The 144,179-nt window shown below is 44.7% G+C and overlaps 2 protein-coding genes across 4 annotated transcripts; both read left to right on the top strand.

Annotated features, from left to right (window-relative positions):
- The first annotated feature begins 31,964 nt into the window (after positions 1 to 31,964).
- TIE1 (tyrosine kinase with immunoglobulin like and EGF like domains 1) lies at positions 31,965 to 95,980 on the top strand. Of its 3 annotated transcripts, none has more exons than XM_073593908.1 (23): positions 31,965 to 32,648; positions 35,883 to 36,167; positions 49,741 to 49,851; positions 54,024 to 54,179; positions 54,273 to 54,404; positions 55,660 to 55,800; positions 56,509 to 56,637; positions 62,520 to 62,665; positions 62,757 to 62,901; positions 64,566 to 64,724; positions 65,576 to 65,713; positions 68,013 to 68,303; positions 70,953 to 71,237; positions 72,878 to 73,071; positions 75,264 to 75,474; positions 77,390 to 77,500; positions 80,639 to 80,829; positions 82,387 to 82,500; positions 83,359 to 83,429; positions 84,931 to 84,971; positions 85,057 to 85,153; positions 94,557 to 94,656; positions 95,533 to 95,980. In XM_073593908.1, the coding sequence occupies exons 1-23, from the start codon at positions 32,588 to 32,590 to the stop codon at positions 95,602 to 95,604; spliced, it is 3,381 nt and encodes a 1,126-aa protein (XP_073450009.1). In that variant the 5' UTR covers positions 31,965 to 32,587; the 3' UTR covers positions 95,605 to 95,980. The 3 variants fall into 3 exon arrangements, with proteins under 3 accessions (XP_073450009.1, XP_073450008.1, XP_073450011.1); XM_073593907.1 differs by having other exon boundaries at positions 31,967 to 32,648; positions 70,953 to 71,243; XM_073593910.1 differs by lacking the exon at positions 70,953 to 71,237 and having other exon boundaries at positions 31,969 to 32,648.
- Positions 95,981 to 101,533: 5,553 nt separating this feature from the next.
- MPL (MPL proto-oncogene, thrombopoietin receptor) lies at positions 101,534 to 132,819 on the top strand. Its single transcript, XM_073593911.1, has 12 exons — positions 101,534 to 101,697; positions 102,849 to 102,987; positions 106,717 to 106,880; positions 107,971 to 108,125; positions 108,207 to 108,351; positions 109,976 to 110,087; positions 112,245 to 112,411; positions 113,900 to 114,042; positions 117,740 to 117,899; positions 120,238 to 120,325; positions 126,201 to 126,288; positions 128,363 to 132,819. Exons 1-12 carry the CDS (start codon positions 101,607 to 101,609, stop codon positions 128,621 to 128,623), a joined length of 1,713 nt encoding a protein of 570 aa, XP_073450012.1. The 5' UTR covers positions 101,534 to 101,606; the 3' UTR covers positions 128,624 to 132,819.
- The last annotated feature ends 11,360 nt before the right edge of the window (positions 132,820 to 144,179 follow it).

Below are 144,179 nucleotides of genomic sequence, written 5' to 3' on the forward strand. Positions count from 1 at the left end.
TTATCCTACCAGCTCAAAATCTTTTTTTTTTTTCTATCTCTCTCTCACTTTTTACCCCTTCTTTCTTTCTTCTTCCCCTTCTTTCTTCCTTTCTTTCTTTTTCCCTTCTTTCTTCCTTTCTTTCCTTTTCCCTTCTTTCTTCCTTTCTTTCTTTTTCCCTTTCTTCCTTTCTTTCTTTCTTCTTCCCCTTCTTTCTTCCTTTCTTTCTTCTTCCCCTTCTTTCTTCCTTTCTTTCTTTTTCCCTTTCTTTCTTCCCCTTTCCCCTTGTTTCTTTCTTCCTTTCTTCCTTTCTTTCTTCCTTTCTTCCTTCCTTTTTCTCCTTGTTTCTTTCTTCCTTTCTTTCTCTTTCTTTCCTTCTTTCTTTCTTCCTTTCTTTCCTTTTCCATTTCTTTTTTTCCTTTTACCTTTCTTTTTCTTTCTTTCGTTCTTTCTTTCTTTCTTTCTTCCTTTCTCTCTCTCTTTCTTTCTTTTTCTTTCAATGGTTTTTATTGAAGTTTTTAGAAAAGAATATGTTTTACAACATAAAAGGAAGGGAGAAAAGTGATATACACATTCAGGTTGTATACAATCCGGTGATATACATTCTCAGAAATTTTCATTTAGTTAATTAGTTGTTCAGGAGGCATGTAAACATTTAACATAAGCAGAGTATGTTCACTGTGCGTTGTGTTTTTCTTGTTTTCATTAGTCAAACGTTAATAGAAACAGAACCATCAATAAAAACATTAACTTTTGGACCATATTGACCATTGTTTATCAAATTTTTTGCATTGTAAAGAGTTTATTGCTAAGAGGCGCTCGAAAGTGTAATTTCTATGAACTGCTTTGGTTATGTCTGATAGGTTAATGGCATTTGTGGATTTCCAATTTCGTAATATCGTTAAGCGTGTTTCAAGCAAAATATGAGTTACGACTGGTCTAAAGTCTATATGATATTTTTCTATGTTCAGGTGCAATATTGCCAGCGCTGGGTCTGGATGAGATATTACTCCCGTTAACGTGGAAATCAATTTAAACACTTGGTTCCAAATGCATTTAACAGCAGGACAACACCAAAGCATATGCAGTAAATTGCTTATTTGCCCACAGGCTCTCCAGCAATTTGGGGATGTTCCCAGGAAGAATTTCGCTATTCTATATGGGGTGTAGTGCCATCTATTGGCCATTTTAATAGTTAATTCCCAATGCTTAATGCAGTGGGAAGCCTTGTGTATTGCTCTAAAGGCTTGTTGCCACTGTTCATCTGAGGCTGATATACCTAGTTCTTCTTCCCATTTCTTCATTGCAGTAGTTTTGGTAAATGTGAGTTTATCTTTGGTGATATTATAGAAGAAAGATATTCCTTTTGTATGTTGTTTGGTTGTGGTGTAAAATTTCCAAATATTGCTCGGAAGGTGTATGGTAGGTGTAGGCTTAGATTTAAGGAAGTTTACAATTCTTACGCACGTAAACTGTGAATTCTTTGGAAGATGGTATTGTGTCATGACTCTCTCTTTCTTTCTCTCTATCTCCAGTTATCTTTCTTTCCAATCTGCCCCTTCTTTCTTTCTTCCTTTCTTTCTTTTTCCATTTCTTCTCTTTCTTTCTTTCTTTCTTTCTTTCTTTCTTTCTTTCTTTCTTTCTTTCTTTCTTTCTTTCTTTCTTTCTTTCTTTCTTTCTTTCTCTTTCTCTTTCTTTCCCTTTCTTTCCCTTTCTTTCTCTCTCTCTCTCTCTTTCTTTCTTTTTCCCTTTCTTTCTATCTCCTGTTTTCTTTCTTTCCAATTTGCCCCTTCTTTCTTTTTTTTCCCCTCTCTCTCTCTCTCTCTCTCTCTCTCTCTCTCTCTCTCTCTCTCTCTCTCTAGTTTTCTTTCTTTCCAATCTGCCCCTTCTTTCTTCCTTTCTTTTTTTTCTCATTTCTTTCTTTTTTCCTTTTACCTTTCTTTCTTTCTTTCTTTCTTTCTTTCTTTCTTTCTTTCTTTCTTTCTTTCTTTCTTTCTTTCTTTCTTTCTTTCTTTCTTTCTTTCTTTCTTTCTTTTCCCCTCTCTTTCTATCTCCCGTCTTCTTTCTTTCCAATCTGCCCTCTTTTTTTTTTTTTAGTTTTGGACGGAGCAGGGAGAAACTAAAACCTCTGTTGCATACTTTCATCAGACAGGAAGTGAGGAAAAATCTGCGGCAAGGACGCAGACAGCAACAAAAATTTGCTGGGGGGTTCTACCCTTCTCTCACTCTTTTTCATGAATTTTTGAACATTTTTCCCTCTGGGTGAGGCCGTTGTCTGTGACATGTTTCCCGACTTTTGGCTGAAGTTACATTTTAAATAACTCATATGCTGATAAATTCTGTTTATAGCTTTCTTGTTGTTTGTCGAATATTCTATTTTAAGCGGAGCGCCCGATAGGTGGAACGCAGTTATCAATCTCCAGAATAATGTGCACATCCTCCTATTTCCTTTGTCTCGTTATCTACATTCTGCTGTGCGGAGACCTCTCCAACGTCCTGACCCCGGCATTCCAGCGCCAAGTATTCCCGCTGTATGGACTGCAGGACTGGGCTGTACAGAAGAAGTGTTTATGAGAGCGAAAGTAGGCATAGAGAACGCCTGTCATCAAGACACCCGCCTGTTATGAAGACACCCGCCTGTCATCAAGACCCCCGCCTGTCATCAAGACCCCTCGCCTGTCATCAAGACCCCCGCCTGTCATCTAGACCCCCGCCTGTCATCTAGACCCCCGCCTGTCATCTAGACCCCACCTGTCATCAAGACCCCCTCCTGTCATCTAGACCCCACCTGTCATCTAGACCCCCGCCTGTCATCTAGACCCCACCTGTCATCTAGACCCCCGCCTGTCATCTAGACCCCACCTGTCATCAAGACCCCCTCCTGTCATCTAGACCCCACCTGTCATCTAGACCCCCGCCTGTCATCTAGACCCCACCTGTCATCAAGACCCCTGTTTGACATCTAGACCCCCACCTGTCATCAAGACCCCCGCCTGTCATCAAGACAACTGCCTGTCATCAAGACCCAGGGGCGGACTGACCATTGAGCCACTCGGGCACTGCCCGAGGGCCCTGGGCCACTAGGGGGCCCCATCAGGGTTGCCAGCCTCAGTAAAACCAGGGACAGTATGTATAAATATGTGTTTTTTTTACATCTGTCTCTGAAATGTCCCTTACCGACATCCTTTCGGTCTAAAAATCCAGAGATTATAGCTGCCCCACCTCTCCAGTACCTTCTCAGCCAATAGAAACATGTCTGTGTATACTGTGTGTACATGTATGTATATACTGTGTGATTGTATACTGTGTGTGTGTGTATACTGTGTGATTGTATACTGTGTGGCCCCATAATCTCTGATTGCCTGGGGGCCCCATAATCTCCTATTGCCCGGGAGCCCCATGAGTTGTCAGTCCGCCCCTGTCAAGACCCCACCCTGTCATCAAGACCCCCGCCTATAATCTAGACCCCTGCTTGTCATCAAGACACCTGCCTGTCATCAAGACACCCGCCTGTCATCTAGACCCCCGCTTATAATCTAGACCCCTGCCTATCATCAAGACCCCATCTGTCATCAAGACTCCCCAGCCTGTCATCAAGACCCCCGCCTGTCATCAAGACATCCACCTGTCATCAAGACACCCGCCTGTCATCAAGACCCCACCCTGTCATCAAGACCCCCGCCTGTAATCTAGACCCCCGCTTGTATTCAAGACACCTGCCTGTCATCAAGACCCCCACCATGTCATCAAGCCACCCACCTGTCACTAAGATACCCACCTGTCACTAAGACCCCCGCCTGTCATCAAGACCCCCACCATGTCATCAAGCCACCCACCTGTCACTAAGATACCCACCTGTCACTAAGACCCCCACCTGTCATCAAGACACCCGCCTGTCATCAAGACCCCACCCTGTCATGAAGACCCCCGCCTGTCATCAAGACCCCACCCTGTTATCAAGACCCCCGCCTGTAATCTAGACCCCCGCTTGTCATCAAGACACCTGCTTGTCATCAAGACACCCGCCTGTCATCTAGTCCCCCGCAGCCGCTTATCATCTAGACCCCGCCTATCATCAAGACCCCCGCCTGTCATCAAGACCCCCGCCTGTCATCAAGACACCCGTCTGCCATCAAGACCCCACCCTGTCATCAAGACCCCACCCTGTAATCTAGACCCCTGCCTGTCATCAAGATACCCGCCTGTCATCTAGACCCCCGCTTATCATCTAGACCCCCGCCTGTCATCAAGACCTCCGCCTGTCATCAAGACTCCCCCGCCTGTCATCAAGACCTCCGCCTGTCATCAAGACTCCCCCGCCTGTCATCAAGAGCTCCGCCTGTTATCAGGACACCCTCCTGTCACTAAAGCTGGCTGTACACTAGTAGAATTCATTAAAAATCTTGCATTGTGGGAACATTCAATCACTTTTCTAATCATTAGTTGGTCCAAATCCGTGCTCGTTTTTAGCAGCAGTGACGGGAAAATTCAAAAGAGCAGGATGAAAAATTATTCTTGTATGTATGAATTTCTATAACTGGCCATAGATGGATCAAAATTCCCTGCTGTACTGGCCGAATTTCGATCCATGTGTGGCCACTGCAGTTGAACAGAAGTCAATCTACCAATTGACTTCTGTCCCACCGCCCTGTTGGATAAATGACACTCGATCAACTGCTGCAGTGATCTGTGGATGCTGATGGTGGGGGAGTCCCCCTTCTTTCAGAATACAATAGTGCAGTGGGGAGGATTTCTCCATCCACTTCGAATGTGTGGCTGAGGGAATCTGTTCAGTTTTTTTTTTCATTCAGCCAAAAAACTGAATTATATATGGCCAGCTTAACAGTGAACAGTTCAGTAAATCCATTTATTAGAAGATCGAATGTTAAAGCAGACAAAATCTTGAACTACTTTTGAACAATATTCAAATGTTCTCAGAATTTTCATACAAATTATCTTTCAAAATTATATTAGTGTGTACCCAACTGAGGGCACCCACCTGTCACTAAGACCCCGCCTGTCACTAAGAACCCGCCTGTCACTAAGACCCCTGCCTGTCACTAAGACCCCCGCCTGTCACAAAGGCACTCACCTGTCACTAAGACCCCCGCCTGTCACAAAGGCACTCACCTGTCACTAAGACCCCTGCCTGTCACTAAGACCCCGCCTGTCACTAAGACCCCTGCCTGTCACTAAGACCCGTGCCTGTCACTAAGACCCCTGCCTGTCACTAAGACCCCTGCCTGTCACTAAGACCCCGCCTGTCACTAAGACCCCTGTCTGTCACTAAGACCCCCGCCTTTTACTAAGACCCCCGTCTGTCACTAAGACCCCCGTCTGTCACTAAGACCCCTGCCTGTCACTAAGACCCCTGCCTGTCACTAAGACCCCGCCTGTCACTAAGACCCGTGCCTGTCACTAAGACCCCCACCTGTCACTAAGACCCCCGCCTGTCACAAAGGCACTCACCTGTCACTAAGACCCCTGCCTGTCACTAAGACCCCGCCTGTCACTAAGACCCCGCCTGCCACTAAGACCCGTGCCTGTCACTAAGACCCCCGCCTGTCACTAAGACCCCCGCCTGTCACATAGGCACTCACCTGTCACTAAGACCCCTGCCTGTCACTAAGACCCCGCCTGTCACTAAGACCCCCGCCTGTCACAAAGGCACTCACCTGTCACTAAGACCCCCGCCTGTCACTAAGACCCCCGTCTGTCACTAAGACCCCTGCCTGTCACGAAGGGACCCACCTGTCGATAAGACCCCTGCCTGTCACTATGACCCCCGCCTGTCACGAAGGCACTCACCTGTCACAAAGGCACTCACCTGTCACTAAGACCCCCGCCTGTCACGAAGGGACCCACCTGTCGATAAGACCCCCGCCTGTCACTAAGACCCCCGCCTGTCACAAAGGCACTCACCTGTCACTAAGACCCCTGTCTGTCACTAAGACCCCCGCCTGTCACAAAGGCACCCACCTGTCACTAAGACCCCCCCTGTCACTAAGACCCCCGTCTGTCACTAAGACCCCCGCCTGTCACAAAGGGACCCACCTGTCGATAAGACCCCCGCCTGTCACTAAGACCCCTGCCTGTCACTAAGACCCCCACCTGTCACGAAGGCACTCACCTGTCACGAAGGCACTCACCTGTCACTAAGACCCCCGCCTGTCACGAAGGCACTCACCTGTCATGAAGGCACTCACCTGTCACTAAGACCCCCACCTGTCACTAAGACCCCCGCCTGTCACTAAGACCCCCGCCTGTTACAAAGGCACTCACCTGTCACAGAAGACCCCCACCTGTCACTAAGACCCCCGCCTGTCACTAAGACCCCCACCTGTCACAAAGGGACCCACCTGTCGATAAGACCCCCACGTGTCACTAAGACCCCTGCCTGTCACTAAGACCCCCTCCTGTCACGAAGGCACTCACCTGTCACGAAGGCACTCACCTGTCACTAAGACCCCCTCCTGTCACGAAGGCACTCACCTGTCACTAAGACCCCCACCTGTCACGAAGGCACTCACCTGTCACGAAGGCACTCATCTGTCACTAAGACCCCCACCTGTCACTAAGACCCCCGCCTGTCACTAAGACCCCCGCCTGTCACAAAGGCACTCACCTGTCACTGAGACCCCCGCCTGTCACTAAGACCCCCGCCTGTCACTAAGACCCCCGCCTGCCACGAAGGCACCCACCTGTCATTAAGACACCCGTCTGTCACTAAGACACCCCCCTGTCACTAAGACACCCGCCTGTCATCAAGACACAGTGTAAACGCAGATAAAAATCAGTTGACGTGTTTCAGCCTTTAAGGACGTAGTCATAAGTGGTCAACTGATTTTATCTCCGTTTACACTGTGGCTTTTCAATCAGTCAGGCGTTTTAGTTTTAGTCCCATTTTAGTCTTCTGCAATTGTTTTAGTTTTAGTCGTATTTAGTCGACTAAATCTCCAGTACATTTTAGTCAACTAAAACTCATTTTAGTCGTCTAAAATTGAGTGGGTGTAATTAAATTGTAATACATTAGTTAACATTTCTCTACAATTTCCAAACTCATTATACACTGCTGGAGTGAAAAATCTATTATGTTATTATTTATGATATTGAGGTATGAACATGCACTACAGACCAGTGTTCATTTTGAAGTAAAATTTCAATTTAGTTTTAGTCTTATGCCCTGTACACACGGTCGGACATTCCGACAACAAAATCGATGGATTTTTTCCGACGGATGTTGGCTCAAACTTGTCTTGCATACACACGGTCACACAAATGTTGTCGGAAAATCCGATCGTTCTGAACGCGGTGACGTAAAACACGTATGTCGGGACTACAAACGGGGCTGTAGCCAATAGCTTTCATCTCTTAATTTATTCTGAGCATGCGTGGCACTTTGTGCGTCGGATTTGTGTACACACGATCGGAATTTACGACAACGGATTTTGTTGTCAGAAAATTGTATAGCCTGCTCTCAAAATTCCAATGGAAAATGTGTGATGGAGCCCACACACGGTTGGAATTTCCGACAACAAGCTCCAATCGGACATTTTCACGTCGGAAAATCCGACCGTGTGTACGGGGCATAAGTCTTTTGACTAAAATGGCATTTTAGTTTTTAGTCGTATTTTAGTCATCTCAGTTCTTTTAGATTTATTCGAATTTTAGTCGACTAAAATAGTATTCATTTAGTCGACTAAAATGTTTTAGTCGTTTTAGTCGCCGAAATTAACACTGTTTTCAATAAAATGAAGATTTTTTAAGAGCAAGAGTGCGGATCATCTTTCCTACTTTTCAGAGGTGCAGCAGTGACAGCTGCACATCTGAATGAGCCCTTACACAATGCACTGCGGCGTATGTGCGTTGTAGCTCACCACCGTGCACAGATGTGATCGATCGGTGCATTGCGGTGCATCTTTTTAAGAAAAATGTGGCATGCAGCATCTTGCATTGCAACTCACTCACAATGAACGGGCTTCTTAACAAAATGCAGAATAGCAGGTGTTCAATCCGCGTGCGTTAGTGCAATGCGTAGGTATGACCCGGCCTTAGGAATAAATAACTCCAGGCTATGAGATAACGGCACGATGTGAGCGTCTTCCCATGGAGTCCACTTGAGATCAGGGAAGAATAATACATCCCATCGCTGACCTCCGCCCTCCACTCCATCTGCTGGATTACCACTCCGCGTACTGGGGGCAGGAAGCAGAGGGCGCGCCATTGGCTGCCGATGAAATCCTAAGACAAAGTGGTGACATCCTCAGTCGTAGGGGCCGCCCCGGGCCAACCAATGAGTGCCCACGGGGCTCACGGCTCGCACAGCCTGTCAGGATGTCCCGCGAACTTCATCGTCCTCCAAACAATAACAGGAAGACATCTCGAGACAAAGGAGGCGATGAAGAGAAGACTTAACCCCTGAGGAGCCGGAGGATTCCAATCGACCTTAGATGTTCTCAAGGCCGGGGGTCACGCTGTTGTTGCGCACGCATTACCGAAAAAAAATGCAAAAACAAGCATTTCGGGGGTGCTGCGGTGCCGTGCGTTCTACATAACATTCCAATGATATTGCCAATAGATGTACATTGCAGCACACAACAACCCACAGTAATACACCACCATGCATTGGGGGGCGCTGCATTACAACAAAAACTATTACATGCATCCTATTTTGGTGCATTAGGCAATGATTGGGTGGCCCCTAAATTAAGGGGGAGTCTTCATTTAATGGCCACCCTATTATTTTAGGGGCCACCCTATTATTTTAAAGCTGAACCCCCCCGGAATTGAGACAAAACTTTGCATGTTTTGGGCGGTGCCTCCGCGTCATCGTGCACGGCGCAGGGCTGGTAACTGTGAATTGTATATGAGGAGGTGAGCCTGAAGCACCCTAGAGAGGACGCTGTGGGGGGAGGGGTTACAGGGATTAAGGGACCCTGCTGGAGCCAGGAATAAGCCCACTGCAGGGGTACATTTTATTTTATTATTAATATTTATTATATTATATATTATATTATTATTTATTTATTAATATTTTATTATATTTCGTTCCCGGAGCTCAGCTTTATTGGGTCAGAATTATCAATTTTGGGTGAATAGCAGTAGACCGAATACCTTTATATTATTGAGTTCCTTGAAAAAGTATTCATACCCCTTGACATTTTCCACATTTTGTCATGTTACAACCAAAAAATGTAAAAGTATTTTATTGGGATTTTATGTGATAGACCAACACAATGCGGCACATAATTGTGAAGTGGAAGGAAAATGATAAATGGTTTTCAATTTTTTTTACAAATAAATATGTGAAAAGTGTGGGGTACATTTGTATGGCGCCCCCCGGAGTCAATACTTTGTAGAACCGCCTTTCTCTGCAATTACAGCTGCAAGTCTTTTTGGGGATGTCTCTACCAGCTTTGCACATCTAGAGAGGGACCCATTCTTCTTTGCAGAATATCTCAAGCTCTGTCAGATTGGATGGAGAGCGTCTGTGAACAGCAATTTTCAAGTCTTTCCACAGATTCTCAATGGGATTTAGGTCTGGACTGTGACTGGGCCATTCTAACACATGAATATGCTTTGATCTAAACCATTCCATTGTAGCTCTGGCTGTATGTTTGGGGTTGTTGTCCCGCTGGAAGGTGAACCTCCATCCCAGTCTCAAGTCTTTTGCAGACTCTAACAGGTTTTCTTCTAAGATTGTCCTGTATTTGGCTCCATCCATCTTCCCATCAACTCTGACCAGCTTCCCTGTCCCTGCTGAAGAAAAGCATCCCCACCACATGATGCTGCCACCACCATGTTTCACGGTGGGGATGGTGTGTTCAGGGTGATGTGCAGTGTTAGTTTTCTGCCACACATAACGTTTTGCTTTTAGGCCAAAAAAGTTGAATTTTGGTCTCATCTGACCAGAGCACCTTCTTCCACATGTTTGCTGTGTCCTCCACATGGCTTCTCACAAACTGCAAATAGTACTTCTTATGACTTTCTTTCTACAATGTCTTTCTTCTTGTTACTCTTCCATAAAGGGCAGGATTGTGGAGAACACGACTAATAGTTGTCCTGTGGACAGATTCTCCCACCTGAGCTGTGGATCTCTGCAGCTCCTCCAGAGTTACCATGGACCTCTTGGCTCTTCTCTGATGAATGTTCTCCTTGCCCGGCCGGTCCGTTTAGGTGGACGGCCATGTCTTGGTAGGTTTGCAGTTGGGCCATACTCTTCCCATTTTCCATAAAATACGTTTACATTTTTGCTTGTAACATGAGAAAATGTGGAAAATTTTAAGGGGTATGAATACTGTTTCAAGGGACTATATACAGGGCCTTTTTTTTTTGGCAGGAACGTAGTTGAGCGCAGTTCCGGCACCTCCAACACTGAATGTATGTAATGGCTGGGGAGTGCTGGAGGGTCCAGTGATGTTGGCTGCTGTGGGATTTATTGTCGTTGAGAGATCGATTGAGGTGGGGGGGGGGGTTAATTGTTGTTGGGAGAGATCTACTGTTGAGGGAAGGGTCTATTGATGCTGGGTGCTGGAGGGTCTAGTAATTCTAGCTGCTGGGGGATCTATTATCGCTGGGAGATTTATTGATGTAGGTGGTTAGTTATTGCTAGGGGGATCTACTGTTGGGGAAAGGTCTATTGTTGGTGGGTGCTGGAGGGTCTAGTGATGCTGGCTGCTGGGGGATCTATTGTTGGGGGAAGGGTCTATTGTTGCTGGGTGCTGGAGGGTCTAGTGATGCTGGCTGCTGGGGGATCTATTGTTGGGGAAGGGTCTATTGTTGCTGGGTGCTGGAGGGTCTAGTAATTCTAGCTGCTGGGGGATCTATTGTCACTGGGAGATTTATTGATGTAGGTTGGTCAGTTGTTGCTAGGGGGGATCCACTGTTGGGGAAAGGTCTATTGTTGCTAAGTCCTGGAGGGTCTAGTGATGCTGGCTGCTGGGGGATCTATTGTTGGGGGAAGGATGTAATGTTGCTGGGTGCTGGAGGGTCTAGTAATGCTGGCTGCTGGGGAATCTATTGTTGGGGGAAGGGCCTATTGTTGCTGGGTGCTGGAGGGTCTAGTAATTCTGACTGCTGGGGGATCTATTGTTGCTGGGAGATCTATTGATGTAGAGGGTCAATTGTTGCTGGGAGGGATCTACTGTTGAGGGAAGGGTCTATTTTTGGCGGGTGCTGGAGGGTCTAGTGATGCTGGCTGCTGGGGGATCTATTGTTGAGGTAAGGGTCTATTGTTGGTGGGTGCTGGAGGGTCTAGTAATTCTGACTGCTGGGGGATCTATTGTTGCTGGGAGGGATCTACTGTTGGGGGAAGGGTCTATTGTTGGTGGGTGCTGGAAGGTCTAGTGATGCTGGCTGCTGGAAGATCTAAGTTGCTAACAGGGGTCTATTGTTGCTCAGGTGGATCTATTGATGCTGGCTTGGGACCATTATTGCTAAGGGGGAATTACTATTGAGGGAGAGCTCTATTGTTGCTGTGTGCTGGGGGGGGTCTAGTGATGCTGGCTGCTGGGAGATCTAAATAGGCGGCAGGGGTCTTTTGTTGCTCAGGTGGTCAGTGAAGTCATAATGGTGCAGGATCACCTGGTCATATCATTGGGGGATCCCCCGCCCCTTTTTTTACTTAGGATGCGCCGACTCCTTAACAAGCAATGACTCCTTTCTGAGTGCAGAAACAAATGGACTTCGCCTGTTTACATCCATTCACTGAAAAAAAAAAAATGTTAATGGATAATCCTTCGTTTACATCCGTTTGCCCATAGAAACGCATTGCTGTCCATTTTTTTTTATCACTGTAAATGGATGAAAAACAAAACAAAAACAGGCTGATGGAAAGCCCACGTGAAAGCGGAAGTGGAAGATGCCTAAACAAAGACGGCGCCATCCTTTTGGTATTTTATTCTAATAGTAATAATGTTATTATTGCTAATAATAACTATTTTAATAATAATAAAAAAAAAATAATAATAAATTGTTGTTATTGTTATTAATGATATTATTATTATCAAATAATATTGCTGATAATAACTATATTATTAATAATTATTATTATTGGTGGCGATAATAATAACTATATCAACACTATTAACAATATTAACAATAATAATAATAACAATACGAATAATAATTATAATTGATATAGTTAATATCAAAATAATAATAATCCTGCAATAATAATAATAATAATAATAAAAAAATGTTGTTGTTATTATTAAAAATAATACATGTGATAATAACTATATTTAATAATTACTATTATTGATAATAATAACTATATCAACACTATTAACAAAAATAATAACATGCTAAGACTAATAATAATTTTTAATAATATACTTAATATCATAATAATAATAATAATAATAATAATAATAATAATCATCATTATACAGTAATAATAATAATAATAATAATAATAATAATAATAATAATAATAATAACAACATGTTGGAGCCAGGAATGCAGCAAACCCACTGCAAGGGTACATTTGGTTTCATTCCCAGGGTGCAGCTTTAATGAGTCAATATTATTATTATTATTATTATGATGATGATGATAATTATTAATTTAGTTAATATCAAAATAATAATAATGCTACAATAATAATAATAATAATAATAATAAAATGTTGTTATTTTTATTTAAAATAATAAATGTGATAATAACTATATTTAATAATTATTATTATTGATAATAATAACTATATCAACACTATTAAAAAAAATTATAATAATAACATGCTAAGACTACTAATAATTATTAATAATGTAGTTAATATCATAATAATAATAATAATAATAATAATAATAATAACAACAACATGTTGGAGCCAGGAATGCAGCAAACCCACTGCAAGGGTACATTTGGTTTTATTCCCAGGGTGCAGCTTTAATGAGTCAATATTATTATGATGATTATTATTATTAATATTAATACATAATCAGTTGCATGGATGGAGGGACCCTGCTGGAGCCAGGGAAGGGGTAAGTTTACTGCAAGGGTACATTTTGTCTCATTCCCAGATCTCAACATTAATGGGTCAGAAATGTTATCACTATTATTGATATGACTGTTATTATTATTATGTATTTATTGTTTATAATATTATCTTTGTTTTTGTTGCTATTATTATTATTGTTATTATATTTATTATCATGGTAACTGTTATGATCTCCCTGTTTGTTTTTTCCTCCTTTTGGAGGCCACCACCTGCCCCCCCCACTCCCCCCGTTATAAATAGACCTCTTGCTGTTGATGGGCCACATAAAGGAAAAACGTGATGCGGTCTCACGCGGCTGGGAGATCGGACCCGGCGCTGGTTCTGTGCCAGCAACTGATGAATTGCAGGAAAATAACAACTTCTGAGACCTAAAACTTCACCGTGTCCGCAGCCCCTCCCCCATCCCTGGAGCCCCAGACCAGAGACAGCCCCAAGCTTCCTCCCCATTGTTCTGCTATCTTTATTCTGGATCCCGGAGAGCGACAAGGAAGGCGCGAGGACTCTGCAAGACAGCTGGGAGACTTCACCTCGAATACCGCCCCTCCGAGCAATCATCTGTTACATTGTATCCATATTATGAGACAACCAGATATTGTGTACCATCTCCGATCAGTCACCGGTCATCATTTATTACACTTCATTCAGTCACGTCATCCATCATTTTTTTATTTTTCAATTGACACGCGTGTCAAAATCAGCATTTTTTTTTTTTTTTTTTTGCGAGAAAATTACTTTAAACCCCCAAACGTTATATAATTTCTAAAAGCAGAGGCCCAGGAGAATAAAATAGTGGCTCTCAGAATTTTCATTATGTTGCACAATATTTGCGCAGCTGTTTATCAAATGCATATTCTCAGGAAACTATACATTAAAACTAATTACGCAAAAACACAATATAATGCCCAATTTTCTGGTAAAATATAAAATATGATAATCCCTGCATTAATTTGCATTAATGTGCACACATATGGGCAAAAGGGGGGGGGGGGTGTTCTTTAAAATATTTTAATAATTTTTTTTTATTTTAGAATTTTTTATTTTATTTTACTTTTTTAGCTTTTTTTTTCATTTAACTTTATTTCTATCACAAGGGGGCTAACAAACTACCATATAATAGAATAGGCAGGTGAAAGGTCCTCCTCTAGGGGACCTTAGAGGTCTGTTAGGACCCCCCAATGTCTCCCCTGACTTCCTTTGCAGCTAATCAAGCACAGATCCTGATTATCTGTTTCTGGCTTCATTATCGCTTCCACATCCCGGGGATTGGGGAATGGATGTTCCTCGATCTCCCCCTGCTTAACAGATCCCTGGAGGAATGGGGGAGCCTGGGAACCACTGCGGGCAGTGGCGGCCTGCCCTTCTCACCACCAGGGACGTGCGGTGAGGTGAGTGGCTGGTGAGGCACTGGCTAGTATCAGAGCCGGATACACACGGGTTGCATACGCCGCGATCGTTAGGCCCCTTTCACACTGAGGCGCTTCTAAACTGCCAGTAAAACACCGAGCGCTTTTGAAGAGCTTTTCGGGCGCTTTTGAAGAGCTTTCCATTCATTTCAACGGAGAAGGGCGTTTTTTCACCGCTCTGCCAGCGCACTGCCCCAGTGTGAAAGCATTCGTTGATTTTAATTGAAATAGTTTTTTCATGAGCTTTTCAGGCACTTTTTTTAGCGTGAAAGCTCCTGAAAAGCGCCTCAGTGTGAAAGAGCGAGAGCAATAATTCTAGTACTAGACCTCCTCTGTAACTCTAAGGCCCCTTTCACACTGAGGCGGTTTGCAGGCGGTATTGCGCTAAAAATACCGCCTGCAAACCGCCCCTAAACAGCCTCCGCTGTTTGTTCAGTGTGAAAGCCCGAGGGCTTTCACACTGAAGCCGTGCACTGGCAGGACGGTGAAAAAAGTCCTGCAAACAGCATCTTTGGAGCGGTGAAGGAGCGGTGTATTTACCGCTCCTAAACCGCTCCTGCCCATTGAAATCAATGGGACATCGCGGCTATACCGCGGCAATACCGCGGCTATAGCCGCGCTGTACGAGGGATTTTAACCCTTTTTCGGCCGCCAGCGGGGGTTAAAACCGCACCGCTAGCGGCCGAATACCGATGCAAGAACGACGGTACAGCAGCGCTAAAAATAGTGCTGTTGTACCGCCGATGCCCCCACCGCCCCAGTGTGAAAGGGGCCTAAACAGAAAACCTGTAAAAATGTCACCTATGGAGATTTTTAAGTACTGAAGTTTAGCGCCATACCAAGAGCGTGCGCAATTTTAAAGCATGACATGTTAGGTATCTATTTACTCGGCGTAACATCATCTTTCACATTATACAACCAAATCGGGCTAACTTGTGTTTTTTTTATTCATTAAACAGTTTCTTTCCAAAAAAAAAAAAAACGCATTTGAAAAATTGCTGCGCAAATACCGTGTGACATAAAAAGTTGCAACGACCACCATTTTATTTCCTAGGGTGTCTGCTAAAATATATATATATATATATATATATATATATATATATATATATTGTTTGGCGGTTCTGAATAATTTTCTAGCAAAAAAATGATGATTTTTACATGTAAGAGAGAACTGTCAGAATTGGCCTGGGTGGCAAAGGGTTAATTACCATAAGTAATATACAAATAATTATTATATATTGTTTTTAAGTTAATTTACTATATTTTCAAAAACTGTACTCAAGCAGGTGGCTTAACAGACAAATTACTGAAGTTTGAAGTTATAACTTCCAACCAGTAATTTCACAGTAAATAGATAAAAAATGATTATGTTATAACATATAGCACATAAATAGCATATTTATCGGCATATAACACGCATAAGAGAGAAGTTTCAGAAAAAAAAAAACGTAAATTTTAAATAAATAATTTTTAACCAAAATAAGGGTCAATGCCCATCAATGCAGCCTTATCAGTGCCCATCTGCAGCCTCGCCATTGCCCATTAATGAAGCCTGATCAGTGCCCAGCTGCAGCCTCGCCATTGCCCATTAATGAAGCCTGATCAGTGCCCATCTGCAGCCTCGCCATTGCCCATTAATGAAGCCTGTTCAGTGCCCATCTGCAACTTCGCCATTGCCCATCATTGCAGCCTAATTAGTGCCCATCTGCAGCCTCACCATTGCCCATTAATGAAGCCTGATCAGTTCCCAGCTGCAGCCTCGCCATTGCCCATTAATGAAGCCTGATCAGTGCCCAGCTGCAGCCTCGCCATTGCCCATTAATGAAGCCTGATCAGTGCCCAGCTGCAGCCTCACCATTGCCCATTAATGAAGCCTGATCAGTGCCCAGCTGCAGCCCCGCCATTGCCCATTAATGAAGCCTGATCAGTGCCCATCTGCAGCCTTGCTCCTCACTGCCGTCCGACAGAGCCAGATCTCCTGTATACTCGGCCTGGCTCAACGTCACGCTCAGTTTCGTCCCTTTGCCCGGATCCTATGATGGTGTCAGAGGGTTAACACAGCCAGAGCCTGTCAGTATCGGCGCGTCCCGGGGCGCCTGCGCGGTAGAGCTACACATCAGCACGTACGGGCACACGATCGGCGGGTACGAGCGCGTGACCCGAACGGGTTAGCACACGTGGGCATATGAACGCATGCACGTACAGCGGGACATCCCCTTGGCGGGCCTATATAAAGACAGCTATGCCTTGTGCTCATTGCTGGTTTGTCTTCTCAGCTTCCAGTGTTCCCGTTTATTCCTCTGTATACCTGTTCCTGCCTATAGTGACCCGGACCGTTTGACCACTCTGCTTATCCTCTCTCCAGTGTTTGACCCTCGGCTTGATTAAGGACTTCTCTGCTTATCTTCTCTCCAGTGTTTGACCCCCGGCTTGATTAACGACTCTTCTGTTGATCCTCTCTCCAGTGTTTGATCCTCGGCCTGCTAAACGGACTTGTCTTGCTTATACCCGTGCTTGCTTCTACGATTACCCGGTGTTTGATCCTCAGCCTGCTAAAGGACTTGTCTTGCTTTACCCTGTGCTTCTCCTCAGCTGTGTTCCTGGTTCCAGGTCAACTGTTGGAGTCCCTGCCGGTCTTCTTTCCAGCTTAGCAACCAGTCCATGCCACACGGGTTCTACACGTCTAGTGACACCTGGGTGACCTGCACACCTGCTGGCAACCCGTGCCTCTCCGTCCCTGATACCCTCTGTACCACCTTCAGGGGTATCTCGCACCTAGTTGCTAGGGGAGCCACTCTCAGCATTCCGGCCTTGGTGAGTACCTGACAGTACAAACCAGCCATGTCAGAGGCCGACAGAGCCGGCTCTCCCCTCGAGGCCCTCTGCCAGCAGGTTACAGCCCTTACACAGGCTGTCCAGAGACTGCAGGATGGATACTTCCAAATTGAGGGTCGCCTTCAACACCTAACAACTTCCTCAGCTCTCCCAGAAGCACCTTCAGCCTCACCCAGTGGGATTTCTTCTTCCCAAAGCCAAGTCAACCCAGTCATGATGACCATCCCTGAACCCAGGGTTCCCATTCCAGAACGGTTTTCCGGAATTCGAAATAAATTCAGAGCTTTCAAAAACGCTTGTCAGCTTTACTTGGCCCTTCAACCCAGGACTTTCCATTCCGAAGCTGTAAAAGTGGGGTTTGTCATTTCGCTTTTATCAGAAGAACCTCAAGCCTGGGCCCATAACCTTTTAGAACAGAAAAGCTCCCTGTTGGATACGGTAGAAACTTTTTTCAACGCTATGGCACAGCTGTATGACGACCCACAACGCACTGCCACAGCTGAGTCCATCTTACACACACTGACCCAGGGAAAGAGACCAGTGGAAGACTACACCGTTGAATTCCGGAAATGGTCTGGGGACACCAACTGGAATGAGGCTGCTCTAAAATATCAGTATCGCCAAGGTCTGTCGGAGAATTTAAAAGATGAATTGGCTCGGATGGATACTCCTTCCTCCCTGGAAGAATTAATACAACTAGCAATTAAGCTTGACAGACACCTGCGTGAACGCCGCTCTGAACGCTTCCAGTCCTCACGACCAACCTGGATGTTACCTCGCATTCCTCCTGTTCCAGCACCTTCTGCCGTACCTTCCTCTTCCTCGGACCATGAACCTATGCAGTTGGGATTGGTACGATCTCCACTCACCCCTGATGAAAGACTCCGCCGGCGCCAAGCCAACCTTTGCCTTTATTGTGGGGAAGCTGGTCATTTCTTACGCAACTGCCCCGTGAGACCCAGTAAGTGCCAGCGACAGTACACTGCGAACTTTCAAGTTACCGGCTCTACCCAATCTCACTTTGTCCTTCCGGTCTCATTACAGGTGGCGGAAGAGGAGGCTCGGCTGCTGGCCATCATTGACTCCGGAGCATGCAGTTGTTTCCTGGATGCATCTCTGGCTCACACCCTGCATATTCCCCTCCAAGACAAGAAGCAACCTCTGCAGATACATCTAGCCAACGGATCCCTACCATGTTCGGGACTTGTTACTCAGGAAACCAAACCTATTCTCACCTCCACAGACTCTGGCCACCAAGAATTCCTTTGTTTTAATATCATCAGCTCACCTATGTTTCCTGTTATCCTGGGTTTCCCCTGGTTACAAGCTCATGACCCTCAAATCAGTTGGTCCAAGAAAGAAATTCTCTTCTCATCTATGTACTGCTCTCAACATTGTTTCGTAACTACCACCAGCACACCGGCCTCCTGCTTGGCCCTTCAGCCAATACCAGATAATCTTCAGCATGTCCCTGCAGTATACCATGAATTTCTGGACATTTTTGATTAAAAAAAAGGCCGACAGTTTACCACCTCATCGCTCCTATGATTGTCCCATTGACCTTTTGCCTGGATCCGAGATTCCTTTTGGTCGCATATTTCCACTATCTGAGACTGAGTTGGAAGCGCTTCGTTCCTACATTGACGAAAACCTGGAGAAGAAGTTCATCCGCCCTTCTTCTTCTCCAGCTGGGGCGGGTATCTTTTTTGTCGAAAAAAAGGATGGATCTTTAAGGCCCTGTGCAGACTATAGAGAACTTAATAAGATCACGGTGAAGAATAGATACCCGTTGCCTCTCATCTCTGAACTATTCCAGCGCTTCAGAACTGCCCAAGTGTTTACCAAACTAGACCTATGGGGAGCATACAATCTCGTTCGGATACGTGTCGGGGATGAGTGGAAAACAGCCTTTAGATCCAGGTTTGGGCACTTTGAATATCTTGTGATGCCTTTTGGACTCTGCAACGCCCCGGCCACGTTCCAACACCTAGTCAACGACATTTTCCATGAGTATCTAGATAACTTTGTGATTGTATATCTTGATGATATTTTGATTTTCTCCACCTCACTAGAAGTACATCGCACCCACGTAAAGAAGGTACTCTCGGTTCTCAGGAAACATGGCCTATTCTTAAAAGGGGAGAAATGTGAATTTGAAAAGACCACCATCCAGTTCCTTGGGTTCATCATCTCCACAAAAGGGGTTGCAATGGACCCGCAGAAGGTTAGAACCATCCAGGAGTGGCCAGCTCCTTCAGATAAAAAGGGAATCCAGCGGTTTGTTGGCTTTGCCAATTTTTACCGCAGGTTCATTAGAGGATTCTCCTCAATCATTTCTCCCATTACTCGACTCACCCACCAGCAAGCCAAGTTCCAATGGCCCCAAGAACCCCAAGAAGCCTTTAATAAATTGAAAGATCTTTTTACATCGGCTCCTATTCTACAACACCCAGATCCAGCTTTATCATATGTACTGGAAGTAGATGCCACCGAATCAGCGACAGGTGCAATCCTGTCCCAACGGAGCGGTCCAAAGGCTCTTCTTCATCCAGTTGCCTTTGCTTCTCACAAGTTAAGCCCACCTGAAAGGAACTATGACGTCAGTGACCGAGAACTACTGGCTATAAAATTTGCCCTGGAGGAGTGGAGGTACTTGCTGGAGGGTGCGTCTTAACCCATAATGATCTTTACTGATCATCGGAACCTGGAATACCTCCGAACGGCCAAGCAACTTCGACCTCGACAAGCCCGGTGGGCATTATTTTTCTCCAGATTTAATTTTCACATCTCCTACCGACCGGGTTCCAAGAACGGAAAAGCGGATGCACTCTCCCGAATGTTTCCAGAAACCAATGAGGCAACTGAGCCTGGGACTATCCTATCCCCACACAACTTCCTTCTTATCCAGCCTGATCTCAAAACTGCCATTAAAGAGGCATCCAGTCAATGCACAGAACCTGAAGTACCCTCATTAAGGAAGAGGGATGGCCTACTGTGGGCCCAAAATAAAATATTTGTTCCTTCTCCAGTGAGACTGCAAGTATTACAGAACTTCCATGACCATAAGTTGGCAGGGCACTTTGGAATCCGGAAAACCTCAGAATTGGTTCATCACTCCTACTGGTGGCCGGGTTGGAGTCAGGACTATAAAAACTATGTCCAATCCTGTATAACGTGTCAACGTAACAAAGGGTCGAACACTAAGGCTTGGGGGCTCCTGAGACCTTTGTCTGTCCCTGAACGTCCATGGAAGGAGGTCTCTATGGACTTCATTGTAGAACTTCCCCCCTCTGAAAAATGTACTACCATCTTAGTGGTGGTTGACCGCCTCTCTAAGATGGCACACTTCCTGCCCATGATGGGCACCCCTTCTGCTCTGGCTACAGCAAATATTTTTATCAAAGAAATCGTGAGGCTTCATGGTGTTCCCCACAACATCGTATCAGAGGTATCCAATTTACCTCAAAATTTTGGAAGGACCTCTGCAGATCCCTTGAAATAAAGACCTCTCTCTCCTCAGCATACCACCCGCAAAGCAACGGTCAAACAGAAAGAACAAATCAAACTCTGGAACAATATCTCCGTTGCTTCTGCTCTGGTTCCCAAGATAACTGGTCCACCCTCCTTCCGTATGCAGAATTTGCTTACAACAATTCCACTCATTCCGCCATCAACCAAACACCTTTTTGGGCTAATTACGGCTTCCACCCCTCCTTCTTGCCAGATTCCTTCCCTGAAGTGTCAACCCCTGCAGTACAAGACCGGATTAACTTTATCCAAACCAATTTTTTACAGATCCAGGAAACCATGAAAAAGGCCCAAGACAATTACGAGAAGTACTATAACAGAGGGAGAAGACCAAATCCAAGTTTCAAGATTGGGGACAAGGTATGGCTATCTGCTATTAATCTTAGACTACCCTGTCCATCCCGCAAACTAGGTCCAGGGTTCATTGGCCCTTTTGAAATTAAGAAAGTGGTGAACCCCGTGGCTTTTGAATTAGCCCTTCCGGTCACATATAAGATACATCCGGTATTCCATGCATCTTTATTGAAGCCAGTGGTCCCTAGCCCTTTTTCTGGAAGAATGGAACCATCACCTCCTCCAATTGAAATTGAAGGTGAAATGGAGTATGAAGTGGAGGCAATAATGGACTGTAGAAAAAGGGGGGGGGGGCAGATCCAATATCTTGTTAAATGGAAAGGATACCCTCCATAAGATAACTCCTGGGAACCGTCCAGCAACTTACACGCCCCTAGTCTAATACGTAATTTTCATAAAAGGCAACCAGGAATCTTGCCCAGATTGGGCATCCGGAGGCTGCGCCTTGGGAGGGGGCACTGTCAGAGGGTTAACACAGCCAGAGCCTGTCAGTATCGGCGCGTCCCGGGGCGCCTGCGCGGTAGAGCTACACATCAGCACGTACGGGCACACGATCGGCGGGTACGAGCGCATGACCCGAACGCGTTAGCACACGTGGGCATACGAACGCATGCACGTACAGCGGGATGTCCCCTTGGCGGGACTATATAAAGACAGCTATGCCTTGTGCTCATTGCTGGTTTGTCTTCTCAGCTTCCAGTGTTCCCGTTTATTCCTCTGTATACCTGTTCCTGCCTATAGTGACCCGGACCGTTTGACCACTCTGCTTATCCTCTCTCCAGTGTTTGACCCTCGGCTTGATTAAGGACTTCTCTGCTTATCTTCTCTCCAGTGTTTGACCCCCGGCTTGATTAACGACTCTTCTGCTGATCCTCTCTCCAGCGTTTGACCCTCGGCCTGCTAAACGGACTTGTCTTGTTTATACCCGTGCTTGCTTCTACGATTACCCGGTGTTTGACCCTCGGCCTGCTAAAGGACTTGTCTTGCTTTACCCTGTGCTTCTCCTCAGCTGTGTTCCTGGTTCCAGGTCAAGTGTTGGAGTCCCTGCCGGTCTTCTTTCCAGCTTAGCAACCAGTCCATGCCACACGGGTTCTACACATCTAGTGACACCTGGGTGACCTGCACACCTGCTGGCAACCCGTGCCTCTCCGTGCCTGATACCTTCTGTACCACCTTCAGGGGTATCTCGCACCTAGTTGCTAGGGGAGCCACTCTCAGCATTCCGGCCTTGGTGAGTACCTGACAGATGGACATAACGCCAGTCCAATGCTGGGACGCCAATGCTAGGAGCCATTCAGGGGGCGGGACTGGGCGTGACTGAGAGACGAGCCGAGTACACAGGAGGTTCAACTCTGTCTATTTCGGCGGCGCTCGTTCCCTCCTTCCCCTCCGTGGCAGCCTACATCGGCTTATAACACACACACATGATTTCCCCACTATTTTAAGGGGGAAAAGGTGCGTGTTATACGTCGATAAATACGGTATATGATTTAGCTTGATTATAACAGTACCTTTTCATCAGCAGCAGATTCTCATTCTCCCTCTTAACTGTGTGAGAAAAACATGGCATTGTGGGTAAATCTTATACACATAAACATGTTTTTCCTTCTAGTTAAGAGGGAAGAGACTATTTGTCTTTTAGACACACGCCCCCTTCTATGACACTGCAGTGAGAGGCGTGCCTCTACTGGAGCATTTTTATTGGACAGCTTGGGGCAATGGTACTTTACCATTGGTCCAAGGCTCCAAGCTGTCCATTGAGCTCAGTGCCTCTGACAAGAAGTGAGGAGAGGCACTGGAAGCTCATCCACTCAGTCTGCTGCAAACAGAGTGTGCCAGCTTGTATTTAAACTGGCCACTCCGTATGTAGCTTCTGACAGGCTGTGCAAGGAGGCCCGTATCTCCGGAACCGTAGGTCCTCAGAGTCTCTGTGACCCCAGGTCGCCCAGCTATGACCCTCGAAGCTCGATCGTTTTTTTTTTTATGTTCATAATGGCAGGGGAGGCTCTGCCTCCCCTGACTGCGCGTCCCTGTTCACCACTTTAAAGGTGATTGGGTGGCTGTAGAGCTGCTCAGATCACTTTTACTTAACAGCTGATTGCCGGCTGCAAAAAAATAATAATACCAAGCTCATGGCTGCTTGAAGTTTGTAAACTTGCTTTGTGAAGATCTGCATACATTTACTTCCTTGAATTCTGTGACTCGAAGTCACCATGCCCTGTGTGTATTCGCTGCTGTGCCACAGAGCCCGCCTTCTGAGAGGAGGAATTCCAGGAGTCGGAGTCAGTACAGGGATCCTTGCTTGTGGGCAGCAAGGTACCATGGGATATGTAGTCCTTGAAATGGAGGTGAAGCTACAAAGCATTCAGGGAATCCAGGGAAGTTGTGGATAGAGATGGCTGGGAGACAGGCAGCACTGAAAGAAGATTTTTCAGGTAATATTATATTGGATTGTCAAATATAAATATTATTTGTATTGTTATTATCATACTGATGTGATAAAATAAAAGTATACTGTGACCATAGATCTTCTTTAAAGCGGTATTAAACCCAAACCAACAATGTCATATATTGTAGCTTACCAATCATTAGATGCATGGATCCATCCTGCCTTGTTTCACCGGTTCAGGCTGGTGGTGGTGGTTAGACACGTTCGATTCGGTTCGTAAGGAAAGGATTTTCATACAAATTTGTTAGTATTCGTACATTCGGATCGATTCGGACATCCGAATAGCTGAAAGAACCAAAATACCAAAAATTACGAAATTACGAATAAGCAAAATAAAGAACACGCAGAAAATACGAACTTACGAACGGACAAACTTACGAAAATATGAAACTCTAAGAAAAGTAAAAGAACGAAAATGACATCTATAACGAATGATTTACATTTCGTATTTTTAATCCTTTGTCTATTCATAATTTCGTATGTTCGTATATTCATTTGTGTGTTTGTAATTTCGTTTCTTCGCGTTCTCGAAGCGTTCTTTTGAATGGACAGTGTAAGTGTATCTTAATTGTATGTTCGTAATTTCGTGTTCTCGAATCGTTCCATTCGAATCGGCAGTGTATTAGTGAGTGATGTATCTTACTTAATATCTTTAGCCAATCAGCTTATCCCTTTTGTGTCTGAGTCACACGGCATTCCTGAATCTTTTTAGATTCAGTTGAGGAGGAGGCGGAGTCCGGTCTGGTGACGGAGGGAATGGACTGGAGTAAGTACAGGAGGACTTATTAGAAAAGCAAGCCATTATTTATTATTCTTTATTTCCTACGAAAGCACGAATCAATGGAAAAGGCAAATCTCACAAAAGTAACAATTACTAAATTACGAGTAGAAAATTACTATTTAATAAAATGACAAATTTCGAATCAAAGAAAATTAGACAGAATTACGAATCATTCCGTATCAATGAAAATATAACTGTTACGAAAATAAGAACGAGTCCGAATATGAAAACTCGTGTCTTACAAAATTACGGATCGTTACGAATCAGCAGAAAGGTAAAGAAACGAAACAAAACTAATTATTTCCACTATGCCTGCCACCAGATGGGGATGTCACTTGCCACGCTGCCTGCTACCAGATGGGGATGTCACTTGCCACTATGCCTGCCACCAGATGGAGATGTCACTTGCCACGCTGCCTGCCACCAGATGGGACTGTCACTTGCCACGCAGCCTGCTACCAGATGGAGATGTCACTTGCCACGCAGCCTGCTACCAGATGGAGATGTCACTTGCCACGCTGCCTGCTACCAGATGGAGATGTCACTTGCCACGCAGCCTGCTATCAGATGGAGATGTCACTTGCCACGCAGCCTGCTATCAGATGGAGATGTCACTTGCCATGCAGCCTGCTACCAGATGGAGATGTCACTTGCCATGCAGCCTGCTATCAGATGGAGATGTCACTTGCCACGCTGCCTGCCACCAGATGGGGATTACACTTGCCACGCTGCCTGCCACCAGATGGGGATTACACTTGCCACGCTGCCTGCTAGCTACCTGTAAAATCAATCTCTCCCCAGCATTGCAGAGTACTTGCAGCCAGGTACAATGCTGCCAGCCTCTCCTCAGCGCGGGTACAGCTGCAGGTGAAACACAGGCACATGCGAGTGAGATGGGAGTGAGGGCGGGCGGTGAGAGATGACGTCATTCTCTCTCTTCTGGGTCACGGCTGCAGCTCTGTGTAGAGCAGCCTTCGCGGCCCTTTAAGTAAGGGCGGAACAGAGGTGCGGGCAATGAGAGATGATGTCATCTCTCTCCCCCGCTGCTGCACCGCTGACATTACCTGTCTCCTCCGCGGCCCGGCAGCAGAGGCGCCACGGCCCAGTGTTGGGCCGCAGCTCACAGGTTGGAGACCTCTGCAATAGAGCACCTTTGGGATGCGGTGGAAGGGGAGATTGGCATCATGGATGTGCAGCCAACAAATCTGCAGCAACTGTGTGATGCTATCATGTCACTATGGAGCAAAATCTCTGAAGACAAAAAGGTGGTCCAACCCGGTACTAGCAAGGTGTACCTAATAAAGTGGCCGGTGAGTGTATATATACTTTATCTATACATATACACTTACAGAATAGCAAGTATAAGAAAATGAAATGGTTCTACCTAGACTTTAAAACAATAACAGAGAATATGTACAATGCGGTCCCCCCAGTGGGAGGCCTCTCAGGGAAATCGGGGTGCATGGAACAGCCGGAGGCGGCGGTGATAGCCGGGTCGGTGGTGGCGGTGTGCAGTGTACACACCATTGTGTTCCCGGAGATTGGTGTGTGAGAAGTGTTGTTATTTGTGTGCTCCAATCTCTCTCTGTAATCTCCATGTTCCCAGACTTTACCCCGCACTATTGTTCCTCACTTCCCCCCTCGTCCTATCGGCATCGCTGTACAAACAGCCCTCCGCATTCCCTGCACCGAACTCAGCCTCCGGAGTTCCCCTGACTTCTCCCAATGGTCACACTTCAAAATAACAACAGTACACGGCAGCCTTCCCGCACTGCTCAGCACTGAACTCCAGGCAGACCGCTAAATACACAGATTTCTATTTCTGCCCATCCAGTCCTGAGATTTACACAGCTCTGCCACGCAGCAAAGTCCTGTCTGGCAAGGCAGGAAACCTAATTTTTCTTGTCTTCACTCCAGTGATGGCCTCAGGGCATTTCTCAGGGTGGGTTTCCCCATGGTGGCAACAGTGGATCATGTCTGCAATCTGTGCTGCACCAGCCACTTGTAGTCTCCATCGGAAGCCCATCATGGATTATTTTAATCAGTGAGGGCCACCCCCCATCTATGCTTCCAGCCCCCTAATTTACATGCGGGGCGCCGGATGCATGGATTCCAATTAGTTTTTTTTTTAAAGCACGTGATTAGAGCCTGAGGCTTAAATAGGCTTCAAAAAAGGGTGGGCTCGGGGCACAGAGCACACCCACTTGTGTGTGACAATAGCGAATGAATATTTACTATTGTCTTCCTCATTCACATTTTTACCGTGTAGAGTCTTCACAGCACTTCCTGGTGTCCAGCCTAGGCCAGGCTCCTCTGCCTCGTGGGATCGCTACGTCACCGCTATCCCAGGAGGCAGTGGGTTACGTCACTTGTCTTCACAAGGGGCGGGTTCTCTGGGTGACGACACTGGATGGCCATGCCCCATGACTATATAAGAAATGGCAGACAGCGGGAGACAACACAACAGGGGAAGACAGCGTTAGAAGAAGATTGTCTTTTTTTGTTTTTAGCGGGTAAGCGGCGGCGAGGAAGAAGACAGCACAAGGAAAAGATGGCACAAGGAGAAGACTGCACCGGAGGGAGAAGACGGCACAAGGAGAAGACTGCACCGGAGGGAGAAGACGGCACAAGGAGAAGACTGCACCGGAGGGAGAAGACGGCACAAGGAGAAGACTGCACCGGAGGGAGAAGACGGCACAAGGAGAAGACTGCACCAGAGGGAGAAGACGGCACAAGAAGAAGACAGCACAAGGAGAAGACTGCACCGGAGGGAGAAGACGGCACAAGGAGAAGACTGCACCGGAGGGAGAAGACGGCACAAGGAGAAGACTGCACCGGAGGGAGAAGACAGCACAAGGAGGGAGAAGACGGCACAAGGAGAAGACTGCACCGGAAGGAGAAGACGGCACAAGGAGAAGACTGCACCGGAGGAAGAAGATGGCACAAGGAGAAGACTGCACCGGAGGGAGAAGACGGCACAAGGAGAAGACTGCTCTGGAGGGAGAAGACAGCACAAGGAGAAGACTGCACCGGAGGGAGAAGACGGCACAAGGAGAAGACTGCACCAGAGGGAAAAGACGGCACAAGGAGAAGACGACTCAAGGAGAAGACTGCACCGGAGGGAGAAGACGGCACAAGGAGAAGACTGCACCGGAGGGAGAAGACAGCACAAGGAGAAGACTGCACTGGAGGGAGAAAACGGCACAAGGAGAAGACTGCACCGGAGGGAGAAGACAGCACAAGGAGGGAGAAGACGGCACAAGGAGAAGACTGCACCGGAAGGAGAAGACGGCACAAGGAGAAGACTGCACCGGAGGAAGAAGACGGCACAAGGAGAAGACTGCACCGGAGGGAGAAGACGGCACAAGGAGAAGACTGCTCTGGAGGGAGAAGACGGCACAAGGAGAAGACTGCACCGGAGGGAGAAGACGGCACAAGGAGAAGACTGCACCAGAGGGAAAAGACGGCACAAGGAGAAGACGACTCAAGGAGAAGACTGCACCGGAGGGAGAAGACGGCACAAGGAGAAGACGACTCAAGGAGAAGACTGCACCGGAGGGAGAAGACGGCACAAGGAGAAGACAGCACAAGGAGAAGACTGCACCGGAGGGAGAAGACGGCACAAGGAGAAGACTGCACCAGAGGGAGAAGACAGCACAAGGAGGGAGAAGACGGCACAAGGAGAAGACTGCACCGGAGGGAGAAGACAGCACAAGGAGAAGACTGCACTGGAGGGAGAAGACGGCACAAGGAGAAGACTACACCGGAGGGAGAAGACAGCACAAGGAGAAGACTGCACCGGAGGGAGAAGACGGCACAAGGAGAAGACTGCACCGGAGGGAGAAGACGGCACAAGGAGAAGACTGCTCTGGAGGGAGAAGACGGCACAAGGAGAAGACTACACCGGAGGGAGAAGACGGCACAAGGAGAAGACTGCTCTGGAGGGAGAAGACGGCACAAGGAGAAGACTGCACCGCAGGGAGAAGACGGCACAAGGAGAAGACTGCACCAGAGGGAAAAGACGGCACAAGGAGAAGACGACTCAAGGAGAAGACTGCACCGGAGGGAGAAGACGGCACAAGGAGAAGACTGCACCGGAGGGAGAAGACAGCACAAGGAGAAGACTGCACTGGAGGGAGAAAACGGCACAAGGAGAAGACTGCACCGGAGGGAGAAGACAGCACAAGGAGGGAGAAGACGGCACAAGGAGAAGACTGCACCGGAAGGAGAAGACGGCACAAGGAGAAGACTGCACCGGAGGAAGAAGATGGCACAAGGAGAAGACTGCACCGGAGGGAGAAGACGGCACAAGGAGAAGACTGCTCTGGAGGGAGAAGACAGCACAAGGAGAAGACTGCACCGGAGGGAGAAGACGGCACAAGGAGAAGACTGCACCAGAGGGAAAAGACGGCACAAGGAGAAGACGACTCAAGGAGAAGACTGCACCGGAGGGAGAAGACGGCACAAGGAGAAGACTGCACCGGAGGGAGAAGACAGCACAAGGAGAAGACTGCACTGGAGGGAGAAAACGGCACAAGGAGAAGACTGCACCGGAGGGAGAAGACAGCACAAGGAGGGAGAAGACGGCACAAGGAGAAGACTGCACCGGAAGGAGAAGACGGCACAAGGAGAAGACTGCACCGGAGGAAGAAGACGGCACAAGGAGAAGACTGCACCGGAGGGAGAAGACGGCACAAGGAGAAGACTGCTCTGGAGGGAGAAGACGGCACAAGGAGAAGACTGCACCGGAGGGAGAAGACGGCACAAGGAGAAGACTGCACCAGAGGGAAAAGACGGCACAAGGAGAAGACGACTCAAGGAGAAGACTGCACCGGAGGGAGAAGACGGCACAAGGAGAAGACGACTCAAGGAGAAGACTGCACCGGAGGGAGAAGACGGCACAAGGAGAAGACAGCACAAGGAGAAGACTGCACCGGAGGGAGAAGACGGCACAAGGAGAAGACTGCACCAGAGGGAGAAGACAGCACAAGGAGGGAGAAGACGGCACAAGGAGAAGACTGCACCGGAGGGAGAAGACAGCACAAGGAGAAGACTGCACTGGAGGGAGAAGACGGCACAAGGAGAAGACTACACCGGAGGGAGAAGACAGCACAAGGAGAAGACTGCACCGGAGGGAGAAGACGGCACAAGGAGAAGACTGCACTGGAGGGAGAAGACGGCACAAGGAGAAGACTGCACCGGAGGGAGAAGACAGCACAAGGAGAAGACTGCACCGGAGGGAGAAGACGGCACAAGGAGAAGACTGCACCGGAGGAAGAAGACGGCACAAGCAAAAGACTGCACCGGAGGAAGAAGACGGCACAAGGAGAAGACTGCACCGGAGGAAGGAGACGGCACAAGGAGAAGACTGCACCGGAGGAAGAAGACGGCACAAGGAGAAGACGACCCAAGGAGAAGACAGTACCGGAGGGAGAAGAAATCAGCACATTGATTGTCAGCACAGCCCTCTCAAATGTACCAATCACCTGCCAATCAGTGCCCAGCAGTGCCCCAATAATAAAGTGTGCCAGTGCCCACCACAGTGCCAACCACTTCCCACCACAGTGCCAATCACTGCCCAGCAGTAACACCTGTCAGTACTTATCAGTACCTCATCATCAGTGCTGCCCATCAGTGCCACCTGTCAGTGCCAATCAGTGCCACCTGTCAGTGCCCATCACAGCCGCCTGTCAGTGCCCATCAGTGCCACCTATCAGTGTCCATCAGTGCCGTCTATCAGTGCCCATCAGTGCTGAAAATCAGTGCCGCCTATTGGTGCCCATCAGTGCTGCATATGAGTGCCACCTATCAGTGCCCATCAATTCTACATATCAGTGCCCCCTCATCAGTGCCCATCAGTGCCACTTTATCAGTGCCAACTCATCAGTGCCCATCAGTGCCGCCTCATCAGTGCCCATTAGTGCCGCCTCAACAGTGCCCGTCAGTTAAGGGGAAAACAGAATTTTATGAAAGAAACTAAAAAAAAATCTTTTTTTCCCCCAAAATTTAGGTCTTTTTTAGTTTGTTTAGCAAAAAATAAAAACTGCAGAAGTGATCAAATACCACCAAAAGAAAGCTCCATTTGTGAGAAAAAAACAATAAAAATTTAGTTTGGGTACAGTGTTACATGACCGCGCAATTGTCATTCAAAGTGTGACAGCACTGAAAGCTGAAAATTGGCCTGGACAGGAAGCGGCGTAAGTGGATGGTATTGAAGTGGTTAAGGAATATAGGGGCGCGCCCGCAGGTTGACGTAGGAGCTCGTGCACGTGGCCGGCGGCCCCGTCCCACGATTGCTCCTGAGAAGGAGAGAACGGAGATCTGTCAATGTAAACAGACAGATCTCCATTCTGTCAGGGGAGAGGAGCGCAATCTGTTGTTCCTAATGCTTAGGAACAACGATCGGTCTCCTCACCCAGGAAGTCCCACCCCCCCACAGTTAGAATCACTCCCTAGGACACACATTTAACCCCTTGATCGCCCCCAAGTGTTAACCCCCTCCCGACCAGTGACATTTATACAGTAATCAGTGGCTATTTATAGCACTGATCCCTGTATAAATGTCAGTGGTCCCAAAATAGTGTCAAAAGTGTCCGATCTGTCCGCCATAATGTCGCAGTCCTGATAAAAATGGCAGATCGCCGCCATAACTAGTACAAAAAAAAAATGCCCTAAATCTATCCCCTATTTTGTAGACGCTATAACTTTTGCGCAAACCAATCAATATACACTTATTGCGATTTTTTTTTCACCATAAATATGTAAAAGAGTACATATCGGTCAAAACCGAGGAAGAAATTTGTTTTTTTATATATTTTTTGGGGATATTTATTATAGCAAAAAGTAAAAAATATTGCTTTTTTATCAAAATAGTTGCTCTTTTTTTGTTTATAGCGCAAAAATAAAAACCGCAGAGGTGATCAAATACCACCAAAAGTAACCAATATTTGTGGGGAAAAAAAGGACGTCAATTTTGTTTGGGTTGCACGACCGCGCAATTGTCAGTTAAAGCGACGCAGTGCCGAATCGCAAAAAATGGCCTGGTCAGGAAGGGGGTAAATTCTTCTGGGGCTGAAGTGCTAAAAAAAAAAAAAAATTAGATATAGTTTTTTTCTTGATAAAAACACAAGATTTTAATGGGGTTTGGCGCTATGTTCGGACTCACTGAACTTTCCGCTGGTTTTGCTGAACCTCCTGTGAACTGAACTTTGCCCCGTTTTTTCATCCCAACTCAACAGTCCTCAGGCAGCTATTTTTTCCATACAGTCCAGATACACAGCAGGAGGCATTAGTGTTTATTATCTTCTTTGCAGAGAAACTTTTTTTTTTTGAGTTTTCACTGAGTGGTTTTAAAGACCCGAACCCTTTGTGTCACGGAACAATGCTCTAGTCTTGTGTTTGGATTGTAGAAGAATCACAGGAAGTTGAGCCTGAATGATAACTGGTCATCTGTGATTTATGAGAAACTAGCAAATGTACAAATATGTCCTTTGGAATCACATCCCAGAAATGAGATCTACAGGTTAGGACGGTACAACCCTAGATGTGCTCTCCATTTCTAGTTTATGGCCATCACGGGGACACCATGGCCAACACTGATCTCTTGCGTAGAACATAACAATGGATTTCACACGAGGGGGGATCGTGGGAGGGGGGTGGTAGGCTTTGTCATCTTCCATTCCCAGAGTTACTCAGACTGCGATTTCCTCCACTGGAGGCCATCACCGAGAGCTCAGTTCTAAGGGTTTCCTGTACTCACAGTCCTGCTACGCCTTTTTCCTCTTTCCATGCCCAAATCCCAGAAGCCTGTGGAAGTCAGAGGAGGCGGACGTGGGAAAGTTACAGAGCAGCAGGGACAGGAGCTCTGGAATATTCCTGAAAATATCCAATCTGGTGTTCCTCAGAGCTAACCATCAGACTTGGACTTTAAAGTGATAGCTCTACTGGCGAGGTAACACGAGAGGGCCAGCTGGGCTTTGGACCCCCTTAGCTCCATCTGCATTGTGGCAAGTAGACAGAACGAATTCTGGGAACCATCACGTTGGGTGTAGACATCTTGGATCCATCTGAAGTCTTCTCATCAACATTAGTGGGATCTTGGTTACAGGATTATTCTTTTGGGAATATTTTACTATCTTTTGAGGATCTGTTGTTAACAAACCGGGCCTGGCTATAGAAAAAGATGAGGATTTGGCACTGATTCTTGGACACGTGGACCAACCCGGGGCGATTTTCACCTCTGTGCCACAGCTGGGACAATGCTGAGGCTCCTCCCTGTCCTGGGTCTCCTGTTGAGTTCTTCGCTTCCAAGAAGAACAGGTAAATTCTCAATTTCTGTAGAAACATGAAACTTTGTTCATAGTGGATGGGTTTGACTGTTTCTGATGACTATACAGTATGTGTATTTGGTTGAAAAGGTCAGGCCCAGGCAAGAAAACTTGGATAATAAATTGGCAAATTTTGGCCATCCTGGTGAAATACATTGGAGTCAATGGCAAAAATTAGGTGTTTTTTTTAAGGGTGTTATATGCTTTAAGGCTCGGTTCACACTGAGTCGTGCGACTTTACCTTACGAATTGCTAGCAACTTCCTCGTGACTTCCTTGTGACTTTTATAATTTAACATTGCAGTCTATGGCACCAAAGACGCACCAAAGATGCCGGAACCTTTTTTTTCATCACTGCGACTTGAGTCGCATTGATTAAGATGGTACCCATTGAAATGAATGTGTTTTGACCTGTCATGCGACCTTGTCAGAAGTTGCATTGTAAGTCACAGCAGTGCGAACCGGGGCTAAATGGCTCCTGAAGTGAGGGAAAGCGCCTTTTGTCAATCCTGGACCCATTCTTGCGCCAGAAATTGTCCCCTCATTTGCCTCAATAGGCTCCATTCACAAAACCAGATTGCATGCTCTATGTAGGTGCCCAGACACATTTTCCCTACACACTGCATGCGATCCTAAAACTGTCAATTCACTATACCATACTACACTACGCATTCTGCGGTATTTACCGAAAACAACCAGTAAATACCGCATGAACAGGTGCTAAACTCAATTCACAGAGGGAAATAAATAATTAAATGCATGCGGTAATTAAGTAGTGATCGAGACATGCGGTAATGATGGACTGTGTACTGGTTGCTAAGGAGCGGGTGGCCGCCAGCGTCCATAACAACCAGTAAATAAAATGGTTGTCAAGGACGCCGGCAGCCTCCTGCTCCTTAAAAATGCGGTATTTATTACTGGTAATAAACCAGGCGTTAAATCGCCGCATGTCATAAAATAACTCATGCTGTATTTTAGTAGCGTTTTTTTTTTTTTTTTTTTTTTTTTAGTGAATGCCAAAAAACGTTTTCTAAAATGCTGTGCGGTATCTTACCGCATACTCAGATGTGGTAAGATAACACTTTGTGAATGGAGCCCTTTATTTTTTATTGTCTCTTCACGGAAAGAAAACACAAAAAAAAGTGAAATAAAGAAATGTAACTATACACAAAACAAATTAAAAAAATGAAATAAAAAAGACAAATAAGAAAACCCTAAAATAGTTTGTAGACACAATACCACAACTTGTGGCAGTTTGTGTTGTAGATACAATACCCCATATAGCTTTCCCCAGGGAATCCTATTGTACTGTACCTTGGTGGTCCATAATTAATCTCAGGTGATGTTATATGTATGTGATTGTGCAATACCACAATATTATTAAATACTGGCATTCCTTTCCGCATGCTGTGACAGCAGAGAGTCGGTAACTGGCAAGTGTAAAAGGGGACCCTGATTATCAGTGCAGCTCCAACAGTGCCCATTAGTGCTTCCTATCAGTGCCAATCAGTGCTGCCAATCAGTTACTATTAGTGCTGCCTATCAGGGCCACTCAGTTCCCCTCAGTGCTGCCAATCAGTTCCCATCAGTGCTGCCAATCAGTTCCAATCAGTGCCCATCATTGCTGCCAATCAGTGCTGCCAATCAGTTCCCATCAGTGCTGCCAATCAGTGCCCATTAGTGCTGCCAATCAGTTCCAATCAGTTCCCATCAGTGCTGCCAATCAGTTCCAATCAGTGCCCATCATTGCTGCCAATCAGTGCTGCCAATCAGTGCCCATTAGTGCTGCAAATCAGTTCCCATCAGTGCTGCCAATCAGTGTTGCCGATTAGTGCCCATCAGTGCTGCCTATCATTGACACCTACCTGCATGTGGCACTTGGATGAATCATGTCTCAGGGTCTGATGAGGAAGTCGCAGCTGTTCACTATGAATGTGTAGAAGCTGGCAGCACTGGGGGGGGGGGGGGGGGGGGGCAAGGAAGCAGGGGGAATCAGCACTGCAGGGGGTGATTAGGGTATGCCCAGGCACAACTGGCACACCCTGTGCGCACACCTATGCCCACTGTATTCAGCCCCAATCACCCCCCCCCCCCCCCCTCCTTCCTTCCCCAGTGCCAAAGAATTTGTTTTTATGTCCATCCAGTCTTGAGATTTACTCATTTCTGGAAATCCGCACACTGACATTTATCTGCTACAGTTCAGACTAAGCCTATAACTGGACAGTGAAATGAGAAGCAGCACAATACTCTGTCGCTTTGCTTTCTCCTCCTAACAGCATGCTCCTTCCACTACAGTACAAACTTACTAGCTCTTTGTTCAGGTAAATACACAGATATCTGTTTGTCCATCCAGTCCTGAGATTTACACAGTTCTGCCCCACAGCAAAGCCCTGTCTAACAGGGCAGGAGACTTGATTTTGCTCTGCTTATCCCTCCCTGTGATTGCACAGTGAAATGAGAAGCAGCAGAATGATGATTTCCGACTCACAGGGCTGGGTGTCGGGCAATCAGGGCCGGCCCTACCATGGGCCCCAGTGGGTCCAATAGACCCAGGCAGAACTTTGAGAGGGGCAGCAAATTAAACCACGGCTGCCTCCCCTTCTCCTCTATTTACCCAGCAAATTGACGCCCCCCCCCCCCGGGCCGCGCTACCTGCCCCTATACTACCCACTACCCTAGCCCGCCCCTATACTGCCACAGCCTGTCTATTTATCACCCTAGCTTGCCCCTATACTGCCCTAGCCTGTCCATATACTACCTTAACCCGTCCCTATACTACCCTAGCCTGCCTGTATACTACCCTAGCCTCTCTATATACCACCCTAGCCTGGCCCTATACTGCCTTAGCCTGTCCATATACTACCCTGTCCATGTACTACCCTAGCCTGCCCCTATACTACCCTAGCCTGTCTATATACTGCCCTAGCCTGCCCCTTGGAATTGAACATAATGGTATGTCATATAATTTTGCATATAGACAAGGTGCTGTTGCATGTATACCTGATTTCCTGGTAAATGTCATTTTAGTTTAAATTATCATGATAGAAAATAATGAATGCAGGCGGGGGCTTTTGGTGGGCGTGATTTTTTTTTTGGGAGGATGGGGGCAGCATTCTTCTTGGACTCAGGCAGCACAATGTCTTGGGCCCAGCCCTACGGTCAATTCTTGTATTTGGCTAAATACTATATACAATATAATATAATACATTGTGGTTTGTCTCCGGCAGGGGCCGTCCTCGATGTCACGCTGATCTCCGTCACCTTCGAACACCGCCGGGCCAATTTTACTTTATCATGCATCACCGGAGAGCGGGAAATGCAAAGTTCGGACTTGAGCATTGAGCGGGATAATACCATTGTGAGGATAAACTCCGCGCCGCCCCTCACCAGATCGCACGAGAATGAACTGCAGGTCAGATTCCCCACCAAGGCTTTGGTGGGGGTGTTCTTTTGCATCGCCAAGGGGCCGTCCGAGCACACCAAAATCCTCTATCCCTTCAACAACCCCTCTGGTAAGTCTCAGTGTTGCCATGACCTGTACCCGCTACTGATCGGAGCATGGGAGATTGCATGTGCCCAGGGCCGGGACAAGGGGTGGGCGAGAGGGGCGGCTGCCCTGGGAGCAATGGTTTACTGTAGGGATGGGAGCGCCTTCCTTCAGTTACAAGGCTGACAGGCAGGGCCACTGATAAGGCAGTACAGCCAGCCCTCCTATACTGGGCCTGGGCCGCACCAGTTCAAAAGGGGGGGGGGGGCCCAGGCACTTGCTGAGCAAGAGGGCCCGTGATACTGATACTTGTGTTTCATGTGGATCCCCCTGCAGCACTGCTGCCTTGTCCTCCTCTCTCTCCCACCAGCTGCGCTGCAGGGGGATTGGTCTTATTATTTGTGCCCCCTCTTCCATCTGCTGTTTGGCCACTCCCCCCCCCCGCAGAGCTGTCGGCTTCCCTCCTCCTCCCTCCCGCCAGCAGCTGGTGAGGGCACACAGGGGGACTGTTTTAGAATAGAGAGCAGGGGGCCAGTAAATATGTCTTATTTACCATCCCCTTCCTTAACGAACACAGTGAGGAATTGGTAACGATCACTCACTGTGTCATTCATCACTGAAGCATAGTTAACTATGTAAAGACCAGCAGTCTCTTGCTTGTCGAAATCACTGCCGCTATCACTACTCCGGTCAGCAGGGCCCCGTACAGCCTATATGACAGCAATATGCCTTTTTACATTTTCGCGGGTCAATCTGGGGGGTTTGTGCTAGAAGAGGTTATACGTTAGACAGGGGAGGGGATTGATGCTAGTAGGGATGATTGGGCGGTGCTTGTGCTAGGAGGGGTAGGTGGGGAGATTTGAGGGGTGGAGGAGTTGTGATAGGAGGGGTGATTTTTATTTGATTCTTATTTATTTGTATTTATTTTATTTTATACACCCCCCATCAAATCATTCCCAGGCATCTATTACCTTTTGTACCACCACCCCCTCCCTTTAGATTGCAAGCTCCATGAGCCAGGCCCTCCTGTCCCTTCTGTATTCAACTGTACTGTAATTGTGCTGTCCCCCCTCTACATTGTAAAGTGCTGCGTAAACTGTTGGCGCTATATAAATCGTGTATTATAATAATAATAATTGGGGGGGGGGGATTTGGGGGTTGGATGGGGAAGAGATGTGTTGAGGGGGGGGATTTATGCTTAAGGGATAATCATTTAGATAAGTGCCCAATTTTTTTGGGGGGGGTGGGAATGCTCATACATCTTGGGGGGCACAGTTTGTTATGTTCGCCTTGGGCTCTAGGTGACCTTGTCCTAGCACTGCCTGGAAGTGAAGTTTTACATGTCGCTTCCGGGTCATTAGCAGGAAGGGGAGATCAGCGATCAGATGTTCTCTGATCTCCCTCCCCCTCTACCATGGCATGGGCATGGTGTGGGGGGTGGAGCGTCCGTTACCAGGGTGTATAGTAGCGATCCGCTGGCTGCACAGCAGATTTCTTCCAGCCCACAAGGGGTGTGTGTAAAACCCACCACTGCCACCAACACACTACAAATGCCAGGTGGCAGTAAAAGGGTTAAAGCGGAGTTCCACCCAAAAATGGAACTTGCGCTTTTTCGGATTCCTCCCCCTCCTTCGGTGTCACATTTGGCACCTTGAAGGGGGGAGGGGGAGGGGGGAGCAGATACCCGTCTAATACAGGTATTTTGCTCCCACTTCCAGGCATAGATACCCGAGCTACCCGCGGGTATCTACGCCACTTATGACTCCTTCTCCGCCCCCCCCCTGCTGTCTTCTGGGAGACACACGGGTCCCAGGAGACAGCAGGGACCAGTGGAATCGCGCAGCGCGAGTCGCGCAAGCACGGTAGGGAAACAGTCTGTGGAGCCGCAAGGCTTCACTTCCTGATTCCCTTACCGAAGATGGCGGCGGCGGCAGCACCCGAGAGCCGAGGGACGGATCGGCTTCGGGTGCCGACATCGCGGGCGCCCTGGACAGGTAAGTGTCCATATTTTAAAAGTCAGCAGTATTTATAGCTGCTGACTTTAAAAAAAAAAAATTGTCGGAACTCCGCTTTAAATATACACAAGCCCAACCGACCTTTCAGTTTAATAAGCTAAATACATTTCACGCGGAAAAAAAAAAAAGGTGTGCAATGTCATAAAGGTTGTACTTTTTTTTTTTTAGAAAGCAGCCACAGCCTGAGTAGAAAAGCCTGTTCCCTGCCAACATGCTCTAAAGAAGGACCCTTGCTCTCTGTGGGGACACAGAGGTCTCTTTGCAGAGGTCCAACATGTGCCCTGCCAACACTCACTATAGCAGAAGCAGCCTTAGCTTGGCTCCATCCAGACCACTCCCCCAGCACGTTTTGCCCTGCTCCCAAGGGGCTTAGTCATGAAGCACTATGGACAGGGCAAAAAAAACGCTTTGAGGGGCGTGGCCTGGATGGAGCTGAGCTGAGGCTGCTTCTATTATAATGACTGTCCTGATAGTGTGCGGAACCTGGGGTTGTTACTTTCCTTTATACTATATGTATTTGAGCCAGGAGGGGCCCTCCCTGGCCTGCACCCTCAATGTGAGTCACGGGACTAGGACACACAGGAACCTTGAGCCGGACCCCTTGTTTTCTGCAGTGTGGGTTATTGCACATTTTACCATGCAGCAAACGCACTACAAACACACGAAAACACTCAACGCTCCATATCCAAAAAGGTTATGGAGCTTCTTTGACACATTTGTCACGTGTCAAGTGAATGGGCTGCCCTGTGTGTGACCAGAAGAAGCATGCGAAAAACATGAGCAGGAATGCAAGTTCCCGCTACATGAAGATGTGAATGAGGCCTTATCTTGTTACGGCTCCATTCACATTTCACGTTTCCTGGATGCACGATAAAATAGACAGGAAACATGCATTTTGCTGCATGTTTTCGGAAATGCACTGCAGACGTTGCGTTGCTCTTGCGATGGTATTATTTTTTAATTGCCCCCTCCAAATGCGGTCAGCAGGCACGAGTTTTCCCGCACGTTTGTCATGCATAGTTTTAGTTCCAAATTTTTATATTCTTTTTCTTTTGTTCCAGGACTTTATTTGCTTTTGCGGTTGGCATTTGGTATTCGGTGGTTCTGTTGAGCTGATTGGAAATGTTTTTTTTTTTTTTCTTCAATAAATGTCTATTGAAATTTTCAAAAAGCATACAGATACAGGGCTGCATGGATCTGATCGACCAAGCAAGGCTCAGTATTTGTACAGGATATGAATAATACAATGTGAATGTACAGGATATGAATAATACAAAGCGAAAATGGCACCACCGATATCACATGAATAGTAATTTTATGTAAATAACGTGATGTGCAGAATATAGGTGTTGAGCAGTCCAGCATTCCTTGGCATTAATCCTGGATTGGTGAGTAACCATAGAATAAGCTGGTCATAAAAGGCACTGGTGGTTGCTCACCAAAAAACAGGAAAGAGTAGATCTAGGAGAAGAGAAGGAAAAAAAGAGAGAGTAGAATGAGAAATAGGAGGAAGATTAAGGTAAAGGGAACAGAGAAGAGAAGGGGTACAACCAAAGGAGCAGTCCTCCAATGGTTCTCCACAACAGGTGTAGAAGATGGTGGTCGAAGTTGGATGATACGCAATGGTTCCTCCATGGGGCGCATATTACTTCAAATTTCAACATTTTGCTTTTTTCTCTTTATGTTGACCATAATCCAAGTGATATATCTCTTCACCTCTTGGTGAAGGCCTTGCGACTGCCAGGATTTATTGGGGATTTTTTTGTATTGTTTTGGAATTAAGAAACCCGGTAAAGTATTTCTAAAACTGAAAAAAGCTTAAGAAGTGGTCCAAGATGGGTGGTAGGCAGTGGTCCACCCATGGCACCCATATTATGTCACACTTCAACATAATAACATTCTGTTCTGCAATTTTCTTTTTGTTGACCATAGTCCAAATTATATATGTCTTCACCTCTTAGAGGCTAAGGCTTGGTCACTTCCAGGATTTATTGGAGATTTATTTTTTTATTGTATTGGTATCAAGAAACTCAGTAAAGTTTTTTTTTTCTGAAACCCCAAAAAACTTAAAAAGGTGTAGACGATGGTGGTCAAAGTTGGGTGGTAGGCAATGGTCCACCCATGGCACCCATATTATGTCAAATGTCAACATAGTAACATTCTGTTTTGCAATTTTCTTTGTGTTGACCATGGTCCAAATGATATATCTCCTCTTCTCTTGAAGACTAATGCCCCGTACACACGATCGGACTTTCCGACGGGAAATGTTGGATGTGAGCTTGTTGGCGGAAAGTCCGACCGTGTGTACGCTCCATCGGACAATTTTTGCTGGACTTTCCGCCAACAAATGTTGGCTAGCATGTTCTCAAATTTTCCGCCAACAAATGTTTGTTGTCGGATTGTGCGATCGTGTGTGTACACAAGTCCGTCGGACAAAAGTCCAAAGTACAAACACGCATGCTCAGAAGCAGAAGCGGCCAGTCTTGTAAACTAGCTCGTAATGGAGAATTAACATTTGTGATGTGGCAAATTATGAAATCTCCAAATGCGGCGCACAATTCTCTTCTTCTTTAATGGGATAACAATGAAGCTGCTTTGCTGGTGATACTGATGGAGTTATTGCAAACAAAGTTTCAAAGGCTTTTTTTTTCTAGTGATATCAAGAATAATTTTATTATGCTTTTTTTTTTTTTTTTTCGGGCAAGTTACCACAACACCATTATCCCGTAGTTTTTAAGATCAAAGATACAACTATGTTGGTGTCCCTTGTCAATTTTACATTGTATTTTATAAAATGTAACTGCCGACTCCCAAACTGTCATTTGAAGTAAAACACATAGCCAAGTATTATTCTCCACAATTTTTATATTGTGCATTAAAAAAAAAAATAGACATGTTATCTGCCAATAGAACTTAACCAAAAAGTGCATTCTATGCATCCAAAAATATAGAAAATATACCAAATCAAATCATTATTATTCAACCCAAAAAATAATGTCAAAGCAATAACTCCAAGGCCAATAATAAATAACACGTTATCTCTTCCGATTCCGAAACATGTCTGGTTGACGAATGGCCATTCAGAAACAAATTGAAAAGTGCTACATGAAAATCGTGAAAAGAAAAATCAACACTCACCAAACTTCTACTAACACAAAATTAGCAGAAGGAGCCCAAAGGGTGGCACTAAAGAGCTGAAAAACCACGTAGTACGTCACTACGTTCATAATTGTTGGCCAACATTTGTGCGACCGTGTGTATGCAAGACAAGTTTGAGCCAACGCCCTTCGGACAAAAGTCCATGGTTTTGTTGGCCAATAATCCGATCATGTGTAGCGGGGTATTAGGCTTGGTGACTTCCAGAATTTATTGATTTATTGGAGATTTTTTTTATTGTTTTGTAATTAAGAAACTTAATAAAGTTTTTTTTCTAAAACCCCAAAAAAACTTACAAAGGTGTAGCAGATGGTGGTCAAAGCTAGGTGGTAGGTAATGGTTCACCAACGGGACCCATATTATGTCAAATTTCTGTACAGTATCATTCCATTTTGCCATTTTTTTTTTTTATACCATGGTCCAAATGATATAACTCTTCACTTCTTGAAGACTAAGCCTTGTGGCTTCCGGGATTTATTGGAGATTTTTTTTATAAAATTGGTATTAAGAAACTCTGAGACCCCAAAAAACGTAAAGAAGATGGTGGTCAAAGTTGTGTGGTAGCCGATGGTTCACCCATGGGGCCCGTATTATATCAAATTTCAACATAGTAACATTCTGTTTTGCAATTTTCTTTTTGTTATATATCTCATCACCAATGGGGGACCCATGCTATGTCAGATTTCTGTATACTATCATTCCATTTTGCCATTACATTTTTTTTTCTTTACCATGGTCCAAATGATACAACTTTTCACCTCTTGGTGACTTCTAGAATGTATTAGATATTTTTTTTATTGTATTGGAATTAAGAAACTCAGTAACATTTTTTTTTCTGGAACCCCAAAAAAACCTTAAAAATAGTTTAAAACCAAAATTTAGGCGCAGTCTTTCTCTTTTGTTGTAGTGTGCAAGTCATGGCTTGACCTAAAGACACAACATTCAATTTTCATTATTTTGAGCTTTGATTTCAAAGTATTCTTTAGCAAAAACTTTCCTTTAATCAGCATTTACCCTGGGAAGATTGCAAGATTGCACATAAACTGTTTTCTTGTTGTGATGGGTGGCATTCCTATTGCTTCTTCCCTTCTCTGATTGGCTTTTCCTTCCTCTTCTCGGGGTCTCTGGCTTGTAAAGTAGTTTTGACGGTATCGCCAGTCCAAGAGAAGATAAAGAGTGAAAAACACTCCACTGGCGGGTTCTCATAGAAATCCTGTTTGACTTTCAGAGTGCCAGTCAGTGAGAGTTCCTGAAGAGTGATGTCTTAGGAAGACTTTTTTCACTCGGAGCTCATGGTGGACTTCTCTGATAGACAAAGGGTCCTAAAGACAGGAAATAAACAGAGAGGGTGATAAGGAATCTCACTGGTGAAAAAAAAGAGGAAGTCTAGTGTACACCAGTTAAACAATGTCTGAAAGCAGCCAGAATATAGACAATAACAAAGCATGTACAGTGCAATGATTACTGATTTTTCAACGTAGCGCTTTTTTAATTTTACAAACTTAACAAGCATGTCAGAGCAAAGAAAAAAAAAAACACAGACAGTGCATTTCTGCAATACATGCACATTTTCCCCATTTTCCAGCATTTTAATAATGCTGCAAATTCAGAAAAATACCTGGTGATCCTACCAGAAATCTAATGAGCTTCTAACTTCCTGTAGTGATCTGACAACACTGCCTCTTTTTTTTTCTGAAATCCCAACCAGTGTTGTCAGCCCTAGTTCACTTAAAAGGAAGCAATCATCATAGAACTTTATTGATCATTGATTGGGAGATCAATTAATAATTAAAAAAAGTGAAAAGAATTATTAGAAATACTATATCTACACGTGTTACACGATGACTCGCAATAGTGATGTCTTGAGGTCAGGCAACATTGTATAAAACAGGACAGTCTAGACAAAATTTTAATCTTGTATGTGTTTAATTCATCCTTTAGAAACACCTTTGTTGTCTGGAAAGCACCAATGTGAGCTTTATTGCTGTGAAAAACAGGAAAACTGAGGTATAGCACAAAAGGGATAATTAGAGGTGATTCTGCCAGATGTTTCCTGCGCCTTCCATGGAGACCTATGTAGCATTGGGTCTTGTGTTAAAGTACGTATCACTAGAGGGATTACCAGCAGGAGGAAGGAGGTCCTCATTCCTCTATATAGATCTTTATATCACTAGGGGGATAACCATCAGGAGGAAGGAGGTCCCGATTCCACTATATACAGTAGATCTTTATATCACTAGAATGAACAGCAACAGACGGAAGGAGGTTCTGATTCCTCTATATCAGGGTTTCTCAACCTGGGTTCCTCCAGAGGTTGCTAGGGGTTCCTTGAGCAATAAGCAATTTCTGTCTTTCAGATAAGTTCCCATTGACACCATTGATCTTTTTAGCTATCTATAAGAGGGAATTCGTCCCAGTGACTACAAGTGTAAGAAGCATTCTTCCCACTGACCATCAAACTAATGTATCATGAGCTGTAGATATAGAATTTTTTTGCAGGGGTTGCCTGAGACCAGAAAGTTATTTCAAGGGTTCCTCTGTGTTGAAAAGGTTGAGAAAGGCTGGACTATATATAGATCTTTATATCACTAGAGGGGTCACCAGCAGGAGGAAGGAGGTCCTGATTCCTCTATATAGATCTTTATATCACTAGAGGGATCACCAGCAGGAGGAAGGAGGTCCTGATTCCTCTATATAGATCTTTATATCACTAGAGGGTTCACCAGCAGGAAGAAGGAGGTCCTGATTCCTCTATATACAGTAGATCTTTATATCACTAGAATGAACAGCAGCAGGTCCTGATTCCTCTATATCAGGGTTTCTCAACCAGGGTTCCTCCAGAGGTTGCTAGGGGTTCCTTGAGCAATTTCTGTCTTTCAGATAAGTTCCCACTGACACCATTGATCTTTTTAGCTATAAGGGGGAATTCGTCCCTGTGACTAAAAGTGTAAGAAGCATTCTTTCCACTGACCATCACACTAATGTATCATATAGCAATTTTTTGCAGGGGTTCCCTGACACCAGAAAGTTATTTCAAGGGTTCCTCTGTGTTGAAGAAAGGTTGAGAAAGGCTGGACTATATATAAATCCTTATATCACTAGATGGATTACCAGCAGTGGGAAGGAGGTCCTGATTCCTCTATATAGATCTTTATATCACTAGAAGGATCACCGGCAGGAGGAAGGAGATCCTATTTCCTCTATATAGATCTTTATATCACTAGAGGGGTCACCAGCAGGAGAAGGGAGGTCCTGATTCTTCTATATAGATTTTATATCACTAGAGGGATCACCAGCAGGAGGAAGGAGGTCCTGATTCCTCTATATAGACCTTTATATCACTAGAGGGGTCACCAGCAGGAGAAGGGAGGTCCTGATTCCTCTATATAGATCTTTATATCACTAGGGGGATCACCAGCAGGAGGAAGGAGGTCCTGATTCCTCTATATAGACCTTTATATCACTAGAGGGGTCACCAGCAGGAGGAAGGAGGTCCTGATTCCTCTATATACAGTAGATCTTTATATCACTAGAATGAACAGCAGCAGATCCTGATTCCTCTATATCAGGGTTTCTCAACCAGGGTTCCTCCAGAGGTTGCTAGAGGTTCCTTGAGCAATTTCTGTCTTTCAGATAAGTTCCCACTGACACCATTGATCTTTTTAGCTATAAGGGGGAATTCGTCCCAGTGACTAAAAGTGTAAGAAGCATTCTTTCCACTGACCATCGCACTAATGTATCATATAGCAATTTTTTGCAGGGGTTCCCTGACACCAGAAAGTTATTTCAAGTGTTCCTCTGTGTTGAAGAAAGGTTGAGAAAGGCTGGACTATATATAAATCCTTATATCACTAGAGGGATCACCAGCAGTGGGAAGGAGGTCCTGATTCCTCTATATAGATCTTTATATCACTAGAAGGATCACCGGCAGGAGGAAGGAGATCCTATTTCCTCTATATAGATCTTTATATCACTAGAGGGGTCACCAGCAGGAGAAGGGAGGTCCTGATTCTTCTATATAGATCTTTATATCACTAGGGGGATCACCAGCAGGAGGAAGGAGGTCCTGATTCCTCTATATAGACCTTTATATCACTAGAGGGGTCACCAGCAGGAGGAAGGAGGTCCTGATTCCTCTATATAGATCTTTATATCATTAGAGGGATCACCAGCAGGAGGAAGGAGGTCCTGATTCCTCTATATACAGTAGATCTTTATATCACTAGAATGAACAGCAGCAGGTCCTGATTCCTCTATATCAGGGTTTCTCAACCAGGGTTCCTCCAGAGGTTGCTAGAGGTTCCTTGAGCAATTTCTGTCTTTCAGATAAGTTCCCACTGACACCATTGATCTTTTTAGCTATAAGGGGGAATTCGTCCCAGTGACTAAAAGTGTAAGAAGCATTCTTTCCACTGACCATCACACTAATGTATCATATAGCAATTTTTTGCAGGGGTTCCCTGACACCAGAAAGTTATTTCAAGTGTTCCTCTGTGTTGAAGAAAGGTTGAGAAAGGCTGGACTATATATAAATCCTTATATCACTAGAGGGATCACCAGCAGTGGGAAGGAGGTCCTGATTCCTCTATATAGATCTTTATATCACTAGAAGGATCACCAGCAGTGGGAAGGAGGTCCTGATTCCTCTATATAGATCTTTATATCACTAGAGGGGTCACCAGCAGGAGGAAGGAGGTCCTGATTCCTCTATATAGATCTTTATATCACTAGAGGGGTCACCAGCAGGAGAAGGGAGGTCCTGATTCTTCTATATAGATCTTTATATCACTAGGGGGATCACCAGCAGGAGGAAGGAAGTCCTGATTCCTCTATATAGACCTTTATATCACTAGAGGGGTCACCAGCAGGAGAAGGGAGGTCCTGATTCCTCTATATAGATCTTTATATCACTAGAGGGGTCACCAGCAGGAGGAAGGAGGTCCTGATTCCTCTATATAGATCTTTATATCACTAGAGGGATCACCAGCAGGAGGAAGGAGGTCCTGATTCCTCTATATAGATCTTTATATCACTAGAGGGGTCACCAGCAGGAGGAAGGAGGTCCTGATTCCTCTATATAGATCTTTATATCACTAGAGGGGTCACCAGCAGGAGGAAGGAGGTCCTGATTCCTCTATATAGATCTTTATATCACTAAAGGGGTCACCAAACAAATGATGGCACAATCGTATGCACCATTTTTGTTTTTTCGATCAACAGAAAGTTAAGTTTTTAACTCGTCTATGGGCGGCTTAAAAGTGGTTGGTGTTCAGAAGTTTGGGCATCAGTCACCAAAAATGCATTGTCAGTCCATAACAGGATTTAAAGGCCTTCTATGGTCAAAGCATACACTTACATTTTATAATATCAGCATTGTCAAAATAATACAAACAATAGTTATTTTTGACAATCTAATATAAGATTACTTGAATAAGCTCCTTTCGTGTTGTGAGTGCTGCCTGTCTCCTGGCTGCCTCTTTCCACAAATTCCTGGATTCCCTGCATGCTTTGCAGTTTCTGTTCCATTTCTAAGGACTACATGCCCCATGGTTCCTTGCTGCCTGCATGCAGTGATTCTTGTACTGACTCCTCCTCCTGAAACTTCAGCACCTCTGCAGTTCAGAAGGCAGACCCTGTGAAATGTGTGACACAGCAGTGCCAATGCACAGGACATAGTAGCTACGTGCCACAGAATTTCAGGAAGTAAATGTGTGGGATCGTCACAACATAAGGGGGGTGAGGGGAGGGACAGAGGAGCTAGGGAGGAGGGGGCTATGACATGCCAGAAGGGAGGGGCCTGAGCTAGGGAGTTGAATCACATGATCTGCTTTGGAGGGCAGGGGAGACACTAGGTCACCTGCCCAAAGCTATCACAAGAGGGCACATTCACCCCCTTGTGATAGCAATAAAGTTAAAGTGGTTGTAAACATTCTTTTCTTTTTTTTTTTTAAATAACAAACATGTTATACTTACCTGCTCTGTGCAATGGTTTTGCACAGAGCAGCCCCAATCTTCTTCTTCTGGGGTCCCCCGCCGGTGCTTCAGGCTCCTCCTCTTCAGCGGGTGCCCCCACGAAAAGCTGCTTTCCATGGGGGCATTTGTGTGGGTTTGCTCCCGAGTCCCCGCTGCAGCCTCCATTGACACAGACAGCGGAATTAGGCCCTGCCCCCAGCTTCCGTCTCAAAGCTTTTGATTGACAGGAGTGGGAGCCAATCGCTTCACTGCCATAAATCTGTCCTTTGAGGAGAGAGACAGAGGCTGGAGCTGCTACGCTCGTGCACATCGCTGGATCGGATCGGGCTCAGGTAAAAAAAGAGGGGTCTGGGGGGGGGGGGGGAGCTGCAGCACACAAGGTGTTTCACCTTAATGCATAGAAGTGAAAACCCTTAAGGCTTTACAACCCATTTAAATGAAAAAAAAAATTACAAATTAAAAAGTGTAAAATATTTTAAAAAAAAAGTAAATAAAAATAATAAAAAAATAAATAAAAAGCACCCCATCTCCCCATGCACATGCAAACATGCACATAGGTCAAGCATACATATGTAAACAGCGATTACACCACACATGTGAGGTATCACCGGATACATCGGAGCGAGAGCAATAATTCTGAAATGATGACCTGTAAAATCGTCGCCTCTGGACAGTATTAGGCTCTGTAGTTTGCTGCTATTTCACAGGCATGAGCAATTTTAAATCTTATTATGTTTGGTATCTATTTATTTGACGCAACATCATCTTTTAGATTTGACCAAAAATTGGGTATTTTATTGTGTTTGTGTGCACTAACATTCATTTAAGTGTATTTTTTCCTGAAAATTTGCATTTGAGTTGCGCAAATAACGTGTGGCATAAAAAAAATTACAACGGCCACCATTTTATTCTCCAGTTTGTACACCAGGTGGCTTGACGGACGTGTCGCTGTGTGGGTGGATCGAGGTGAGGACCTATCATACCGTGCTCTTACACCTGTCAGGCCTACTGGCTGACTGATCTCGGGCCCCGTCAAGCCCCCTGGTGTACTTACGTGTTTGTTTGGGCACAAACCGGAAGGTCCTCGCTCCAGGTCACTTCTTTCTCTCTAACCATCTCCTCGGCTCCCCTCTGGCAAGAAAGGGGTTCATTTCGGAGGGCCATACCGGGTTGTCCTTTGTGTGGGACCTCTCCCCTCCCCCTGCTGCCTTGGGACCTGCCACTTTGTGGTGATGTATTGATCCACCTTACCGGGTCGAGGGCCTTTTGGGCCAACAGCTGCAACATAGTTTTAACATTGTGGATACAAGATAATCCCAAGAGCCATACAGTTTGCACGATGTTTTTACGTTCTGCGACAAATCGCATATACCCCTGATGAAGAAATAGCAACCCAGGCAAATTTTGAAACGCGTTGGGTATTTCTGTTGTATTCACTTCCAATTCAACAGATCTCTGCGGTTATTGTCTGTACAAATTGTACTGTATTGCATGATCATTCATTTCCAGAATACTATTATGATATTGTTTTGCATATTGTGTACTTGCTCATAATTTTAAAATATTTTTTATTTATTTATTTATTTCAGGTACTTATATAGCGGCGTCAATTTACGCAACGCTTTACATATACATTATACATTCACATCAGTCCCTACACCCTCAAGGAGCTTACAATCTAAGGTCCCTAACTCACATTCATACATACTAGGGACAATTTAGACAGGATCCAATTAACCTACCAGCATGTCTTTGGAGTGTGGGAGGAAACCGGAGTACCCGGAGGAAACCCACGCAGACACAGGGAGAACATGCAAACTCCAGGCAGGTAGTGTCGTGGTCGGGATTTGAACCAGTGACCCTTCTTGCTGCTAGGCGAGAGTGCTATCCACTACACCACTGTGCCGCCCATTTATTTATTACAAATTTATATACCTTTTTATACTTTCTTCATACTTCATTTGACATCTGCCCTATCCAAAGTCCCACTTAGAGGAAATCCTTTCTTTTCAATTCGTTGTTTTCTTGCCAGACGAGCAGGATTCAAGCGGCAGGGGTGTGCAATACCGCATTTGGCAAGAGGTGCGGGGGCGCCGGTGACGCTCAGAGACACTCGGATTCACTTGGAAATACTTAGTTCCCGAATGTCTCCAAACATCTCCGAGTGGTCTCCGAGCATCTCCGAGTGGTCTCCGAGTACCTCTGGCCACAAGCGGTACTGCATAGACAAGCAGTGGCTGTGGAACGGATTATCTGAGTTTCCATTGTTTCCTATGGGGAAACTCGCTTTGATATATAAGTGCTTTGGATTACAAGCATTCTTCTGGAAGGAATTATGCTCGTAATCCAAGGTATTACTGTAAACAACTGCATGGTCATGTCTCCTAATATTTTGTCAAAAAAATGAGATGTAACCCTTAAAATACTCAACTGTTGCTTTTTCCCCCCCTACAGCTGATCTGATTCCCTTGAGAGTGACGGTAACTGTCAGCATCAACCAAGACGCGTACTTAGAGGCCAAAGTGATAAAGGAGTCAAATGCGGATATAATGTGGAAATATAATGGTAAGAATGTACGGAGGAAATAATGTGAGTCTATGCATTTCCAAGGATATGGTGGAACCCATAAAAAAAGTTAGTATTGCTTTGGGCTGATGATGTTATAAATACAGTACATATTTAACCAGCTGTCAGCACTAGACATGTTATGCTTCTCCAAAACACTTGTCCAAAAAAAAAGAAAAAAGCTTAAATGAATTCTGCAGGGTATGTATAGAACACCTTGTCCTCACACTTGCTGGTGTTCTATCAGATTAGCAAACCCGTCAGATAATGTAACGGAAGTGACGTTCCATCAGCTGCGCATGCGTTCCACCGCTACCAGGTTTGCTAATCTGACAGAATACCTGCAGTCAGAAGGAAGCAGCGGCCATCTTACTACACCCAGCCAAGTCTTGGAGTAATTTTAGCAATTAACTGAGCATAAATAAATATAGTATATTGACATCTGTGATGCGGTTTGGATGTTTAATTCTGAAAGCCTAAAGGTTTAGCACTGAGCCAGGGCCGGTGCTACCACTAGGCAAACTAGGCAGCCGCCTCGGGCACACTGCTGCCTAGGGCGCCCGGCCACTGGTGTTCCTACTCTCTTCCCTCTGCAGCAAGTCTGAGCATCAGCAGGCAGCCGCCGCTGCGTTCGCACATCGTGTCAGAGGCACAGCGGTGGCGGAGGACTGGTCTGTTTACCGACTCCCGAATGAATGGAAGAAAGTAAACATTCATTGATGGGCGCTGGTGAGGCTGCATTTATAGGCACTGATAGGCTGCATTTATGGGCGCTGGTGAGGTTGCATTTGATGGGCACTGGTGAGGCTGCATTTGGTGAGCGCTTCATTAAAAAGTTGGGGTATACATGGGCAGGGCAAAGGGGTGGATTCAGGGGTGGAGCCAGGGGGGGGGGGGCGGCAAAATGAAGTTTTGCCTAGGGTGTCAAAAAATCCTTGTACCAGAGCTGCACTGAGCAGTGCGGGGTGTACCAACATAGCCTCCGCCACCTTCCTACTGGTGGCATCCAGCTTCTTTCAAAATGTAACATTAAGAATTGGCTGGATGTAGTAAGATGTCCGCTGCTGCCTTCTGTGACTGTAGGTGTGCTGTCAGATTGACAGCCAAGAGTTGCTGTGTAAATACAGATAAGATATTGCTGTAACAAAACAGACCATCTAGCACAGGATGTCAGAGGACACAGAGATACAAAGTAACATTGTTTACAAACAAAACTCAGATGGGACACAGAGAGAAACAAAGTGACATTGTTTATAAACATTGATCAGACAGGAGGTAGAGAGATACAAAGTAACATTGTTTATAAGCATTGTTCAGACAGGATATAGAGAGATACAAAGTAACATTGTTTATAAATATTGATCAGACAGGAGATATATTAAAGAATACTTTTTTATCTACAGTGACAGTATTTGATTAACCACTTGAGCTCCGGAAGGTCCAGACCATTTTTTTGCTATTCAGCACTGCGCTACTTTAACTGGCGATTGCACAGTGATGCAACACTGTACACAACTGCATTTTGTATTATTTTTTTCTTTTGTGGGTATTTATTATATAAAGGAAAAAAAGACCAACATTTTTGAAACAAAAAAACATTATTTTCTACTTTGTTCTAAAACATTTTCAATAAAACAAAAAAAAATCTAATTTCTCCATACATTTAGGCCAAAATATATTCTGCTACATGATAAACAAAAATGCCAATAAATTTATCTAAAATTGGTTTGTGTGAAAGTTAGCATCTGCAAACTATGGTATATATGTTTAAAAATTGATCAGTTCTGATATACTGATGGCTGATCTCATTTCTTGAGGTCCTTAAAATGCAAGTACAGTACAGTACAAATACCCCCCAAATTACCCTTTTTTGGAAAGTAAACAGTCTGAGGTGTTTAGTAAGAAGCATGACGAATTGTTAGAATTTGTAATTTTTTTGTAATTTTTTGTGTGAAAATGAAGCAATTAAGTAAAATGTTTTGTTTTTTTTTTATATACTGTCACCAGTACAGTACAGCGTCATCATTTGATGTGACAGTGATCAGGGACACTGACTGGTGACAGAATGTTAAAAAAAAAATAAACAAATTTACAAATATTAAAATTAATTCAAATATTATATATATATATATATATATATATATATATATATATAATTTTTTTTTTTTTAGTTTTAATTGTTACTATTTGTTTAAAAAACTTTCATCAGAGTAGTGCGGTGTCACCATAATAACACTGCGCTACTTTAGAGGTGGGAGGTTGATCAGGGATTTTTTTTTTTACACTTTGATTGCTGTTTCAATAACAATCACTGTAACAGCAATGTTTTGAGCTGTCATGATTGGGTTACATTCATAACAGCTGTGATTACCAGTGATCTGTGATTGGCTACAGTTAATTACATGGTACGGGGTGTTGTGACTGGCCCAGGTATCATGTGATAGCTGTGAGCCAATCACAGCATCACTGTATAGGAAGCACAGCTGTTATGAATGACATTCGTTTATACCAGCTTTGCTGACATTGTGATCGTTAGCGGACGGGTATGGGGAGCCGCAATCTGGTGGACGCAGCGGTTGCGGGAGCGGCAGGCTTGATGACGTACATATATGTGATCCAACCCTTCCCATGCTGGCTACCCGTAGTAAATCTACTGTTGGCAGTCAGCAAGTGGTTAAAACTATCAGTAGTAGAAAAAAGTGAGTTTTTTGTTTTTTGTCTATGGATAATATAAAACATAAAATCATTTTTGAAAGACAATATCAAAAAACATAATCTGTTTGTGTGTTAAATAATATATGTATAATTTTGTTATCTTATATATATTGACAAAGTTGTTGCCAATTGTTGCCAATTAAATAATCCCAAAGCAGAAATGTAAAAAATTGCTCTCCATAGAAGTACAGGGGTAAGAGCTGAAGGGGTTAACATCAGGTAAGAATATTTAGACCACAAAAGGAGATTTTTCTCTGAAGTTTTGCATACTGCTGATCTTTACACTGAACTTTTACAGTCAGCAGTGGATTCTCTGGAGTCAGCATTCCCAACGGTTGGTTCTCTGGAGTCAGCAATCCAAGTAATTGGTTCTGTGGAGTCAGCGCTTCCAGTGGTTGGTCCTATGGAGTCAGCACTCTCAGGGATTGATCCTCTGGAGTCAGATGTCCCAGCAGTTGGTCCTCCAGAGTCAGCAATCCTAGTGGTTGAACGTCTGGAGTCAGCAATCCCAGCCATTGGTCCTCTGGAGTTAACGCTCCCAATGGTTGGTCCTCTAGAATAAATGCTCCCAGTGGTTGATATTCTGGAGTCAGAACTCCCAGTGGTTGATCCTCGGGAGTCAGCACTTTCAGTGGTTGGTCCTCCATAATCAGTACTCCTAGTTGTTGAGCCTCTGGAGTCAGCACTCCCAGGTATTGGTCCTCCAGAGTCAGCACTCCCAGTTATTGGTCCTCTGAAGTCAGCGCTCCTAGCGGTTGGTCCTCTGGAGTCAATGCTCCCAGCGGTTGGTCCTCTAGAGTCAGCACTCCTAGTAGTTGAGCCTCTGGAGTCAGCACTCCCAGCAGTTAAAATAAGTACTCCCCGTAGTTGGTTGACTGGAGTCAACATTTCCAGCAGTTGGTCCTCTAGAGTGAGTGATCCCAGCGGTTGGTCCTCTAGAGTCAGCAGTCCTAGTTGTTGAGCCTCTGGAGTCAGCACTCCCAGCAGTTGGTGCTCTAAAATAAGTACTCCCCGTAGTTGGTCGACTGGAGTCAACACTACCAGCAGTTGGTCCTCTAGAGTTAGTGATCCCAGCGGTTGGTCCTTTAGAGTCAGCACTCCCAGTGATTGATCATCTGGAGTCAGTGCTCCAAACAGTTGTTCTTCTGAAAACAGTACTCTGAGTTGGTTGGTCTTCTAGAGTCAGTGCTCCCAGTGGTTGATCCTCTGGAAGCAGTACTTTCAGTGGTTGGTTCTCTGAAGACAGAGCTCACAGCGGTTAGCCCATTGGAGTCAGCGCTCCGAACAGTTTGTCCTCTAGAGTCAGTGTTCCCAGTGATTGATCCTCTAGAGTCAATGCTTCCAGTGCTTGGTCCTTTAGAGTCAGCGTTCCCAGAGGTTGGTCCTTTGATCCTATGTAGTCAACAGTCTATGCAGATACAAAGATTTGTGCTAACATATTAACAATTCCATTGTAGGAACGTTTTTCCAGACCACCTACAAGAACGAGATCAGTGGCGTGATCGCTCGGCTTACTCTCCAAAATGTGCAGCTGAGTCAGGCGGGGGTGTACAGTGGCGGGTTTACAGGAGCAACACCCTTGGCTAACGCCTTCTTCAGACTCATTGTACGAGGTGAGCAATAAGAACTCTCATTCCTGTGTATACTGAGCCCCCTGATTTCTACTTTTCTGATATTCTTTTGCCTTCTTTCCTCTCCTGATGCAGGATGCCCAGAGAACAAGTGGGGTCCATCTTGCCAGAAGGATTGCCTTGAGTGCCTAAATGGCGGAGTGTGTCATGACATCAGTGGAGAGTGTATTTGTGCCCCAGGATTCATGGGAAACCGCTGTGAGAAGGGTAAGTCAAGTTCCCTTCAGAATCAAAAAGGGAACTATCATATACCTGAGCCAGGAATACTGAGGGTTGCCTTATGCACATGTAGCAATGGCCCCTGAAAGAGCTACTGGATTTTATGCCCCCCCCCAGATTTCCTAATAGGGATTTGCTTTGTTGCTATGCCCAGATACTCATTGAGAGTGACAGACAGACTTTTACTCTGTTCATTTTCTTTTTGCTATTTTATTGAGTCAGTTGTCAAAGGAAGAGAGGGTTAGGGGAACTGGATGCCCCAAAACAGAAGGACACCAAGATCCCCCTCCCCGAGACAGACACAGAAAGTATTAGAACAAATTTTCCAATAGAGTGGTTAATGCTTAAAACAGTGGTGGTCAACTTGAAAATTATAATGGGCCTTAAGTGCAGATCCCGACACTCCCCTCCCCTCTCCCCTTTACTGGTGATCATTGGCAGTGTTATTAACCCCTGCCTCTGCAACCCAGCACTGCCATTGCTGGTGAGTAGAAGTGCTGTAACCCCCCCCCCCCGCGCATGCACATTGCTTGCCGGTGGTGGCACTGTTAACCCCCCCTTCCCCCAACTTGCATTGCTGGTCAGTTGCAGCATTGTTAAACCACCAGGGGGTTAGAACCTTATGTCCCCATATGCCTCATTTTCTGTGTTATAGTGTCAAAATTGGAAGTGAGGGGGAATATCCCCAAGACAGGGGGGGGGGGGGGGGCACAGGCAAATATTTAACAGCAGGGTTGGGTTGTAAGTGCATGTATATCCAAAACTGTATTTAGTTATTAATTTATTTTGTTGAAGCTAGAATGTGGATTGGTAGGCCTCCTTTTGTTGCTGTCTGTGTCTCCATCTGAGAGATTCCCCCCCCCTCTATTTGTCTTGGTGACCATTATCCCTGGTAGAGAAATTGATTGTAAATACACCATTTTATAGTTGTCACCAGAACAGAAGGTGAACAAAGGGGACATGTGTCCTAACGGAATACCTGTTCTGGTGACAAATGTCTACGGGAGGAGGGGGAGGTATCCCTTGGCTTTGGCGAGATCTCTTTTTACTTCCTGCTGTGTCTCTAGGACAGGAAGTGAAGGAAAACCCCCCTAACCAGAATGTATTTTGCCCTAAACTTAAAATAAAAGTTTTCGTTTCACATACACTTTATGTTAGTTACTCCTTTTTTTGCGGAATCCCCAAAAAATCATGCCAAATGAAGGAATGAAGGGATACATGAATGTGTTTCTCTGTTTTTCAGCATGCAGAGAGGGGAACTTTGGCCGAAACTGTCAGGAGACATGTAAGAGGGATCAGGGCTGCAAGGGACTCACCTTCTGCCTTCCAGACCCATATGGATGTTCCTGTGGCAGCGGATGGACTGGCGACCATTGCCAAAAAGGTACAGGAGCCATCATGATCCCTATTTTGTTCCATATAAGATTTTGATCAAGGAAAATGGTCAATTTTGTATAGTCCATGTGTGTAGACAAAGAATCCATCTATAATGAAGCCTATGGAAGTTTGAAAAGCCTAAAACAAACATAGTGAAATAGTAAATCTGGATTTAACTCCAGCTGTATGACCCAAAGCTTGTGGACACCTGACCTACACGCCTTCCTATATAGCCAAAAGTATAGAGTTCAGAGTGTCTCCAGTCCTGCACAGAACCCTGACCTCAACCCTACTGAACACCTTTAGGGAGAATTGGAACTCAGATGGTGAGTCTGGTCGTCTTATCCAACATCAGTACCAGATCTCACAAATGGACACAAATTCCCACAGACACCCTCCAAAATCTCATGGAAAGCCTTCCCAGAAGAGTGGAGGACATCACAGTCACAAAGGAGGAGCAACCCCAAAATAACGGACCTGGATTGGGAATGAGATATCCAACAAGCTCGTATAAGTGTGATAGTCAAGCTAACTTTTGGCCATATGGTGTACCTAAAAAATAAAAAAGGTCCACTTTTAGCTTCTACAAGTCAGATTTTGATGCTGCTTTAATTTAGTGGTGTTTCTAAGGAATGAATTAAACACATATAAGATTAAAATTTTGTCCAGACTGTCCTGTTTCATACAATGTTGTTTGACTGTCATTTACATACAGAGTGCCCTGTAGGAACATATGGAGCGAACTGTGCCCTGAAATGCGAGTGCGAAAGTGGAGGCTCCTGTAATAGGTTTAGTGGCTGTGTCTGCGCCAACGGCTATCATGGACAGCACTGTGAAAAGTCAGGTAAAACTTCTAGTGACTGTGTGAAGATACATGTGTTATGTCCCCAAGTGTCAGTGTGTCATTGTTCTGGACACCCAAATGTCATTGTGTAATTGTTTTCGGATCCCCAAATTTTAATATGTCAGTTTTTTGGGACCACCAAGTGCGACTGTGTCATTGTTCTGGACCCCCAAGAGTCAGCGTGTCCTTGTTCTGGGATTCCAAGTGTCAGTATGTCTTTGTTCTAGAACCCCATTTGTCAGTGTGTCATTGTTCTGGGACGCCCAAATGTCAGTATGTCTTTGTTCTAGACCCCCAAGTGTCAGTGTGTCATTGTTCTGGGACCCCCAAATGTCAGTATGTCTTTGTTCTAGACCCCCAAGGGTCAGTGTGTCATTGTTATAGGACCCCCAAATGTCAGTATGTCTTTGTTCTAGACCCTCCAGGTGTCAGAGTGTCATTGTTCTGGGAACCCCATGTGTCAGTATGTCATCATTCTGGACCCCAAATGTGTCAGTGTGTCATTGTTCTGGGAACCCCATGTTTCAGTGTGTCATTGTTCTAGGATTCCCAAGTGTCAGTATGTCTTTGTTGTAGATCCCCCATTGTCAGTGTGTCATTGTTCTGGAACCCCCAAGTGTTAGTATGTATTTTTTCTAGACCCCAAGAGTCAGTGCGTCATTGTTCTGCAATACCCAAGTGTCAGTATGTCTTTGTTCTTGTCCCCCAAGTGTCAGTATGTCTTTGTTCTAGACCCCAAGTGTCAGTGTGTCATTGTTCTGGGACCCTCAAGTGTCAGTGTGTCATTGTTCTGGGATCCCCAAGTGTCAGTATGTCTTTGTTCTAGACCCCTAGGTGTCAGTGTATCATTGTATAAAAGTAATACATACTGTATGTATACTGCAAAGATATGCATGAACATGTGCAAATATAAAAATAAATCTCAGTGAGAAAAAAATGCGTCCAAGAACTCAACATTAATTAAATAAAGCCCACCAGAAGTGTAAAAAAAAGCAAAAAAGCAAGAAAAAAATCTCCACATTCTAATACAAAAGACACTGAAGTGATTAAGAAAAGGAAGTCAGTGATAACATTCCAACTCCTGAGCGTTGCGCCCCATCCAAGAGAAAAATGTACTCCAGCTCCTTACCAGATGAAATTGACTCCTGTATCAACAGATGGTCAAACAGTGCTCAAAGGGTTAAGGTCTTTCCTAAACCAGTTTGTCTCCTTCTCCAAGCCAGTAAGGGATATGGAGCCACAATTTCTCAGAAGTAAGACATAAGAAGCAATCTCATAGTGTGAAATCCCTGGTATAGTTATTTTTATTAATAGATAACGAATGTACACTCACAATGTGAAAGTAGCTGACAGACTTCACAGGCATGTAGCGTTGTATGGCATTCCTGTGGGCGAAACAGATAGGACCCCAGCCGTCAATCAATTCTCGTGCGTGATGATATCACCTCGTAGGCTCCACCCTATACGTTTCATCACAGGTTACGTGGTTTGAAGTTCACCAAACCCTGCTTGACCCGAACCCAGGGGAGCTCGGCTCATCACTAATGGCAAACATTGTACAATAGTGCTGTATTTACTCCAGAGACAAGACTAAAATTCTACCACTTTAAAAAACTGTGGTTCGGCCACTTCTGGTCACCAATCTTTAGGAAGGATGTGCTGGAAATGGAGAGAGTCCAGAGATGGGCAACAAAGCTAAAAAGGGGACTGAAGGACCTTGGTTATGAGGAACGACTACAAACATTAAACCTATTCTCTCTGGAGAAGAGAAGCTTGAGAGGAGATATCATAGTGGTATACAAATACCTCAACGGTGATCCCAGCATAGGAAGAAAACTATTTAGCTTCAGGGAGCTTAAGAAGACATGTGGCCACTCCATGAAATTAGAAGAGAAGCCGTTTAACCTTAAACTGCGTAGGTTTTTTTTTTTTTTGCTGTTAGAGTGGTAGGGCTGTGAACCACCTTCCACAATCAGTGGTGTCAGCGGGAAGTATCAATAGTTTCAAAAAACTCTTAGATGGGCATCTTAGGGAGTGCAATATACAGGAGTATGGGAAATGATATTGACTTAAAAAACAAATATATTAAAGTAATAAGGGCAGATGTAGTCAACAGAAAGCACCACATCCCATGTTTCAAAATAAATGAAGGGGCAAAAGTTTTGCCGGGGGAAGGGTATTAAAAATACCCTAGGGACTTTTAAGGTGCTGTTTAAGTAAACAATGTACTCAATAGTCAATAGATCTGTACAATCAATCTTTTTTTTTTAAATATCTATACTTTTATTAGAACCATCATGAATTAAAAACCAATGTCTCAAACACATGAGATATCATCATAATAATATCATACAAAGGTGGTAGATCCACAAAACAGTACATTAAGGATACAGCAACATAGAGCTACTTAATGGTTTCGTGACAGATTGCCGTTCGACATGTTTCGCTCTCATACAAGCTTCTTCAGGAGTTTTATGGCAAAAAATTTTTGGTGTAGAAGACTCTAAACAGTAAAAAAATATATAACAGTGATTACATACATCATCATGAGAGTGGATAGTGGCATATTGATTAACAATATATGATATCAACCAACTGATATTAAAGTTTAAGAGTTACAACAAGATTGTACAGAAATAATCGTATTAATTTATTATTAAAAAAGAAAACAAATTGAAAAAAGAAGAAGAATAGTTTTTGCTTAATATATCTTACCAGGCTGTAGTGCACCAACAGTATATAAAGCTTGAGATAACTGATAAACTGCTACTGACTCTCCAAAAATGGGGTCTCTCATACGTGGGGGTCAACCCTCTTGATGTGACCACAGGGGAATGTAAAGTTTTAAAAGAGTCCTTAAATGGTGCAAACAAAATTTTGCAATTAGTTTTAAGTGTAGATGCAAAATGCATAGTATTTAGTCCCTGAATATATGGATTGATTACCTTCAATAGAACCAATGTTTATAAGGGCTTGTAAATAAGACAGCCTCCCAAGGAAAGTCGACAATAATAGCCAGAGTAAATCATTAAATAATGAAGTCAAACAGTAATGGAGACTTTAATTTGTTGTGCAAAGAAGGAGAGATCCCTTCTCGGCACCAATCCCTAAAGGAAAGAAAAAGTAATTAAAAACGGCTTAATAAAAGCAGTTATTGTCAAAAGCTGACAATGCTGCAGGTGTAACACTTACTTGTAAGGCAAATGGTTCGGCGTACTGGGCTTGAAAACAGTCCGTGCCCACCTTACAAAGAGGCGCCGGTAGCAGAGCAGTGTGCGGTACTGAGTACCGCCTTTATATAACCCCCATCCCGGCGGCGTCTGACCTCACCGCCGGGATGCGGACGCTTGATTGAGAACGCCTGCGCTCCGGCATCACGGGGGAACGTGGTGACGTCATCTCGACGTCAGCGACGTTGCTAGAGTCTAATGCGCAGGCGCATAAGCCTGATAAGCTATGGAGCAAGGAAGCGCCCTTAACACCATCTTAAAGAAGGGCAAACAGATGGCAAAACAAACGCTGTCCACAATGGGACATCTAAATGCATTAGTACATGTGTGTTCTCTAGGAAGCGTAAATAAAGGGCTATATACAGGCTCCATGTAAGTGATTATATAATATGAAGAAATCCCCCATTTGTCAGAACTAGGGCTTACTTCTCTAGGGCTCCCATCTGGCGAGCGATTGGTTATACACTACCCAGAGAAATGGGTGCCCCGGGCGTCCATATGGTCTAAAAGGACAGGAGTAACCCAGCAAGAGAGACCAAGGTAGTAGCCAATTCGAATAAGATAGAACATAAGTATGTGCAATATAAAGGTTGCAAAAGACAGCCTGCAAGATAAATAGCAGCACCCCAGTAGGAATTCATTACATTTGTATCAAAAATTATGTGATTATATATATTTTGTACATCTTTGTACATATTTTTTTTTTTTTCTTCTCATCTTTTCCTTTCTTTTTAGTTATTGGATTTATTATTGATTTACATGTCTAGATCAGTTGATATTTTGTGCTGATGTACAAAATATATATAATCACATAATTATTGATACAAATGTAATGAATTCCTACTGGGGTGCTGCTATTTATCTTGCAGGCTGTCTTTTGCAACCTTTATATTGCACATACTTATGTTCTATCTTATTCGAATTGGCTACTACCTTGGTCTCTCTTGCTGGGTTACTCCTGTCTTTTTAGACCATATGGACGCCCGGGGCACCCATTTCTCTGGGTAGTGTATAACCAATCGCTCGCCAAATGGGAGCCCTAGAGAAGTAAGCCCTAGTTCTGACAAATGGGGGATTTTTTCATATTATATAATCGTTTACATGGAGCCTGTATATAGCCCTTTATTTACGCTTCCTAGAGAACACACATGTACTAATGCATTTAGATGTCCCATTGTGGACAGCGTTTGTTTTGCCATCTGTTTGCCCTTCTTTAAGATGGTGTTAAGGGCGCTTCCTTGCTCCATAGCTTATCAGGCTTATGCGCCTGCGCATTAGACTCTAGCAACGTCGCTGACGTCAAGATGACGTCACCACGTTCCCCCGTGATGCCGGAACGCAGGCGTTCTCAATCAAGCGTCCGCATCCCGGCGGTGAGGTCAGACGCCGTCGGGATAGGGGTTATATAAAGGCGGTACTCAGTACCGCACACTGCTCTGCTACCGGCGCCTCTTTGTAAGGTGGGCACGGACTGTTTTCAAGCCCAGTACACCGAACCATTTGCCTTACAAGTTTACTTACTTACTTTAGGGATTGGTGCCGAGAAGGGATCTCTCCTTCTTTGCACAACAAATTAAAGTCTCCATTACTGTTTGACTTCATTATTTAATGATTTACTCTGGCTATTATTGTCCACTTTCCTTGGGAGGCTGTCTTATTTACAAGCCCTTATAAACATTGGTTCTATTGAAGGTAATCAATCCATATATTCAGGGACTAAATACTATGCATTTTGCATCTACACTTAAAACTAATTGCAAAATTTTGTTTGCACCATTTAAGGACTCTTTTAAAACTTTACATTCCCCTGTGGTCACATCAAGAGGGTTGACCCCCACGTATGAGAGACCCCATTTTTGGAGAGTCAGTAGCAGTTTATCAGTTATCTCAAGCTTTATATACTGTTGGTGCACTACAGCCTGGTAAGATATATTAAGCAAAAACTATTCTTCTTTTTTCAATTTGTTTTCTTTTTTAATAATAAATTAATACGATTATTTCTGTACAATCTTGTTGTAACTCTTAAACTTAATATCAGTTGGTTGATATCATATATTGTCAATCAATATGCCACTATCCACTCTCATGATGATGTATGTATTCACTGTTATATATTTTTTTTACTGTTTAGAGTCTTCTACACCAAAAATTTTTTTGCCATAAAACTCCTGAAGAAGCTCGTATGAGAGCGAAACATGTCGAGCGGCAATCTGTCACGAAACCATTAAGTAGCTCTGTGTTGCTGTATCTTTAATGTACTGTTTTGTGGATCTACCACCTTTGTATGATATTATTATGTTGATATCTCATGCGTTTGAGACATTGGTTTTTAATTCATGATGGTTCTAATAAAAGTATAGATATTTTTTAAAAAAAGATTGATTGTACAGATCTATTGACTATTGAGTACATTGTTTACTTAAACAGCACCTTAAAAGTCCCTAGGGTATTTTTAATACCCTTCCCCCGGCAAAACTTTTGCCCCTTCATTTATTTTAAAAAACAAATACACACACCCACAGTTTGAACTGGATGGACTGGTGTCTATATTCAACCTTACCAACGATGTAACTATGTAATTATTAATAAAAACTACAATATATTTTGATATTTTAACATTAAAGTTATTTTGTTTTGTCTCCTTGGCTACAGATCATCATCCTCAAATCGTCAATCTTCCATCTCAGGTGGAGTTCAACCTGGATTCCCCAGCAGTGCTGACATGTGCCGCATCTGGGAACCCCCAGCCTGTGCTGGGGAGTATAGTATTGCGGAGACCCGATGGTTCAGTCATCATGGTAAGCCGCGGGTCAGGTATAATTTTATGACGTTAATTCAAGCCGGTTGTTTCCAGCTAAAGCCCATCTTTCCCCTCTCCCTCTCACACAGGCCAGCAATGCTCTCCTCGATGCAGAACGGAGCACTTGTACTTTCACTGTGCCAGCCATGACTCTGAACGACCATGGATTATGGGAGTGCCGTGTGTCTACTAGCGGTGGGCAGGACAATCTTAAATTTCGTGTTCTGGTCAAAGGTGAGGCAATTCAATCTTCCTGTAGTGAGGTGACATCAAAAGGCTGACATTAAAATAAATTGCTTGGGAAAATTGTATACATAGCACTGAAACCCTGAGATTTCTCTAAAAATTAATTTTGTATTATTGTTATCATTATCCAATAGTATGGCAGTGGTGTAGAGAAACAAAATATTTGGCTAGCAGCTTCTGGGCACTAAAAGGTTTCCCCATTTGGGTTGTAATAGAGATGAGTGAAACTAGAATTGAAGTACATCAAGATATTCCAATCCAAATACACACAAGTTTATTCCATTGACAGGCTGGTTATAAAGCCAACATATTTCAGAGGCTGTAACTTCTTCATCAGGGTATTAAAATTCTGTGGGTTTGCACATCATCCATCAGCAGCCTATTTAAGCAGCTTAAAAAAATTGAACATTGTATTATCATATGTTACTTACTATTGTTTTTTTGATAATTCCACCATGTTATGGTTAGGGGTCAGGCTCAGAGACCAGTAGAGAGTAGGAAGAGTACACGGGCAGGTCACCCTGGTGAATGACGCAGGCTTATCTGAGGCTCGGAGTCTAATCTCTAACTGGTATTCACCAGAGCTCCTGATGGTGGAGATGGGTTTTGCTGCATGTTAGTACCAGGTCCCAGTCCTCAGGATCGCCCCACCAGGAAGTGAGCAAGCCGAGGTCCAGTAGTAGATATAGCAGGTAGAGATCAAGCAGAGGTGTAGTCAGTAAACAAGTTGAAGGTTGGTAAAGAGTGATTGTAGGCGGGGAATGGGATCAAGCAGAAGCACAGTTGAGGAACAAGCCGAACATCAGCAACAAGTGGTAGTGAAGATACGGACACCAGCAGAAGAGACAAGCGTGAGATATTGGCTGGAGAGAGCACAATAATCTAGCCAACAGGAAGTGCAAAGCCATGGCTTTTAGGAAGTTCATGGGAGGAGCAAGGGGTTCAAGGTGCAAGAGAAACAAGTGGCAAGGTAAGGTTGTTTTAAGATGGGGTCTTTACAGTTTGCTGTCCTTCAGAATTTATGAGGGCCAGACTGTGGCCAGTGGGAGTAGAAAATGCCTCAGCATCAGTGACCATCAAGGCTTGGTAGTGAGTAAAAAAATTACAAAGCGCCTGTGGTCAGGCACAGATTTCTTATTATTATGGGGTCACATGATTAAAGCGTGTCTAAAGTCCAATCTTTTTTCTTTAGTTTTGATTATTTAATCTGTGCCCCCCTTGGAAAGATATACCCTCTCTATTTGTCCTGGTGGCCATTGTCTCCCGGACTGAAAGTGAGGAGAAATTCAACATTTTGAGTTGACAGCAGATTATGAGATAAGAGGAAACCTTGCAGTATAGGAGACATCTGTTCCAGGGTCCAACTGTCAAAGTGGGTATGTCCCTTCCCTTTGGAGAGATTTACTTCTACTTCCCGTTGTTTCTAGAAAATAAGAAGTGTAGTGAAATCTCTCCTCAGGGACATAGATGGAAAAAAATTCTCACTGGGGTTTTAAACCTTATCTTATGTATCCAAAATTTAAACAAAAAGTTTTGTCTTTAGATAAACTTTTTCAGGACACCTAATACATGCACCAAGCCACTGCACATAGCCTATAAAATATTGCATTGTGTATATTTATTATATTGACAGTTTTTTATTTTGTCTGCAGTGCCGCCGACCCCCTTGGAACCACCACGTCTACTGGGGAGAGGTAGCAGAGCACTCATCCTGGAGCCAATTTATAATTTTTCTGGAGATGGGCCCATATCATCCATCAAGCTCCTATATCAACTGAACGGCATGAAATCTGACTGGTCCAGCATAATAGGTGAAATAATACTGTACATTTCACACCAAGTTTACTAGTACAAAGTTGTTGCTAGGAGACATTGAGGGCCACCATAATAGATCGTGTAGACTGATGACTGTCACATGAAGGCTGAGGGCCTAAACCCTCAGTCTGCAGGTGACAATGTAGCCTGAAGATGGCAGCGTGCCTCTGTTTAATACTGCAATTGTTAGATACAGTTACAGTATTAAAAAATACATACTTTTTCTTGTAGTTGTCAGCCTGTAATAAAAAACTAAGGAGGTTTTTTTTTTTTTATTAAGACGGCCAACCAAAAAAAAAAGCCTTTTGCGTCTTTTAAAAAAATTATAAAAATGATTTATATATGCAAAATAGTCATAGACTATTTTCGAATTTAACAGATAAATGCTGCCACTGTTAAATGTGGCACATCTGAGCATTACTGATCTCTGATCACAAAATGGTCAATATGTTTGGATATTTTTAAAGCTGCTTGCAATTGCCTGCAAATTATGCATGTAATCGAAATTTGGATGAATTTTTCGTTATTCGGATATTCGGATGTATCTGAATTTCCAAATTACAACAATAAGGAATTCAAACAAATCCAAAATCCAAGTTTGAAAACAAGAATAGAGTAAAATAGGAATAGAATAGAGTAGCAAATAAAAGAATAGAATAGAGTAAAACAGAACAGAATGGAAAATAAAAGCATAAATAGAATAGAGTAGAGAACAGAACAAATGTTTATATGTTGCACATGTCTACTGCAAATTGTTACTTATGACCACATTTTCCACCAACCTTGTATCTAGATAATTAATGTGTTCTATCTACTAACATCCTAATATTGCTATCTCTGTTTACAGTGGAGCAAAAGGACAGCATCACCCTTCCAAACCTAAAGCCAGTCACTGCTTACCAGGTGCGCTATCAGCTTAGTCGGCCAGGCCCAGGTGGTGAAGGACCCCTGGGACCAATTGCTGTTCTGGAAACAGACTGCATAGGTATGTATTTTGTTTTGTTTTTTTTTTAAATCAAATTATTTGATTGGTGTGGTGAGGCAGTGAGAAATTTCTTTTATGAGCTTTGAAGAAACAGAGGAATTAGGGGTTGAAGGAACAACCGACCTGATTCCTGGAGGGACCCTAGGGAGTTATTGGGGAGAGGTATTAAATCATTAAATGCAATCCCATACTTTTCCACTGTAATCCCCAGCCAATCATTGAAATTGAATTTATAGTACAGATACAGTAGTTGCTTCTATGAACCTATGTGTAGGCTTACAATAAGCAAAGATAGGCTGGTAGATGTTTTGGTTTATGTTTTTTTTAACATAAGAGGATTAACGTAAAGTGTATATCTCTTTTGCTTTTAATAATTTTCTGCTAGTCCTCTTACTTGTATTTTTTTTTCTCTTTTCTATTTCTATTTTTATCTACTTTGTTGTACAATTATACATGAATTTTCCTCTGAGAGAAGAAATAAGGCTTTAGCGTGTAGACCAGGAGTCTCCAAACTTTCTAAACTAAGGGCCAGATTACTGTCTTTCAGACTTGAGGGGGTCAGACAGTGGTCAGTAGAAGTAGAAAATGCCCCAGTGTCAGTGGGAGCAAACAATCAATGCCTCCGGATTGGTGGTCAGTGGGAGTAAGAAAATTACATAGCATTTGCAGCCAGTAGGAGGAGTAATAGTGCCTCATCATTGGTATCAGTAAGGGGAATAGTGCTCCATCATTGGTATTAGTGGGAGGAATAGTGCCCCAACATTGGTATTAGTGGGAGGAATAGTGCCCCATCATTGGTATTAGTGGGAGGAATAGTGTCCCATCATTGGTATTAGTGGGAGGAATAGTGCCCCATCATTGGTATTAGTGGGAGGAATAGTGCCCCATCATTGGTATTAGTGGGAGGAATAGTGCCCCATCATTGGTATCAGTGGGAGGAATAGTGCCCCAACATTGGTATTAGTGGGAGGAATAGTGCCCCATCATTGGTATTAGTGGCAGGAATAGTGTCCCATCATTGGTATTAGTGGGAGGAATAGTGTCCCATCATTGGTATTAGTGGGAGGAATAGTGCCCCATCATTGGTATTAGTGGAAGGAATAGTGTCCCATCATTGGTATTAGTGGGAGGAATAGTGCCCCATCATTGGTATTAGTGGGAGGAATAGTGTCCCATCATTGGTATTAGTGGGAGGAATAGTGCCCCATCATTGGTATTAGTGGGAGGAATAGTGTCCCATCATTGGTATTAGTGGGAGGAATAGTGCCCCATCATTGGTATTAGTGGGAGGAATAGTGTCCCTTCATTGGTATTAGTGGGAGGAATAGTGCCCCATCAGTGGTATTAGTGGGAGGAATAATGCCTAATTGTCTATATCATACCAGTGGGAAGAATACTGGTTCTCCACTGTCTGACAGCACCTAAAGGGCCCTATCCTTTGACTCTTGGTTGGAGGTCAGTTGCGACCACAACTACCATCAGAGTTGCTTTTAATGTTTCCCTATATTCTAGCCCTGATGAAGGGGGAGGCCCTTCCCCCAACACACTTTGGCTTTACTCACTAAATGTGAACTGTATATTTCAATAAACTTGCTAAACAATAACCTCAAGTGTGACAACCGTGTATACCAAGTGCACCTCCACACCTATCCAAATGACCACATACTGGGTCCTTGTGAGTTCTTCTATTCAAAAGAGCGCCACAAGATTTTAACAGCTCAGAAACGGTTTACTAGTTTCAAAGTTCGAAAGTAAAGTGCTGACATATTTCGGGAGGGAATGGCCCTTTCATCAGGGTTAAGGGTACAATAAATACAATAAAAAATGTTTTTTAAATATTGTATATACTTTGGTAGGATAGAAAACTAACACATATATATAAGGTATAATTTATCAAACTGATACCTTAAAAAATATATAGATTATATAGGTCTTAAGCAGTGGTCTCCAAAGTGCTTCCTGCAGGCCAAATGAGTCCCTTCACTTGCCTTTTTCTGGCTCACGGTGTAAATAGTGTGTCTCTACACCTATCCAAGTTTACCTTGCGGGGGCCCCTTGAAACCCCCTTGAAGGAGAACAGAGATACTAGTCCCTACACTGTTATCCACACACACATTGGATTCCCAGTATATGGTCTTGGAATGCTAAAGAGCTAGTATAGATAAAAGACTCCTACACCCAACTGAGATTGTCTACGACAGTTGGCCAGTGTTCCACTTCCTCAACCCTCTATCAAGTTCATTTTAAAAGCTGATCCAGGTTGCTCATTCATATTTATTTATTTTATTTATTCCACAAGAACCTACTGTGAAACCGGAAATAAAAGGTTACTCCAAGGAAGACCGGCATACGATATACATTAATTGGCAGCTGCCTTCATACAGTATTGTTGGGAATGGTTTCCTGGTCAGGGTTTATCAATCTCCAAACCAGCTTATTCGAGAAGTGAATGTGACGTCCATGGATATTTTGTCTGAAAAGATCTACGGCCTCAGCTCCAACATAGAGTACATCTTCAGAGTCTTAATTTACCACTGTACCCGCCTGGGGCCTCCTTCTGATCCCTACTACGTTACTCTCAATAGCAAGGGTGAGTCCATCCCATAACCTCCACGTACTAGTAAATGACAGACCTGCATGAATGAATTATAAAATGCTGTTCGCAATTTTGGACAGACAGATTATCGGCTGTTATCTCCCCACTAGTTGATCCTGATCAAATGGGTTTCATTCCTAACAGACAAATAACAGAAAATATACGACTGACCACAAATATCATTCAAGACTCCAACACAAATTCCAAATCCACACTACTACTCAGTCTCGACATACATAAAGCGTTTGACAGCGTTTTCCTGGTCATATCTTGACACTCTACTCCCCAAATATGGCATCAACAATGAATTCTTACATGGTTTTAAGGCTCTCTATCACAACCCACAAACACGTATCAAACTCCCAGGCAACAACTCAGACTTTTTCCCCCTGACCAAAGGTACCAGACAGGGTTGCCCCCTCTCCCCTCTACTTTTCGCCCTCACGATAGAACCCCTTGCCTGCACGATTAGAAATAACATAGACATTAAAGGATACTCCAAGGGATCCAAGGAATACAAACTAAGTCTCTACGCAGATGACGTGCTTCTGTTTATAACCGACCCTCTTATCTCCCTACCCAACCTAACTAAAACCCTTGCCATCTTCCACGACCTGACAGGCCTGAGTGTAAATCTATCTAAATGCTCAGCTTTACCAATCAACATTCCTCCAGCCTTAATAGCTTCATTTAAGGACAAATTCTCATTTAATTGGAATATGGATTCATTTAGATATCTAGGCATTCAAATTATATCTTCCTATAAAACGTTTTACCAAGCAAACTATCCTCCTTTATTTAATAGTATTAAAAATTTACTTAAACTTTGGTCATCATACCAGATTTCATTCTCGGGTAGAATAGTGGCTGTAAAAATGATGATACTACCCAAGCTTTTATTTTTTTTCAGAGCCCTTCCTCTTATTCTACATAAAAAAAACATTAGATTCCTTACAGAGAGAGATCAACAAATTCATATGGCTAAACAAGAAACCCAGATTTAGCTATTCCCTTATGTTTAGACCCCAAGGAAAAGGAGGCCTCAGCATTCCTAATCTTTGGCTTTATTATCTATCGGCCAGATTTACCCAATTAGCCCAATGGTATGCCCCCTCACTTCAAATCCCTTGGCTCCGGTTCGAAGTAGAATCCGTCCTACCCTACAATCTACAAGGACTTCTCTGGTCCGAGACTATCCCACCACAAAAAATTAGACCCCTAAATCTCATCGTCACTCACACCCTTCAACTATGGAACAGACAAGTCTCTAAATTCAAATTATCCTCTGACATTCCCCCCTTGGCCTCCTTTCTAGGTGACCCTCGTTCCCCCCACATGATAACTGGCTTATTTATGACACTGTGCATTATTTAATCTGACCAACCATAACCCTTTTTTATTTCCTGTACAACATTTACTGTTAAAGATATTTGTATGTATACCTGTACCATCATTGTAATTGTTTTATACCTTGACCTTTTACATAATAAAAATCGTTTGTAAACAAAAAAAAAAAATGCTGTTCACTAAATTTTTTAAGTGCTAGTTATTTTACACTTTGGGATATATGTAACAAATTCTAAGCAGGGCCGGGACAAGGGGTGGGCAGGAAGGTCAGTTATCCTGGGTACTGTGGTATCATGTAAGGTGGGGGGGCACCATGAGGAGATTGGGAAGGAGGGGATTTGTGTTGGGAGGGGTAATTTGAAGGGTGTCAAGGGGTAAGAATTGTTCTAGGAGGGGAAATTTGGGGTGTGTGCTAGGAGTGGTGATTTAGGGGGATTTGTGATGGGAGGGGGGGGGGTGGGGAAGGAGGATATGTGCTACGAGCCGGGATTTGTTTTTGTTTTTTTGTTAGAAGAGGCGATATGGCAGAGGGGGAGGGAAATTGTGCTAGAAAGGGAGTTTTTCTTTGAGGGGGGATATTTGTGCTAATATGGATAACTGGGGGAGTATTTGTGCTAGAGGGGGACATTTTTTGGGGGGGGAGGGGGTTATGCTAAGAGGGAGGATTGAGTTCGAATTTGTGCTGGGAGGGGGATTTAGAGTGGGAGGTGTATGCAGAGGGGAAATTTGATAGGTAGAGGATTCGTGGTAGGAGGGGTGATTTTTTTTTGGGAGGGGGGCTTTTTGTGCTGGGGGATTTGGAGGGGAAAGATTTGTGCTGGAAGGGGGTATTTCAGCAAGGGGCGGATTTGTACTTGGAGGAGGGGGAATTAGGGGGCAAGTATGCAGAGTAGTGCTCAATTTTTTTTGGGGGGGGGGAATTTCGCTGGCACATAATGCTCATACATCTTGGGAGGGGGGGGGAGCAGTTTGGCATGTTTGCCCAGGGCTCTAGATGATCTTGTCACGGCACTGGTTCTAAGCCAACATGTGAGTGAAGAACCATATTTAATGCAAGACTTTTCAGGATATGAAGGAAACAATGTAGCAAGGAATGGAAAGTATTGTCGCTACCGTCTGTTGAGTTAATTGGTTGCATTCTCTCAAATTACCCTTCAGCAAAAAAATGGCTTGAAAATGGGTGAAAAAATACAATTTAGAATCTAATTCTGGTTTCAAAATGAAATCATGCACATCAGAATTGCTGCTGTCTTTTGGAACTTACAACTTACAACCCTAAATCGCCTGTGTCCGCAGGTCCATCACCCCCGAAGGATGTCCATGTTAACCCTCTTTCTCGAGATAGCATGAAAGTGATCTGGTCTCCTCCTGATGATCCTAACGGTGGCATCATTAAGTATACGGTTGAGAGCCGGAGGTTTGGAGTCCTTGAGGGGCAACAATGGACCGATACAGAGGGCCACAACCAGACTTGGAAAATTATTAAAGACCTGAACAGCAGCACTTCCTACCAAATCCGGGTGCGGGCAAGCTCCAGAGTCCCCGGAGAATGGAGCCAAACTGTAATAGCTTCAACATTCAGTGAGGGTACATTTTTTTTTTTAATTTTGTCTATCTTTTCATGAAGGCTATTGGGCTTACCCATTGGAGGCCTTAGGTATCGTGGAAATTGAATAGAAATCAAGATAAATGATCCTTAGCAGCAGAGAAGGGCCTACAAGCTTCCAAGAACAATGAAAATCAATCATGGTTTAGCAGCTTTGCCTTCCTGCAGTAAAGCCACATCAGTATCTGTATAATGATGGCGTTATGGGCCAAAAAGAAACTAAAGAAAAAGCCAATAGATACAATCATATACAACACTGTAAGAAGCTCTCCCGAGCTTCACGCTAATGGCCTTCTCTTGTCATGTTTGTGGAATACCTTAAAACTCCAGGGAAACAGCTAAATAAACAGATGAAATGCATACATTTCATCTGTGTTTCATCATCCAAAGGATTTTACATCAGTCCATTAGGTCCTCAGACTTAGAAAACCCTGCCAGACTGCAGAGCCTCCAGGTTGTTGACCTCACTTTTCTCTGCTGCAGTCAAGCAATAGAGCTTGGTCACCTTCTTACTTCCAGCCTGTAATTGGACAGTGAAAGAACAGCAGCAGGCTGATGAAGCCATCACTCTGTCCACTTTGCGCTCTCCTCCTATCAGCATGTTCCTTGACAGAAGCAGATGTTCATGCAGCAAGGCTGACCGACTCCTTGTGACTCAAGAGACCCAATGTATGAGCCGCTCAGGCTCTCAGAAGGGGTGTAAGTCCTCAATGTCCACCGCTGTGAGTGATGGTCTGGGAGGGAGCTTGTTCCGTCTCCTGTGATATGAGAAAGGTCTCCCTTTAGCCGCACATCTAGACAATCCCTTTGATCATTGTGTTAGTGGCAACCTCAGCCTGGACTCCAACCAGGCCATGCCCCCAACACTTTTCGCTCTGCCCCTCGGAGCCTAATCAGGGGGATGGAGATCGTGGGCATGAGAAGGATTTTTTATACATCTTCGGCTGTCACATTGAATGAAAAGGAGCATGTCAGGTGTGTGCAGGCCTGCTATGATGCTCTATGAGAAACACAGCAGGTATTTAATCAATGTAATCAGACCACCGAGACCTGTGGGACTTGAAAAATATTGATAAATAAAAGTAATCAAATGAACTAACTAATAAAAGTGATCCAAATGCAAAAAAGGTGGAAGCAAAAATGCAAAATTACAAAAAATACAAAAAAGTAATTCAGAGTGCCATAGCAGACCTGCATACACCTGACATCCTCCTTTTCATTCAATTTGACAGCCAATGATGTACAAAAACTGCCCCTCATGCCCAGGATCTTCATCCTCATGATTAAGCTCCGAGGGGCAGAGCGAAACGCGTTGGGACATAGCCTGGTTGGAGTCCAGGCTACGGCTGCCACTAACCCATTGATTGCAGGGATTGTCCAGATGTGCGGCTAAAGGGAGACCTTTCCCATACCCAGCAGTTGACTCCTTGTGCTACTGTAGAAGAGGCTGATGCAAAGTCATATTCAGGTACCTATTCATTACTTACTTTTTTTGTAATGAATATGTTATTGCATTAAATTTATGTTTTTCTTTATGATTGCCCTGAGTTTCGCTTTACCATAAGATCTACAGTACCTTGCTACAGTTTGAGCTAACTGCTGCTTTTGTCTCCAGAGTCTCATCCCATGGTCCCCAGCATGGAGAGCAGGAACCCGCGGGTGCCTAATTCAGGTCAACAGCTACTCTTGGCAATAATTGGTTCTGTATCCGTCACGTGTTTCACCATCATTGTCGCCTTGCTTGCTCTCTTCTGTATCAAAAAAAATTTATTTCGCCGCAGGAAGATGTTCACCTACCAGTCTGGATCGGTGAGTGATATAAGTTCAATAAAAGACCTTATTCCCAGCTTCAGTATGAACTTTTCACATAATTGTACTTATTGTAATGTTCCTGTGCATTCTGAACCTACAGTGCCTTGAAAAAGTATTGAAACCCCTTGAAGTTTTCCACATTTTGTCATGTTAGAACCAAAAACATAAATGTATTTTATTGGGATTTTATGTGATAGACCAACACAAAGTGGCACATAATTGCGAGGTGGAAGGAAAATTATAAATGGTTTTCAAATGTTTTTACAAATAAATATGTGAAAAGTGAGGGGGGTACATTTGTATGGCGCCCCCCGGAGTCAATACTTTGTAGAACCGTCTTTCACTGCAATTACAGCTGCAAGTCTTTTTGGGGATGTCTCTTCCAGCTTTGCACATCTAGAGAGTGTAATTTTTTCCCCATTCTTCAAAATATCTCAAGCTCTGTCAGATTGGATGGAGAGCGTCCGTGAACAGCAATTTCCACATCTTGCCACAGATTCTCTATTGGATTTAGGTCTGGACTTTAACTGGGCCATTCTAACATATGAATATGCTTTCATCTAAACCATTCCATTGTAGCTCTGGCTGTATATTTAGGGTCATTGTCCTGCTGGAAGGTGAACCTCCGCCCCAGTCTCAAGTCTTTTACAGACTCTAACAGGTTTTCTTCTAAGATTATACAGTATTTGGCTCCATCCATCTTCCCATCAACTCTGGCCAGCTTCTCTGTCCCTGCTGAAGAAAAGAATCCCCACAACATGATGCTGTCCCCACCATGTTTCACGGTGGGGATGGTGTGTTCAGGGTGATGTGCAGTGTTAGTTTTTCGCCACACATAGCGTTTTGCTTTTAGGCCAAAATGTTTAATTTTGCTCTAATGTGACCAGAGCACCTTCTTCCACATGTTTGCTGTGTCCTCTACATGGCTTCTCACAAACTACAAACAGGACTTCTTATGGCTTTCTTTAAACAATGTCTTTCTTCTTGCCACTCTTCCATAAAGACCAGATTTGTGGAGAACACGACTAATAGTTGTCCTGTGGACAGATTCTCCCACCTGAGCTGTGGATCTCTGCAGCTCCTCCAGAGTTACCATGGACCTCTTGGCTCTTCTCTGAAGAATGTTCTCCTTGCCCGGCCGGTCAGTTTAGGTGGACGGCCATGTCTTGGTAGGTTTGCAGTTGTGCCATACTCTTTCCATTTTGGGATGATGGATTGAACAGAGCTCCATGAGATGTTCAAAGCTTGGGATATAGTTTTATAACCTAACCCTGCTTTAAACTTCTCCACAACCTTATTCCTGACCTGTCTGGTGTGTTTTTTGGCCTTCGTGATGCTGTTTGTTCACTAAGGTTCTCTAAAAAACATCTGAGGGCTTCACAGAACAGCTGTATTTATACTGAGATTAAAGTACACACAGGTGGACTCTATTTACTAATTTGGCGACTTTTGAAGGCAATTGGTTCCACTAGATTTTAGTTAGGGGTATCAGAGTAAAAGGGGCTGAATACAAATACACGCCACACTTTTCACATATTTATTTGTAAAAATGTTGAAAACCATTTATGATTTTCCTTCCACTTCACAATTATGTGCCTCTTTGTGTTGGGTTATCACATAAAATCCCAATAAAATTATTTACGTTTTTAGTTGTAACATGACAAAATGTGGAAAATGAATACTTTTTCAAAGGCACTGTAGAATTCTAAACAATGGCATGCCAATCAAACAACATTTTTCAGGATTTTCATACAGTTTTGTTTTCTTTTACTTTTATTTAAAGAGAATTTTTATATTTTAACACTGTTAGGGCATTCGGGGCGCTGGACAAAACAAGAACAAGAAATACCAATATAACATAATATAACATAATATAACATAATATTTAAACCAGGTTAAAAAAAAAAGATCAGATCCATAATTGTACCCTCGAATACATCCACTGTGTTCATTGACAGTGACAATACTGTATCTACCAATATTGATAATCTATAAAATATTGTTATATAATCATATATATATATTATGATTATATAATGATGATTATGATTATATATAATATAATATAATTATATATTAAGATTATGTATAATTAATACATAATCTTATGATGCAATACATTTTAGGTGATGTTCAGGGATTGCATCACTGCAACTCTTCTACTGGTCTATGTATTTCCTGTCTTTAAGGGGGAGGAGACCATCCTGCAGTTCAGTTCGGGGACTCTGACCCTCACCCGACGCCCAAGACCGCAGACCGAGCCCTTCACGTATCCCATCTTGGCCTGGGCGGACATTAAGTTTGAGGATGTGATTGGAGAGGGAAACTTCGGACAGGTCATCAAGGCAATGATTAAGAAAGATGGGGTGCGCATGAATGCTGCAGTCAAGATGCTAAAAGGTGAGGAAAACATTTCTGGTAATATGGGAAGAATCACTATTCTGCTACAACAGAAGGATACTGTGTTTTCTGGGGCTTCAATTTATCCTTAGAACATTTGATTGCTATCCCAATCCCTAACACCGCCCACTCTTGAGTCTCAAGGAAACAACTATTACCCTCTGTGAGAACTAGCATCAAATGTAGAGCCTTTAAGGACACTGCCACTCGCTTTTCTTCTTTTCAAGGGCTTTTCTTGCCCATTTTTATTAAAAGAATGTTCAGCAAACACAAAACATGGGTTTCCCTCGCAGGTGTTTTCAGCATTTCACTCTTGCTTCATAACAAATAATCACTCAGCCCTACTGGCTTGCACTTTCAGCACTCTTGCTGTGGCCTTACTGTTTAGGCCTTTGGTCTGTCTCCCACAGACACCAACACAGTGCACACCGCTAGCAGCCTCTTGCTGCACTGCCTCCCACCTCTCTCCTAAGTGAAGCTCTCCTGACTCCTGGGCCACACCTCCTGTCTGCTGGGGTGGAGCCCAGAACCATGGTCAGGTCATTACTAAAAGCCCAGCACACACCTGACTGATTAGTGTGCTGGCTCTTCTGAATACCTGGACCCAGGATTGGAGATTTCCTCCCACCCGAATACTTAGAAATCTCCAGGCTCCAGGTCTCCAAATGGACTTTAGCAAACACTGAGGAAACTGAAGAGCCAGTTTCCTCTCCTTGACACAAACTCCCTGAACCCCCTCAACCAGCCTCGTTGAGAATTTTGTGTCATAATCTCTTTCTAAGCCCTGGCAGGGCAACACTCTGCCACACCTTCAACAGTTAAGTGGCCGTTGCCTGAGTGGCCAATGGCTAGGCCTGGATGTTGTCTCATAGAGGTTGGGGGTGAGCCTAGCGGTGTCAAAGTATGAACCATATGGGGAATAGTTTGCCAGCATTCTTTGTGGTACTTGTCATGGACTGGAGTCCATTGCCACTAGGTGGGCAGACTGGCTGTTAGGGATTAGATATAGCAGTTGGGCTAGGCAGTGGTGTTGACCATGAAAGAGACACAAACAACTGTGAGGAGTCTTGGAGGAATAGGATTCCTGTTGGCACAGGAGGGCAGGCCCAGTATATACACTTGTACAGTGAAGGTGAGAACCCAAAAAAGAGCTGAAGTGCATAATCTATGGAGCCACCTAGTCTTCACCCTAGCTCCTAAAGCTAGAGATGGGTTTTGCTGCGAACGACTCCCAGGTTGCAGCCCTCTGCCTCACCTGAGCAGGCAGCTACTAGGAACTGAAATCAGGTATGCAGGAAAGATTCTCTTGCAGCACTATGGGAAATAGTTGTGGAAGTAGTACTTGTTATGGACCAGAATCTGTTGCCATTAGGAGCCAGACTGGCTACACAAGGAATTAGTTATAGCAGTTGGGCTGGGCAGTGGTGTTGACCACAAAGGAGACACAGAGAGCTGCCAGGAGTCTTGGAGAAGCAGGATACTCTGTAGAGCAGCCCATGTACTCACGTGTTCAGCAAAGGGTTGAAGAGCATAATCTAAGGAGCCACCTTGCCTTCACCAATAGCTCCTGAAGTTAGAAATTGGTTTTGCTGCAGATGGCTCCCAGGTTGCAGCCTTATCACTCACTTGAGCAGGCAGCTACTGGGAATTGAGAGCATGTATGGAGGAAAGAGTAGCTAGTATGTGGACACATTGAGAAAATGCAGAGCAACCTGAATGATAGCGCTTTAAGGGTTAGTTGTAGCATCAAAGGTAGCCTTGTACACAACTGAAAGGGGAAGTTTTTCTTTTTACTTCTTTTGCTAAATGCCCCTTTGGGTTCCAAACATGCTCTATGGTGTTATTACTCATCTCATGAACTCAGAAGATGTAAACCATTACAATTTAAAGTGTTTATACTGTTTTATTTTTCTAGAATTTGCATCAGAAAATGACCACAGGGATTTTGCCGGGGAGCTGGAGGTTCTGTGTAAACTGGGTCACCACCCAAATATCATCAACTTGCTGGGAGCCTGCGAGAATAGAGGTACATTAATAGCCCCTATCTCTACCCATTCCCCCTAATGTATTGTATGTATTGCCAAATATTGAGATTAGCCTTCACCTCTTGCTTTAGAGACACCTGCAACATTTTGTTTTTCAATCACCTTTTATCTTTGTGACAGTGAAGGACCAATCTTCCCAACAGGGGGAACTGTTAACAATGGAGTATGGCAGGGATCCTATCCTTCCTAACTCTGTACAGAACTAGAAAAAAGGTTTTGCTTATACACAGGGCTTTTTTTCAGTAGTAACATGGGGGAATGCAGTTCCGACACCTCCAGCACTGAATGTATGTAATAGCAAGGGGCGCTGAGATGTTTTGGAGGGTCTACTGATGCTGGCTTCTGGGGAATCTATTGTCGATGGAGAGGATCTATTTTTTTTTTGGGGGGGGGGTTATTGTTGCTGGTGGGGGATCTATTGTTGCTGGTGGTTAGCCATTGCTGGGAGGGATCTACTGTTGGAGGAGGGGTCTATTGTTGCTGGAGGGTTTATTGATGCTGGCTGTTGTGACACTATTACGGTGAGGGCATCTATCGTTGCTGGGATGTCCATTATTGCTAGCTACAGGGAATCCATTTTACTGCCGTTCTTGTTATCCTTAATTAATTCCATGTGTAGCACGACCCCCAAGGGGGCTGCTTAGATTTACCTGTTCGTTTGCATCGCCCTGACCCTGTGAACACTCCAACCCACCTGGCACTCTGGGTTCAGACATCTTTGTGCAGCACCTTTAAATGACACTCCAACAACACAAGTCAAGTATATTTATGTTATCTTAGCTTTTACTGAGGCAAAGAAGTAAATGTACAAAGGGGGGGGAGGGGGGTGCAGTCAATCAACTGAGTTCTGGATAACAGCCAAACTTAGGAGAGAGACTCCCCGGATAAAACAGCTTACTTACAATTCAACAGTACAATGGAATACCAACTAAAGAATAAATGGAAGGATGGTATAGAACAGGGATCCTCAAACTACGGCCCTCCAGCTGTTGCAGAACTACACATCCCATGAGGCATTGTAAAACTCTGACATTCACAGAAATGACTAGGCATGATGGGAATTGTAGTTCCTGAACACCTGGAGGGCCGCAGTTTGAAGACCCCTGGTATAGAATGTACGATTTAAGGCAATATATTACCACACTAAAGGGGAATCCCAGGCCGCCCTTTTCAACCTTTATATCCTAATGAGAGACCAGATAGAGTAGGAGTAGGATAGATAAATAGTAGCAACAGCAATGTCCAGAATGCAGGACCCCAATAGTCTTCACCGGCAGTTGGAGCTCATTAGATTATATCCAAATGTAGCACAGTGAGATGATGACAAGCAAGGCATCTTAAATAGGCTAGTGATATTCCTTGAAGTGATTTGGAGTGAAGGTGTCTCTGTACAGTGTCTTATGTGATGCAGTAAAGTGTTTACGTGGGCAAGGTGTCTGTATACAGTGTTCAAGCAAGATAACCAGATTAGGATTTGCAAAACGATGGGCGACTGCCCTTTCACCAATGACCGAACCGGGTAGGAGCCTCTGGAACAGCGATCCTGGATGCAATGTCCTTCCGGGAGACGAACAACGATGATCCTCCACTGCTGGATACTGGTGGTTGGTGAGCCCGTCTGATGGGTTGGTGCCACGTGGATGTCTGCCGAACAGCAAGCAGAGTTGGGCCCTCCGGGGACCAAGCTGGAGTCACCTGATCACCGCGTGGTAGGCCGCAGTCCTCTCTCTCAGCTGCAGAGAGGTGTTCACATAATCCGACCCAGAGAAGAGAGCGTGGGGCGGATCTGCCAGGCCTTTTGTAGACCCTTCCAGAGGTCCGTTTGTGTTGCAGCAGAATCTCTGGGATGTGTGTAGTCCAAGGGTAATAGCACACCATGCAAACAGCTAATCCAAAAGACTACTAGTTCCACAATCCTTCTAGTCTGGCTCACCGATATGATGACAATCGCTAGAGCCCAGCACAAGGGGAACACTGCAATAGATGGAGAATACAGGGGGTTGTCTGCACAGTAAAGTAACGTTAATCCACTGTTACTACACATGCAAATTACTGAGCACCAGAAAATTATACTTGGTTCTGTATTCTCTAAAATGGGCAGTACTGGGAGGTGGGTAGGGGGTGGAACCAAGGAATGGTGCTTGATGGTGGGTAGCGGGAGGAAACAAGGGGTGACTCGGAAGGGGGGAATTCCTGCACCTATTCTCTGAGAAAAAAAACCCTGCTTACACATACATTTAAACTGAAATGTGTAACAAATCACATATAACATCTATGATCAACGTATTAATTCCTTGAAATTTTATGTTGCTAATACAACCAGATCCATATATAACTTTACTTAATCTAAAACCGGAATGGTTAACACTCTCTCAATTCAAACTTATGATCCAACTAATAACGGCTGCAAAACAAACAGTGGCCAAAGCATGGAAATCTCCTACGTTGGTACTAGCAGAAACAATTCACAGAATGAATAATACAATGTCCCATGCTAAGATGGTAGCCATCGATCAAAATCAAATTCCAAAATTTGAAAAACTTTGGCATCCTTGGATAAAACAACAGTTCCTGTCAAATTTCAATGACTCTGTCCTGTTGCCATGGTAACAGATTAAATGACTTACAGAGACACCCATTCTAAGGCTTCAAAGAGAACTAAAAAGAATAATAAACTGACGAGCGGGACAACCTTGTGGACCATACCTCTACCTTTCAACCCTTTTTCTTCTTTCTCTTTCCTTTTCTCCACCTTACGATTAAAGCTCATTATCAGAATTTATTTGACCTATATACACTCTACCTGTAAACAATATATATAGTAGGTATAAATCATTTAAATACCTACAAAAGTAACTAAGGAAATGATATATATCTTTAATTTAGGTTTACGTGAACCCAATGTTTAATATTTGAAATTTCATGATATTTACCTATATAATCCCTACTGTAAAACAATGAGCTTACTTTATAGATCCTTGTAAACTTACTTTATGTATCTTTATAATATTGTATACTCAATAAACTTCTTTTGACAAGGAAATTTTATGTTGCAATAAACAGACAACCATCGTGCACTCTGGCTGATTCAGTGTTCTGGTTCAACCTCCATTCTTTAGGTTATTTGTACATCGCCATCGAATTCGCTCCATTTGGGAACCTGCTTGACTTTCTACGCAAGAGCCGAGTTCTGGAAACAGATCCTGCGTTTGCCAAGGAACACGGGACGGCCTCCACGCTCACCTCTCAGCAGCTGCTACAGTTTGCCTCAGATGTAGCAAAGGGGATGCAATACCTCAGTGAGAAACAGGTACCCTGAATACTAGGAGATAAAGAGAATGAGGACACACACAAAAAAATATTGTCTACAGAAATGCTTTTATGATGTAACGTTTGCTTGAGGCTCCAGATAGCAGATGTGTCCACTAATAGTCACTTGTGTATCATAGAATGAGATTAGCACTTGTTACATGATATAGTGGTTCATTACAAAATGTTTTCCCGTACCTTTATCAGGGTTACAAATTTTCTTTATTTTTTTTACAAATTTTTTATTTAGTCAGAGGACATGGCTCAGAGACAAACATATATATATATATATATATATATATATATATATATATATATATATATATATATTATGGTACATTATATATCATTTCACATATGCATTGCAGAAAGTGTCACATTTCAAAACCAGGGTGACATTATGTCTAACAGTATCCTGAGGTGACGTGCACATTAAGTTAGTGGTCTAATAAGTAGTACTTCGGAACTGGGTCTGCTCAAGTTGGGTCGTTACCACACCTCCAGGATATACCGGCGGGTCTCAGAGTCTCAGAACCAGCCCAAATAAAATTTCTATTTGAGATAGTGGAGAAAACAGCATGGAACCATCAAACACTGGTCCATGTAGAGAGAACAGTAGGAATGCATGAGAGAAAACAGAAGTGTGAGGGAGTGGGTAAGGAATGGGGAGAGGTAAAAGGTTGGGAAGGGTGGGGGAGGTAGATCAGGAAGGGGAGTGGAGATAAACCGTGTGTGAGGTCGCCCAACACAGAGGCGGAAGGGGGATATTCTATGTTGTTTCTTCTAGAATTTTGAGCAGGGTCGGTGCCTGGTAGGGTTGCTTTAGTCAGCCGGATCATAGTCAAGGAGGGCCCTACCCTCGTCAGAGAAAATAAAAATGTTCCAGAGTGACCAAGTCTTGGAATAACGTTCTTGTTGATGATGTGCTGAGAGAATCAAGTCCTCAAGCTTGTTTATTTCCCCTACCTTTCGAAGCCACATTCCTATTGTCGGGGGTTGTGAGGATTTCCATTTAAGCGGGATGCATAATTTAGCGGCGTCCAAGAGGTGGCGTATGATGGATTTTTTGTATACTTTCCCAGGGGTGGGTTACAAATTTTTAAGTTGAAATCATTGATTTTTACAAATTTATTGACCTGTAATATGTTCTAACATTATGTAAGTTTAGACCTAACATAAATATGGCTGCTTCCACCATCGTCCTGCTCGCTTTGGCACTCTCTAGTGCAGGGCTCTCCAATCTTTTCAGTACAATGGCCACTTTGCATATTTTAAAAATATTCACGGGCCAACAAAATCAGTTTTATAAATGAATCATTAAAATGTGAATGAATGAACACACTCAAAGAAATAACTTCACATCAGAGTTCCCCCAGGATTAGATCACTGTCCTCCTTTCAAATCTGAAGCCCCATTACAGAGTTGCTGGGGGCTGGGTAAAATCTTGTATGGATGTGACTCAAGGGCTGTAGTTTCGAGACCCCCACCTCTAGCATCTTAGTGCAAGGTTTCTTGTATATACTGTCTTTGATTCTCAAGCCCTGTGTTGCTCTTTCAGTTCATCCACAGGGATCTGGCTGCCAGGAACATCCTTGTGGGAGAAAATCTAGTGGGCAAGATTGCCGACTTTGGCCTGTCACGAGGAGAAGAGGTGTACGTGAAGAAGACGATGGTAGGTCATGTGCCATTACTGAGCTCTTGAAGGCTAGGTTGACATTTCTAATAAAAGTTCCCATTCATTAAAGTGTTCAAAGTAGCTCCTTATAAAAGTCATACCTGAAAATCGTGCCTGAAATTTCCCAAGCCTGTCAAAAAACTTTTAGCATAATCCACTACTTTTTCTGTCCTTCCTAGATGTTCAAAAAAAAAAACCACATACACAAAAAAAAAAAAAAACAGACTACCACATCGTTGGTTGATTGAAGTGAACAGAGCTTTGCCTTATTTATTATGCTCAATGATCTATCGCTTTGCTAAATAAAGAGTCTCTACTCCTGACAACAGAGAGGGTTATCCTCCAATCCATTTTAAAAGACTATGCATCCATATCTTTCCATTCAATAGTACAAAGGTCTGTGATCTTGCAAAAAAAAAGTCTATGATTCTATATGATGCAGAAAGTCTGATTCTTTCCTAAATATTTAATTATTTCTTATAAATAAAAATTTATTAATTGTCCTTAATTACAATATATGAATTAATATAAGTATTAATATTATAATTATTATAAGTATACATTATATTATAATTAGATTTTAATATAGTATATAGTATTATAATTAGATTTTAATATAGTAATATAATCTAATATATATTTAGTATGAAAAAAAATATTAATTATAATTAACTAGTAAAGTAATTTAAGTAGAAGGTATTTTTATTTTGCACTTAGAAACGCATCTTGGTAATTGTGACCTCACCAACAGTACATTCCCAGGCTGTACGGTTCTTTACTTTTTCATATAAAAGAAGACTGAGTGAACTGATATTTAAAGAATTGATATAACACGGGTTTTCTTGTACATTGTAGGGTCGTCTCCCTGTGCGCTGGATGGCCATCGAGTCTCTTAATTACAGCGTTTATACAACAAAGAGCGATGTGTAAGTCTTGGTCATAGGTTGGCCTCAAGTTCCCCCACCAGTCTGTGGGAACACCCTTCTTGGTTAGAGGACACATCCAGAATTATTCCAGGGAATTCTAGAAGTCCAGGGACAGATTCTACACGTCTTGTTGGACGTCCTGGCAGAGATTCCATGAGTCCTGTTGGAGGTCCCGGCAGGGATTTTGAGAGTTGGAGTTCTGGAAGTTCTGGCAGGGATTCTGAGAGTAGGAGTTTCAGAAATCCTGACAGAGATTCTGAGAGCTGAAGTTCTGAAAGTCATGTCATGGATTATGAGAATAGGAGTTCTGAAAGTCAATAGACTCTGCCTGACTCAAGATGGCTGCTAGTCACATGGGGCAGCAGCATCCAACTGGATAGCTCCCCCCCCCCCCGTGACTTAGGAAGCCATAAAGGAGCCATGTTCCCCTTGAAGTCCTCTCTAACTGTATTGCTGCTGCTGTGGATTAGTGTCACCTACAGTGGAGAAAGTAGACTGCACCTACCTACAATTAGTTGTAAAAGTCCTGGCAGGGAATCTGAGACTGAGAGCTGAAGTTCTGGAAGTCCTGTCAGGGTATCCGAGAGTACCATTGGAAGTCCTGGCAGAGATTCTGGAAGTACTAACAGGGATTCTGAGAGTTGGAGTGCTGGAAGTCTTGTGAGGGATTACGAGAGTAGGAGTTCTGGAAGTCCTTTCAGGGAATCTTAGAGCTGAAGTTCTGGAAGTTCTATCAGGGAATCTGAGCATACCATTGGAAGTCCTGACAGAAATTCTAAAAGTCCTGGCATAGATTCTGAGAGTTGATGTTCTGGAAGTTCTGGCAGGGAATATGAGATCAGCAATGGAAGTCCTGACAGAAATTCTGAAAGTCTTGGCAGAGATTCTGAGAGTTGAAGTTCTGGAAGACTTAGCAAGGATTCTGAGAGTTGGGAGTTCCGCAAGCCCTGTCAGGGATTCTCAGAGTATGAGTTCCCGAAGTCCTGGCAGAGATTCTGAGAGTAGGAGTTCCAGAAGTCCTGGCAGAGATTCTGAGAGTAGGAGCTCCAGAAGTCCTGGCAGGGATGAGTACCATAACAGGTACTTTGGTACATGGAAGTATCCTCAAGAAAGCGATTCAGCTTAATCAATGAGGTTGCCATTCAAAACACTGGATATTAACAATAGGAGATCTAGTGCCTCTTACACATGTACCCTGAACCTTATGATTGACAATGGGCCAAGGCCAATCAGAAGTAGTCAGATATTAAGCACAGGTGGCAATGTGTAAGAACTGTGTTCCACTGAAGGAATGAGGAAGTTTTCTTAGATATTGACATTTTCCTACCCCAAAGCCACACATTTCTGAGTAGTGAGATGATTTTATCTTGGTAAGGAGGATCTTGCAATAATTTTCACAGGGTCACATAAGCCGAAAGCCAGCCTTGTATGGGGGTAAAGGGAGCACAGCCTGGACGGTTGTCATATATTAAACAAGTAATTTTTCCTTTTTCCTACATAGATGGTCCTTCGGAGTGCTGCTCTGGGAGATTGTGAGTTTAGGTAAGTGAAGAACTGACTCATGTCTGTTATTTACAAGAAATAGGAGGACATCATGGCATGTGTTCATGTCTTCTGCCTCTTCCAGGTGGAACTCCATATTGTGGGATGACATGCGCAGAACTCTATGAGAAATTACCGCAGGGGTACCGTATGGAGAAACCCCGAAACTGTGACGATGAGGTGTAAGTGTTCTATCATGCACCAAGTGGGTGGAAAAAAGGCCACAGGCATTAGTGGAAAGGCTTACAAAGTCCACATTATTTTTCTGTATCTGTATCTTATAGTAGCCATATATTAGAAAGAAGAGCTATGGCAACCCATGCAATTGCAATAAACCCAGAAATACTGGGGACCCAACTCTTATTCCTGCATACTACGAAAATCCCACTTTAATTATTTTATCTGCACATAACTTGAATATAAGAGGATATTCATTTGAATCTTTAAAGTCCCACTCTGGGAAAAAATAGTTTTTTCACCCTCCCACCATCCCACTATAACCCATCCTCATAGTTTTGCTCCCCTAACCCCCACACCTGATGAAGGCAGATATACTCGCCTAAAGCTCGCCATAGATGGTTCGAATCTCAGCCGGTTCAGCAGGGACCAACTGGGATATGAGCCATCTATGGGCAGGCTGATTATACCCAAATCGATCCATTGATTGACTTGGGTACAACGAACATGTCAGCTAGTTGCATGCAATTATTGTTAGCGTAACCACTGTGTTCTGCCGGCTGGGACAGCTTCCCGTAGTATAACACAATAATGCCCCGTACACACGAGTGGAATTTCTGTCGGAAAAAACTTGGATGGTTTTTCTGACAGAATTCCGCTCATGCTTGTCTTGCATACACACGGTCACACAAAAGTTCGCTGAACTTTCGACCGTCAAGAACGCGGTGACGTACAACACTACGACGAGCCGAGAAAATTAAGTTTAATGCTTCCGAGCATGAGTCAAATTGTTTCCGAGCACGCGTAGGAATTTTGCGCGTCGGAATTGGTACAGACGATCAGGATTTCCAATCGGAACTTTTTCCGACCGAAAAATTGAAAACATGCTCTCAATCTTTTGCTGGCTGGAATTCCGCCAGCAAAACTCAGATGGAGCATCTTCAGGCTATTAATTAAGGGGAGGGGGTAATTGCTCACAGGTGCCTGCAGTCTATATAACTGTGTGTAGGACTCATCCTGAGCCTGCTCATTGTGAGTCTGCTGGAACTTAAACCAAGTGGAACTTTTCTAAGTGGTTAGTTAAAAAAGAGCGTTTAAAACAGGAGATTATAACAGGGGTCATAGTACCTGTGTAGTGTGAGTACATGAGTGTTGTCTGAGTAGTGTATGTGGATCGTTAGTACTTGTGTATTGTGTACTGTATACTTGAGTATTGTAAGTGCACGTAGGTCTGCGACTGTTCTGCGATTGCAAGTAGGTCTGTGAGTACCTGGGTATTGTCTTGTTGTGTACCTGTGTATTGTCTTGAGTATTAGTGCCAGGAAGCTAGCTGTTAGGTAATTTGGACAGGGTAAAATCCCCAATCCTCACTAAATTTAATAGGTACGATGCCCGGCGGGTGTGGAGAGGCGACTCTTTGTACATCTTGCCGCATGTATGCGTTCCTTGATTATCCGATCGAGGGCGAATACTGCTGTGCAAAATGTAAGCACATTGTTTCCCTGGAAGCCCAGGTTCTGAATCTGGGGAAGCAACTGTCAGCACTGAGAAGTCCCTCCATACTAAAGGAGAGCCAGGAACGTACACGGCAGGTGCCGGCACAGAGGCGGGTGGAGACAAAGAGGCGCAGGCACTAGCAAAGAGTAGATGGGTGACAGTCAGGAGGGGTAGAGGGGGAAGTGCCAGGGAGGCCAATCCAGGACTGGAGCATCCCAATAAGTACGCTCCATTGAGTGACATTGGTGAAACCAGTCAGGGACCAGCACTTCTGGAGCTGAGGGACTCTCCTAGCTGCCGGGGGAAGAACTCCTCCAGTGAGAGTGGGGGGGCAGCAAAGGGAAAGGAAAGACAGATTCTGGTGGTAGGGGACTCAATTCTTAGAAGGACAGAGAGGGCAATCTGTAACCAAGACCTGAAGTGCCGAACAGTATGTTGTCTACCTGGCGCTCGGGTTTGGCACATCACGGATCTTGTGGACAGATTACTGGGAGGGGGTGGGGAAGACCCAGCTGTCATGGTGCACGTTGGCACCAATGACAAAGTCAGAGGCAGATGGAGTGTCCTAAAGAACGATTTTAGGGACTTAGGAGCTAAATTGAGGAAAAGGACCTCCAAGGTAGTGTTCTCAGGAATACTACCGGTACATCGAGCCACACCAGAGAGGCAGAGGGAGATTAGGGAAGTAAACAAGTGGCTGAAGAGCTGGTGTAGTAAGGAGGGGTTTGGGTTCCTGGAGGACTGGGCCGACTTCTCAGTCGGTAACCGGTACTATAGAAGGGACAGACTGCACCTAAATGAGGAGGGTGCAGATCTGCTGGGAATGAAGATGGCCAAAAAGTTAGAGGGGTTTTTAAACTAGGCGATGGGGTGGAGGGTCCAGAGGCAGAGATAGCCAGCGCAGAATATATTCCAGAGGGTAGTATTGGGGGCATTAGTGGTAGGTTAACCAAAGCACAAAAACACAAGGTGAGAATAGTAGCAAGCCCTAGTTGCAATCTCGAAACACCCAATACAAGGACAATATGCAACCAGTCTAAACTATGTGGCATGTTCACCAATGCCAGGAGCACGGCGGACAAGATGGGTGAACTAGAGATACTGTTGTACGAGGAGGATTTGGATTTTGTGGGAATTTCAGAGACCTGGTTCAACAGCTCTCATGATTGGCTAGAAAACATTCAAGGGTATACCCTATACCGCAAGGATAGAGAGGGTAAAAAAGGGGGAGGGGTATGCCTATATATCAAGAATAATGTACAAGTGAATGTGAGAGATGACATCACTGAGGGAGCTAGAGAGGAGGTGGAATCCTTATGGGTAGAGCTCCAAAGGGATGAAGCTAAGGGGAAAATATTACTGGGAGTATGCTATAGGCCCCCTAACCTGAGGGAGGAAGTGGAGACGGATCTCCTATCACAAATTGGATTAGCAGCAAGGATGGGAAGTGTTATCATAATGGGGGATTTTAATTATCCAGACATAGACTGGGCGGAGGGAATAGCGCATTCATTTAAGGCTCGCCAGTTCCTTAATGTCTTGCAGGACAATTTTATGGGTCAGATGGTAGACGCACCAACTAGAAATAAAACATTACTGGATCTACTGATTACCAACAATACAGACCTGATCACGGATGTGGAAATACGGGGCAATTTAGGTAACAGCGATCACAGGGCAATTAGTTTCAGTATAAATCACACAAATAGGAAACATAAAGGGAATACAAAGACACTGAATTTCAAAAGAGCCAACTTCCCTAAACTACAAACCTTGCTAAAAGGCATAAATTGGGATAAAATATTAGGAACAAAGAATATGGAGGAGAGATGGGTTTGCTTTAAGAGCATATTAAATAAGGGCATTAGGCAATGTATCCCATTGGGTAATACATTTAAAAGAGCGAACAAAAGTCCTGGATGGCTTAACTCCAATGTAAAAATGCATATAAAAGCAAAGGAGAAGGCCTTCAAAAAATACAAGGTTGAGGGATCATCCTCAGCATTCAGACTTTATAAAGAATGCAACAGGAAATGTAAGGGTGCAATTAGGACAGCTAAGATAGAACATGAAAGACACATAGCCGAGGAGAGCAAAAAAAATCCCAAGAAATTCTTTAAGTATGTAAACAGTAAAAAAGGGAGGACAGACCATATTGGCCCCATAAAGAATGAGGAAGGACATCTGGTTACAAAGGATGGGGAGATGGTGAAGGTATTGAATTTATTCTTCTCCTCAGTCTTCACGAGTGAATCGGGGGTCTTCAGTAACCAAAACTGCAGTGTTTATTCTCATGACACAACACAGGAAGCACCTCCATGGTTAACAGAGGACAGAATTAAAATTAGACTTGAGAAACTTAACATTAATAAATCACCGGGACCAGATGGCTTGCATCCGAGGGTACTTAGGGAACTCAGTCAAGTGATTGCCAGACCGTTGTTCCTAATTTTTACAGATAGTCTACTGACTGGAATGGTACCAGCTGATTGGAGAAAAGCCAATGTAGCACCAATATTTAAAAAGGGCCCAAAATACATCCCTGGGAATTACAGACCAGTTAGCCTAACATCAATAGTATGTAAACTCTTGGAGGGGATGATAAGGGACTATATACAAGATTTTAGTAATAAGAACGGTATCATTAGCAGTAATCAGCATGTATTCATGAAGAATCGTTCTTGCCAAACCAATCTATTAACCTTCTATGAGGAGGTGAGCTGCCATCTAGATAAAGGAAGGCCTGTAGACGTGGTGTATCTGGATTTTGCAAAAGCATTTGACACAGTTTCCCATAAACGTTTACTGTACAAGATAGGGTCCGTTGGCATGGACCATAGGGTGAGTACATGGATTGAAAACTGGCTACAAGGGCGTGTTCAGAGGGTGGTGATAAATGGGGAATACTCAGAATGGTCAGGGGTGGGTGGTGGGGTTCCCCAGGGTTCTGTGCTGGGGACCAATCCTATTTAATTTGTTCATAAACGATCTGGAGGATGGGATAAACAGTTCAATCTCTGTATTTGCAGACGATACTAAGCTAAGCAGGGCAATAACTTCTCCGCAGGACGTGGAAACCTTGCAAAAAGACCTGAACAAATTAATGAGGTGGGCGACTACATGGCAAATGAGGTTCAATGTAGAAAAATGTAAAATAATGCATTTGGGTGGCAAAAATATGAATGCAATCTATAGACTGGGGGGAGAACCTCTGGGGGAATCTAGGATGGAAAAGGACCTGGGGGTCCTAGTGGATGATAAGCTCAGCAATGACAGGCAATGCCAAGCTGCTGCTAACAAAGCAAAGAGAATATTGGCATTAAAAGGGGGATCAACTCCAGAGATAAAATGATAATTCTCCCGCTCTACAAGACTCTGGTCCGGCCCCACCTAGAGTATGTGGTCCAGTTCTGGGCACCAGTCCTCAGGAAGGATGTACTGGAAATGGAGCGAGTACAAAGAAGGGCAACAAAGCTAATAAAGGGTCTGGAGGATCTTAGTATGAGGAAAGGTTGGGAGCACTGAACTTATTCTCTCTGGAGAAGAGACACTTGAGAGGGGATATGATTTCAATTTACAAATACCGGACTGGTGACCCCACAATAGGGATAAAACTTGTTCGCAGAAGAGAGTTTAATAAGACTCGTGGCCACTCATTACAATTAGAAGAAAAGAGGTTTAACCTTAAACTACGTAGAGGGTTCTTTACTGTAAGAGCGGCAAGGATGTGGAATTCCCTTCCACAGGCGGTGGTCTCAGCGGGGGGCATCGATAGTTTCAAGAAACTATTAGATAAGCACCTGAATGACCGCAATATACAGGGATATATAATGTAATACTGACACATAATCACACACATAGGTTGGACTTGATGGACTTGTGTCTTTTTTCAACCTCACCTACTATGTAACTATGTAACATGATACACACGGTCGCATTTTCAGACCAAAAGCTCTCATCTGACTTTTGCTGGCGGAATTTCCGCTCGTGTGTACGGGGCATAACTCCACAGGTGGGATTCCCTCATCAACACTGACTGTGTTGATGGGGGAATCAAATGATTTTCTTTCCTGCAAAACGTGGTTGCAGGAAAGAAAATCGTATCATCTATGGCCTGCCTATATCCCCCATCCAGGTTCTTCACTGCTGTTGGTTCCAGTGAGGGGGAGCTGCAATGGCACCCTGAGACCATTGATCCCCCCACCATGACCTCTGATGACATGTTCTCTTCTCTTTGAAGGGGAGATTGTGACTTTCATCTGCAGCTCCTCCATTCACCAAACACCTTGCATTCAGTGAAAGGAATGTATGACCTTTTCAGAATAGATGAGCTGCAGAGCAAATGACGCACTGTGATCTCTGTACTCTAGCTGGAGCTCTAAGGCCCCATTCACACCTGAGCGTTTTGTAGCTTGAAGCCTCAAGCTACAAAACGCTGGAGGGGAAAAAATCAATTACATTGGAACCTCGGTTTGCGAGTAACGCGGTTAACGAGCGTTTCGCAAATCGAACACTGTATTTCTAAAAATCCTAACTCGGTTTGCGAGTGTTGTCTCGCAAAACGAGGTGTGCAGTACCGCTTTTGGCCTGAAGTGGGGGGCGCCGGAGCCAAACAGCGCCGATCGTCAGGGTTCGGAAATGCACGGAAAGGCCCGAGGACAGTTCGGCTGACCTCGGCAAACCTTGGAAAGGAAAGTCATTCTCTCAAATGAAACATGGCCATTTTCTGGGCTTATATGCAAGAGGGTGTAAAAGAAAATTGGAAGGGGGGGGGGGGGTATGTTGCATTGCCCTGGGGAACATGTACCAATGCAAACATTTCTTTTTCAAAATTCCATTTGGCTGGGAGCAGTGATTTTTTTAAATGCTTAAAGTGAAACATTATAAATGCCCAATTCCTAAAAATAATATGCCAGGGGATGCCTTAAAGTGATTGTAAAGGTAATTTTTTTTTTTTTTTAATTACAAACATATCATACTTACCTCCACTGTGCAGCTTGTTTCGCACAGAGTGGCCCCGAACCCCCTCTTCTGGGGTCCCCTGGCAGCTCTCGCGGCTCCTCCCCACATCTGATAACCCCCTTGGAGAAGCGCTTCCCCGAGGGGGTTAACTTGCGGGAGCGCTCCTGAGTCCAGCATTCGGCTTCCATGGAGGCCGAATGCAGGACTCGGCCCCGCCCCCCGGCGCTCGCGTCATTGGATTTGATTGACAGCAGCGGGAGCCAATGGCTGTGCTGCTATCAATCTATCCAATCAAGAGCCAAGAACCCCAAGCAGAGAGACAGCGCGTCCCCGCCGTGTCAAGTTCGAGGGTTCAGGTAAGTAAAACAGGGGGAGGGAGGCTGGGGGGGCCGGTCACTGACAGGTGTTTTTTCACCTTAATGCATAGGATGCATTAAGGTGAAAAAACACAAGGGTTTACAACCCCTTTATTCCTGCCTGTGAAGGAGCGCATCTCTGTAATGTACAGAAAGTGCTGCAGCAGAACTGATACAAAGAAGAAAAGTGTTTAAAATTGCTGGCAAATAATATTTCATTGCCAGCTTATTTTTAAAGTGTTATTAAACCTTCTTTTTTTTTTTTATTAAAATAATAATGTTATACTCACCTGCTCTGTGCAATACTTTTCCACAGAGCATCCCCGATCCTCTTCCCCTGGGGTCCCCCACCAGCGTTCTAGGCCCCTCCTCTTCGTCAGGTGCCCCCACGGAAAGCTGCTTTCGTATGCGCTGGCTCCCGAGCCACCCTGTCTGTGTCTATTGACTCAGAGTGCATATCTCCCAACTGTCCCTGATTTCGAGGGACTGTCCCTGATTTGGAGCAATGTCCCTCTGTCCCTCATTCCTCCTCATTTGTCTCTCATTTTGGCCTGATCTATATAGATAGATAAAAAGTGCATTTTATATATATCAAAAAGTGTTTTCCAGCGCTAAACCTTTCATCTGATTTCTAAATTGCTGCATTTGTAAATTCCAAAAGCCAATATAAAGGAATAATAGTGGCTCAGGTAAGAAAAAAAGGGGGGGGGGGGTAGCTGCAGCACATAAGGTTTTTGCACTCTATGTATTAAGGGGAAAAACCTTAATGCTTTAGAACCACTTTAAAAGAAAAAACCCTCCAAGGTCATGCTGTATATCTTGGGGAACCTTTGGAAAGGTCTGTTTGCTTTTTTTCCCCAGAGAGTAACTGGCAATGAAATGTAATTAGCCTGCAAATGTATTTCTTTATAAATGTTACTTTTGCTGTAGTACATCCTACAGCGTGAATGAAGAAAAAAAAATCTGCGTAGAATCACCCCCCCCCGCCAAAATATATACCAGACCCCAGTGGTGGCCGCTCCACAAGGGGCGCAGGGGTGCCGCCCCCCCTATCCATGCATCCTGCCCCCTGATTTACATACAGGGCGCCGGACCATGGATTCCAATGGCGTTTTTGTTTTTTTTAAATTAAGTGATTAGAGCCAGAGGCTCTAATAGGCTTCAAAAATGGATGGGCTGGGGCGCAAAGCACTGCGCCCTGAGCACACCCACACGTGTTTGGCAATAGCAAATGAATATTCCCTATTGACACACTGATCCTCCTCCTGGCCAATCAGGAAGCCTATATTGGTCAGGGAGTCTTAGGACTCCCTGGCCAATTGTGTCTCAGGACACACTTCCTGTTCCCGTGCGGCCGGGAGGAGGATGTCCCATTGCGTGCTCGCCGGAGCGGCGGCCCGGCTCTTCCTTCCCCCTATGGCAGGGTAAGGCACATTCAGAGTGTCTCTCGCCGTTCGTCTCTTGCAGCGGGGGGGGGCAGGTTATCGCCGCTGTTTTGCTCTAACTTGTCTAACTTCAGCTTATTCAAATAAGCTTTGACAAAAAACCTGGAAGCTGATTGGTTTCTATGCAGAGCTGTACCAGATACCTCTTTGAGTCTGGTATAGATTTTAAGAGAGTACCTCACAAAATGCATGAGGTCCCCCAGGAAATGTGTACCAGACCTTTGGGTCTGGTATGCATTTTAAATGGGCCTCAAATCAAAAAACAAACAAACAACCCCTTGAGGTCCCCCTACCAGACCCTTAATCTGAGCATGCAGGAAAGAGGGTAACCATACCTGCCCACATGTCCTCAACATGGGGGGGGGGGGGTGCCTTGTTAAAGGGGGACAGGCAAAGCATCTTGTCATACTGATGAGGACAGAGACCTCTTCCCCACAACCCTGGCTTGTGGCTGTGGTGGCGTGGTCTCCAGATAGGGAGAGAATCCGGTCTACCCCTACTCATTCACAAACACATAAAAAAAATGGCATTAATAGTCAAAGTCAGCTCATCCCTAGCCAGCATGTGTTTGGACCATGGAGAATACATTCAATACCAGAACTAAGTCACCAAATCCTTCATATACACTGAAGCCTAAAAGTTGGAAGGGGGGGGTGAAGCGCAACAACCATGGTGTAGCATAATGTGTAGTGTAATTTTTATAGACGATATAAAAAAGCACTCACAAAGATAAAATAGAGCACAGTATGACAATTAGCCTCTAGGACAGAGATCAGACACACAACCAGGATGCCTTGCCTTGGCCACCGACAAGGGAGCGGACGTGGATTGGAAGCAGGGAACCGCAGTCACTGGAAAGCCAAAGCCATGGATGGAACGCAGGGCCCAGGGTATGAAGTCACCTTATGTAGTAGGAAAATGCTGGAGCTGGAACTGGAAAGTGTTTCAAAGCAACCTTGTGTCTTCTTCAGCCTCTGAAGGAGCCTTTGACATGGAAGGCTGCGTAAATGTATGCCCAAACATCGGGGGGGGGGGGGGGGCACATAGTAAATATTGTGAAGATTAGATTTAGTTGTCTCCTTTTGATTGATGAGCCAGTGTATGCAGATAAAATGTAGTAAAGTGGAGCCAATGTGTTTATATTCCAGATATGATCTGATGCGCCAATGCTGGAGAGACAGACCCTACGAGAGGCCAACTTTCAACCAGATCTCCCTGCAGCTTATACGCATGTTGGAGGCCAGAAAGGTATGATCCATTGCCAATATGCTACTTTAAAGCTGAAGTTTATTCTGTTTATATTTTCCTGCTTCCCTCTTCCCCTTATCTACATGCTAATGACTTTTATTATTACTATTGTGACTTTCATTTCATTATGATTACTAAAAATATTTTCCATAGAGGACAGCCCTGTATGTCAAACATGCCAAGTTCCCCGTGCTCCTTATTCTTTTATTTTTATTTTTTTATTTTAACGCACTGCTCAAGCTAATGTCCTATCAGCTGTGATGTTGTAAAAGGGTTTCCAAATATCTGAAAGTTACTTTAAGGGTTCCTCCATGTAAAAAAGGTCAGGAAAGGCTGATCTAATAAGCTGTAATATCTAACATTTTGACTTGATCTTTGGGTTCAGATATACTTCAGGAGCTGAGTCTATTTCTGGCAGATCAATTATTATTTTTGTGTACCTGGATGGTCTTTAGATGAGATTTGCTGCAATTTTTGTTTTATTCTGGTTTCACATATGATTTAAAACAGGGTTTCTCAACAAGGATTCCATGGAACCCTAGGGTTCCTCCAGAGGTTGCTAGGGGTTACTTGAGTAATTTCTGCCTATCAAATAAGTTCACACTGCCACCATTGATCTATTTAGCTATCTGTAAGGGGGGGGGGGGGTAACTCTTCCCAATGACCACAAATGTAAGGAGCATTCTTCCCACTGACAACCACACTAATGTATCACGAGTTGTAGATATTGTCATTTTTAGCAGAGGTTCCCTGAGATCGGAAAGTTATTTCAAGGGTTCCTCTGTGTTGTAAAAGCTGAAAAAGACTGGTTTAAAAAATGAGAGTCATTTTGCACACAGTTCTGCTCTGATTCTCACATATTCTTGTCTCTCCCAGGCCTACGTGAACATGGCGCTGTTTGAAAACTTCACCTACGCTGGAATCGATGCCACAGCGGAAGAGGCGTAGTACCGGGACAAGAGGGATCTGTAGGGTCTCTGTGCTTTGCTTGCCGGAAACCAGGACTTATTGTACTAAATGTACTTAATGTACAAGGTTTGTTTACTGTGAGGTGGACTGCAAAGCCCATGGCCGGATCACAGGCTTGTGTTGGAACCTCTCTTGACTGCGTACGTGCATAAATGTAGCTCTGTGCTTCCACACGGTTGTCTATAAAAAGATGGTATGACTGGACGTGTATGATAAGAATGAACTCCCTTCCTCCTCCGATGTACAGCTGAACACTGCCACTGCCTAGAATGAGAACTGAGTGTCCCGGAATGTGTCTTCCCTTTCCTTGTACAGTTACTGTATCTACACCAATAAACCTCAGATAACATTTGTATCCCTTGTTTGATGGATCTGTGTCCAACGTGGAACTCCCAAGACTGGTCTTGTTACCCCCGAGGGCTGAGCAGGTCTACAAACCTCAGAAGCCATGTTGAGTTCGGTACATGATAGTTTTTGATCACGTCACCCCAGTGCAGGTCTTCAAATCCTCTGTTTAGTTCAGAAGCCACACTTCAGCAAGAAAATATGAAAGAATATCAATCACATTCCACTTAGTCCCTCTTACAGTATTTTTTAATAATCTATGAATTGATTGCATGCAGCAATTATTCCACCTAAGAACCAACCTTCCTTGACGCTATTCTTATGAGCAAGCCAGGAGTGGTGAAACGTATCAAGGATGGTTAGTTCTTGGGTGGAATAATTGCTGTACGCAATTCATTGATTATTAAAAAATACAGTAATACGAACTAAGTGGAATGTGACTGATGTTCTTTCATATTTTCAATGGAGAGTGGAGACGGACTAAAATTGCCAGTACCCAGATTGTCCATGTACAAGAAAGGCCAGTCTGGAGCGTAACTATGGATCTGTGTGTACACTTCAGTAAGTACATATGTCTTTGGGCTTTTAGTCACTTCAAATGGGATTTTTCCTTTCTATGGAAATGCAATCTAAACTTGAGGGAGGTCAACTGCAGGGTCACAAGGAGGTCAACCACAACTCAAATGCACTTCTCAATGAATTTTGAATTTTGAGCAATTAACATAGGAACCATAGGATTATCTTAGTGTATTACTAGCCATTAGTCTTGCTGTGGTGTTGGGCATCTGGATTCTGCACTGTCAGTTTTCTCACATCAAAGAATTTTCCTTGGTTTGTAATGTAACTGAATGCATCTAAGATTGAAGGCCCACAAAAATGGTTAGTAGTCCAGACGTTTTAACAGAGCTAATGTGTTTGGGGGGGGCAGAGGTTGCTTCCTACATCAGGGTTACAAAAATGCAGCAAAAGAATACATATATATATATATATATATATATATTTCCCATCAGAGGTCCCCCCATCACATCAGAGTCCCCTCATTACATCAGAGTCTCCCCCTCAAGTCAGAAGTTCCCCATCACATCAGAATCCCCCCATGAAAGACCCCCCCCCATCACACAGTTTCCCCATCATCGAGCTCCACTATCACATAGCCCACAATCACACAATACCCCATCACAGAGCCCCCCCAGTCACATAGTCCCTCCATCACAGAGCCCTCTATTCACACAGGCCCCCCCTCACAGAGCTCCCAATCACACAGTCCCCCATCACAGAGCCCCCCAATCACACAGTCCCCCATCACAGAACCCCAAACACACAGTTCCCCCATCACAGAGCCCCCCAATCACACAGCCCCCATCACAGAGCCCTCTAATCACAAAATGTCCCCATCACAGAGCCCTCTAATCACAAAATTTCCCCATCACAGAGCCCTCAAACAATCCCCTATCAGGGCTCCAGAATCACATAATTCCCCATCACAGAGCCCCCAATCACACAGTCTCCCTTCACAGAGCCCCAAATTACACAGTTCCCCATAACAGAACCCCCCGTTACACAGTTCCCCATCACAGAGTCCCCAATCACACTAGCCCTCTTCATCACAGAACCCCTCAATCACACAAGCCCCCCATCACAGAGCCCCCCCCCCAATTACACAGCCCCCGCTTAACATCAGAACCCTATATATTGGCTCCAGCAGTGCCTCGGAGGGCGGGAGCAGGAGGAGGTCTGGAGTAGGTGGACTTCTGTCTACTCCTGAATGCAGCCCTGTATGCCCCCTGCTCTGTTTCAGAGTCATACATTTCCATGGTACAGGCATGCTGGCCGCCATCACCACATCAATGAATGAAACACAATGTCCTGGCCCTGGAGCATTGTTGGTTGTTATGGTGCTGACTGGGGGCCCACCTGCACCATTGCAGCTTAAGAAACTTATACAGGGCAAACTGGATCCCATGCTTACGGCACCCTGGTTGAGGATCTCTGGTTTACAGACAAATCTATTGTGTGAATTCTGCATGACCTCAGAAGGTTTTCAGACTGAAGTCAAATTCATGCCATCTACTCATGCCATCTACACGGCCTAAATACAGCTACAGCAAAGTGAAATCAGATGGGTAAGATTTAGGGTTATAGGTACAGGCAAATCGAGAATGATGAAGAATCTGGAGTATTATTCAGAGGGGAGCACAAGGCACCACATCCCAAACAAATACAATAGACAAGAAAAAGTGCTTAAAATAGCTAGAATTTTACAGATGCCAATTATATACTGTAATACAATAATGAAAATAAAATGAATATTTATTGTTCCATAACAAACATTATATTTATTTTTTTAGATCAAATTGATAAAAACATGTTTCATGAACAAACACTTGATTGAAGTGTCCACAACAAGAATTTACTGTAGCTTGTTATGGTGTAGCAATCTCAACAAGTTTTGCCTTTTAAAGCTTCATCAGGAGATATACAGTACCACACCTTTGTAACGATCAAAGCAAAACTGTTGGAAATTGAGTCAAAACATGTTCTGAAAAACGGGGCCCGGATAAACACAGTGGTCAGATCCCCAAAAAAAGGAAGGGTGGAATTTGATGGCCATAGGAGGGAGACCAGTTAGGCCGGCCACATGTGGAAGCTGTGAGTATGGAATGCTGAATCTGCTATTAAGGCATACCGGCTATCCCCATGAGTGGCGTGATCTATTGACCAGGTAGTGGATATGATGAGCGCTAAAAAGGGTAAATTGCAAGTGAGTGACACGGGGCTGTAAAAAAATACATAATCAGTTGTGTATATACATACGCAGGGTAATCAGTCCACAATGGAGTGATCTATTCACTATTACATCAACCCTGGTTCTTGCAGTGCTGACAGGACTTGGATACTGATTGGAGTAACTCTGTTGGAAGTATAGTGCTCCCTATCCCTCCTGTGGCCTATCAAATACCACCCTTCCTTTTTTGGGAGTCTGACTTTTTAGAACAAGTTTTGACTCAATTTCCAACAGTTTTGCTTTGATCATTACAAACGTGTGGTACTGTATATCTCCTGAGGAAGCCATAATAGGCGAAACATGTTGAGATTGATACACCATAACAATATGCAGTAAATTCTTGCTGTGGACAGTTTAATCAAGAGTTTGTTTATGAAAAATCAATTTTAAAATGTATCGATTTTATTGAAAAAACTTTTTAATGTTTGTTATGGAACAATATAAATGTGTGAATTTCATTCATTATTGTACTATATAATTGGCACCTCTTTTGAACACTTTTTTTTGTAGATTTCAAATGTTTTAATTGTCTCCAATGTTTTAATCCAAATAAGCCCAGTCCGCCTTTTAATTCTATTCATGACTCACCACTCCCTGGGCTCATGAATTGGGATTCTATGTAGAACACTCCTATAGACATGCAAATATTGAGTGCAATCATAAATGTCCAACCTATTTTTTCAGTCGTCACTAGAACTACACTTAACAGTTCCATATTGAATAAGCCTACATGACCGATGGTCTGGAGACGCCCTGCATTGTGTCGTGGATCTAGCATGTTCATAAAGTTTCTCAAATTGGGATCAGTTTAATCAAGACCGCAATACCGCGTATATATACATTGCAAAGTGGTTTACCGGGGTTGTGGCTGAAGATATAAGCCATAACCCCGATATTCTCTTTTACAGCTGGCGGCTGGCTTTCTCATTAAAGCGTTCAGAGTGGCTCATGTGCCACTGGAATGCTTTCAGAAGCAGCAGGAGGGGACGTCCCGCCGCATGCTGGCATCTCTCGGGTTTCCACCGGTTCACCCGAGAAACGATCCGACAGTGTGTCCGGCTGCTCCCATAGGAGGTCCTCTTTGATCGCCTCTATGGCCTTGGAGGAAGGGTGGGAGTATTTTTTTTTTTCTTAAGCAAAAAATCAAAATGTATTTTTTTTTTTTTGCTTTTAAAGGTAAAGAAGAGATTTAGGGTCTTTTTGACCCCAGATCTCTCCATAAAGAGGACCTGCCATCCCTTATTTCTATTACAAGGGATGTTTACATTCCTTGTAATAGGAATAAAAGTTATAAAGAAAAAAAATAAAGGTACAGTGTAAAAATAAAAAGTAAAATAAATAAGAATTTTATTTTAAAGCACCCCATCCCTCCGTGAAGTGAACGCATACGTAAGTCGCACACGCATACGTAAGTCGCACACGCATACGTAAATGGTATTTGTATCTCACATGCGAGGTATCGCTGCGATCGTCAGAGCGAGAGCAATAATTCTAGCATCAGAGCTCCTCTGTAACTCTGAACAGGCAACCTGTAAAACATTTTTTCGCACATGAAGATTTTTAAGTACCATAGACTTTTGCCATTCCACGAGCATACGCAATTTTAAAGTGTGACACGTATCTATTTACTCGGCGTAACATCATATTTCACATTTTACAAAAAAATTGCAGTGCATATTCTCTTCTTTTTTTTTTTTTTTACTAATTAAAGTGGATTTTTCCCTAAAATTTGCGTTTTACCGTGTGATATAAAATATTGCAACAACATTTTTATTCTCTAGGGTCTCTGCTAAAAAAAAAAAAAAAAAAAAGTATAATGTTTGGGGGGTTATAAGTAATTTTCTAGCAATAAATACTGCTTTAAACTTGTAAATGAAAAGTAACAAAAAAAGCCTGGTCCTTAAGTGGTTAAAGTGTCCGTAAAGCCCAAACTGTTGTTTTAGTCTTAGTTTAGGTAGGGAAGGGTTAAAACCCATATGGAGTTATTGTGCTCTACCCATGTCCTGCGACCCTGTCCTGAAGATGCAACCTTTTACCGGGCTCTCCTGAGCGATCGGGGAGCCCGGGAAGGATGCAACCATTCTTGGTTTGATCTGCTGCTTTGGAGGCCAAGAGAGATCTGGGGCCTCATAGACCCCAGATCTCTCCATAAAGAGGACCTGTCATAACCCATGCTATCACAAGGGATGTTGTTCCTCTCTTGTGATAGTGATAAAAGAGATAAAAAAAGCAGTTACCCCGTGCTCACGCGCAAAGGTGATTGCAAATGTCAGTCCTGCAAGCATATGTAAACAGTGATCGCATCACTCATGTGAGGTATCACAGTGAACGTCATACACATTTTTGTAAAAATTCTCCTTTGAAAATCTACCAGTGTATAGTGAGCTTAAGATTATGGCCAGAGATCAGCTTTCAACCTTCTCTACTCTAATCTAAAACTAGAATAAAAAATCTGGCCAAGAGTTGGGCTTTAAAATTCTGGACTCATTTCTCTGTTTTGGGTTTATGACAGGTACACTTTAACCTAAATATGAGCCATTAATTAAACTGACAGCAGAGTCACACGTTCTGTGCCGTATTGCTAAGCCTTTCCATCGGAGAAGTCTCTTATCACCTCCTGGCCTGGTTCCTGCTGTTTACTCTCTGCTTTCCCCATGCCAGCCACCAACAGGATGCATGGGCTGCCCCGGGGCCGCGTCACTGTCACATAGTGCTTACCACACATTGCTGGTTTGGGGGCCCTTTACTCAGTCTATTTCCTGCGGCCCCAGTGTGAGAGCCAGATAAGTCCCCTGAGAACCTTCTGACATATTGTGGTGCTGGAGGGCACTGAGCTCGGGTCTACAGGAATATGGCAGACCTGTGGTGTGGAGGACGGCGACCTCTCTCCATCGCCCTCACCTTGTGGGTGAGCACTGTGATGTCCCTGGTGACAGAAGAAGGTAGGTTTGCTGTTTTTGGGGGGTAGGGGGGGGGGGGCTGATTCATGAGGGTTTTATGACCACAAAGTCTTGACACAACCAAGGCGCTCCATCCATGATCCATCCAAGGAGCTCCATCCATCATCCATCCAAGGAGTTCCATCCATAATCCATCCAAGGAGCTCCATTCATAATCCATCCAAGGAGCTCCACCCATCATCCATCCAAAGAGCTCCATCCATTATACATCCAAGGAGCTCCATCCATCATCCATCCAAGGAGCTCCATTTATCATCCATCCAAGGAGCTCCATCCATAACCCATCCAAGGAGCTCCACCTATCATCCATCCAAGGAGCTCCATCCATTATCAATCCAAGGAGCTCCATTCATCATCCATCCAAGGAGCTCCATCCATCATCCATCCAAGGAGCTCCATCCATCATCCATCCAAGGAGCTCCATCCATCATCAATCCAACGTCGTGTAGAAAAATATCCCAAAACGTATCTGTCGATGTCCCATCTGTGACCTAACCTCCTTCACCTGTGGATCTTGGGAAAATAATTCCTGGCTTTGAGTGGTATTCCAAGTTCAGTCTAACATTCAATCTGAGGAGAAAATATCCTAAGAACATTTGATCAGAAAGGAAAATGGCCTAAGAACATTCAATTACAAGATTTTGCCTTATTTGCACACAACCACAATAGCTCTACACATTTTTTATTCATAGACACCCTATGTGTACATGTAGGGAGGATGGAAATGTTTGCTTTCACATACACACTGATATGATAATTAACACAACACCGATCACTTTCATATAGAAAAAAAATAAAACACTAAAGTGGTATTAAACCGAAAACCAAAAATGTAATATATTGCAGCTTACCAATCATTAGTTGTGGTGGCTGCATTTGTTTTCTTTGGTCTTTTTTTCCATCTGTTTTCACCTGATGGTCTGGCCAGTAACGCACCTTCTGTATTAGAGCACCCCCACACTGGATGAAGGAGCAGCTTTGGACAGCAGCATTGTCGATCAGGGGGGAGGGGAGTGTTAGATGTTCTAGCAGATTTAAATACAGTAACAAATTGAACCATAAACTGCAGCTCACACTTTATAAATGTTACAATTACAGATCATGTGACCTGGTGTTGCCCATTTATCTTCCAGACCTGCTCCTCCTGTCAAGAGACCAGGACATCCCTCACTGCTTTTCCCATAACTTCATGAAGATCACATGTTACTGGGGGGCCGAGGAGCTAGAGATGGGCCGAGATGTGACCTGTGGATTTTATTACTCCTATGAAGAGTGAGTCCATCATTTACTGAACCATTTACAGATCTCCCGTGTGAAGACCTGTACGGCACTGCTTTTTGCTGATAGAGCATGCTGGGGCTTGTAGTTCCATAATAGCTCTTCTTATCCACTGGGTGGTGGCCCACTGACCCTCCCCCAGGTCTCCAGCCAGCTGCAGATCAACTTCCCACATAGTGCCCCCAACCTTCCAGTGGTCTACAGTTCCCCCAGGCCCACTGACATCTCTCAGCCTCCACAGTGCCCCCCCCCCCACACCCACTGACAGCTCTCAGCCTCCACAGTGTCCCCCACACCCACTGACAGCTCTCAGCCTCCACAGTGCCCCCCACACCCACTGTCAGCTCTCAGCCTCCACAGTGCCCCCCATGCCCACTGTCAGCTCTCAGCCTCCACAGTGTCCCCCACACCCACTGACAGCTCTTAGCCTCCACAGTGCCCCCCACACCCACTGTCAGCTCTCAGCCTCCACAGTGTCCCCCACACCCACTGATAGCTCTCAGCCTCCATAGTGCACCCCACACCCACTGACAGCTCTCAGCCTCCACAGTGTCCTCCACACTCACTGACAGCTCTCAGCCTCCACAGTGCCCCCCACACCCACTGTCAGCTCTCAGCCTCCACAGTGTCCCCCACACCCACTGATAGCTCTCAGCCTCCATAGTGCACCCCACACCCACTGACAGCTCTCAGCCTCCACAGTGTCCTCCACACTCACTGACAGCTCTCAGCCTCCACAGTGTCCCCCACACCCACTGACAGCTCTCAGCCTCCACAGTGTCCTCCACACTCACTGACAGCTCTCAGCCTCCACAATGCCCCCACACCCACTGTCAGCTCTCAGCCTCCACAGTGCCCCCCATGCCCACTGTCAGCTCTCAGCCTCCACAGTGTCCCCCACACCCACTGACAGCTCTTAGCCTCCACAGTGCCCCCCACACCCACTGTCAGCTCTCAGCCTCCACAGTGTCCCCCACACCCACTGATAGCTCTCAGCCTCCATAGTGCCCCCCACACCCACTGACAGCTCTCAGCCTCCACAGTGTCCCCCACACCCACTGACAGCTCTCAGCCTCCACAGTGTCCCCCCACACTCACTGTCAGCTCTCAGCCTCCACAGTGTCCCCCACACCCACTGACAGCTCTCAGCCTCCACAGTGTCCCCCACACCCACTGACAGCTCTCAGCCTCCACAGTGTCCCCCACACTCACTGTCAGCCTTATACAGTGTACCCCAGCCTGCTGCAGACTGAGCCACCAGCCCTTCACAGTGACCCCAGCAGTGTCCCACAGTGCACCCCATACTTCCCAGCCCCCTTCAGAAACCTCATCCCCTACAGGGCCACCAAGTCTGCTAAGAAGTCCCCTAACACCCCCCACAACCGCAATCCCCTGCAGTGACATCCTGCTCCATCCAGAGCCTTACTCTGATTTCCCTGCACACTGTGAGCTCCTCACAATTTGCATGAGAAGCTGCAGCAAGTCATTTAAAGCCCACCTCATTTCCTGGATAGAGGACATCCAGCATCAGATTCTAACCTTTCCCATCCGAGCCTTATTGCCCCTTTCATTCTTTGGATTTTAGTTCTTTAAAAATGTAGCACTACCTCCGTGGGAGTTGCAAATGTCAGGGTTCCCCACTGCTGCACAGCCAGGCAAATAAAATCTTCAACTTTCATCCAGACACAGTGAACAGTCCTTGAGCTTTGTTTTTTAGCGTTTTATTAGGAGGTAATAACTTGGATGGGGATAGGAATTACGGGATGCCCAACTTGACAGTAACAAAAACCAGGGACAACTTCCTCCTTATATACAGCTCCTCCTGCACAACTCTGCTTGATCCTCTTTACAGCTCCTCTTGATCCTCCTGCACAACTCTGCTTGATCCTCTGTATAGCTCCGATTCATTAATTCCTTTTAGAAACTATCAGTCTCTGTTAGATTAGCAACAGCCCCTTACAGGCTAGGAACTCTCAGTCCTTGTCCCAGCTCTACTGGTCCCAGCTCTACTACTGCAGGAAATGCTAGCCCACCTGTTTCCCTTCTTACCAGTCTACCTGACTGGCCCTCTTCACCAGTCTACCTGACTGGCCCTCTTCACCAGTCTACCTGATTGACTGTCTTGACCAGTCTACTCAACTGAGTATTCACCAGTCTATCCGACTGACCCTCTGCACAAGTCAACCCCATCGGCCTTCTTCACCAGTCTACCCAACTGACTTTTCATCAGTCTCCCCCAACTGACCCTCTTCGTCAGTCTACCCGACTGACCCTCTTCACCAGTCAACCCCACCGGCCTTCTTCACCAGTCTACCCGACTGACTTTTCATCAGTCTCCCCAACTGACCCTCTTCACCAGTCTACATTACTAACTCTTCATCAGTCTAGCTGACTGACCCTCTTCACCAGTCTACCCAACTGACCCTTTTCACCAGTCTACATTACTAACTCTTTACCAGTCTACCTGACTGACCCTCTTCACCAGTCTACCCGACTGACCCTCTTCACCAGTCTAACCGACTGACCCTCTTCACCAGTCTAACCGACTGACCCTCTTCACCAGTCTACATTACTAACTTATCACCAGTCTACCCAACTGACCCTCTTCACCAGTCTACCTGACTGACTCTTCACCAGTCTTCCCGACTGACCCTCTTAACCAGTCTACCAGAGTGACGCACTGGAGATCTCCCAGGGCAAGGCTGAAGACTTAAGCACAATGCTGTCTTCAAGAGAGACTGGCTCTTTCTTTGTAAGTCCCTGCACCGTGCTATAGTACTCACACTGTCCTTCCTTGCTCCTGCTGCCTCTCAGGAAAGACTCCTTCCAACTTCTTCGCCTCAAAGGCCACCGACAGTCTCCTCAGCACTGCATCTCCATCTTCCACCTGGCTCCTTACCCAGCATGACTCTCCTCTGTTGAAGGGCTCACTTATTCCCCTGCCAGGCCCTCCTCCTGGCGATTGGCTAAGGGCCAATATAAATATAAATATGCAGGACAACCCTCCTAGCCTCTGCCCTCTAGCTTCCAGAACATTCTCCAACATTCCAGAACCAGGGGGAGGAACCAGAGAGCTGCCTGTATGAGTCATGCTGCCCTGAACTCTAATAACCCTGACCCAATTACAGACTCATATGATTAAACATGAGCCAGGATATAGTTTGCCTACACTCACACTAGTAGCACACTAGAGGGTGCTACACATAAAAGCTCAGCATTACAAGTGGGCGTTGCCTATGCAAATGCAGTCTGCCTTGGAATGCCACCTCCTCCAGACTGACACCCACCCATCAAGGCATTTTGATTTTTGCATAACGCCTCCCAAGAGCCAGCCCACTGCTTGCGTCAGGACTAAGGGCTCTTGAGGGGAGAACTAAAGCAGGGTGCTGTAGTGTTTTCAGAAGCTATGTACAGCACCCTGCTGGCCCCTCCCACCAGCCATGATCTGCTGGCATTACGTAAAGAAGTATAGAGACCCAGTGATGGCATCACTAGGACTAAAATGAGGCATGTAATGAAAACAGAAAGGTTTATTTAAAAATATCAGTAAAATGTTGATAAGGGAGGAGAGGAGCAACCAAGGAAGGCAAAATATAAACAGATTTATCTATTTCGTAATTCAATGATAAACAAAACGTTTTGGGGCGGAGCTTCACTTTAATGCTGGAACAGATCAGTTTTCCGATTTTTTCTTTGTTTCTTTAGAGTTTTTGTTCTCCGCAGAGAACCCGAGGAGGAATGTGACATCACCATCCAAAACACGAGCCCCGCGCTGTACGTCTGCGAGCATGATGACGTCCGGCTGTTCAATTACCTCCACGTGTTCATCAAGGACAAGAGTACCAATCAGATCCTGCGCAACCGCACCATCCAGGTTGAGATGATCGGTAAGGAAATTCAAGGATTGCTATCATGTACCTTCTCAGATGTAAGATTGCTAGGGGTTGTGAAGACAGGGCAGGGACAAGGGGTGGGCAGGAGGGGCGGCTGGCTGCCCTGGGCACCTCCGGGAGGAGGGGGAATTTGGGGGGGGTGTCAAGGGGTAAGAATTGCTCTAGAAGGGGAAATGTTGGTAAATGTGCTAGAAGTGGTGAATTGGGGGGATTTGTGTTGGGAAGGGGGATGGATGAAGAAGATTTGTGCTAGGAGGGGGGATTTAGGGGAGTTTGTGCTTGAAAAGGTAATATGGTCGGGGGGATATGAAGATTGGAATTTTTTTTTGGGGGGGGGAGGTATTAGTAAGGATGATCGGGGGTATTTGTGCTATTAAGGGAAATCATGGGGGGGGGGGGATTTGTGCTAGGAAGGGGAGACAGAGTGGGGGGGAGAGGATTTACACTCAGAGGGGATATTTGAGGGGTAGAGAATTTGTGCTAGGAGGGGGGATTTGGGGGTTTGTACTAGAAAAGGTAACATGGTGGGGGGGCATTTGTGCTAAGATCTGAATTTTTTTTTTTGGGGGGGGGGGGATTTGTTCTAGTGGGGATGATTGGGGGGTATTTGTGCTAGAAGGGGAAATTGGGTGGGGGAGATTTGTACTAGCAGGGGGGATTTGAAATATGGAGGAGAGGATTTATGTATGAAGGGGAAATTTGAGGGGTAGATGATTTGTGCTAGGAGGGGTGATTTGGGGGGGTTTGTGATAGAAAAGGTAGTATGGTGGGGGGTTTGTGCTAAGTTCATGGACCCCCAGGTATAGGGTGGGTTGACATTTCACCTCAGGATGTAGGTTATTAGGCATGGTGGGATGTAAACAGATGTAGAAAAATGGGCGCCAGTCACTTTTAAAGTAGAACAAAGTGTTTATTGGTCACTTTTTTTGTGGGGAGTGGAAAAATTGGGCGCCAGATAGATGTTAGATGACTCGAGATTGTATTTTTGGGAATACCCTCCAAGCCAAGCAGGATGATGCAAAAGAACAAACAGTGACTGACACATAGAGAGGAAACAATTTTACTGACTTGTGTGTATTTTTAGGAATATTCCCAAATCCCGGCAATATCAGGTTTACCTGGGATGAGCGCAGAGACCAGATCCGTGTGAATTGGGACCCTCTGGAATTTGAATTCCCATTTGTTCTGCAGTACGAGGTTCAGTATTGGCCGGAGAATTCCACAGATGTACAGCGAAAGGTGATTTCTTTGGCCGTGACCCAGGAAGAAACCATTTATATTATATGACATTATATATCTATATATTGTATCTCTGAACAGATTGTGCTGGAAGACGAACTAACGCTGTCTCAACTCATGCCGGACCTGCGCTACCAGCTCCGCGTTCGCACATCCTGGATGGGTGAGAATGCAATCTGGGGGCCGTGGTCAGAGGTGATAACATTCGACAGTCCGGGATATTCAGGTATCATTTCTATCACTATCATCGTTGTTAGGGCCTAACTCCCACCAAAATGTCTTTCTTAGCTTTGAATAAAGTTACAATTTCTGTCAGATTTTACATTTCTTTTTGTGTCCCCATTGGGGAGATTTTTGTTCACTTCCTGTGACGCCAAGTAAAGAAATGGGAGGGGTGGCTGTCACTGGGATAGGAAGGCACAGACAATATTAAAACATTGTCAGAGGATCTAGTTCTCCCGCTGCCCAATCTGAGGCCTAGGAGCCGCATGTGGCCCTCTGACACTTTTTGTGCCACCCTGGGGCCCCTAAACACACAAATCTGTGTTTCCTTATTGCTCTGTTATAGCAGTGATCTCTAGCAGTCTTGTGTAATGTATCCAGTCTATGAAGAATATTACCTCTCCAACAACTCATTATGTCTGCAGTCTCTAACCATCTCCTGTATCATGTCTGCAGTCTCGGACCATCTCCTGTATCATGTCTGCAGTCTCTGACCATCTCCTGTACTATGTCTGCAGTCTCTGACCATCTCCTGTATGATGTCTTCAGTCTCTGACCATCTCTTATATCATGTCTGCAGTCTCGGACCATCTCCTGTATCATGTCTGCAGTCTCTGACCATCTCTTATATCATGTCTTCAGTCTCTGACCATCTCCTGTATCATGTCTTCAGTCTCTGACCATCTCTTATATCATGTCTGCAGTCTCTGATCATCTCCTGTATCATGTCCGCAGGCTCTGACCATCTCCTGTATCATGTCTGCAGTCTCTGACCATCTCCTGTATCATGTCTGCAGTCTCTGACCATCTCTTATATCATGTCTGCAGTCTCTGACCATCTCCTGTATCATGTCTGCAGTCTCTGACCATCTCTTATATCATGTCTGCAGTCTCTGACCATCTCTTCTATCATGTCTGCAGTCTCTAATTATTTCCTGTATCATGTCTGCAGTCTCTGATCATCTCCTGTATCATGTCTGCAGTCTCTGACCATCTCTTATATCATGTCTGCAGTCTCTAACTATTTCCTGTATCATGTCTGCAGTCTCTGATCATCTCCTGTATCATGTCTGCAGTCTCTGACCATCTCCTGTATCATGTCTGCAGTCTCTGACCATCTCCTGTATCATGTCTGCAGTCTCTGACCATCTCCTGTAAAATGTCTGCTGTCCTGTATCATGTCTGTTGTCAGGTGACCTTAAAAATACCGCCCACTAGCGCCTGAAAAGCGCTGCTAAAAAGCAGCTAAAGCACCGCAAGAAAGACCGGCGCTTTTGAGCTTCAGCGTGAAAGGGGTCTAAATCCTATTTATTCCTATGGATGCTCCAGTGATGTGAGATGTCTGCAGTGGATCCTCCATGGAAATAATTTATTGACTGGTGAAAACGGTTCTTTTGGGATCTGATCGCCTCTACGCACCCAGATCGGTCATAAATATGAATGTCTGGGCATTGACATGAATGGAGGGAAAGGCAGTAAAAAAGTGGTGGTTGAAAATAATTTTTTTGCACGCTCTATTTTCAAGCCATATCAGACGGAAGTTCTTCATGGTGCTCCTAGATAGGAGATCATTAGTGTGAGAGGCTCCTCGAGGTTTCTCACCGGCTCTCACTGTGTCCTCTTTTCAGACATCGCCGGCTTGAAATGCTTCACCTCCGACCTGACTCTGGTGTGCTGTCAGTGGAAAGAGAAGAAGGAGAATCATCCGCTGTCATCCCAGGAAGTCTTCTATAGATACAGGTAGGCTGGGACAAGGTCATCCAGTGCCCAGGGCAAAGAAGCCAAACTGCGCCCCCCCCCCCCCCCCCCATAGGGGGTCCTACACCCAGCAGTCACTCGCTTGTCAAAATCACTGCCGCTTTCACTACTCCTGTCAGCCTTGTAACAGAAGAAAGGGTGCCCCACCATCCCTACAGTAAACCATTGTGCCCAGGGCAGCCGCCCCTCTGGCCCGCCCCTTGTCCAGACTCTGCAGGTAGGGGGATGACTGCACTGTTATTAACTATTTGATCTCTGGAAAATTTAACCCCCCCCCCCACCCCCCGTAATTCATGTCCAGGCCTTTTTTTTGTGATACGGCACTGCATTACTTTAACTGACAATTGCATGGTCGTGCGACGCTTTACCCAAATAAAATTTATATCATTTTTTCCCCACAAATAGAGCTTTCTTTTGGTGGTATTTGATCACCTCTGCGATTTTGAAAAAACTAAAATATTTTTTACTTTCTGCTATAAAAAACATCCAATAAAAAGACTGATTTTTTTTTTTCCGATGTTTAGGGCAGGGGGTCTCCAGACTTTTTAAACGAAGGGCCAGTTTACTTGTCCTTCAGGCTTTAGGGGGCCAGACTGTGGCCTGTGGGAACAGAAAATTCCATGGTGTCAGTGGGAATAATAGTGCCCTGTGATTGGTGAAAGTGGGAGGAATAGTGCCCCATCATTGATGTCAGTGGGTGGAATAGTGCCCCATCATTGATGTCAGTGGGTGGAATAGTGCCCCATCATTGGTGTCAGTGGGAGGAATAGTGCCCCATCATTGGTGTCAGTGGGAGGAATAGTGCCCCATCATTGGTGTCAGTGGGAGGAATAGTGCCCCATCATTGGTGTCAGTGGGAGGAATATTGCCCCATTCTTTGTATCAATGGGAGAAATAGCACCCCATCATTGGTGTCAGTGGGAGGAATAGTGCCCCATTGATGGTGTCATTGGGAGGAATAGTGCCCCATCAATGGTATCAGTGGGAGGAATAGTGCCCCATCATTGGTGTCAGTGGGAAGAAATTGTGCCCCATCGATGGTGTCAGTGGGAGGAACAGTGCCACAAGGACCAGATAAAGGCAAGCAAAGGGCCACATCTGGCCCCAGGGCCGCAGTTTGGAGACCCCTGGTTTAGGGCAATATGTATTCTGCTACATATTTTTGGTAAAAAAAAAAAAAAAAATCACAATAAGCATATATTAATTGATTTGCACAAAAGTTATAGAGTCTACACACTATGGAATATTTATTTATTTTTGTACTAGTAATGGCGGCGATCAGCGACTTATAGTGGGACTGCGATATTGCAGACGACACTAACTGACACTTTTTGGGAACCAGTGACACTAATACAGTGATTAGTGCTAAAGAATATGCACTGTCACTGAACTAATGACATTGGCTGGGAAGGGGTTAACATCAGGGGCGATCAAAGGGTTAACTGCATGCCTAGCCAGTGTTTATGTTTGTATGGTGTGAGGGGCTTTTACTAGGGGAAGAGATGGATTTTATTCCCTGCTGTGCAGAGACGCAAACTCCATCCCCCGCCTTCGTCAGAACGGTGATCTGCCTTCTTTACATAGGTAGATCGCCATTCTGGCTCTCTGCCTGATGATCGGTGGGTGCCGGAGGATATCAGATACCGCACTTAAAGGACCCCTTTTTTTTTTGTGACTGCCTGGGGGGGGGGGCGGCGCCCGTGCGCCCCCCTATGGACGGCCGCCACTGGGTGTTCAGTAGGTTTGAGGTCAGGACTCTCAGGCTATTCTTTGCAGTTAGAATGTGTGAATGGAGAAAATACTGCAATATGACCACTAGATGGAGCTGAGGAGCATACTTATTTCTAATGATAGCTCCATTTAGGGGCCATAGATCAGGATTTTCTTCTGTTCACACGTTTGATCTGCAGAGAATATAGTCTGAGAACATTAGATTTTGCCCCATTAGCACAGAATTGATTAATCCACATGAAGATTTTTTTTTTTTTTTATAAATACACCTTTTTTTTTTAGGAATAATTGTCCCCTATACGTATTTGAAAGCTGCTAAGATAAATTAGTTTATATATCTGATTTCATTTTGATTTCTTTCTGTATTCTGTGGATTTAACTAGCTGTGTCTGCGTTCTTCATATGCAGAGAAGCAGAATGGCAGAGCTGCAAGCAAGAGGTCATGTTTACAGACTGTGATTGCTCCTTCTTGGCCAGAAATGACAGTGCGGTCTCCTTAAAAATTAGAACGAGGTCTTCTGGGAATGGAAATTGGAACTTGTACTACCCAAAGTCTTTCTGGATCCACCATGTGGGTAAGTAGTAATATATATATATATATATATATATATACCCTGTTTGCCCGAAAATAAGACCTAGCGTGATTGTCGGTGGTGGCTGCAATATAAGCCCTACCCCCCAAATAAGCCCTACCCTGAAAATAAGACCTACAAGGACTTTAACTAGGGCTTATTTGGGGGGTAGGTCTTATATTGCAGCCATCACCGACAATCACGCTAGGTCTTATTTTCGGGGGAAACAGTTGGGAAAAAGCTCAGATAGTTTGGAGTTGGGAACCATAGCTTGAAGAAGTACCTTAAAGTTGTAGAATAGCTTCAAATGTATTTGCAAATGTATGCGACAAAAACCCAATCTGAGCTCCCGATATGTTGTCGCTCCATGGAATATTCAATTGCCTTTGGGGGATCGGGGAGGTTTTATCCTCCCCAGTGGAGCAAATTGGACTGTACTTTAAACTGATTTTTTTTTTGCCTTTTTCTGGATCAGCTGTGGTTATAAGGTTCTGTATTTGCAGGTTTTCTATTTATTTATTTTTCTGTTGGTATTCCTCCCACTGACACCAACAATGAGGCACTATTCCTTTTGCTGACACCAAGAATGGGGCACTTTTCCTCTCACTGACACTAATAAAGGGGGGCTATTCCTCACACAGACACCAACAATGGGGCCACTCCTTTCACTGACACCAACAATGGGGCACTATTCCTCCCAGTCACACTAACAATGAGGCACTATTCCTCCTACTAGTACCAATTATGGAGCACTATTCCTCCCACTGACACCAACAATGGGGCCATTCCTTCCACTGACACCAATGATGGGGCACTATTCTTCCAAATAATACTAATGATGAGGCACTATTCCCCCCACTGACACCAACGATGGGGCACTATTCCTCCCACTGACACCAATGATGGGGCACTATTCCCCCCACTGACACCAACGATGGGGCACTATTACTCCTAATGACAACAACGATGGGGCACTATTCCTCCCACTGACACCAATGATGGGGCACTATTCCCCCCACTGACACCAACGATGGGGCACTATTCCTCCCACTGACACCAATGATGGGGCACTATTCCTCCCACTGACACCAATGATGGGGCACTATTCCCTCCACTGACACCAACGATGGGGCACTATTACTCCTAATGACAACAATGATGGGGCACTATTCCTCCCACTGACACCAATGATGGGGCACTATTCCCCCCACTGACACCAACGATGGGGCACTATTCCTCCCACTGACACCAATGATGGGGCACTATTCCCCCCACTGACACCAACAATGGGGCACTATTCCTCCCACTGACACCAATGATGGGGCACTTTTCCTCCCACCAATACTAACAATGGCAAGTTTCGTTTGTATTTCTCAGTGCACTGCCTTACCCATGTGTACAATTTCTTTATGCTGGTTATGGACTAATTTGAGCAGCTGCTATTTTTTTCTCTGTTACAAATAAATCTGATGCCATTCTGTGTGATCGCAGTGCTCCTACCAGTACCGGTACTGCAGGTCCAGCAGCTGCCCGGGAACATGCTGGCTCTGAACTGGTCAAGCCCTCTGCTGCAGCTGGAGAAACACCTGATGTACCAGATCCGGTTCTCGCAGGATGGGGAGGAGACATGGACGGTATTGTATAGGAAGTCATTGTGATAGAAAGACAATTGTATTTGGGGAAGAACCAATCTGTGGACAAACGTTACCAAAGAGCTGGTAGAGATGGTAGGGATGGTAGGGATGGTAGGGATGGTAGAGATGGTAGAGATGGTAAAGATGGTAGGGATGGTAGAGATGGTAGAGATGGTAAAGATGGTAGGGATGGTAGAGATGGTAGGGATGGTAGAGATGGTAGAGATGGTAGGGATGGTAGAGATGGTAGAGATGGCAGGGATGGTAGGGATTGTAGAGATGGTAGAGATGGTAGGGATGGTAGGGATGGTAGAGATGGTAGAGATGGTAGAGATGGTAGGGATGGTAGAGATGGTAGAGATGGTAGGGATGGTAGAGATGGTAGAGATGGTAAAGATGGTAGGGATGGTAGAGATGGTAGAGATGGTAGGGATGGTAGAGATGGTAGGGATGGTAGAGATGGTAGAGATGGTAGGGATGGTAGGGATGGTGAGATGGTAGGGATGGTAGAGATGGTAGGGATGGTAGAGATGGTAGAGATGGTAAAGATGGTAGGGATGGTAGAGATGGTAGAGATGGTAGAGATGGTAGGGATGGTAGAGATGGTAGAGATGGTAAAGATGGTAGGGATGGTAGAGATGGTAGAGATGGTAGGGATGGTAGAGATGGTAGGGATGGTAGAGATGGTAGAGATGGTAGGGATGGTAGAGATGGTTGGGATGGTAGGGATGGTAGGGATGGTAGAGATGGTAGAGATGGTAAAGATGGTAGGGATGGTAGAGATGGTAGAGATGGTAGGGATGGTAGAGATGGTAGAGATGGTAGGGATGGTAGAGATGGTAGAGATGGTAGAGATGGTAGAGATGGTAGGGATGGTAGAGATGGTAGAGATGGTAAAGATGGTAGGGATGGTAGAGATGGTAGAGATGGTAGGGATGGTAGAGATGGTAGGGATGGTAGAGATGGTAGAGATGGTAGGGATGGTAGAGATGGTTGGGATGGTAGGGATGGTAGGGATGGTAGAGATGGTAGAGATGGTAAAGATGGTAGGGATGGTAGAGATGGTAGAGATGGTAGGGATGGTAGAGATGGTAGAGATGGTAGGGATGGTAGAGATGGTAGAGATGGTAGAGGCTTACAACTGTGGGATACTTTCCTAAAATGATAAGACAACAAGGGGGTCCTTTTATAGCACTTACAGAAGAAGCGTAAGTTGTTACTAAACCCACAACAGTAAAATCAGTCTGTATATGGAACCTAAGGGGTTAATCCTCCGCATTGTGTAAAAAGGTTGCATGATCCTGTCTTCTCTGATCCTCCCCTTCTTCCTCCAGTTTTTCCTAATTTTTGTAAAAAATTATTGTAAATAAGTAATTTTTCTCCTTCACTAATGTGCATCAATGAGGCTGCACTGAAAGCCACTGATGAGAAGGCAGGAAGATGCAGCACTGATGGGCACTGATAGGTGGCACTTATGGACAATGATAGGTGGCATGGATAGGCGGCACTGATGGGCGGCACAGATAGGTACTGATGGGTGGCACTGATGGGCGGCACTGATGAGCAGGCACTGATGGGCACTGATGGGCACTGAAAGGCAGCACTGATGAGGAGGCAGTAATATGCAGCACTGATGGGCACTGATAGGCGGCACTTATGGACAATGATAGGTGGCACGAATAGGTGGCACTGATGGGCGGCATTGATGATCAGGCACTGATGGGCGGCACGGATATCCGGCACTGCTGGGTGGCACAGATGGGCACTGACGGGCAGCACTGATGAGCTGGCACTGATGGGCACTGAAAGGCAGCACTGACTGCATTACTGATGGGCACAAATTGGTATCACTGAAGGGCACAGATTGCTGTGACTGATGGACACAGATTGGCATCACCAATGGGCACTGACTGGAATCACTGATGGGCACTGTTGGGGCTGCACTGATGATCAGTGCCCTGATTACCTTTACCCATCTACCATGTGTGGAGATGCCGCTGGTGGGCTCTCCTCTCCTCACACTCTGTCAGTGTGAGGCGAGGAGAGCCGATAAACGGCATTTCCATGTTTACATGTGACCTGCTGTGATTGGACACCACTGATCACATTGGTAAAGGGCCACGTCATCGGCTCTTTACTGAGATTGGGGTTGCGCCGTGTCCCAGGGAGGATGAGACTGGGTCAGCTTCACTGAATGAGAGAGGATTCCGCCTGCCATCATTAGACTACGCGGTGGGTGGGAGGTAGTTAAACTGGTTTTTAACCTCAGACATGAAACATGAACAAAGCATATCCCTCTACAGTGTGTATTTGTCTCAGTCCAGAGCACTAAGTGTCATTTCCGTCTGCTGCCTCCTTCTTCCGCATGAGTCAGTTCTGACTCCAAGGGAAAAATGGTGACAGGGGAGGGACCTCCAGCTGATTGACAGTCTAAGCTCTGTTCCTGTGTGCTGTGTGAAAGGGGGGGGGGTGTCCCTTCCCTCCAATCAGCTCACAGAGTTCTCCTTACTGAGCTCTGCAGAGTGTAACTTCAATTCTCAGCCCCCTTTTTTATGAACTCTCTGTCAAGCTTTATAAATTCAGCGCTTTGAACTGATGTAGAGAAGAGAAGGCTGCAGATAAACAGGTACAACTTATGTAGGAGGATTTGTTTCCTCTCTCTGTATCACCTGAGGCCGGTCACTTCACCGGGTACATGGAAGGCTTTACAACCACTTAAGTTCATTTTTATTGTTTCAGTGAGAAGTGTCCCTTGTGCTGGTAGCTGCTCAGTTAGTTGAACTCTTCTGTCCTTTTCCAAACCCAACAGCGGTAAACTTCTGGTACTGTGGGGGTTAACCACTTGACCTCCGAAAGATTTACTCCCCTTCATGACCAGGCCATTTTTTTACGATACGGCACTGCATTACTTAAACTGACAATTGCGCGGTCATGTGACCCTGTACCCAAATAAAATTTTAGTCCCCCCTCCCCCCCAAAAAAATTCTAGCATATACAATTGTGACACAAGTCACATTGTAATTGAATGTTATTAAAAATGACCTTTCCTTTTCAATCTGCAGTGCTGTAATTCTCTATAAAATGCAATATGTCCACCAGGGGGCGTTCTGTATACAGGTGGCATACAGTGTGCCAGTCTGCAAAAGGATACAAGTCAGATTTTGGGCGACCCCTGCAGCATAAATGTCATAAACGTCATTTTTGAGACATCCCCAAAGGGAAATCACGTCTAAAGGGATGCAGACCCTGCCACTTTCTTAAATAGAACCCTGCAAGTGCAGCAGCTGACTGATAATTATAAAATCACTTCCATTTTTATTCACATTGCACATGGACACAGACAAACAGCTATTCCTTCAGAGCAACAATAAGTCAGAATCTGTAGCAAAGTTTGTTTAAATCCCTGAAATGTACATACAGTAGATCACCCTGGGGAGAATGTTTTTTTTTTCAATCACAAAAGTGGAGTTACTCTTTAAGGCAGGCTAAACCCAGTTCATTTTTAACATACAAGGCAGGAAGCCAGCTTCTGAATCTCTAACCCTTTGTTAGGAAAATCAGTGGTCGAATCTAGTTTACAATTGATAATGAGATCTGCCAGCACAGTGCAAATAGGGATAATTATGGCAAACACAGCTTCAATGTATTAGGTTGGTGTACTATAAGCAGAGACTCAGAAATGCTTGTTGTTTATCAGATTCTGCAGATTCCGGCTGGAGTCCGAAACAAGACGCTGTCCGTGGTGGCAGGAACTAGCTACGTCTTACAGCTGAGGGCAGCTTTAAGGCCATACAAAGTCCAAGGCTTCTGGGGTGACTGGTCAGCCAGAGTTACCATCAAAATTCCCTCCAGCACAGGTGAGATGGGGTGCTAGATCAGTTGGTGGTGCCCCCCCCCCCCCCCAGGATATAAATAGTGGGCTGAAGAGTGAGTCAGTCCGGTGGAAAGTTTAGAGGTGAGAGACATGTAGCTGGCCCCCTTGGGACTGTATTGGGCCCTTTTGGAGCGATACTGCAAGCAGCTGACATTATCCCAGCTAGGGGAATGCCTAGGACACTTGATGCCCAAGAAAGACTTAAAAGGGGTCAGGACTAAAGATCCCCACCTTGGAGGAAAAGTACTGGCAGCAGCCACCGCTGAATATGGAAGAAGTTGTATGCCTTGATGTTTGACTATTAAAGCATTGAAAACCAATTGTACAGTACTCATCTCTAATTTCGTTGGTGGCCAATCCCGAAACTGGTACCCTGCTCAGCCGGGGAGGAAGCGGGGAGAAGTGTCGTGCCAAGGTATTGTGTACGTTTTGGTGAGCTGATTACTTTAAGCTGGGACCCACGCTAATGAAGAAATTGGGCAGGAGTCCTGTTAGTGGTACCCAATGTTTTCTTGGCCTTGCCTACAAACATATATATGGCATCCCTGGATCTCCAGTCTCCAATGGTATCCCTGGATCTCCAGTCTCCAATGGTTTCCCTGGATCTCCAGTCTCCAATGGTATCCCTGGATCTCCAGTCTCCAATGGTTTCTCTGGATCTCCAGTCTCCAATAGCATCCCTGGATCTCCAATCTCCAATGACATCCCTGGATCTCAAGTCTCCAATGGCATCCCTGGATCTCCAATCTCCAGTGGCATTCCTGGATCTCCATATGTATCCTTGGATATCCAGTCTCCAATGGCATCCCTGGATCTCCAATCTCCAATGGCATCCCTGTATCTCCAATCTCCAATGACATACCTGGATCTCCAATCTCCAATAATATCCCTGGATCTCCAATCTCCAATGACATCCCTGAATCTCCAGTTTTCAATGGTATCCTTGGATCTCCAGTTTCCAATGGCATTCCTGGATCTCCAATGGTATCCCTGGATATCCAATCTCTAATGGCATCCCTGGATCTCCAATGACAACCCTGGATCTCCAATCTCCAATAACATCCCTGGATCTCCAATCTCCAATAACATCCCTAGATCTCCAATCTCCAATAACATACCTGGATCTCCAATCTCCAATAACATACCTGGATCTCCAATCTCCAATTACATACATGGATCTCCAATCTTCAATTGCATCCCTGGATCTCCAGTCTGCAATGGCATCCCTGAATCTCAAGTCTCCAATAGCATCCCTGTATCTCCAATCTCCAATGGCATTCCTGGATCTCCAATCTCCAATGGCATTCCTGGATCTCCAATGGCATCCCTGGATATCCAATCTCTAATGGCATCCCTGGATCTACAATCTCCAATGACATCCCTGGATCTCAAGTCTCCAATGGCATCCCTGGATCTCCAATCTCCAATGGCATCCCTGTATCTCCAATCTCCAATGACATACCTGGATCTCCAATCTCCAATAATATCCCTGGATCTCCAATCTCCAATGACATCCCTGAATCTCCAGTCTTCAATGGTATCCTTGGATCTCCAGTTTCCAATGGCATTCCTGGATCTCCAATGGTATCCCTGGATATCCAATCTCTAATGGCATCCCTGGATCTCCAATGACAACCCTGGATCTCCAATCTCCAATAACATCCCTGGATCTCCAATCTCCAATAACATACCTGGATCTCCAATCTCCAATAACATACCTGGATCTCCAATCTCCAATTACATACATGGATCTCCAATCTTCAATGGCATCCCTGAATCTCAAGTCTCCAATAGCATCCCTGTATCTCCAATCTCCAATGGCATTCCTGGATCTCCAATCTCCAATGGCATTCCTGGATCTCCAATGGCATCCCTGGATATCCAATCTCTAATGGCATCCCTGGATCTACAATCTCCAACTACATCCCTGGATCTCCAATGACACTCCTAGATCTCCAATGTGCATTTATAATTATTTAGAGTTTCACTCTTGAGTTATTATAATAGTATAGTCTGACCTTTTTTTTTTTACTTTTGCTATTAATTTTATTATTACTTGTATTCTCTCCCTGTTAGCGCAGAAAAGTTGGGCTATTAGGCGTCCAAACTCCTGCAGAGCTTAAGGCTGAAAACAGACACTCAGGTTGTCAAATTTTGTTACAAAGGTGACATCTGGATTATATGGATGAAAACAATTTTATTCTCCTCCAGGGCCCCAGAGTGTCAGTTATCAGCTCAGAGATGAACTTTTGTGGGGGTTTGCAGCCTTATGTGTCATTGGTTTATGATATGTTGTTGATGGATGTCTTGGTTTCCTGCAGGGTGGATTATATTGGCAGTCGGTCTATGTCTTCTGTGCATCCTGGTGGCTGTATTGTTTATGTGCTGTAAGTTCCCATTTTTATACAGGTGAGCAAAACTTCATCCTACAATGACATTCTTACATTTTAGTGGCCACTCTGTCACCATCCCAACTCCTTGGTGGCCAAGCAGCCAGATCATAGCATTCTATCTAAGCTCCTTATGGGATATAACATTTAGTCTAGGTTCACATCTATGCGGCTGCGCTCGATGCATTTTTCAGACACGTATTTTAGTGCATTTTACGTTTTTAAACCAGCGTTTTGTACATTTGTTTTTATGCATGCAGTTTTCATGCATTTTACGTTTTTTTTCTCTTTAAGGGCCCTTTCACACTGGGGTGGGGGCGGCGTCGGCGGTAAAACGGCGCTATTATTAGCGGCGTTTTACCGTCGGTATTCGGCCGCTAGCGGGGCAGTTTTACCCCCCGCTAGCAGCCAAGAAATGGTTAAAAACCACTGCAAAGCGCCTCTGCAGAGGCGCTTTGCCGGTGGTATAGCCTCGCCGTCCCACTGATTTCAATGGGCAGGAGCGGTGAAGGAGCGGTATACACTCCGCTCCTTCACCGCTCCGAAGATGCTGCTAGCAGGACTTTTTTTACCGTCCTGCTAGCGCACCACTCCAGTGTGAAAGCCCTCAGGGCTTTCACACTGGAGACAAAGCAGCGGCACTTTCGGGTCGGTTTGTAGGCGCTATTATTAGCGCAATAGCGCCTGCAAACCGCCCCAGTGTGAAAGGGCTCTAAACGCACTGTAAAACACACTGTATATAGCTGGTTGCTAAGGAGAAGCCAGCCGCGGTGTCCTTAGCAACCGATGAGTCATCAGCTGTCAGCGGGGTTCCCTGCTGAAAGCTGAATGTGAAAAAAATTAATAAAATTTGCCGGCAAAAAAATTTGCAAAAAAAACTTTTGGTTCTAGTATGGATTTGGAGAGGACCCCCCCACAATTTAAGGAAAATATGGCATGGGGCCCCCCCAAAATCTACACCAGACCCTTATCTGAGTATGCAGCTCGGCAGGTCAGGAAAGGGAGGGGACGAGCGAGCCTCCCCCCTCCTGAACCATACCAGGCCTGCATGCCCTCAACATGGGGGGGGGTGGGTGCTTTGGGGCGGGGGGGGCTCTATGTTGATGAGAGCCCCTTCCTCAGAACCCTAGCCGGTGGTTGTTGGGGTCTGCAGGCAGGGCGCTTATCGGAATCTGGAAGCCCCCCTTTAAGAAGGGGGCCCCAGATCCCGCCCCCTATGTGAATGGGTATCGGGTACATCGTACCCCTACCTATTCACCAAAAAAGCTGTGAAATGTAATAAACACACAAGAGCCGGTTTTTGACAATTCCTTTATTAATAGCTCTGTCTTCTCTAGCCGTCTCTTCCCGCCGTCTTCTCCTTCCCGCCGTCTCTTCCCGCCGTCTTCTCCTTCCCATCGTCACAAGGGGCAGGCTCTCTGGGTGATGTCATCGGATGGCTACACCCCATGGCTATATAAGAGGCAGCAGAGAGCGGGGGACAACAAAACAGATGAAGACATCAACAGAACAAGAGCGGCTTTTAAAAAATTTTTAGCGGGTAACCGGTGGCGAGGAAGAAAACAGCAGCGGGAAGAGATTGCGGCGGCAGGAAGAGGCGGCTCGAGGAGAAGACGGCGGGAAGAGACGGCGGGAAGGAGAAGACAGCAGGAAGAGACGGCTAGAGAAGACAGAGCTATCAATAAAGGAATTGTCAAATACAGGCTCTTGTGTTTTTATTACATTTCACTGCTTTTTTGGTGAAAGGGTAGGAGTACGATGTACCCGATACCCATTCACATGGGAGGGGGTTCGGGATCTGGGGGCCCCCTTCTTAAAGGGGGACTTCCAGATTCCGATAAGCCCCCCGCCCGCAGACCCCAAAAACCAGGTTGTCGGGAAGCTAGGGTTGTCGGGAAGAGGCCCTTGTCCTCATTAACATGGGTAGGGGGGGGCGCAAAGCCCCCCGCCCCAAAGCACCCACCTCCCCCCATGTTGAGGGCATGCGGCCTGATATGGTTCAGGAGGGGGGCGCTCGTTCGTCCCCTCCCTTTCCTGACCTGCCAGGCGGCATGCTCGGATAAGGGTCTGGTGTGGATTTTGGTGGGGACTATTCCCTATTTTTTTAAAAATTTGGCGTGGGGGAGGGCCCCTCTGAATCCAATCCATACTAGACCTAAAGGGCCTGGGGGGAACCCCATGCCATTTTTTTTTTCGCAAATTTTTTTGCCGGCAAATGTTTTTTTTTTTTTACATTCAGCTTTTTAGCGGGGATCCCTGCTGACAGCTGTTAACTCATCAGTTGTTAAAGTGGGGTTCCACCCAAAAAAACAAAAATACATAAAAAATCCTAAAAAACAAAAACAAAAAAACATTTGGATATTTTTTTTTTTTTTAACTTAGCTCTAAATGCCTGTTGCTAGGTGGTCCCTCGTAGTCTGCCCCTTCCTTTGCCTGGGCTGGTGACATCACTTCCCCCTCGGCACAGGAAGGACTCAGCTCTGCTCCCTCCCTCCTGTCAATCATCTGGGACCCATTACAGGTCCCAGGTGACTGAGCGGCCAATCACGGCGAGCGGCGCCGCTTGCGCATGCACAGTGGGTGCCAGCCTGTGAAGCCACAGCCCGGCGCCCACAGTTGCAACGCTGAACGAAGGGGGAGACGAGCGGGGCTTCCATCCCCCGCATCGCTGGACTCCAGGACAGGTAAGTGTCCAATTAAAAGTCAGCAGCTGCAGTATTTCCCAGCCTCCTGCTTAGCAACCAGCTATATACAGTGGTAAAATAAGAACCGCATCAAAAATGCACCACTTGTGTTTCTGGTGCAGCTCTATTGAAGTCTATTACCCGCAAATCATGGGAAAAAAAGTCCCTGACCCTTTCCAAAAATGCACCGGTTGCAAAACGCCTAGATGTGAACTAATACCATAAGAAACCATGTTAAATAGACTGTAGTGCGTTTCTGCAAACTGCAAAATGCACTAAAAAATGCATAAGTCTGAACGTAGGGTTAGCATCATCTTATTTATAAAATATCAGTTTATGGAGCAGGGAATGGACTGGATATTTCCAACCCAGTTTAAAGTGGAACTAAAAGCTCCTGTATTTTTCAGCCAAGGAAGCTGCCATCTTAGCATGTCTGGAATGCTAAGACCCTATTCACACTTGTGCGACTTCAAAATCGTGAGCTCTCCATTGCGACTTTACACTGCGACTTTATACTACTTTCGTGCAATTTTAATGCGACTATGTATCAGTGCCACTTTGTTCCAACTTTGGCTTTAATTAATGATAGCATACATGGTGTGACACAATTCCTTTTTCTGCCACAGCAATGGCTGGGGGTTAGAGTTAGGGCTATAGCTAGGGTTAGAGCTATGGCTAGGGTTAGAGCTATGGCTAGGGTTAGGCCAAGTTTTAGGCTAGGGTTAGGGCAAGTTTTAGGGTTTGCCTAGGGTTAGGGTTATGGCTAGGGTTAGAGCTATGGCTAGGGTTAGGCCAAGTTTTAGGCTAGGGTTAGGGCAAGTTTTAGGGTTTGCCTAGGGTTAGGGTTACGGCTAGGGTAGGCTACAGATGGGGTTATGGCTAGGGTAGGCTACAGATAGGGTTATGGCTAGGGTAGGCTACAGATAGGGTTATGGCTAGGGTAGGCTCCAGTTAGGGTTAGGCTAGGGTTATAGCTCATTTCTCTTGCATAAGGGACACAAGGAACAGAGATGGATGGACAGTTTGCTCGGGAGGGACTTCTCTGTAGAAGGGAAGGGCTGGGAATGGGGTCAAAAAGCAAATTATGTTACTATTTGTGCTTTACAAAGTCGCACACAAGTCTTGTATATATCATGCAGGTGTGACTTTTGAATGCAACTTTTGAGGGTTTACATTGAAGTCTATGGCCCTCAAGTCGCATGAAAGTAGTGCAGGAACTACTTGAAAGTCGCTATGAACGGTACTCACTGGGAAACATGGGGTACGACTTGTCATGAGACTTTGGGGTCCAAAGTCGCATGATAAGTTGCACAAGTATGAATGGGGCCCAACTGTCACATTGGTTGTGCTCTCAACCAAACTGTCAAACCATCAAATGGCTGGAATCATAGTTGATGTGCAGCACCATGACGGTGGCAGATCATACAGAGGCAGTGACGGCCTGTCCATACGGGACACAAGAACGGTGCCCCCCTAATCTTCATGCAGGGCGTCGGACGCATGGATTCCAATGAGGTTTTTTTTTTTTTAGAAGCACGTGATTAGAGGCTGAGGCTCTAATTGTCTTTAAAAAAGGGTGGGCTCGGGGCATAGAGAACTGCACCATGAGCCCACCCAGTTGTGTGACAATAGCAAATGAATATTCGCTATTGTCTTCCTTACTCTCCTCCCGGCCAATCAGGAAGCGGGTCACCTGATTGGCCAAGAGGAGAAGCGATCCTATTGGCCGTCAGGGAGGAGGAGGAGGGAGGAGACGCAGGGGAAGCTGCCGAAGCTGAAGAGATGCCGGCTGAAGCCACCGCCCACCGCCTGGAAGAAGCGCTGCCTAGATGGGGTAAAGATGGGGTAAGTGCGAGGCTGGTGACCAACCGTGGGTTGGGGAGGTGCCGACCGACCGAGGGGGATGATTGTTTGCCGCCCCCCCCAAAAAAAAAATATGACGCCAGCCGCCACTGTACAGAGGCCAAGATGGCAGCTTCCTTGGCTGTCAAGGATGGGGGGGTTTAGTTCCGCTATAAGAAAAAGGCCACTACTACACCGCTACTCCGGGGACCTCCACTAGCTTCCGGGTCCCGTGCCATGGGGTTGCACTTCTGAATTCTGAACACAGGAGGTTGTTTTCTTGGTACGGGTGCCATGCAGAGAACACTTTGCATTTTCTCATTGAATGCAAAGTGTTTCCTCATTGGACAAGGTGGCAATTGTGACATCACCACCCCAGCTCTCCACCTCAACGATTTGCATCTATTGAGAACATGCAAAGCATCCTCTGATTAACAAAATAGCCGGGCGTGGGACCCAGAAGCTGGTGGAGATCATTGGAGTAATTGTACCTACTACTGTGGTTTTCCGCATTCACAGGGATGTCGCGGCTTAGCCTGCAGTTTCTGCTTGTGAAATTCTTACCTCCTTGCTGCAGTGTTTCTACTAGAACTATGATTCTGTTCACATGCGCGGCTGGCTTCTGTGTTCACCTATGGGCTTTCGCTTCTACTCTGGAATTATATCCCTTTTCCTTCTATCACTTCTTAGTCCGCCTCACAGTCTGCTTCCCTATTCATAGACATGCACAGTGCAGCTGAGGGCAGCTTGTGTTGCCTGAGCAACTTCCTAGTTTCTCTGTACTCCTGCTTTCCCGCGTATTACTTGTATTCTGTGTCTGACCTCCCCGGTACTGATCCCAGCTTTGTCTACCATGTTTGCCTGCCTGCCACCTGCCTTGCCCTAGGCTCGTTTCCCAGAGCCTCTTCTGTCTCCTGCCATCTGTACTCTGAACATGCGAGTGGTCTCCACATCTTCAGCTGCAACCTGGTTCCAGTCTGCTGAAAGTCCATCACCCCCATCAGGGACCCTTGTGAAGAAGCGGGCTGGGGCTGGGCTTAGACTTAGACAAGTTGGCCATCTACAAGGGTTCACTACCAGATGTGATTATGTAAAAGTTGCAGAGACTGGAATTCAACTTCAAAGATACAAGATTTCGGGATACTTTAGAATCCTTCCTCAAGCTTCTTCAGGCTTTATACAAAAGGGATTTTTATAAAGCCTGAGAAAGGTATCTAAGGGGTTCCAAAAGCTTGCACCTTTCACAAGTTCAGTTGTCCAATAAAGGGTACTAAAGATTTCTGCACTGATTAATGGCTAACATGGTACAACAGTCTACTACTCATATATAGTTATATAATAGCTCACTTTGACCTCTTTTTCTTTCAGGAAACTGAAGAACAAGCTGTGGCCTCCCGTGCCAAACCTTCACCGCGTGCTGGACACATTTCTGGCTGAGATTCAGAAACAGTACCAGGTAAAAAAAAAAACTAGGAGAAACTAGGAAGCCTTAATCCAAATATTGATTATAGGTTATATATTTTTGGTATAGACCCTGTAAAGACCCACACACAGTTTCCTTTAGCCATATAACCACATCAGTGCTGTACTGGTCTACCAGGAAGATAGAGCGTCCCCTGATAGACCTTATAGAGAAGTCAGTAGGCCTGACACTCTACCAGGGTTTTACCTACACAGCCCAGTGAAGGGCGTAGACACCAATTGGCGGTACAGTGTGCCAAGCATTTTGTGTGGCATGTATAATCGTAGTGTTGCTAACACAAAGCTCTCACTCTTTAAACCTCCTAAAATGATGACCAATCAAATAATTGGAGATTTGTTCCTTTTCCATCATAACATAGCATCCTGATATAGCTTACCTACCACACCACCATTAGCTTCTCACTGAGCAGTTGTACAGCCCTCACCAGAAGGACATTAGTCATAATCTTTGCATGTGTGTGAGAGGGCAGTAGGGAATGAGCATGGAACATTACATTGTAAGGAATGCTTATAGCAGCCATTCTCATCCAGGGTTCAAGGGTAACTCTACTTTCGTGGGGGGGGGGGGGGGGGGAGAGCAAATAAAAAAAAATAATAATCTAGTATATACAATTGCAGCACAAGTCATATTGTAATTAAATGTTATTAAAAATTACCTTTCCTTTACAATCTGCAGCCACTGTAATTTTCTGTAAAATGCAATATGGCCACCTGGAGGCAAGCTTTACACAGATGGTGTAAAGAACGCCTCCTGTCATTTCCTGCATCTGTGATTGGCTAACTGATTCTCCCAGGAGTCTGCACAAATCAGATTTTGGGCAACCCCTGGAACAAAAATGTAACTTTTGGTGACATACTCTCAGGGGAAATCATGTCTAAAGGGATGCAGACCCTGTCACTTACCTCATTAGTGCCCTTCAGTTGCAGCAGCTGATTGATCATTTTAAAATCACTCCCATACAGATTAACTCTTCACATGGACACAGGCAAACAACAAGCTATTTCTTCAGAATACCAAAAAGTAGGAATCTGCAACAAAGTTACTCCTTCAGTGGAACCCTAGGGTTCCTCCAGAAATTAATAGGGGTTCCTTGAGCTGTGGTTGTTTTCCCTCCCATTTGATGGTGCTTACATTATTCTGGGGCCAATGCCACTTGAAAGAGCCAATGGCAATACACCAATTACCTTTAAAGCTGTCTGAAGGGCGGCATTCTAACCACAATTGTATGGTAGTCATTCTTTCCTTCTAGTCACCACTGTATGGGGACATTCCTCTCACTGACCCCTGATAAATTGGGTTTGTCAGGGGTTTCCCTAGACCTAAAAAAAAGGTTTCCAGGGTTCGCCAGGGGTTGGGGGTATGATGGATGAGAATGGCTGGCCTATAGGGAGACGGATCACCAGACAACCTATGAATTACATGGAACCTAAGCAGATACAGTAGTTCTAAGATGTTCTACTGGACTGTGGGCAATCCACTGCAGAGGCAACACTTAGCTTGGCATTAACACTCAGTGTGACAGTTGAACTTGATATTAGGATCTATAAAAACAAAGAAAGAAAATTATACCATTATAGCACTGCCTTGTACGAAATAATTACTCATCTAGGATAAGGGAATAGAGTTATGAGGATCATATTGTAAAATAAGACTTCAAAGGAGGGAAACTAAACTAAGGTGTGGAAAGCTTTGCACATTTCCTGTGGTTGACCTCATGCACAGCAATCTGACCTTAAGCAAAAACAGTTCTTAAAGCTACAGTATTTAGAGCCTTGCTAAAATGAGCTAACTCAAAAATACTGCAAAGGGGAGTACATGAGAGCATATAGGCATAGTAGCTGTTCATTGCTTGCTATAGTTTTTTTAACTGTCAACATGGCATCTGGAATTCAGTTGGTTGGCATGGCAAGACAAATATTGTTCTTCCCTTCAGTTTTTATGCCACAGCCACAATACTGCCACACGTGACTGAATTGCACAGTTTAATAGTAAGGGACTCTCTGTCAAGTTTGCAGTGTTTGATATGTTTTTGGTCTTCCTATCCCAGCCTGACTCAACGTCATATGAGAAGACTCCCGAGGATGTTCCTCAGCCCTCTTGTCTGGAGATCCTCTCTGAGGTGACTCTTTCCAGTGAAGGACAACCGCTTTCTCGTGATTATGTGCAGCTTTCTCCTCCGACCTACCAAAATGAGGACAACTGGCCGAAGCTGGAGCTCTTGGACCTTCACCTGGAACTGAATGCTAAAAATCAGCCACCCAGTGCTCTCATCAATCAGACTTACCTGCCCACCAGTTGGAGCTTTTAAGGGGGCAGCCAACAACTTACACATGAGAACACCCATTCTCAGTCCAGGTTCTTTGGAAAGCCAGGGTTGCTGGAGGTCCCTTGAGCAGCGGCTGTTTGCCATCTGATAGTCACTGCACAATGTCAGAGCCAACAGGATGTGACAGAGCTAATGGCATAACATCAATTATCTTTTTAGATGTCTGTAAGGGTGGCATTCTTCCTTCTAACCACACAGGAAAGGGGTATTCTTTCTCTTACTAGCCATATTGTCATGATGTCCTTCTGCCCCATCCCCAATGAAATGGTGCATTCCTTCCACTGGCCACCACTGTAAAGGGGCATTTTTCCTTTCACAGAACATAGATACAAAGGGACGCCTCTCTCACTTACCATAGTCTAAGGAAGCCCTTCTCGAAATGACCGTCAATATACAATAAAGTGACACTTCTCTCACTAACCACAAATGTAAAGTGGTCATGTGTATCTCTGCCCATAATGTAAGGTTGCCTTTTTCCAATGACCACCAATGTAAGGAGACACATCTTTCACTGACCATAACATAAGGGCGCCCTTCTCCCAATGACCGCCAGTCTAAGAGGAAGCATCTATTAATGACCACCAATATAATGTGACACTTCTCTTACTGACCATAACATAAGGGTGCGATTCTTCCAATGACCACCAATGTAAGAAGACACTTCTCCCACTGACCAACATTGTAAGATGACACGTCTCCCAATGACCACCTACATAGCGTGACCCGTCTCTCAATGACCACCAATGTAAGGGGTCATGTCTCTCACTGACCATAACATAAGGGTGCCTTTCTCCCAATTACCACCAATGTAAGATGGCACATCTATCAATGACCACCAATATAATGTGACACTTCTCTCACTGACCATAACATAGGAGTGCCAATCTTCTAATAACCATCATGTAAGAAGACACTTCTCCCACTGACCAACATTGTAAGAGGACACGTCACACAATGACCACCAGTCTAAGGTGACACTTCTCTCAATAACCACCAATGTAAGGGGTCACGTCCCTTACCGACCATTACATAAGGGTGCCCTTCTTCCAATGATAACTAATGTAAGAGGACACGACTTTCAATGACCACCAATATAAGGCAACACTTCCTTCAGTACCACAAATGTAAGGGGTCAGATCTATCACTGACCATAATGTAATGGTGCCCTTCTCCAAATGGCCACCAAGAACCACTTCTCCCACTGACCAGCATTGTAAGAGGACACGTCTCCCAATGACCACCAACATAATGTCACACATCTCACACTGACCACCAATGTAAGGGGTCACATCTCTCACTGACCATACCATAAGGGTGTCCTTCTCCCAATGACCACAAATGTAAGAGGACACGTCTTCCAATGACCACTAATATAAGAACACACATCACTGACCATGAATGTAAGGGGTACATCTCTTCTAGACCATAATGTAATGGTGCCCTTCTCCCAATGACCACCAATTTAAGGAGACACTTCTCCCACTGACCAACATTGTAAGAAGACATGTCTCCCAAATGACCACCAACATAAGGTCACACATCTCTCAATGACCACCAATGTAAGGGGTCACATCTCTCACTTACCATACCATACGGATGCCCTTCTCCCAATGACCACAAATATAAGAGGACACGTTTTCCAATGACCCCTAATGTAAGAAAACGCCTTCTTCACTGACCATGAATGTAAGGGGCACGTCTCTTCTTGACAGGGGCGGAATGACCATTCAGCCACTCGGGCACTGCCCGAGGGCCCCGGGCCACTAGGGGGCCCCATCATGGTTGCCAGCCTCAGTAAAACCAGGAACAGTATGTAAAAATCTGTTGTTTTTTTTACATCTGTCTCTGAAATGTCCCTTACCGATATCCTTTTGGTCTAAAAATCCTGAGATTATAGCTGCCCCACCTCTCCAGTACCTTCTCAGCCAATAGAAACATGTATGTGTATACTGTGCAATTGTATACTGTGTGTGTGTATACTGTGTGGCCCCATAATCTCTGATTACCTGGGGGCCCCGTAATCTCCTATTGCCCGGGGGCCCCATGAGTTGTCAGTCCGCCCCTGCTTCTTGACCATAATGTAATGGTGCCCTTCTCCCAATGACCACCAATTTAAGGAGACACTTCTCCCACTGACCAACATTGTAAGAAGACACGTCTCCCAATGACCACCAGCATAAGGTCACACATCTCTCAATGACCACCAATGTAAGGGGTCACACCTCCCACAGACCATAACATAGGGACACCCTTCTCCCAATGACCACAAATGTGACCATGAATGTTAGAGGTATGTCTCTCCTTGACCATAATGTAAGGAGGCTCTTGTTCTAATGACCACCAATCTAAGGTGACACTTCTATTAATAACCACCGATGTAAGGGGTTACTTTTCCAACCGACTACCAATGCAAAGGGGACCCTTCACTGGACACAAATGTAAGAGAGTCTGTGTTTCTTTTCTGGACTTTATCTTTTCATTTTAATTTTACGATTGTTACTAAAAATGATTTTATGATATAGAGCAGCAAGTGTTAAGCATGATCCACCTTCAATTTTGCATACTCTATATATGCCACTTTCTTCATCCTTTTATTTATTACGTCTATAACTTATGGATCTTGGTAATGTACGGTGAACTAGCAGGGGTTCCTTAAAACCTAAAATTACTTCAACGGTTCCTGTGGGGTAAGATGATTGAGAAAGACTGTATAAGAGGAAGAAGGAGGCGTGATTGTGGATAATATATAAAGTAATGACTGTAATACTTAAACAGAAGATGAACAGGTCATTATGCTGAATATTAATTTAAAGATCCACACTATCAAATACAACTACATATAAGAAGCGCAGGGGGACCAGTGCAAAAAGTAATTTGAGTCAAAGTCCCCCTCTGTCTAGTCTTCTTATTGATTTTATTTTGGTAGTAACAGTAATCAATCAATCAATATGCAATACAGATTAAACAAAATCTCTTGCACATAAGGCCACCATTACAAATTACTCGTCTTTGTTGTTTTATTTCCTTGACTACATGTGTGATGCATCCCTCAATCTTTTTTTTTTTTATAGGTGGGGTGTTGCCATATGGTAATTTTTGGATACCGTGTATTTTAAGGGTCGTTGATGATAATTAAAAGCTTGCAAGTGCATCAAAACTATTTTTTTTTCCTTTATTGTGTCTATTTATAAAAAAAAAAATCACATCGTAATTCACCCAGTGAAAGAGAATGAACATTCGTTCTGTGGGAATGTGCTGTATTTTTTTAATCAAATTAAACGAAGAAAATACAGAACCGGACCATTAGGTGGTGCTAAGTATCATAGGAAATGCCTATGCAGTGTTAATTTTGGCAGCAAATTTGATCTAAAGGGTAACTCCACTTTCCTGGGGGAAAAAAAAAATAACAAATAAAAAAATAATATAGCGTGTACAATTGCGATACAAGTCATTGCAATTAAATGTTATTAAAAATGACTTTTCCTTTTTCAATCTGCAGCTGCTGTAATTTTCTATAAATGCAAAGCAATATGGCTACATGGAGCTGTTCTGTACACAGAATATGTACTGACCACTCCCCAGAAACATAATTTCCTGTTTGTGTGATTGGCTCACCAATTTTTTGCAGAAGTCTGCCTAAGATGCAAGTCAGATTTCAGGCATCCCCTGCAACAAAAATGTCATTTTTGGTGAGATATTTCCAGTAGGAACACATCTAAAGGGATGAAGACCCAGCAGCTTTCCTCATTAGTGCCCTGCAGCTGCCACAGCTGATTGATAATTATGAAACCACTCCTATTAGACCGACTAAGCACAGAGGCACAGACAAACACACAGGGATTTCTTCAGAATAACAGAAGGTAGGAATCTGCAGCAAAGGTTGTTCTAATCCTGGCAATGTACATAGATCACCCAGGACAGAATGTTTTTTCTTAACAAAAGTGGAGTTACGCTTTAACCACTTAAGCCCCGGACCATTTGGCTACCCAAAGACCAGAACACTTTTTGCGATTCGGCACTGAGTCGCTTTAACTGACAATTGTGCGGCCGTGCGACGTTGCTCCCAAACAAAATTTATGTCCTTTTTTCCCCACAAATAGATCTTTCTTTTGGTGGTATTTGATCACCTCTGCGGTTTTTATTTTTTGCGCTATAAACAAAAAAAAGGCGACAATTTTATACTTTTATACTTTTTGCTATAATAAATTTCCCCAAAAAATAAATAAAAAAACTATTTTTTTCCTCAGTTTAGGCCGATATGTATTCTTCCACATATTTTTGGTAAAAAAAAAATCACAATAAGCGTTTATTGATTGGTTTGCACAAAAGTTATAGCGTCTACAAAATAGGGGATAGATTTATGGCATTTTTAGTAATACATTTTTTTTTTTACTAGTAATGGCGGCGATCAGCGATTTTTATCATGACTGCGACATTATGGTGGACACATCGGATACTTTTGGCGCGATTTTGGGACCATTCACATTTATACAGCGATCAGTGCGATTAAAAATGCATTGATTACTGTGTAAATGTGACTGCCAGTGAAAGGGTTAACCACTAGGGGGCAGTGAAGGGCTTAAGTGTGTCCTAGGGAGTGATTCTAACTGTGGGGGAGGGTGGCTATGTGTGACACGACACTGATCACCGCTCCCGATTACAGGGAGCGGTGATCAGTGTCCTGTCACTAGGCAGAACGGGGAAACGCTTGTTTACATCAGCATTTCCCTGTTCTTCCTCTGTGAGACGATCCCGGGTATCCGGGCGGACATCGGGTCCGTGGGACCCGCGATCACACTCACGGAGGTCGTGGCACGCGCGCCTGCAAACTGCTTCTTAAAGGGCAACGGATTTTCCGATAACAAAACCGTGGATTTTTTTCCGACGGATGCTGGCTCAAACTCGTCTTGCGTACACACGGTCACACCAATGTTGGCCAAAAATTCCGAGCGTCAAGAACGCGGTGACGTACAACACGTACGACGAGCCGAGAAAAAGGAAGTTCAATAGCCAGTGCGGCTCCTTCTGCTTGATTCTGAGCATGCGTGAACTTTTGTGCGACGGACTTGTGTACACACGATCGGACTTTCCGACAACAAGTTTTGTTGGCGGAAAATTTGAGAACCTGCTTGCAAACATTTGTTGGCGGAAATTCCGACAGCAAATGTTGGATGGAGCGTACACACGGTCAGACTTTCCGACAACAAGCTCAAATCGAACACAGTGCTCTGGATGGTGGTCTGAGGAGGTGGTCTGTAATGCTGCACAGTGCTGGATGGTGGTCTAAGGGGAGGCCTGCAATGCACAGTGCTCTAGACGGTGGTCTGAGGAGGCCTGTAATGCTGCACAGTGCTGTATGGTGGCCTAAGGGGAGGCCTGTAATGCTGCATAGTGCTCTGGATGATGGTCTGAGGGGAGGCCTGTAAGGCACAGTGCTCTGGACGGTGGTCTGAGAAGGCCTGTAATGCTGCACAGTGCTGGATGGTGGTCTAAGGGGAGGCCTGCAATGCACAGTGCTCTAGACGGTGGTCTGAGGAGGCCTTTAATGCTGCACAGTGCTGGATGGTGGTCTAAGGGGAGGGCTGTAATGCTGCACAGTGCTCTGGATGATGGTCTGAGGAGGCCTGTAATGCACAGTGCTCTAGACGGTGGTCTGAGGAGGCCTGTAATGCTGCACAGTGCTCTGGATGGTGGTATGAGGAGACCTGTAATGCACAGTGCTGTAGACAGTGGTCTGAGGAGGCCTGTAAAGCTGCACAGTGCTCTGGATGGTGGTCTGAGGAGGCCTATAATGCTCCACAGTTCTCTGGATGGTGGTCTGAGGTGGCCTGTAATGCACAGTGTTCTAGACAGTGATCTGAGGAAGCCTGTAATGCTGCACAGTGCTCTGGATGGTGGTCTGAGGAGTCCTGTAATGCTGCACAGTGCTCTGGATGGTGGTCTGAGGAGGTGGTCTGTAATGCTGCACAGTGCTGGATGGTGGTCTAAGGGGAGGCCTGCAATGCACAGTGCTCTAGACGGTGGTCTGAGGAGGCCTGTAATGCTGCACAGTGCTGGATGGTGGTCTAAGGGGAGGCCTGTAATGCCGCACAGTGCTCTGGATGATGGTCTGAGGGGAGGCCTGTAATGCACAGTGCTCTGGACGGTGGTCTGAAGAGGCCTGTAATGCTGCACAGTGCTGTATGGTGGCCTAAGGGGAGGCCTGTAATGCTGCACAGTGCTCTGGATGATGGTCTGAGGGGAGGCCTGTAATGCACAGTGCTCTGGACGGTGGTCTGAGAAGGCCTGTAATGCTGCACAGTGCTCTGGATGGTGGATGATGATGATGGATGGTTTAGTTGCAAGCACTCTGATGTCATCACATACAATGCAGGACCTGCTGTCCTGCATTGTAAGTGAGGATTCTGAGGGCCTGTCCACAACCCAGGGCATTGGAGAGAGGAGAACAGCCCCGGCTGATGGGGGTGGGGGACGAGGAATGAAATAGGTATAATTGTTTTTTTCTCTTGCTCCCCTAAGACGAAGCAAATATTTAGCCCTTGCTTTGCAGAGGTCACCACACTACAAGAGTCCTTTTATATTTTTCCCAGATTTAAATTGTATATAAACCCTGAGAAGGAACTTTTCTTATATGATTTCTTTTGGTTTGTTAAATGTTTTATTGAAAGTTTTTTTTTTTATATATAAGTGTAAAAAAATAAAAAAATGTTTTGGAAGCTTAAGAAGTAAATGAGTGATCTTTATTTTGTAATGTCGGCATGTATCCAGCAGATGGCAGTGTCTTCCTATAGTCTGGCCCATGCTACCCATAATTATCTCCTGGAACTGATATATCGCGCCTATACATGCCCATAGCCGTAGATTATATTTTATGTGAAGGGAACTTTTAGGTTTCTTACCACATTAATGACTCTAAAGGATGTTTTCATGTCATTAATTAAAACATTTATTTGCTAAGTACCTAATATAGAGTCGTTGTCAGTCTCACTATTTCATCATAATTCACATTGTTACATTTTAAAACGTTTTTAATGAGCGTTCTGAAAATATCGGCGCGCCTCATTTTTGCGGAAACTTCCTTTCTGTAACGATGAAAGTGTAAAATCTATATTGGCCGTTAAAAGTTCATTTTTTAGACTCGTAATATTTTTATGTTTGATTTCCATTTTTATTCTGTCAAAACTAAGAGTGGAGGGAAAAAAAAAAAAGACGAAAGACGGACTCGTAAAAAAAACAATTGTGTCATTTCTAGTTGTTGGACTATTAAAAGTTTGAAACTCCATTTTATCAGAGTTTATGCCGTCATAAAACCAGCGTATGTTCCATTACTGTCTGCAGGTATCAGAGTTACAATACAGCGAGGAGATAAACCTAAAGTATAACTAAAGGCAGAACTTTATTTTTTGTTTAGTTTTGGATAGAGTAGAGAGGGGTTAGAACCCCCGTCAGGCTTTTATTGCTCTCTGTGCCCCGGAGATTCACCCTCTCACTAATTCTCGTGACAACCAGGGATTTCCTCTCACTTCCTGTTTTGGTGATCAATGTTTATAAACAATGTTACTTTGTATCTCTCTATCACCTATCTGATCAATGTTTATAAACAATGTTACTTTGTATCTCTCTACCTCCTGTCTGATCAATATTTATAAACAATGTTACTTTGTATCTCTCTACCTCCTGTCTGATCAGTATTTATAAACAATGTTACTTTGTATCTCTCTATCTCTGTCTGATCAATGTTTATAAACAATGAAACTTTGTATCTCTCTACCACCTATCTGATCAATGTTTATAAACAATGTTACTTTGTATCTCTCTACCTCCTGTCTGATCAATATTTATAAACAATGTTACTTTGTATCTCTCTACCTCCTGTCTGATCAGTATTTATAAACAATGTTACTTTGTATCTCTCTATCTCTGTCTGATCAATGTTTATAAACAATGAAACTTTGTATCTCTCTACCAATTATCTGATCAATGTTTAAAAACAATGTTACTTTGTATCTATCGCTCATCTGATCAATATTTATAAACAATGTTACTTTGTATCTCTCTATCTGATGTCTGATCAATATTTATAAACAATTATACTTTGTATCTCTCTATCTCTGTCTGATCAATGTTTATAAACAATGTTACTTTGTATCTATCGCTCATCTGATCAACATTTATAAACAATGTTACTTTGTATCTCTCTATCTCCTATCTGATAAATGTTTATAAACAATGTTACTTTGTATCTCTCTATTTCCTGTCTAATCAATGTTTATAAACAATGTTACTTTGTATCTCTCTATCTGATAAATGTTTATAAACAATGCTACTTTGTATCTCTCTATCTTCTGTCTGATCAATGTTTATAAACAATGCTACTTTGTATCTATCGCTCATCTGATCAATATTTGTAAACAATGTTACTTTGTATCTCATTATCTTCTGCCTGATCAATGTTTATAAACAATGTTACTTTGTATCTCATTATCTAACACACAGCCCACACCCTGCACAGGTGTTCAGCACAGCCTACATTTGTGGGAGGATTGTGCTAGGAGAGGGGATGGGGGGTGATTGGAGTGGGATTTGCACTAGAAGGGGGAATTTGGAGGAGTTACAACCTAAGATCACTGAACTTTGCCTCACAGAGTACAGTTTAGGGCTCGCTCACACTCGGTGCAGCAAGGTAACGTGTGCGAAATCACATGTTTTCCGTACCCCACATAAATGTGCTGCCTTTTGCAATCACATGTGGGGGTTATTATTTCTTAATGACACCCCCCACGCATCTAGCAAATGCTCGTACATTTGCAGCCATTAAAAAATGTGATGTGCTCGAACGCGCAAAAAAGCAAGTGCTCAGACGCACCCCCTGGTGTGAACGAGCCCCCAGAGTGGTGTGCCCTCCCCTCAGAGTGGTGTGCCCTCCCCCCAGAGTGGTGTGCCCTCCCCCCAGAGTGGTGTGCCCGCCGTCAGAGTGGTGTGCCCTCCCCCCAGAGTGGTGTGCCCTCCCCCCAGAGTGGTGTGCCTGCCCTCAGAGTGGTGTGCCCTCCCCCCAGAGTGGTGTGCCCGCCGTCAGAGTGGTGTGCCCTCCCCCCAGAGTGGTGTGCCCTCCCCCCAGAATGGTGTGCCTGCCCTCAGAGTGGTGTGCCCTCCCCTCAGAGTGGTGTGCCCTCCCCTCAGAGTGGTGTGCCCTCCCCCCAGAGTGGTGTGCCCTCCCCCCAGAGTGGTGTGCCTGCCCTCAGAGTGGTGTGCCCTCCCCCCAGAGTGGTGTGCCCACCGTCAGAGTGGTGTGCCCTCCCCCCAGAGTGGTGTGCCCTTCCCCCAGAGTGGTGTGCTTGCCCTCAGAGTGGTGTGCCCTCCCCTCAGAGTGGTGTGCCCTCCCCTCAGAGTGGTGTGCCCTCCCCCCAGAGTGGTGTGCCCTCCCCCCCAGAGTGGTGTGCCCGCCGTCAGAGTGGTGTGCCCTCCCCCCAGAGTGATGTGCCCTCCCCTCAGAGTGGTGTGCCCTCCCCTCAGAGTGGTGTGCCCTCCCCCCAGAGTGGTGTGCCTGCCCTCAGAGTGGTGTGCCCTCCCCTCAGAGTGGTGTGCCCTCCCCTCAGAGTGGTGTGCCCTCCCCCCAGAGTGGTGTGCCCTCCCCCCAGAGTGGTGTGCCCTCCGTCAGAGTGGTGTACCCTCCCCTCAGAGTGGTGTTCCCTCCCCCCAGAGTGGTGTTCCCTCCCCTCAGAGTGGTGTTCCCTCCCCCCAGAGTGGTGTTCCCTTCCCCCAGAGTGGTGTGCCCTCCCCTCAGAGTGGTGTGCCCTCCCCCCAGAGTGGTGTGCCCTCCCCCCAGAGTGGTGTTACCTCCCCCCAGAGTGGTGTGCTCTCCCCCCAGAGTGGTGTGCCCGCCCTCAGAGTGGTGTGCCCTCCCCCCAGAGTGGTGTGCCCGCCGTCAGAGTGGTGTGCCCTCCCCCCAGAGTGGTGTGCCCGCCCACAGAGTGGTGTGCCCTGGCATTGTGCACAGTTCTAAAGGGTGCCCTGACTGAAAGAAGGTTGAAAAACACTGGTTTGAAAGGCTAAAGCCGTGTACACACGGGCGGACTTTTCAGCATCAAACATCCGACGGACTTTAGATAGAGTTACGACGGACTTTCGGATGACCGGACTTGCCCACACACAAACGGACTGAAGTCTGTTGGTATGAAGGTGATGACGTACGAAGGGACTAGAATAAGGAAGTTGATAGCCAGTAGCCAATAGCTGCCCTTGCGTCGGTTTTCGTCCGTCGGACTAGCATACAGACGAGTGGATTTTTCGACCGGACTCGAGTCCGTCGGAAAGATTTGAAACATGTTCCAAATCTAAAGTCTGTCTGATTTTCGACAGAAAAAGTCCTCTGCAGGTCCAATGAAGCCCGCACACACGGTCGGATTGTTCGACGGATTCGTTCCATCGGACCAGTCCAGCCGAAAAGTCCGCCCGTGTGTACACGGCATTAGAGTGTATAAAAAGTAGCAAATACAGCCGAAATACAGCACCTTGAAAAGTATTCATACCCCTTGAAATTTTCCACATTTTTTCATGTTACAACCAAAAACTTAAATGTATTTTATTGGGATTTTATGTGATAGACCAACACAAAGTGGCACATAATTGTGAAGTGGAAGGAAAATGATAAATGGTTTTCAAATTTTTTTTAATAAATATGTGAAAAGTGTGGGGGGTACATTTGTATGGCGCCCCCCGGAGTCAATACTTTGTAGAACCTCCTTTCTCTGCAATTACAGCTGCAAGTCTTTTTGGGGATGTCTCTACCAGCTTTGCACATCTAGAGAGGGACATTTTTGCCCATTCTTCTTTGCAAAATATCTCAAGCTCTGTTAGATTGGATGGAGAGCGTCTGTGAACAGCAATTTTCTTGCCACAGATTCTCAACTGGATTTAGGTCTGGACTTTGACTGGGCCATTCTAACACATGAATAGGCTTTGATCTAAACCAGCCGTCATTAAATGGTGGCCCGCAGTCCAGGCACGCCAGTGTAGTACCAGTCATTCGTTTGCTGGGACCGTGGGTTCACCCAGCAATCAATGACTTTGCGTGTCTGCTCCCCACCGCGGCTCTAGCTTTCTCCCAGCCGGGCAGAACTTCACACGCACGCCCCGCCCCCCTGCTGCTCGCGGCTCCCTGCTCCTGGCTCTCATGCGAGGTATATCTCACAGCTTCTGCCCCCTACAGCTCGCCGAATGTGCTCTCTCCTGCCCTGAAGATATGTGGGGCATAATCTGTTAAGGTGCACACTGATGGGTGCATTTTGTACAGCACATCAGAGTGCTCCTTAACAGGAAATGTGCCCATCAACATAAAATGTGCCCATCAGGTCATGCTGGGCATATTTTATTTTAAGTGCAACACCGATGGGCACATTTTATGTTAAGGGGCACGCGGATGGGCACATTTTTTGTGCTCATTATAGTGCCTCTTAACATAAATTATGCCCATCAGAGTGCCCCTCATCATAAAATGTGCACATCAGCATGCCCCTTATTTTATGCATTTTATGTTAAGAGTCACTCTGATGTGCACATTTTATATTAAGGGGCATTCTGATGGGCACATTTTATGTTAAGGTTCACTCGGATAGGCACATTTTATGTTAAGGGGCATGCAGATGGGCACAACAAAATGTGCCCATCAGCATACCCCTTAACTTAAAATTTACCTATCAGAGTGCCCCCCTCACATAAAATAAGGGGCATGCTGATGGGCACATTTTATTTTAAGGGGAACTGATGGGCACATATTATGTTAGTGGGGGTATGCTGATGGGGACACCTGAAGTAAAGGGACACTCTGATGGGGATATCTGATGTAAGGTGGCACTATGATGGCGACACCTGATGTAAGGAGGCACTCTGATGGGGACCTCTAATGTAAAGGGGCACTCTGATGGGCACCCCGATGTAAAGTGGCACTCTGATGGAGACATCTGATGTTAGGTGGCACTGTGATGGGACACCTGATGTAAGGGGGCACTCTGATGGAGACCCCTTATGTAAAGGGACACTCTGATGACGGCACCTACTGTAAGCGGACACTCTGATGGGGACAAATAATGTAAGGGGGCACACTGATGGGAGACACCAGATGTAAGGGAGCCTTCTGATGAAGAAACCTGATGGTAATACCTGATATAAGGGGGTACCCTGATGGTGGCAACTGATTTATGGGGGTAGTCTGATGGGGGCACCCAATGTAATGAATTGCTCTGGTAGGGGCACCTGATGTAAGGGGGAACACTATTGGGGACATTTATATTCACAGAGTATTACCAGAGCGTGTGAAGGAAACTGTAAGAAAAGCAACAGAGAGCGCGGCTTGCGCCAAAAAAGGGAAGGAAGATGCGTACAATCGTTCATGGCACAGACTTGTGATTCGGACCTCGGCCAGAATTTTTTTTTAGTGACCAGACCTCCTTGAATTTTAATTCACTACCCCTGATCTAAACCATTCCATTGTAGCTCTGGCTGTATGTTTAGGGTCGTTGTCCTGCTGGAAGGTGAACCTCCACCCCAGTCTCAAGTCTTTTGCAGACTCTAACAGGTTTTCTTCTAAGATTGCCCTGTATTTGGCTCCATCCATCTTCCCATCAACTCTGACCAGCTTCCCTGTCCCTGCTGAAGAAAAGCATCCCCACAACATGATGCTGACACCACCATGTTTCACAGTGGGGATGGTGTGTTCAGGGTGATGTGCAGTGTTAGTTTTCCACCACACATAACATTTTGCTATTAGGAAAAAAAAAGTTCAATTTTGGTCTCATCTGATCAGAGCACCTTCTTCCACATGTTTGCTGTGTCCTCCACATGGCTTCTCGCAAACTGCGGGAGTGACTTCTTATGGCTTTCTTTCACCAATGTCTTTCTTCTTGTCACTCTTCCATAAAGGTCAAATTTGTGGAGAACACGACTAATAGTTGTCCTGTGGACAGATTCTCCCACCTGAGCTGTGGATCTCTGCAGGGCCTCCAGAGTTACCATGGACCTCTTGGCTCTTCTCTGATGAATGCTCTCCTTGCCCGGCCGGTCAGTTTAGGTGGACGGCCATGTCTTGGTAGGTTTGCAGTTGTGCCATACTCTTTCCATTTTCTGATGATGGATTGAACAGAGCTCTGTGGGATGTTCAAAGCTTGTGATATTTTTTTTATAACCTAACCCTGCTTTATACTTCTTCACAACTTTATCTTAGTTAGGGGTATCATAGTAAAGGGGGCTGAATACAAATGCCCCCCACCCCCCCACACTTTTCACATATTTATTTGGAAAACCATTTATCATTTTCTTTCCACTTCACAATTAGTTGCCACTTTGCGTTGGTCTATCACATAAAATCCCAATAAAATACATTTACGTTATTGGTTGTAACATGAGAAAATGTGGAAAATTTCAAGGGGTATGAATACTTTTCTAAGGCACTGTATACACACAATATATGATATTTTGAAGTTTTGCACATGTTCAGTACAGCATACTACACTATATATTTTCTTCTTTTTCTTCCTTTGAGATTATTTTCGTCATGAGGGAGTTCCATCAAAGGCTCAAAGATAAACAGACGGTTCTTAAAGCAGATGTACTTTATTGGATCCAAAATCCTATGAAGATTTTATAGAAAGGACATTTAAAGGGACATTGACTTTTTAGTGCTGAAAATTGATGTTTTTCTGCTGGGGTGGCGGAGGTTTTCAGCTGCTGTAATCATTTGAGGAACCCTACCCAGTGTCCTTGTTCCTACCAAGAAATTTCAGTTTTTTTGTCATATTTTTCATTTCTCTCATTACTTCTTTCAAAGTTTTAATGAACCAGCCCCATTAATCAAGGTTCATGAGATGAGAATATTGTGCCATATTGAGTGCGTTATGTTGGAAGAACAGAGTTATGATGTTTTTACCTTTTTTTTTTTCACACTGGATATATTACATTTTATAGATTTTTCTAAATTGGGTAATAATGTTTCATTAACCAGTTTAGCTCTTGAAACCGTATACAGTCAGGTCCATAAATATTGGGACATCGACACAATTCTAATCTTTTTGGCTTTATACACCACCACAATGGATTTGAAATGAAACGAACAAGATGTGCTTTTACTGCAGACTTTCATCTTTAATTTGAGGGTATTTACATCCAAATCATGTGAACGGTGTAGGAATTACAACAGTTTGTATATGTGCCTCACACTTTTTAAGGGACCAAAAGTAATGGGACAATTGGCTGCTCAGCTGTTCCATGGCCAGGTGTGTGTTATTCCCCCATTATCCCATTTACAAGGAGCAGATAAAAGGTCCAGAGTTCATTTCAAGTGTGCTATTTGCATTTGGAATCTGTTGCTCAATATGAGATCCAAAGAGCTGTCACTATCAGTGAAGCAAGCCATCATTAGGCTGAAAAAAACAAAACAAACCCATCAGAGAGATAGCAAAAACATTAGGTGTGGCCAAATCAACTGTTTGGAACATCCTTAAAAAGAAAGAACACACCGGTGAGCTCAGCAACACCAAAAGACCTGGAAGACCACGGAAAACAACTGTGGTGGATGACCGAACAATTCTTTCCCTGGTAAAGAAAACACCCTTCACAACAGTTGGCCAGATCAAGAACACTCTCCAGGAGGTAGGTGTATTTGTGTCAAAGTCAACAATCAAGAGAAGACTTCACCAGAGTGAATACAGAGGGTTCACCACAAGATGTAAACCATTGGTGAGCCTCAAAAACAGGAAGGCAAGATTAGAGTTTGCCAAACAACATCTAAAAAAGCCTTCACAGTTCTGGAACAACATCCTATGGACAGATGAGACCAAGATCAACTTGTACCTGAGTGATGGGAAGAGAAGAGTATGGAGAAGGAAAGGAACTGCTCATGACCCAAAGTAGGGATGAGCTTCGTGTTAGAATCAAATGCATGTTTGTCTCGAACATTGCCTGTTCGGTCATTCGATGAATTCCGAACGATATGGGCCGTTCGTCCCAAATTCGAGTGGCGCGTCACGGCCCATAATTCACTGCGGCATCGCAGTGCATTGCTGGCTGATGATTGGCCAAACATGCACTATGACCCGCATGCTTGGCCAATCACAGCGCCGTCTGTACAGGGAGCCGTAATTGGCCAAAGCCAGGGTGGCTTTGGCCAATTATGGCTCAGGGGGTTTAGTACACGCCCCACACTATATAAGGCCGCCTGCACGGCAGCCCTGTGTAGTGTGTTCCGGCGTTGAGCGAGAGATAGACAGAGAGACAGTGTCATTTGATTTAAGTTAGATAGAGTAGGCAGGCGAGTCAGTTAGCTACACTTACAGTGTATTGTATATATATATATATCTATATATATAGATATATATATATACACATCCTAGGTGTTGTGTATATATATATATGTATATATATATATATATATATATATCATAGGTGTGCGCAGCCTCTTGCATTAGGGTGTGCACCCCAAAGCTCAAATACATATGCATGTGTACATGTACTGATGGTGTCAGTAGGGCAGTGGACAGTGTAATTT

The sequence above is a fragment of the Aquarana catesbeiana genome, linkage group LG07 (assembly GCF_042186555.1).
Source record: "Aquarana catesbeiana isolate 2022-GZ linkage group LG07, ASM4218655v1, whole genome shotgun sequence".
Taxonomy (NCBI): Eukaryota; Metazoa; Chordata; class Amphibia; order Anura; family Ranidae; genus Aquarana; species Aquarana catesbeiana.

What these genes read in the sequence shown, in the direction of transcription:
- TIE1 (XM_073593907.1), top strand. Translation starts at nt 32,588, where the DNA reads ATGCTGAGGCTCCTCCCTGTCCTGGGTCTCCTGTTGAGTTCTTCGCTT. An exon ending in TCACCTACCAGTCTGGATCG is followed by an intron (nt 73,072 to 75,263) that starts GTGAGTGATATA and finishes CCTGTCTTTAAG; the next exon opens with GGGGAGGAGACCATCCTGCA. An exon ending in CTGGGAGATTGTGAGTTTAG is followed by an intron (nt 84,972 to 85,056) that starts GTAAGTGAAGAA and finishes TGCCTCTTCCAG; the next exon opens with GTGGAACTCCATATTGTGGG.
- MPL (XM_073593911.1), top strand. Translation starts at nt 101,607, where the DNA reads ATGGCAGACCTGTGGTGTGGAGGACGGCGACCTCTCTCCATCGCCCTC. An exon ending in CCACAGATGTACAGCGAAAG is followed by an intron (nt 108,126 to 108,206) that starts GTGATTTCTTTG and finishes ATCTCTGAACAG; the next exon opens with ATTGTGCTGGAAGACGAACT. An exon ending in AAGTTCCCATTTTTATACAG is followed by an intron (nt 120,326 to 126,200) that starts GTGAGCAAAACT and finishes TTTTTCTTTCAG; the next exon opens with GAAACTGAAGAACAAGCTGT.